The sequence below is a fragment of the Microcebus murinus genome, chromosome 3, assembly GCF_040939455.1.
Source record: "Microcebus murinus isolate Inina chromosome 3, M.murinus_Inina_mat1.0, whole genome shotgun sequence".
Classification (NCBI taxonomy): Eukaryota; Metazoa; Chordata; class Mammalia; order Primates; family Cheirogaleidae; genus Microcebus; species Microcebus murinus.
In genome coordinates, this window is record NC_134106.1 from 56,801,252 (window position 1) to 56,945,430 (window position 144,179).

The 144,179-nt window shown below is 43.9% G+C and overlaps 2 protein-coding genes across 3 annotated transcripts in view; one reads left to right on the top strand and one right to left on the bottom strand.

The window, feature by feature from the left end:
- The first annotated feature begins 29,323 nt into the window (after positions 1-29,323).
- Positions 29,324-113,588, top strand: ARHGAP25 (Rho GTPase activating protein 25). 2 transcript variants are annotated; one of them, XM_076000839.1, is made up of 11 exons: positions 29,324-29,771; positions 69,511-70,061; positions 77,500-77,587; positions 82,199-82,315; positions 95,242-95,449; positions 100,644-100,776; positions 103,290-103,363; positions 104,941-105,062; positions 105,892-106,088; positions 108,823-109,355; positions 111,684-113,588. In XM_076000839.1, the coding sequence occupies exons 1-11, from the start codon at positions 29,531-29,533 to the stop codon at positions 111,889-111,891; spliced, it is 2,472 nt and encodes an 823-aa protein (XP_075856954.1). In that variant the 5' UTR covers positions 29,324-29,530; the 3' UTR covers positions 111,892-113,588. The 2 variants fall into 2 exon arrangements, with proteins under 2 accessions (XP_075856954.1, XP_012605589.2); XM_012750135.3 differs by having other exon boundaries at positions 29,326-29,771; positions 69,862-70,061.
- A 25,152-nt stretch (positions 113,589-138,740) lies between these two features.
- The window catches only part of BMP10 (bone morphogenetic protein 10), a 9,245-nt gene continuing 3,806 nt past the window's right edge, over positions 138,741-144,179 (bottom strand). The window contains exon 2 of the mRNA XM_012750053.2: positions 138,741-143,122. Coding sequence (XP_012605507.2) covers positions 142,185-143,122 — 938 coding nt within the window. The 3' untranslated portion in view covers positions 138,741-142,184. The remainder of the gene's footprint in view (positions 143,123-144,179) is intronic.

Here is a 144,179-nt window from a genome sequence, read left to right on the forward strand (position 1 = left end):
CAATAAAGGTGAAATATTTTTTAGGTAAACAAGTACTGAGAAAACTCATTTCTAGCACACTAGCACTATGAGAGAGATGAAAGAAATTTATTCAGGCTGAGGAATGAAATACAAGATGGAAATGAAATTTGGATATACACAAAAGATTGAGGAGTGCTAAAAATGGGAAAAAAAGGTAGAAATCTCTAAATTACTTTTATTCTTCTAAAGAAAATGAACTCCTTAAAGAAAAAATTATGACATTATTTCGTGGTGTTTATAACATACATAAAATCAAATGTATGATATGATAGCACAAAGGCAGAGTGGGGAAAATGAATGTATACTGTTAAAAGGAGTTTATACTATATGTGAAATGGTATTGTTATTTGAAGGTAAATAGTAAGTTAAAAATAAGAACTGTAGACCTATAACAACTACTAACCAAAAACAAGTAAATAAATAAATAAAAGAGTTATAGCTAATAATCCAAATAAATAAGATAATTGGAATTATAAAAAATAGCAACTTAATAAAAAAATACAAGAAAAGAGAAAATGAAACAAGAATCTGGTAACAGAATGTCAAAATATATTTTAAAAAACCTAACCTGATAAAACAGAAAATAGATGAGGACAAATCCACAATTATAGTTGAAGATTTCAATACTTTACCTTTAGGAATAAATAGAACAAGTAGAAGAAAAGTAAGTAAGGATATAGAATTCCTGAACAAAGCCATCAACCAATTTTACCTAACTTACAATTATAGAAAAATCCACTCACAGCATTAGTATACACATACTTTTCAAGTGCATATCCTTCATTCATCAAGACAGGAAATAGTCATGATAAATTTAAAATGATCAAATTATATAAAGTATGATCTCTGAACACATTGAAATTAAACTAGAAATTAAAAAACAGAAACATGCTAAAACATCCTCAAAAAATTTAAAATTAAACAAAATACTTTAAATAACTTGTGTCAAAGAAGAAACCACAAACTAAATTGGAAAATATTCTGAACTAAATGAATATAAAAATACAACATATCAAAGTTTGTGAACTAGAGTTAAAGTTGTGCTTAGAGGAGAATTTATGGCATCAAATGTTTATATTAGAAAAAGGATAAAAAGTCTTAAGTCAATAATTTAAGTCTCCATATTAAGAAAATAGAAAAAGAAAAGTAAATGTAATAATAGCAGAAAATTAATAATAAAAAGTAGGAAATAAGAGCAGAAGTTTATAAAACTGAAAACAGAAATATAATAGAGAAAATCAATGATAAATGAAATTAAGTTTGTTCTTTGAAAAGATCAACACAAATGAAAAACTCTAGCTAGACTTGTTAGAAAAAAATGAAGAAAATAGATAAACTAGTAAAGCTTATTTAAGAAGGTAGTTATCTGATTAGCCCTATATCTATTAAATAAATTAAATTTGTGGTTAAACACCTTCCCACAAAGAAAAATCCAGGCCTGAATCAGTTCACTGATAAATTCCATCAAACATTTAAGGAAGAAACAATACAAATCTTGTACAAACTTCTCTAGAAAATATTTGAGGAGAAAATAGTTCCCAAGTTATATGAGGCCATCATATAGTACAGACTATGCCCCATCAATCTAGACACAAAAACCCCTAGTAAAATATTAGCTAATAAAATATAGCAATAAATAATAAGGAAAATATATCAAATTAAATGGGATTTATCTCAAGAGTGCAAAGCTGGTTTAACATTCAAAAATAAATCTTTATAATTCACCATATCAATGTAATAAAAAAGAAAAATCATATGATCTTAATATATTTCACATAAGTATTTGACAAAATTCAACATCCATTCATGATGAAAGCTCTAAGCAAATCAGAAACAGAAGAGAAGTTTCTCAACTCGATATAGTGCATCTTCAAAAAAATCTACAGTTAAATTATACTTAATGATGAAAATCTGAATGCTTTTCCCTTATGAATGAGAAGAAGGCAAGGATATCCAATTTCACCACTTCTATTCAACATTATACTGGATGTATGCATACAGATTAGAAAGAGGGAAGTAAAAGTCATCTTATTTTCAGATATGATCATCTATGTAGAAAATCCTAAGGCACTTAAAAATTGTTAACAGAATTAACAGATGAGTTTAGCAAGGTCCCAGAATACATGGTCAATATACTAAAATTATAATTCTGGAATCTGGTTCAAGATGGTGTCTAATTACAGACATCAGACACTTGCCCTTTTCAGAAAGAATCAAAATTATGAACAGAAAATCATATCTCAAATAGAGCATCTAAAAGAGAACACCAGAGTCCAATGGAGAACTCACTGGGGACACCTGAGAAACAGGAGAGGAAGGCAAGTTTGACCAGGAGTTCAGAGGGCCTCAATATTGTTGGGAAAAGGTAGGTAAGAAAGCTTCAGTGGTCCATATCCCTGCTACAGACTGCTGTAATCTGAACCACAGAATAGCCCCTTTACCCACACAAACTCTGACAGGAGGTAGTGATTTGGAGACCCCAGGAGGGCATTGCATCAGACAAGGAACTCACTCTGGGTCACTTAACTCCCTCCACAACAAGATTGTGTCAGGGCACCACTTTAGGAATGTAGCCATCACTGGCCTACATCCTACACTAGGAAACACAGCCCCCATATCTCCTGGGAGCTCCCACTGATATTCCTCAGCATCCACCCAGACGGCTGCAGTGGCACAGGACCCAAAGGTGCTGCAAGGTGTCCAGTACTCTAGTCCACAGACAATACTACTCCCCAGGGGAAGGAGGGTATAGCACATCAAAAAGGCAGCCCTTGAGTCAAAGGAAACAAAAGCACTTGTTTTCCAGAGCCTGAGAGCTCCCTGACTGGGGCTATGAGAAGTGACCCTGCCCCAGGCAGAGGCACAAACTCTTTGCTTTGCTTTGTAAGTAAAGAGTGAACTCCTCTCCCAGCAGCGGAGCGGCCTCTGTGCTCTGGCTTTTGCATAGAGAACAAGATCCCTCCTTACCCTTTGTACACACACTCCTGCTGCCACTTGAGGCTGGGGCTGGCAAGCCAGAGGACTACCTTCTGGGTGGTGAGTGGCAACTATAACCTCACTGGCAGCATGGCTTCCATGTCTAGGCTCACACACAAAGATAGGATCCCTCCTACCCTTGCATGGTGCTACGACACTGTTGCCATAGAAAGCAGAAGAGGCTGAGAGCAGTGTGTCCGAGGCTATTAAGGATGACCCCACACCTCGGACATCACCAATACCAGCCTGCATTGCTCAGGACCCAGGAAGTTGTCCTGCCACTGCTACTGCTATCATCCATACCAAACTGGCCCAAGGTCCAAGGACTTGAGAACCTATTCACTCACCTGTCCCACTATTGCCACTACTGGCATCTAAGCAAGCCACCTGGAGGGCCGAGAATTAGCCCACCACTAACCACCAACACAAGTGCCAATGTACACCAACCTGGGGCACAAAGATAGGCACACTCAACCCATTGCTGCCACCACTGATGCCTGAAGATTAGCTCACCTGGCTTCCCAGGCCTCAGCACAACTTCAGTACAGCCTCCACTAATAACTGCACACTAAGCCTTCAAAGAAATCACAGAAAGCACTAACACTATTTATAGCCAAAGAAATAATACAGAGACTATACTACAGCATGCACCCAGAATCAAAGTCAAAGTGTCCTACCAACACAACAGATATATCTTCAGGAAAACTCCTCCCCAACAAAAATAAATTCAAATATAGGAAGAAGCAGCTATTATACCAGATACACAGATATCAACATAAGGACACAGGAAATAAGAAAATATGACACTTCCAAGAAAAATACAATAATTTTCTAGCAATAGATCTCAATCAAAAAGAAATCTTTGAAATCTCAGATAAAGATTTCAAAATATTGATTTTAAAGAATCTCAATGTGATACAAGAGAATTCTGAAAAATAATACAAATAAATCAGAAAAAACAATTCAGGATATCAATGAGAAATTTACCAAAGAAATAGATATTTTTTTAAAAGAATAATATAGGAATACTGGAATTGAAGAATTATTGAAGGAAATATAAAATACATTTGAAAGCTTCAATAATAGACTACATCAGGCAAAAGAAAGAATCTTAGAATTTGAAGAAAGATCTTTTAAAATAAACTAGCCAGAGAAAAATGAAGAAAAAAGGATAAAAAAGAATGAACAAAGCCTTTGTAACATTTGGGACAACATAAAGTTACTGAAAATATGACTTATTGGTAACCATCACAGAGGGTGAACAGAAAATGAAAGGATTAGAAGGCCTATTTAATGAAACAACAGATGTAAACTTCTCAAGTCTAACAAGAAATTTAGACATTCATATACAGAAGACTCAAAAATTTTCAGGCAGATACAAAACAAAGTTCTCCACAGCAAATTATAGTCACACTGTCTAAAGACTAAGATAAAAAGTGAATCCTAACAACATCAAAAGTGCCTAGTCATCTATAAAGAAAATCCCATCACACTAACAGCCAATTTCCCAGCAGAAACCAAACAGCCCAGAAGAGAATACAATGATATATTCGAAATGATTAAAGGGAAAACAACCAAACAAATTTCTGGCCAAGAATACTATTCATAGCAAAATTATTTTTTATAATTGAAGTAGAAATAAAGTCTTTCTCAGAGTAGCCAATGCTGAAGGAATTTATTACCACTAGGCTGCCCTTATAAGAAATGTTCAAGGTAGTCCTAAACCTGGAAGCAAAAGGATGGCATTTACCATCATAAAAACACACAAAGTATAAAACTCATTTGTAAAGCACTCACACAAAGAGAAAGGACTGAAATGATAACACAACAGAGATTCACGAAACTACAACAAACAATAGGCAAAAAAGAAAGAAACAAAGAATATATATGATAACCAGAAATAATCAACAATATGACAGGAACAAAGCCTCACATATAAATAATAACCTTGAATGTAAGTGGACTAAATTCTTTACTTAAAAGATATAGAATGATTGAATGGATTAAACAACATGATTCAACTATATGCTGCTTACAAGAAACTCACCTTACCAATAAAAACACATGTAGTCTGATAGTGAAGGGATGGAAAATATATTCTATGCAAATGAGAACCAAAAGCAAGCAGAAGTACCTATACTTAGATACAACAGATTTTAATTCAAAAACAGTAAAAAAGACAAAAAAGGTCATTATATAATGAAAAAGGGATCAATACAGTGAGAAGATATAACAATTCTAAATATATATGCCCTCCGCCCTGGAGCATCTATATTCATAAAGCAAATATTACTAGATATAAAAAGATAGATAGATTGCAAGACAGTAATAGTGGAGGATTTCAATATCCCACTGTCAGCATTAGATCATCTAGACAGAAAATCAACAAAGAAACATGGAATTTAAACTGAACGTTAGACCAAATGGACCTAAGAGTCATTTACAGAACATTCTTTCTAACAACTGCAAAATATGCATTCTTTTTATCATCACATGTGACACTCTCCAGGACAGATCATATGTTAGGCCATAAAACAAGTCTCAACACATTTTTAAAAATTGAAATACTATTAAGTATCTTCTCATATCATAATGGAATATAACTAGAAATCAATATCCAGAGGAACTCTGGAAACTAAATACATGGAAATTAAATAACATGCTCCTGCATGACCACTGGGTGAATGAAGAAATTGAGATGGAAATGAAAATATTTCTTAATACAAATGAAAATGGAAACACAACATACCAAAACCTATGGAATACAGTAAAAGCAGTGCTAAGAGGGAATTTTATAGCAATAAATACCTACATCAAAAAAGTAGAAAGATTACAAATTAATAATATAAAAATGAACCTAGAGGAACTTAAACAGCAAGAACAAACCAAACCCAAAATTGGCAAAAGAAAAGAAATTAAAAAGATCAGACAGCATAACTAAATGAAATAGAGATTTAAAAATTACAAAGGATTTTGTATTTAATTTGTAAATGAAAAGTTGATTCTTTGAAAAGATACAGAAAATTGATAAATCACTAACCAAGAAAAGAAGAAGACCCAAATAAACAAAATCATATATGAAAAAGGAGACATTACAACTGACACTACAGAAATAGAAAAGATCATCAGAGACTATTAAAAATAACTATATGCTGAGAAGCTTGTAAACTTAGAGGAGATGGATAAATTTCTGGAAACATATAAACAAACTCTCAAGATTCAATTAAGATGAAAAATAAAAATGGAACAGCCCAATAATGAGGAGTGAGATTGAGTCAATAATAAAAAGTCTCCCAAAAAAGAAAAGTTTAGGACTAGATGGATTCACCGCTAGATTCTACCAAACATACAAAGAAGAGCTAATACCCCTCTGAAACTACTCAAAAAAAAATCAAAGAGGAGGAAATTCTCCTTAACTCATTCTATGAGGCCAGCATCATCCTAATCCCAAAACTAGATAAGGATACAACAAAAATAAGAATCATATTGCCCAAAGTACTTTATAGGTTCTATGAAATCCCTCTCAAAATACCAATATCATTCTTCATAGAATTATAAAAAACAATCCTAAAATTCACATGGAACAAAAAATGAGCCCAAATTTCCAAAAGAAGCTTGAGCAAAAATAACAAAGCTGGTGCCATCACATTACCTGACTTCAAAATATATCACAAGGCTATAGAACCCCAAACACCATGGTATTGTTATAAAAATAGGCACATAGACTCATAGAACAGAATACAGAACCCAGAAATAAAGCCACATATTTACAGCCAACAACTGATTCTCCACAAAGTCAACAAGAACTTACACTGGGGAAAGAACATTCTCTTCAATAAGTGGTGCTGGAAAAACTAGATGGTCACATGCAGAAGAATGAAACTTCCACAGTATGCACTATATTTTTAACACCTTTGTGTAAACTTTACATTGCATCTTTTTGCTGTTGGGAGTGAAATATAAAATAAAAGGGAGAATGAGCATTCAAATGAGTAAATAAGGAGCATTACCAGTGGATGCTTGAACGTGCATATCAGTTTTCACTTTGGAGAGTCACAATGATCTGCAAAGCATTGCTGACATTATAAAGGAGCATCTCCCAGCTCTGCTGCATGGTGAACCTATAGTATATCTATAATAAAAATATTTTTAGAAAGAGGCATGTCTCTGTAAAACTCAGAGAGCTTTACCTATACTTAGCTTAGGGTTCCTTCTTCCGTTCATTGAGGCTAGACTGTCTCAATGTGTTGCCATTGGTATTTTTCGGAAGGCTACTCACAGCAGATTAAATTTGAGTGCTTGTGCATTGTGCCATTACTTGAGTCCTTACAGATATTTTGAGTTAATATTTGCCAAAATTAGAACTTTATTTTGAATAATCAAGGAGTTTACCTTAAAGATGTTAATCCATTTTCTAATTCCCTGATTTAAAAGTTACAGGTATATGTATAAATATATATATGAATGTATCTATATATACATAGACACATACAGACATGTAGTAACAAATCAATTGTAACAAATCAGTTTTTTAGTCGTGAAATTTGATTGTACAATATACATTAACATGCTTTGTAAAGAATGAAGGGTTGTAGAAAGGTATTGTATTGTGCGTATATAATATTTTCCTAGATAGAATGAACTATGTAAATGTTGTGTTCTCCTGTCCTATGTGTGCTTTGACTGACCCATGGTTATCTGGACAAATTTTGAGTTGTTTCCCTTGGTAGGAAATAACCAAGACCCTACATTTGTAAGGCATGTGCCCAATATCATGGAGACAACCTAGAGCCTTGAAACCATTTTTCTTTGTGCAGCTCTAACTGGGGTAAATGGAATGTGAATGTAAATCTTGCCCTGGCCAATGAGAAGCAATCTCTTAGTCACTGAGCTGACATGGCAAGATCTCTTCTCTTCTTAGGGATAGGTTTGATCTATAGATCCTATCTTGGGCTCAGTGAGCTGCATGTATCATTCAGCACTATGCCTTGTCTTCCCTGCTATCATGAACAATGAATGGCTGTGAGCAGGTTGGGAGTTGTGACCCTTCTGTCACTGTGTGGCTGTGTAGTTGACTGATCATTGGCTTCAGAGATAATGCAATGGCACTAACAAAGCCCTAAGGAGAAGAAATGAGAAAGCCCAAGATAAGAAAACAGCAAAGATTTTGGAAACTCAGGTGTAGTGCTAACTATCTCTCTGAATTGCTAGTATTGGTTTCTCAGAATTTTTCAGGAGGATAGGAACCATGAAAAAAGAATAATAGAATTAATGAAAAGATTTTTTTTAGCCCTAGGAAGCAATGCTGTAGGTGCCATTTAAATAACCAAGCGTATTTAGTCAGGTTAATGATTAGCTCCACATTTTTCTCCAGATTAGTTCCACATTTTTCTCCCTACCAAGCCTGCAAAAGAGATGTAAATTTAAACTGTGGCAACCAGAATTTGCATTAAACATAAAACATAACTCCAGGGCCTGTGGTTCTTAACCAGGAGGTACAGCAGATGACCTGGCATTCAGTCTCACAATAAACATGCCTGGGTCCCACCTCAGTCTTGCTTCTTTGTGGGGTGTGCTGGAGAATCTGTGTTTTAATTTGGATTCGCCTTTGGAAGGCACCTTTCCATTCTCATGTTTTGGAACACTGGGGTCCTTGAGAAGCTAAAGCCTATTTTTCCTAGTTGATGTGGATCTGACTTCCCTACCAGCTCATGTTTGGCAGGAAGATGGTCCACTACGTTTACAAAGCAGTAAGGGGACAAGTGGTTTTCTGAAAGGCCAGCAGAGGGAGCTAGAAACAAGAATTTTTTCCTCTTGCCAACTATTCCCAGTGGTTACAGATTTCGAAGAAAAAAAGACAACTTTTCCCTACCAGGCTATAACTTGGAACAGAATAATCCAAGATCCAAATATCCCACAATTTGGCAAGTACATGTGCTTAGTATTTCAGTCCCACTTTGCCTCCCAGAGCCAGCCATGTGGTCCTTGTCCCTGAGTGCTAGGAGGACAAACATAACAAGCCAGCCAATGTGGATGTCTTTATGGCCTCATGAGCCTCTTCAGGGTGGAGACAAAAAGAGCAGAATCTAATTGGATTTTGGATTATGAGACTAAATGGCCAATACATTTCTCCTCAATTTTTTTTTGTTCTAATAAATTAAAGAATGGCTTTCCTTAAGGTAATAGTGTTAACCTTTCTGAGAGATGTGTTATAGAACGGTCTGATGACAAGCCTTTCCATTTGATCCATAAAAGAATCAGTCAATTACCCAGCATGATAGCATGAAGTTGACTTTATGTTAGGTCAGCAAATGAATCAAATAGGTAATTTATAAATAAAAATGAGAATTAGCCATAGAAAGGAAGGAAAATATAATAATTCAACCTAGGGTTGCAATTAGGAAGAGAAATAGAAAAGCTTTTTTTTTTTTAAAAAAAAAAGACACAAACTTGAATTCTAGAAGAAATGCATTGAAGAACAGAATCCATTAAGTTCCTGAACAAATGGAATAATAACAATAATTTTGTACTAATGGAAGAACTTCAGATTATTTCCTGAGTATTAGGGGGGAATGATGACCAGAACCAAATGGAACACGAGTATCATTTGAATCAGAGTCTCTATTCTTCACAAGGCAAATGAAATAATGATGATGGCATGAGCCAGGCTTAAAATAACTATAGAGCATTTATTTATTTATTTACTTGCTTACTTAGAGAGTTCCCTGCAATGGGTCAGACTTGGCTTTTCTAGCTTCTTCTATAGATAAATGCCAACCTAGGAGCTCTGAGAGTTGTTCCATCTGAAGGACACACTTAGCTTTTGGTCTCCAGTGACCTCTAGCCCAAGTGGCTCTGGACACTGCTGGATACCCCTCATCCCCAATCCCCTCCAGGAAGAGGTCTCTGCAGTAGGTGAGTGACAGCTCCTTCTCAGACAGGCAGAGTCCTCAGTCACCTGGCAATTTCACAGGGCTGAAATATTTGCTCTCTGACATGAACTTGGTGGCTTTTTCGAGTTCTTATATAACTGGGAGTCAGCTAGGAGCTGATCTGCCCCTTGAGATGAAGGTAAAATTGTTTTCAACTCTTGAATAACTTGGCCTACGGAAAGTGAAAACGAAGGTCTCTGCTACATCTCCCTAGTGTGGACTCACCTTATGTAGTTCCTGGAGTCTCTTCTGCCTCCTTGGCCTCCTGCTTCCTCCTGGGTTGTCCGGGTCATCTCATGTCAAACTTGAAACTTGGCCTTTTTAGTTTCCACCCCAAAAAAAACACATACATGGAGTGCAACCTCCTCCCTCTCCACAGCACCATTTCTCTCTCATTCCCTTCTCTGCCCTCTGCTGCATTTCCCAAGGAGGTCCAAGGGCTTCTGTATTTGCAGAGCATTCAGCTTGTTTCTCTGGAGCCTCAGTGCTACCTTTGTTACATTCGAGATTCACAAGGCCGCAGGACAGAGAGACAGAGTCACAGAGGCTGTAATTATCAAAAGGAGTTTTATTGTCTAGCTCGAGCTAGGGTCCGAGCCCCCAGAGTGCCAGTGCAGTGGCCTCTTCTCTGGGCAGGGACCCTCCTTTGTGTGTTAGTCCCCTTTTTATAACTTAGTTGTTTACACACTGGTCATGCATCTGCCCCCACAGTGATTCTTACTTCATCCTTCCTCTGATAGGCCCTAACCTGTTCCGGGTCCTAGCTAAGAGACTCAGGTTTCCGCTCTCTTTGTCTTTTTCCTCTGCATCCCATAATATACTCATAATGCCTTGCGGTTAGCAAATAAGCAGTAAACAGAAGCTGGAAGGTGTCTATTGTCCTTATAGCCCAGTATCTTACACCTTCACGGAGGTCCATGGTGCTGGTGGTGGTGGCTTGGGGAGGAGTGGATGTGAACTTTCCTCCCAGGTCCTTATCAAAATATTTTTCTAAAGGGGAAGAGTGCCTTCCCTATAAATTTTGGTGCAAGCCATAGCTTAATATTTTGCCAACCTCAATACAGTGATTTAAACTCAATTATTGGTATCCTTGAAAGACCAGCTACTTCTGTCTACATTAAGTTCCATTCACAACCTTGACTTGCTGCATGGAAATGCCTGGTTCCAACCAGGAAAGGAAAAAAGTTGAGAATATTTTTTAGTAGGATGCATTCTTATTAAAGTAATATACAGAAGAAAAGTCTGATCAGTTCAGATGGGTATATAACAATCATAAAATGTCTCATTACTTCGCTTCCTCCCCCTCCTCTCCTGCTGCTCCCCAGAAGTAGCCACTTTGGGACATTTCTGCTTTTAGCTCTTCTGATGGTTACAGTCCTAACTTCCCTGACCGAGGGGGATGACTAGCCCGGAGCAGGAGGGCGGGGCGTGTGCACTGGAAGGCTTAGCTGGAAACCGAAACGTGTGGGCAGGAAGTGAGGCTTGAAACCACTCTACGCCGAAAGCGGATGGGCCCCTGCATGGCTGGTTGCCTGCTCCAATCCAGTGGTTCTCAAACCAGCACCTTCGGCACCACCCGGGAACTGGGTAGGAATGCAAATCTCCCAGCCCCCCACACCCAGATGTATTAACTCAGAACCTGGGGGGGGGGGAGCAGCAGTGGCCTGATGGTTTAACAAGTTCTCCAGGTGTTTGTGACGTGTGCTCAAGTTGGAGAAGCACTAAGACAACCAAAAGCAAAAAAAAAAAAAAAAAAATGAAACAGCAACAACAAATATCAAACCCTAATTGCTCTAGCCAGTGATTGGTTTAGGGGTGGGTACGTGACCCTGCTCAGGCCAATGAAGTGTGTTGGGAGGTTTGCTTTAGGGGCTCTGGGAAACGTTCTTCCCTTAAAGAGACGCGCGGGAAGAAGGGAGCCCGCCTCAGTCCCTGCTGGAGACGGGCTCCCACCTGAGGGAGGCACAGGACCGCTGCTGCCACCTGGTGGTGCTGAGGTGTGCGACACACTGAGTGGGAAAAGCTGGAAGGTGGGAAGACTCTGGATGTGCAATGACGTCTTAGAGCCCCCAGATGAACCATCTGGGGCCCACCCTACTGTGGCCTTCTTGTCATGAGATATGATTTTTTGTTACTTTAAAAAGTAGTTGAGTTTAGGTTAGTAGTCAACTACCCCAATAAGGTATTATTCTGGAGCTATGTCTCCTCCCAGACACACGGATCAAGTGGCTGCAAAGAACAGCTCTCTGGCTCTAGGCTGGACCAGAAAAGCCATCATAGGCGAATGGGTGAGGGGAAGGAGCCTGTCCACGGGTATTTGTTCGTATTCATACCTGCCATTTCTGAGGCCAGGGCCCTTCCAGCTCCCTGTTCTGTGGCCTGCTCTCCACGCCACATTCTGAGCTGTTGTCCCTCCTGCTAGTATTTCTCCCTTGGTGTCATCGCCCCCATCAGCTGACTTCCAAAAATTGGTGTGGTGATCCTTTCTTGTGCTCTGTTGTAAGCCAGCAGATCAAGGGGACTCGGACACCAGAATCCAATCAGCCAAATTAGTTTATTGATACCTGTGCAGGGGCTGTCACCACTCCATGCAAGGAGGGAGAAGCAGCCCTGAACAAAGCCTTTGCGTTTTTCTTGTACCCTAGGGGCTGGCAGCTATGCAAGCAAGCAATCACAGAAGCAGAACTTTGCAGTTAGCTGTTAATTAAGCGAAAAATGGAAAGGTACATTAAGGGACAAGGGACTTTCCTGGAACAGGACCTTTCTATTCTTTTTGAGAACAGGCCTCCTTGACTCCCTCCTCCCTCCTCTGGGAACTTTCTCTGGGAACTTACAGGTTGGGACCTTTTACTAATAGTTAGAGCAAGACTGGCTCCATTTTAGATCTACAGGAGCCATCTTTAGTCTATCTACTTACTTCAGCTCCCCTTCCTCCTGTCCTACTTTACTGCCATCTAGGTGGGACTGAGGACAGCAGAGAGGTAAGGGGTATGTTTGGCTTGCCAGCTTAAATCAGAAGACCCAGGCGTTTGTTTGTTTGCCTTTTCATTGACACTTGGCACTCATTGTCCCTTGTAACCTATTTCAAAAGAAGAAGGAAAGATGAAATAGAGGAGTGGGACAGCTGCTCAGTGAGGTCCCCTCTCTAACATCCCTGGCACCCTTTACGGATGTACTCTGGTGCTATGGAAATGATTCCTGACTCTTACATTCCATGGCTCCTCCCCGAAGCATAGACAGAACCATCAAGAGGGACAGGGACACTGCTGTGGGCCAGCTTGATGGGGGAGAGGCCCGCGGGGTTCCAGAGTGTGCCCTAGATTACTCCTACCTGTCCCTGGAGCTTGGAGGGCACCCTTCTCTCTCATAAGGTAACTCCAAAGATGTGAAAAATGAGTTATTTTACCTTCATTATTTTATAAAACTGAAGCTTCAATTGTCCGGCACAGATTAAGAATGTTTATATATAGTTTTATTCAAACCCTCAACCACACGATGTTATCTTGAGGTAGCTCTTACGTTGGCGAGAAACCACCGTGGGGTCTCTAGGGCCATCTCGGACAGGCATCCTTCTTCTACTTTGTACAGTTTTCTGACTCAAGCTTCCTTCAATCTGCTGTGGTTTTACCACAGCCCATCAACCTGGTTGAACAATACATTCAGGGCTTTTCTCTTTAAATGTCAGAATGTGACATTCTATTTGTTTAGGAGTATTTATATTCCTTAATGTTTCTGTTAGATCAAAAACAGTCATGCAGGAATATGTTCTGAGACATGTGCTGTTAGGCAATTTCATCGTTGTGCAAACATCATAGAGTGTACTTACACAGCCCCAGGTGGTGCACACCCAGGCTATCTGGTAGCGTGTTACCGTGTTACTGTACTGAATACTGTCGGAAATTGTAGCACAATGGTATTCGTGTGTCTAAACAAACATAGAAAAGGTACAGTAAAAATACGGCATTATAATATTATGAAACCACATTGTATGTGCACTTCATGGTCAACGGAAACGTTGCTATGTGGCACGTGATGGTATAGGTTAAACTTTAGATCCTACGCTCTGTAAATCAGAGAACCCTTTTTTAAAGGGCAAGTTCCGGCAGAACATTGTGATCTGGCCCAGGGTCAGGATGTTGAGGCTTTTACCGGCTGTAGAACTGAGTCAGTTCAGTCTTTTCTTTTTGAGTGTTAGGCTCTTCCTCTGCAAAAGATGAGAGTTTAATCACAGCCTCTGACAGGTTCGCGGCGCTGGGGCTTGACACGGGTGTCAGGTAAAAACGGCAGTGCTGTGTGTGTGAAGCCTTAGGTCTGCACTGCCAGCCAGTGCACCATCACCGCCATTCACGGTGACAGCAGTCGCTTGACCTTTTGCCTTCCAACTTTAAAAGCAGATGCATATTCCTATGGCTTTTCTTGTATAAACCTTCTCTGTAAGGCACTGGTAGGAAAGCTCTGACTTCTTTAAAGTGGGAGTGAAAACTGGGATACATTTCAAGGCATCCCACTTACCCATATGTAAATTGACATATTTTATAGTGATATACTTTTATTCTCTCTTTCCAAAGCAGTGAACCTAGTTTTCATAAAAAGAGCTCTGTTTTTCCCTTTGCACTCATAGTTTTGGGGGTTAATTTATTCCATCATGTAATTAGAAGAGTAAGTACAGTGTGTATTACGCATTAGCTGGGAATGGGTACAACTGAGTTTATCCATACAGTTTTCTTGGGGAAGCAGAAGTGAATAGCTACTACCAGCTGCGAGCACTCAACAGATACCAGGCACCCAGTAAGGAGTTTTACAAAGGACCGGTGAGAACTGGGAACTTCGTTAAGGACAGATCTATTCAAGGAGTCTCTTCTGTGCCAATCAAATGCGTTCCCTCAGAGTGGCCCTGTAGAGCCTGGCTACTCAAATTATGGTCCAAGGGACCAGCTGCATCACATCATCTGGGAGCATGTTAGAAATGCTGAGTCTTAGGCCAGACCCTGGACTTCCTGACTCAGACTCTTCATTTTAACAAGACTCGGGTGATTTAAATGCATGGGGAAGTCCGAGAATCACTAGTGTCAGGTCAGCCTTAGGGCCTCTGTATTCCCACCCTACACATTCTCCCTTGGTAGGCTTGCCTACTTTTGAACCTAATACAAAATAGGTATGTCATAAAAATGGGAATGATGGTCTTGCTGGAAATTGCTTCCAGAGGCAGCTTTTAGGCCACCTGAGAAAATTGACTTCACAACCTTTATATGAGTTTCCACTTGCTGCTGTGACAAATGACCACAAACTTAGTGGCTCAAAGCAACACAGATTTATTCTTTGATAGTTTTGGAGGTCAGACATCTAAAATTGGTATCACTAGATTAAAAAGTCCAGGTGTCAGCAGGGCTGGTTCCTTAAGGAGGATCTGAGCAAAGAATCATTTCCTTACCTTTTCCAGCTCTTGAGACTTCCTGAATACCTTGCCTGTGGCCTCTTTCTTGCATACCTCTGACCTTTGCTGTTTACTCACATTTCCTACTCCTCTAGTCACATCTCCTGCCTCCCTCTTATAAGGACTTTGTCATTACAATTAGGGCCCACCTGGATAATCTTGGATGATGTCCCCATCTCAAGATTCTCCACTTAATCATGTCTGCAAAGTATCTTTATCTTTACTATGTTGTGAAATGAGAAGATCCCATGGTTCTAGATCCCATGGTTCTCTCTAGACACAGAGCTCCTAAACCCTTGTCGTTTCCTAAGTGATAAGGGTGCTATCAGCATCTTTTGTTATAACATTTGGTCTTTGACCCCAGTTCCTGACACAGAGCTCCTAAATATCTTGCTATTTTCTGGGTGATGGGAGCATCTTTTGTCCTAAGAAGGCAACTCTTGATGGGCCCCTAGATAGCTTCAGGATGAGGGCTGGTCACCAGAAAGACCAAGTCATGATTAAAGGTTTGGAACTTTCAATCCTCTGGGGAGGGGAGGGGGGCTGGAGATTGAGTTAATGATAGACCAATAATTGATCATGCCTACATGATAAAGCCTCCAAAAAAAACCCTCTAAAATATGGGGTTTGGAGAGCTGCGGGTTTGATAAACATATCCACGTGCCAGAGTGTGGTGCACCCCAACTCCACAGGGAAGGAAGCTCCTATACTCAGGACTCTGGAAGACTTTATCCTACATGCCTCTTCATATCCTTCATTATATAATAAACAGGAAATATATATATATATATATATATATATAGAGAGAGAGAGAGAGAGAGAGAGAGAGAGGAGAGAGACTGTCAATTAGAAGTACAGGTGACAACCTGGGACTTTTGATTGATGTCTCAAGTGGGGACAACCTTGTGAGACTGAGCCCTTGACCTATAGGACCTGATGCTAACTTGAGGTAGACAGTGTCAGATCTGAACTGAGTTGTAGGACACTCAGCTGGTGTCAGAGAGTTGGTCAACATGGCAAAAAACAAACAAATAACCAAACCAAACCAAACCAAATGAAAAGAGCTCCACACATTTTGGTGACCAGATGAGAAATGTTGAAAATATAGCGAAAAAAAAACAACTTCTTTTATACACATGTTTTCAAGTGTGTATAAACATATTCTCAAGCATTCTCAAGTTCTAGGTACTAGGACATGGATATTTTTAGGGGGCCATTATTCAAGAGCTTATTGTCTTGAATAAGCTACAACAAGCTTATTGTCAGATACTGGTTTAAGGTAATTTAACAATCATTATCACTACTCTGTAACAAGTGCCTTCTATGAGCCAGGCACTTTACCTATACATGAAACCTAATGCTCACAGGAACAAGAGATCACAGATGAGGAAACATTTCAGTCTTTCGAAAAAATAGCTCTTATACTTGCTCTGGAAACTTTGCTTTGTGAACAGATCAAATTCCTCTCAATTATGTGGCCATAATCACTTTGTTATTGGCATCACCTGAATGAGCACGAGGGCTGCAGTCTGTTTTTAGCCTTTTCCTACCTCCCAGACCCAAAAGTCCTATAGCAAGGTGGGAAAAAAAATCTATGTGGTTTAAAAACTTGTAGGCTATTTTCTGCTACACTCCTTCCACCCCAGCTGTTTTGGGGCATTTGAAGGTGACCCCAACACACTCCTCTGCTTGTTCAATGTTCTCTTTCAAAATGGAAATAAATTTTTATAAAAATCCAGGTGTGCTCACAGATGTGACTGAATGCAGAAACATGTATTTAAGGCACCCCCAGACTCCAGAGCCTTACTGTTGTTTAACATCTTCATTGGTTCTTTCCTGCCCCCATGTATCTGAAGCCACGCATGAAACTTCTTGGTGACAACTTTAACCAACACCAACTCGAGATTAACATTGGAAATGGTCGTTTCAAATGAAAGTGTGCACAACTTTTAATTGTACTGGGTACTTCAAATTTCCTAAATATTTTTTTTTTTCCATAGCAGGGAAAGAGTGGTGACTTCTTTTATGAAAGTGGCCCAAATTGATTTCCTCTTTTTGCCATCAGAATTAATAATCAGAAATTAATTCCATGTTTTATTTTGAATTTTATACTTTATTTTAGCAATCATATTATATATTTTCTGACCATTAAGGTTTGCAACAGTGTATTTTCTGACCATTAGGATTTGCAACAACTCATGGACAAAATATGGATTTCTGATCTGACCTGTGAACAAACTGTCCCTCTATTCCATGCCTCTTGTCTGTGAAATGGGATGACTGATTTCTTTCCTATTTATATACAAGTTTGTGATGAGAGTCATGAGAAGGAAACAGATTTGAGATGATTATGAAAGTCAAGTGTTCTCTTTGCCGATGTGTGGATTTCGTTTGCAGTGAAGTTACACACATGCTCCCACTAGCTCCTTCCTCCTCCCCAAAGGTCTGGGTGTTGGTTGTGTAATTACTCAAGGTGAACCATGACTTTCATATCAGCGGCGAGATCAGCTGGTTTTGCCACTTCCTGTTCTGGTGGTGCCCTGCTGAGCATCTTGTGATCTCAGGAAAGTAGAAGCTGGCTGGTGGAGCAGTCCAGGTTTGGCTTAAAAATATAGTTCTCCCACTGTCGTGCTGGATTTCCTTTGTCGTGAAATCTCAGGTAGACAGAAGATTACAAGTTTGCCTTTCTGCAACTTGGATCCCTTTCCCTTGCCTGTGTATCAGGATTATCACTCTCCCCTTTCCTACCTACCCATCCCCACAACACCACTTCCTTCCACCGGGTATGTCTAAGCAGATCGAATTGGGTGTGTCATTGTTTGCACACGTGCTGGGCCACTGGGCAGGCGAGTGGCCCAGCACATGTGCACCAGTGGTTTGTGGTCCAGAATTAGTCACCACCCTGAGCATCTCAGCATTGCAGTGCTTTGGGGACAGACAATGTCCTTCCTCCCTCCTCTACCTGCCCCACCCCAGCTGGCCAAAGTTGGCCTGGTGCCCCGACAGGCCTTTTAAACACGGAAGGGCAGGTCTCGCAGGTTCCTCGAGTTGGAGCAGGTAGAGGAGGGAGGATTTAACTTGTTAGCTCTCCAGCTCACTTTCTCAATAAGTCACATGAAATGGAGCTTTAAGGACTTTTCAGAATTCATCATTTCACCAATGGAAATTATTTTTTTCTCTGACACTTATTAAGAACTTGCTACATGCCCAGCACTATATTGAGTGCTTTTTTATATATTATCTCATTTTATCTTATCAGCTCTATGAAACAGATATAATAGTCACCTTCCCTTTACACGTGAGAAAGGTAAGCTTGGAGAGGTTCATCAACATGCCAGTGTCACACAGGCTGTAAGCTAAGGAGGGAGGATTTGAACCCAGGGAGTCTGGCTCTAGGGCCCCAGCTCAGGCTCTTGAACTCTCCTATCTTTTCGAATCATGTATGGACACATGAGCGTTCCAGGTCAGCTTTGTAAATCACCATGCAAAGGACTCAGGTAAACATGAGCAAGTGTCACTTGGTGCAGACACTCTTGGGCAAGAGGTCAACAGGCACACAGGTTCCCCACTCCCCAAACTGGGGGAGGCGTGCTCGGTCTGGGGTTCAGCTGGAGACACGTGGGGCTGTGCTCCAGCAGAGGGACACCACCACCTCTACACTCTCTTTTCTTATAGACCAAGGCTGGCAATGGCTGTGCTTTGCTCCTCGAGCTGGCTGTTCCAGTGCTTGTTTAGACACACTCGTGACTGTTGGTAAGGAGCGTGGAATAGCCAGCAAGTTCCATGATGCTGGGTGACTGGGAGGCAGTGGTCATCAGTGGAGCTCCTGTTGTTGGATTGTCAGAGAATTAAGCACACATAAAAGGAGGTTATCTATAATCTTAGTAGTCTGGGGTTATCCACTCAGGAGAGGTGGGCAACTTCGTACCCTGAGAACATGTTCAAGAAAAGTGCAGCCCACCGTTCAGGAGCAGGGAGCCTATGACGTTAGCCTGCTAGGTGTGGGCCATGCTTGACTCTCCTGGGACTGAGCCCAGCTTGCTCAAGCCACAAACCATTTAGGCTGCAAGCAGTGCATCTCTGTGTCACACAGATTCCCTGCTGGGCTTCCCAGTCCTTGGTGGCCGTTTCCTTACTGTGCTGGGTCCTGCAGGCCGCTGTGGTCAGTCGTAGGTATAAGACAATGGCTGCTGCATCCAAAAGCTTCTTGGGCTTCTTCATTCCAAATGCTTTTCTTAGAAATGGTCTCTCCTGTGGAGCTCCACACTCTCAGCTGAGATGATGGGGACCTTGGGGACCTACTGGCTGTCCTTCCCCTGGTCCTAGCTTGCATAAATGATGGCACTGGTGATTTCCATGGCAGTGTGCGGATGTGAAATGAATGCTGCTTAACTAGGCATGTAGAAGGGGTCAGTGATATCCCCCCTACCCCAAGGGTGGCAGCAGGTCAGGAGGGGAGCAGTAACCAGGGTGAGTACAATGTCTATGGGCTAAAAAGACCCTGAGAGGGCAGATTACTGGCTTAAGGAGAGTTGGTAGTCTGGTGGCCATGTTTTCAGCTGTGGGCCAAGAGGGCCCTGAGGAGGGTCACACAGACCCCTGGTTACCCATAGAGGGGGAGCTGGAACCAGGGGCTGCTGTATTCAATCTTGTGGTTCCTCCTCATGGTTTACTTACCAGTGTTCTTCCTGAGCCACTTTGGGTGACTAAACATACTTAAGGTCAAGGGAAGAAGTCTTTCTACATTATCTAGACCAGGGGTCCTCAAACTTTTTAAACAGGGGGCCAGTTCACTGTCCCTCAGACCGGTGGAGGGCGGGACTATAGTTTAAAAAAAACTATGAACAAATTCCTATGCACACTGCACATATCTTATTTTGAAGTAAAAAAATAAACAGGCAAAAACACCAGCATGTGGCCCGCGGGCCATAGTTTGAGGACGCCTGATCTGGACTGTGCATCCAATGGATGTCAGCCCTAAACACCAGACTCATATCCAACTGCCCACTGCACCATCTCCTCTGGATGTTTACTGGGCATCTTTAGCTTACTATGAGCAGATCTCTACCCCCTCCCAGATGCTCCTTCCCCATCCTTCCCATCTTAGCAAGTGGGACCTCCACTGTTCTATTTCTGAGGCCATGACCTTGGCTTTTCCCTTCATTCCTCTCTCTCACACCCCTCATCCAGTCTATCAGTACAGCTGACAGCATCCATCTAAGAAATATTTGGAGTCTTAGCATTTCTCACCACCTACCTGGCTACCACCAGAGCCTTTGCTGGTCCACATGGTGTTGACTCTGTAAAATCTAGAAAAACATCACCCCACGACTTGATGGGTAGCCAGAGCCTTTGTGCAGAGAATGGCGCCCCTTCCTTTGATGGGTGCAGCGCCGCACTTGAGAGCCCTGGGCTGGATTCCGTCGAGGCTGGTGCCCTGTGCAGTGCATCAGTGCACAAGCATGTGCGGGGGGCTGGCTGCCACTGTCCTCGCTCACTTGGACCATTGCCAGCAGCTCCCAGGTCTCTCTGCTTCTGCCCTTTCCCTGCCCACCCCTTAGTCTATTCTCAACATGGAAGCCAGAGTGATCTTTTAAAAGTATAAATCAAATCAAGTCACTGCTCTGCTATAAACCTCACTCATTCCAAGTAAAAGCCAAAGTCCTGGCCAGGTCCAGTCGATCCTCTGTTATCTCTTTGACCCTGTCTCCAATAAGCTCCCTTCCTTCCTGTGCTCCAGACAGGTGACCTTCCTGCTGCCAGGTCCCTTGAATGAACGAGGCTTGCTCCCCCCTCTGGCTTCACTCACTCTCCCCTCTGCTGGAAGGGTCATGCACACGTGTTTACCTGCCTCATTTTCACTTGCTTCAGGTCTTCACTCAAATGTCATCTACTCCATGAAGCCTTTGCTGCCCAGCTATTTAAAACTGCACTCTCCCTCGCTGCTCCCTAACCTGACGCTTCTTCCTCCCCTTCCCACAGTACTTTTGCTCTTTCTCCACAGCCCTTACCACCATCTAACATATGCATTTCGCTTACTTATTTGGTTTGTCGTCTGTATCTTCTCACTAGAACAAGCTTCCTGAAAGCAGACACTTTTGTGTGTCTTGCTGTTGGCTGTGTTCTCAGTACCTAGAGCAGTGCCTGGTGCCTAATAGGTGAGCAATCATGTGAGATTTGTTGAATGAATGAGTGGCAGGAAGCAGAGTGGACCTATTATATTGAGGCATATGAAATCGTTTTTGCAGGTCAAAAGCTGTCAAATATTGGTAGTTTCATGTGGGTCAACCTAACATGATGTAACCCATTACAATGGCCCAACAGAAGTTTCATGTGAGGGACATTTTCTCCTGATTTTCTCTGTGCACTCCCATTTGCAAACACTGGGTTCTGTTTATAATACCTTGGTAACAAATGTCCCATTTGAATAGACTCTTTTCTTCCTAACACCATGATCCACAGAGCAGCCTTCCTCTAGGTACAATGACAATAATGCCTGTCTTGGCCTTCAGGCCTCCAGATTTAAATTTTGTTTAGCTTTGGGACAGATAAAAAATGTAAAGGTTAATAGACTATCAAACTGTGGCCAGAAATCAGGCCCAATAGCAGGGACCTTGGCAGAGAAGAGATCAGTAAGGAGATAGGCAGTTCCAACTTGCTGCTCTGGGCTAGGAGAAGCAAGGCTCTTGGTCTGAGCCCAGGAACCTGTTATCTGGTCCCCTGAACTCATACAGAGTGCTCAGAGGACAGAAATCTCTTCCTCGGCCATGTTTGTTCTTTCTGTTTTTCCCATATATCCAAGCGAAAGGAAATAAAACCTGGAATCTGTGCCTTCCAAATCCAGCATTTTAAAAGATACAGACTATTAAAATCTACAGGAAAAAGACCTTTGCTTTTGGTGTCTCCAAATGCCACATTTCTGGACATAGATGCTGGGAAACCTGTCAAACAAGATCACAGGATGCAGCCGTCAGCCCTGTGAGCTCAGCAGCAGTAGCTGAAGCTTGGCTGCCAGCTGAGCCACCTGCAAGGGAGGTGGGGGTGGGGTGGGGCACATTCAAACGCCTGTGCCAGCCAGCTGGGAAACAGAAGCGAGTGAAACCAGCCAGCTCATGCCCACAAAGAAATGTGTTTTCTCCCAACCTGCTTGACCTAAGGTTGCCTTCATTTTCCCCAGTTTTGAATGAGATGTGGGTACCAAGTAGTACTTTTTTCTCTTTCAACCTGTCATGAGGAAAACAACTGTATGAGTGTGCCTGCAATGGCTTCCGGCACTGCCTGGTGGAGTGTAAGGGTGTTGGCCAATTCGGGGCACTTGACCTGTCTGAGAGGGTCAGCCTCCGCTGAGATCCCACCTAGTGATTGACAAGGCATCATCCTACTGCATGGGGGCCTGGGTTCAGAGAAATCTCCCCTAGCTTTGTTCCGTGAACAGAGACCTCCTGACAAAGGTAGACACTCACATTCTGATTCTAGAGTCTTTCTTCACTCATAGATCCACACTGTGTACAATTCAGAAAACCCAACTCCCCTTCTCCCTCCATGCATTTCTCTGACACTTCCCAGGGAGGCAGCTGGAGAATCATCCCCCTATCCCCTCCCCAGGACTCATTTCAAGTCCCTGCAGGACACAACAGCAATGGTGATAAGGATGATGGTGACAACCACAAGCTGGAGTGTGCAATGGGGAGGCAGAGGGATAAACTGGTGACAAGTGACTTTCTCCATCAGATCTCATCATTCCCGGGGAGATGTGACTACTTTTTCATGCACAGCATCACTTAAAACTTCTAGAAACCAGGCAGGGGTCAGGGGGAAATAGCACTTCCATGGAGGAGAAGTACATAGGAAACCGTCTGCTGGAAATTTGAGGTGATATTGAGCACAGTATATATCAGCTTTCCCTGAGGAAGGATTAAAAAGAGATAAAACAAAAATAGTAGAATTGAAGTCAAAGTTGGAAACTTGAGTTTTAGCTGGATGTGGTCTTGAGGAAATGCAGGTTCAGTGTGGCTACATCTTTGGATGTTTCATGAAGCAGGCCTTCATGCTTTGGAAAACCAAGCCAGCCAACAAGCACAGGAAAAGGTGCTCAATGTCATTAGCCATCAGGGAAATACAAACCAAAACCCCAGTGAGATGACATTTCATAACTACTAGGGTGGTTAAAATAAAAAGGACAGATGATAATAAATGTTGAGGAGGATGTGGAAAAAATGGAACCCTCATTCATCTCTACTGGAAATGTAAAATGGTGCAGCTACTTCAGAAAACATTCTGGCAGTCTCTCAAAAGTCTAAACATAAAGTCACAACATAACCCAGAAATTCCACTGTTATGTCTGTACCCGAGAGAAGTGAAAGCCTGTGTTTACAGCATCATTATACATACTAGTCAAAAGGTACAAACAATCCAAATGTCCATCACCTAATGAAGAGATAAACAAAGTTTGGTATATCCATACAGTGGAATATTATTTGGCCATGAAAATAAAGTTCTGCTACAATAGGAATGAATATTACGCTAAGTGAAAGAAGCCAATCACAAAATGCCATGCATTACAATATATGGTTCCATTATATGAAATGTCCAGAATAGACAAATCTATAGAGACATTAAGTACATTAGTGGTCACCCAGGGCTGGGACAAATGGGAAGGTCTGCTAATGGGTTCCTTTTGAGGATGATGGAAATGTTCCAAAATTGATTGTGGTGATGGTTGCATGACAAATACGTGTTACCGAGTGGTACACTTTAAATGGGTGAATTGTATCGTATGTGAATTGTATATCAATAAAGCTGTTAAAAAAAAAAACAACAAGCAGTGAGGTGAAGGACTAACATGAGACACTCTCTCCAAATGCAGAGAACAGTAACAGAGGTGACAAAATGAAAGAAAAGGAGGTAACAAAGTGGAGAGCTAGCATGCAGATAACTGGAGTTTCTGAAGAAGATCAGTAGGGTAAATCCCAAATAAAGATATAAGAAAACCTCCCTGCAGGGATTCCTTGCAAACTCACTTAGGTACATGGACACCAGACACACCTGACCCCTACAAATGGCCAATAAGCACATTTGAAAATAATTTTAATTCACCATTTAATACAAAATAATTTGCTTATTCAATTGGAAATGATTTTTAAAAAATAATGACATTGTCAACTATTAGTGAGGCTATGAGGGAACCAGGCCCCATATATATTACTAATAAAAACATAAATTGATAGAACCTTCTGGAGGGCAATTTGAAAATACATGCCAAGTCTGAACATATTCTTATGCACTTTCCCAGCATTTATACCTCTGAGAATTCCTCCAGAGGGGGGAAAAAGAATGAATTTATCCAGATATTTAGCTACAAGAATATTGTGAAAATTTATACACATCTCAAATTTTCAATGACACAGGGATTGTTGAACACATTTTGCCCTCATATATGAGGCCACTCACGATGTTTTAGAAAAATGCTTAATGACAGATGACTCCTCCTTATTTTTCTAGTCAGGGGAAGACAGCAGTTTATAAAACAGCATATGCACTACTTTTTAAAAATTTAAAATACTTATATACATACACTACATATATAGATAGAGATAGAGATAAATAGGAAATCAAGAATGGGAAAATTTTTATTATGCATTAAATGGTAACTGATTTTATTTTCTTTATGCTTATTTAAAACTTCTACAAAGATCAGCAAGGACTTCTGTAATGGTAAAATTAACAATGAAAGAAAGGTTCAAAAAGTTCTCGGATGACTTTCCCCTCTGGGTAGGGTCCAAGCCCTCAGCAAGTATTTCAGGCCCTGGCCCTGGAAGCCCTGCAACTTCCAGTCACCCACCTTTCCTGGTACGTCCCTCAATGGGTGCCGTACTGTGTCTTAACAGCTATCTGCTGGTTCATTTGCCTGAGAGGTCCCCCCCTCTTCCCAACCTTGCTTCCTGACTACTGTCCCGCAGGTCACCTTTCCTGGGAAGCCATCCCCGGCCACTGGAGCAGAGCTAACCATTTCCTCTCCCACCCTCCCCGGTGTGTGCACTACTTCTGCACTTCGCACGGCACTGCCGCTCTGTTTACACTTCTCCCTCGTGACTCATTTGAGGATGAGGCCAGGTTCTTATTCACCGTTGTTTACTCAGCATCCAGCACAGCCCTGCACAAATGTTTACAGAGTAAATGCACGAACGAATGAGCGCGTCTGTCTGAGCGCCAGGCTCACAGACTTGCAGGAGAGCAGCACGCAAGTGCCGGCAGTTCCCCACATGTGACATGTCCCACACCAGCCCACCAACATCCCCTGGAGTGCCTGGGCTCCTCGTTCCTCAGTATCCATCCTCGCTCTTCTCGCACACACCCCATCTCTGTGATTGGAACCTACATCCTCTGGTGACTGGAGCCAGGATCGTGGGTGTCTCCTTTTCCTCTCATGGCCGTTCCCCTCGGCTATCAATTCTACCGTGCACATGTTCTCGGGTTTCTTTCCATGCCCACTGCTGCTGACGTCTCTCCCTCACTCTCCCTCCCACTTGGATATCTGCCACACTCTCCTCTCCCCTACCCTGCTAACAACTCGTCAATGACCTCGGTTTCCCCAGGGTAAAGTCAGAACTCTTCACCAAGCCTCACTGGGCCCTGTGTGACGCATTCAGGGCCCTCATCTCTCCAGCTTCACCTGTTCCCCACTCTACCCCTCTCATCCTTTTCAGGAGCAACCTGAAGAGTTCTCGGTGGCCTCTGTGCCTCTTGCATGCTGTTTGCTTTGTCTGTAGCCCTTTTTCCAACCCTCTTACCTCCCTAACTCATTCATCAAACCTTAATTTAAAAGCCACTTCTTCCTGGAAGCCTTTCCTTACTCCCCAAGTCTCAATTAGGCCCCTCCCATGGGCACCCCAAAACTCCCTACACTTGCCCCAGCACAGCTCTTCTCCCATGGTATTTAATTGTGCATTTAATTGTTCTTCTCCCTCAACAGACTGTAAGCTGCACAGGGGGGTGGTGGAGTGGGGTAGGGGGAGCAGAAACCAAGTCTGCTTGTTCATGAACATTCCTCCAGCGTCCAGCAAAAATGTAGTCCTTAATAAACGGTTAGCATTTGATAAGCAAATAGATGAATAAAAGTTTTGCTTTTCCAGCTGTTAATTCAAACTTTGGGATCAGACAAGACATCTCGTTGTTCATCTTATGAAGGTTAGGGAGTGGCAGTACCCCAGATAGCAGCCTTCTACCCCGACCCAGGCAGCTGTCTGAGCCAGCGAGGGCTTTGCCCCGGGGAGGGAGGGCTGCTGTGTGGGCCTCTCTGTGCGGGTGTGCAACCAACTTCCCCCACGGGTCATGAGATTTTCCAAGACTCACAGGAACTTACCCTAAAGAGTAAAGGAAGTTCCCTGTGTGTTTCTAAATGCCAACTTCAAAATATTTCCAGAGCTCCTGAGTTAAAGGTCCCAGAACTGAAACTTTGGATGGTGTCAAGTTCCCTGTGGAGATGCAGCTGGGCTGGGGTAGGATGGCTACCCCGGTCGTCAGCATAGGAAAGAGAGCAGCGGTGTTGGGTTGGGCAGGCACTAGTGCAGAGTGGGCTCCAAAGTCTCCAACGGGCTGAGTCTAGTTCAGAGGAATCCAGCAGCCCTGGGAGGATGGAGAATAGTTCGTAGATGGGGCTGGCGTGGTGGATTGGAGCCTCAATCAGCAATGCTCTGGTCCCTCTCCCTTCCCCATCCCCCATAGGGCTGGGTTACTTCCTGCCTCGCTGACTTTGGGCTTGGCCATGTGACTTGCATTGGCCAGTGGAATGTGAGCAGACAGGATATGAGCAGAAGCTCTAAATACACTTGTGTGAACACAATGAGTGAGATGTGCAACATCTGGGGGATGGTCACGCTTGAGGCTCTGACTCGAGGGGAGTGGGGCACGGGCAATATACGTAACCTTAACATTTGTACCACCATAATACACTAAAATGAAATAAATAAATACACTTGTGTGGTCCTTCCCTCTTATGTTCCTTTCATTTCCCATGAGAAGAATATGCCCCAGGTTGCCACTGGGGCATATTCAGCCTAGTTTTTGGACATTTAGTTTGAGATGGCGATTATAGATCTAAGCAGAGATGTGTGTGATTTGGAGTTTAGGGGTTGTTCTGGGCTGGAAATATATTAACTCATAGAGTCATCCACGTAAAGCCTTGAGATGGGTGAGCTCACCAAGGTGTGGCACAGATGGAAAAGACGTTCACTGATGGAGTCTTGGTTTCTTCCAATAGCTAGAGGCCAGAGAGATGAGAAAGAATCAGCAAGAACACAGACACGTAGCAGGCAGGAAGGCAGGCAGACAACTAGGCCAGTCGCAGGTCCTGGGAGCCACGTGGAGAGAGGGCTCAGAGCCGGAGAGAGCCATCAGATGTGTCCGGCACTGCCGATGGGTCAGTGAGACGACAGTGGAGAACTGACCTGTGGGTTTAGCGATGAGAAGTTGTCAGTATCCTTGACACGAGTATCTTCTGTGCAGTCATGGGGTGAAAGCATTAGTAGAGGGGATTCAGGAGAGAATAAGAGGAGAGAGATGCAAGTGTAGACAGTTCTTACCAAAGCTTTGCTCAGAAATGAAGGAGAGAAATGGGCTATAGCCTAAGGACGAAGTGACATCAAATCAATCGAAGTGACATCAAACAGATTTTTTCAAATATGGGATAAAATATAACAAGTTTGAATGCTGATGAGAAAGATCCAGGACAGAGAAGAAGTTGGTGATGCAGCAGAGACGGGGGCGTGATGACAGCAATTCATCCACTGTGCAGGGAGAAGGTTGAGGGTTGGGTTTACAGGCAAGTGGGTGGGCAGATAGATCAGGGGGCCTTGGGGACATTGTCTTCCAGTTGCATCAGTTTTCTCAATGAAACAGGAAGCCAGGTCATCAGCAGAGAGTGAGTAGGTGGGAGGTGAAGAAGAAACTGTGACAGAGTCACCCAGGAGAGCTGAAGAATGAACAGACCAAGGGTGTGTAGCTTGCATGCTGTCCAGCAGTCACTGTCCTGAGCAGCTCGTATTTGCCATCTACTAAAGCCTCATAGCAGGCCCTACTATTTGACCCTTCACAGGAGAAAATTAAAGCACAGAGTGGTCAAGAATTTGTCCAAAGTCACACAGCAAAAAAGGTAGAGGCAGGATTTGAATGCAGGCAATCTGGTTTCAGGGCCCAAATACCTAATCGCTAGGTTAGGTTGACCCAGTTAAACATATGCAAGCCTGTCACGGAACTGAACTAGATAGAAAAAGGGTTGAACTAATGTGATGAAGCCACTGTGTCAAGCTCTGTTCTAGATTCCTTTGCAAAAACTCTGTGAGTCGTGATTACCATCAACCCCATTTTACTGATGAGGACAAGAGGTCCGGGAAGAATCGGTTGCTTGCTGAACGTTGCAGAGTTAAGAAATGGAAGAACTGAGTTTTGAAGCCGTGTTGGTTTGATTCTAAAGTGCGCACTGTACACACAATGCCAGAGAACCCTCACAACATGTGCATGGGTCTGCCCAGCTAAAGCGGATTTATTAGCTGAGGACGTCAAACCCCTCCCTGTCTCAGGCTGGGATCACTTGCAGACTTTATCCTGAGCAAGTAGAGAACTTGCTATGTACTTACTTCCTTATAGCAGGAAGAACTTAAAGGAAGGTGACTTTGGGGCAATGCTGGGTGTCTTTCTGACATCTGCATCTGTGGCTGCTTGTTGACCTGTTAGGTGAGGAGGAGGAGAGCTTAGATTGACATACATGGTGGGAGCCTTAGAAATGTCTTTTTTAAAAAAATTAAAACTATATCCCTTTATAACAAAAGCACTCATTCTAGTTTCACAAGCATTTCCAAAAACCATTTTCTCAAGAAAGAGCGCTCATAATGCATCATCTTCACTGAACAGCCACCCACTTCCTCAAATGCGAGGAAGCAGACAGTTAAGAAAAAAAAAAAAAAAAGCCAGAGGCGGCAGTTGTTTATCAGGACCTCGCCTCAGTGAGGCCTGAGATTCTTTCGAAAAGGAGCTTTGCTTCCCATGACGCAGAGGGAAGTATCAACTGGGATATTTCTGGTAAAACTGAAAGCAAGAAAAGCCAGGTGCCAGCCCCCTGGGGGACCGTGGGGCTGGGGCAGCTTGGGTGCCATCCCCAAGTGACGGATGGATGGACCTTTCAACTGAGAGACAGGAGGAGACCCGTTGGCAAATCAACCTCACACCTAAGATTGCTTGTGAAGCAATCGTAAGGGGGAACCAAAACAGACACAAGCTCGAAAAGACAAGAAGGGCGCCAACTTTGGCAGGCTTGCCGCTTCACCAACTGCTCACCCGAACCAGAAGCAAAATGTCCCTGAAATTGCCAAGGAACTGGGATTTCAACCTGAAAGCGGAGGCTGCGAAAATAGGTATGGTCAGCGTTTCCCATTGCCTCTGTGGTTCTTGTACGTGAGCACCCACCATTTGCATGTCGGTCTGCAGGGAGCACAGTCTACTTAAAAATGGGCCTCCCAGCAAATCTGAGTTTGGGGGAAAATTTGCATTCAAATTGATACGTTGGCTCAAAGTTCTAACATGCTGGGAGGAGGTTCTCCTTCATTTGGAGGTGGCATTGGAATGGAGTTCCTTGGTGTGCGGGATCTGGGGTACGTCGGATGGTCTGAGGCCACAGAGCACACACAAAACTGTGAGTTTTTTTGCCACATATCATGGAAGAGTCACTTCCCTCCTGTTTGGAAATTCATCCATGCTTTGAATGGTTTTCAACAGGAGCACAAAGACTGGAGTCTTTTGAAGTGCTCGATCTGTAAGTAAACTCAATAGGTGCTCTGTTTAGGGGGGGTGGTTCAAGGTGGGGCTACTTGTTGCAAAGGATAGAAAATAAGGCCAAGACAGGAACATACAGACATCTGAAGATATAATAAAGACAATCTTAAAGGAAAAGAATGGGAGAGAATTCTTAGAAGAGTTGGAAAAGACATGTATTTCTGATGAATTATCTTAATACTAATTAAGATACTTTGGCCTTTAATCCATACCCTTTCCTTCTAATGATGGTGCTGACACATTAAGTTTATTCTGTTATATAATTGTTAACATCAAGTTCTTTATGTAGATTTTTCTATGGTTAAATTGATTATAATAATTTAGGGTAGAGCAACCGGGCTGAAAGTGATTGCCTATGTTTTATACAAATCTCACCCATATAATGAGATGACTTCCTTGATATTAGACGTAGATAAGTGTTAGATGTTTCTAACAGCTTGGTGGAGTTTTGCTTAGAACGAGGTCTAGATTTGAATCTTTAATGGTGGTTTGTGTGCTGCTAAAATAAGTGCCCACAAACAGGGAGTGTTAATGATGTAGGTCTGAGAAAGGATTTGAAAGAAAACTGGGTAATCAGAGAAGCCATTTATCTTGGTAAGCAGGGGGGAATGATTAATCCCTGGTTATCATTCCCTAACCAAGCTAGGAATCGTTGTGTGCTGAGGTTAGTTCAGAGAAAAGGTAGTGTTCATGCTTCTTACAGAAGCAAGACATTTTTCTCCTAATTCCCATTGATATAAATGTACTCGGCTAATGCTCAATCTATGTCATAAAAATTCATTTTTTACAAGTCGAACTTCCGTGGTTCTATTCCTTTGAAAGTGTCCTGCCTCTCCTTACATGAGGTCATTCTGCCCTCTCACCATCTGTGTTTCAACAGGTGTGAGAGTCTTACTCTCTTACAGTTTAAAAATGGGAAACTGGAGATAGTTAATATTTAAATGATTTTTTTTCCCAGGATGTAGGAAGTTACTACAGTAGAGCTCAAGTCTGCAAATGCTCAGCCTGAGGACTAAATTGGGTGGACTCCATGATTTTTAGCAGGGTCTTTTAAAGTGTGGTCCCATGGACAGCCTGCATCTGAGTCCCCACAAGTGCTTGCTAAAAGTACATATTTCTGGGCACCATCCTTACAAAATCAGAATCTCTGGAGGTTGGCCCAGGATTCTGCATTTTAACAAGCACCCTCCCCTTCCACCACCACCTGATGAAGAAGTCCTACTATAGGTGCTGTGGTCTAAGGTCACTAGCCTCAGAGTTAGCATCCATCTAGCACGGGGCATAGCGCCTGGACTTACCGGACACACGATAAATATTTGTTGGCTGAATGACTGTTTGACTACAAGCAGATAATATTATTTAGTAATACTTACTATGAAAAAAGTAATAATGTCATGATGAAACATAGAGGGTCCTTTGTCACTATCCATGCCATCTACAAGTTTGTCGCCCTGAGGGACTGGACTGCTGTAGAATGCATTTGTGAGTGTCACGTGAACTAGGATTCAGATCCTGAGCCGAGTCCTCTGAAGGGGGAGAGTCATTGACTCAGTCACAGGACTTCTGGTCCCCTCTCCAGCGTCCTGTATCCAGGTGCAGCTGTAGGAACTGGCTGAACAATACAACAAAGAAGCTCACCTATTGGAAGATGTGTGGAACCGGAGTCATGTCAGGAAACCCAATGATCTGTGGGGTTTTTTCAGCCCAGAGAGTAAGGACTATATCAGGTTTTTCAACCTGGACACCACTGGCATTTCAGCATTGGATACATCTTTGTTGTGGGAGCTATCCTGTGCGTTACAGGATGTTTAGCAGCGTCCTTGGCCTCTACCCACCAGATGATGATCACACCCTCCTACTATCACCAGTTGTGATGACCAAAAATGTCCCCAGATATTGCCAAGTGTTCCCTGGGGGTAAGGATGAGGGTAATATCTTTCCTAGTTGAGAACCACTGGAGTAGATGATCATTTAAACGGTGGATTTATAAGGTCATTTGGGATGAGAACCCAAATATTAACTCATGATTTACTCTCTAGCTCAATTTTCAGGAGCTTCTTGTCGAGATATGACCTGAGAGGGAGGGACCATAGCTTAGGAAGGACATCAGGATGGACACTTGTTGGCAAAATAGCAAGGCACTGACTCACAGTGGGGCCCAGGAAGGGGACCCAGCTTTTTCTTCATGAGCTGCACTTCCAGTTTCCCCTAAATCCTTTTGGGGCTGAGCCAGGGCTGGTGTGAAAGTGAAAGTCTCTGAGAGTGAGGGGAGGGACTCTCTACCGTACTCTCATCTCAGAGCTGAGGGGTCCTTGCCGGATGGCAGGACTGACCTGAGACCACCACCATGGGCCTGCCAGCTCTTTGTGCAATGATGGGAGAACATGACACAGACCATCTTGCCTCTGATCTATTGATCCTGGGCAGGGATGGGAAGGAGCATGGGTTGGAAGAGAAAGGGAATGCAGAGCAAAGAGTCTTGACTTGAGATGGGGCCAGGAGCACACATCTCTTCCTTTGATCCTTTACATCTTCAACTGTAGTCCAGCAGTTAGAACAGCGACAGACTTTCACTGCATTCATGAACTGTTACTCAAATATTTTACTCTTTCTGAATTGTCATCACTGGAGGGCAGTTTTGAGGACACAGCATCCTTTCTTGCATGCTTCCAGGGGTCAGACACACCTAGAGCCTTGCATGCAGGTGGTCCATTGTGGGGAGAGGGGAGTGCCGTCTGCCCTGTGGTTTGGGAGCCTTTAGTTAGAAGACTATGGGGTGAATTTCAGGACCACCCATACTGCAAACCCATTTTTTCTCAGTCTCCCTAAGACAAAATAGAGGAGAAGAGGGCTTAGTGGGCATATGATTCTGAGATACATAATGAAAGTGACTATGGAGGGGTAGCTGTTTTCAACCATTTCCCCCCTGAAATTTAATATTGAAAAAAAAAAACCTATTCAGAAACAAAATTCATTTATTGTAGTCTTCAAGTAATGCCAATAGTGAAGGGTTTTTATCACTTGATATTTTTCCATTTGACACTAACCTAATCATTGTTTGTCTGACATGGGGTCTAGTTTTGCCTTTTAGAAAATCGGAGTAAGAAGAATGAAAGCATGTGCTACTTAAGACCTCCATAACTAGACCAACTTATAAAACCATAGGGCTTTATGCAATGTAGATTATTATTCTTATTAAAAGAAGGAATTCGAGTCTGGACAACATAGTGAGACCCACCCAGTCTCTATAAAAATTTTTTTAAAGTTAACAGGCATGGTGGCATGTGCCCCTATAGTCTCAGCTACTTTGGAGGCCGAGGTGGGAGGATCAGTCACTTGAGCCCAGCGGTTTGAAGTCACAGTGAGCTATGCCTGTGCTACTACACTCCAGCTTGGGTGGAAGAGTGAGACCCTGTCTCTAAAAAAGAAAAAAAGAAAGAAAAAATAGTTTTAGAAAGATAGATAGATTCATAGGTAGATACACAGATACATAGAAATAGAATTGAATGTATAAAGAAATCATACGAACTTTTGAAAATTATTTTTTAAAATGAGCAAAAACATGAATAGACATTTTACAGAACAGAAATAATAGTTGGCTAATAAACATATGACAGTATGCTTAATCTCAATAATCAGGGAATGCAAATTAAATGCACAACCACATACCTGTTCTCGCCCGCCAAATTGGCTGAGATACCAAGTGTTTCCAAGGATGTGGATAGGCGCTCTCACGCTGAGGGTACAACCATGTGGGAAGAGCATTCGGCATTGCTTAGTGAAGCCCGTGAGGCACGAACTCTGCAAGCAGCTCTTCCACTCCTGCACCATCCCCAGAGAAGCCCTGTGCATGTGAACCGGAATAAATGCACAGAATTTTCATAGCAGTATTGTTTGTGATGACAGGAGACAGGGAACAATCTGAAAGTCCATCAATAACGGAATGGGAAAATTAACTGTTGCATCTCTATAAAATGGAATGTTGCACAAGAGCAGGGAGTAATTAATTATAGTTGTACATTTAAATGAGATTAAATAGCCAAAACTGAATATTGAGCAAAAAAAGGAAGTCCCAGAAAAATAGAGTGATATTCATTTATGTTAAGGTTAAAAACTACAGATATGTGCCTATATGACAAAACTATAAAGAAAAGCAAGGAATTGACTGATTCAAAATTCAGGGTTGCTGATACTTCTGAAGAAAGGCAAATGCATTTGGGAAGGTTCAAAGATATTTAACCTTAGTAGTAATAGGTACATGGGAGTTTATTTTATTACTGTATGTCAAATGAGCAAAGAAATAAATGCATAAGTAAGCCCTCCCAAATCTGGAGGGATATACACCAATTGTTGATAGAGTTAACTATGGGTGAAGGATTTATGGGTGAGATATACCCAAACATATATGTATTATTATTTAGTGAGTATTTTCTAGATTTTCTATAATGAATAAGTATTGACTATGTTATTAAAAATACTCAGAGCTGAGACACATTCCAAAGTGCTGGCCAGGCCTGGTGGCCCAGGGTGTTACAGAGGGCAGGCACTCTTTGGTGACCCAGCAGCCAGCTCGGGAGCCCTTGTCTGGCTGAAGAGGCTCTAACAAGCCAGGCCCACACCTGGTCTTCAGGAGACTTTCTGGACCACCAGTCCCAGGGCACAGGGGTTTCTTGAAAGAGCCACATGGCTTCCCAGTGACCAGGCCAGCCTGCTCGAGCCTATTTTGCATGTTATCTGAACACCAAAGTGCTGGTTCCTCAGGTTGGGAATCCCAAAACCACGCAGCCTGTGCTGAGCTGGTTTGTGTTTGGTGTTCAGCTTTGGTAAGAGTTTTCTTTACAATTCATTGCTAAACATACTGTGGGCCAATCCAGACCACCCTGGGTTCTGGACTGAACGTAGTCTATTTGCTGTGGCCGAAGCCTTTGCACTGCCTGAGTACCTCCCAGTCCCCGACGGACAAAGATTCCCACACAAGCCTCCCTTAGACAGTGCACACTCGCAGAAGGGGTGCTCCCTCCAGGGCCCACGGCTGTCTTTATGACAAGGTGATGTCATTATTCCTCGTTCCAGTAAAAATGTCTCTCTTTATGTTGTCATTGACTTAACCTTCAGGTTTAAATTAAATTCTTTGCACAAGATGCATGCCCAGGTTGACAGCCTCCTGGCCACCTGGAGAACAAGGACTGATGTCATCTCTGGGCCTCCTGCGGCAGCAACAGAAGAGTGAGGACCAACCTAAGTGGTGATGGGAAGGCAGAACCTGGTTTTATGCCCATTCACGCACAAGGGACCGACTGTAGACACTAGACGAGGTTGGCTTAGATTCCGTGCTTTGTGTTAGACTGGGAGCCAAGTGCACTTGGATGGGCAGAGGCTAGCTCACTGGCTCTTGGTGCCTGTGTCTCTGAAAGTAGGTCTGGGTTGAATTGCCTTGTGGCCTGGCGTGGGTGTACATCACCATAAGCAGCTTACAGTGGTGGTGGTGCTGCCACCTCCCCATCTCACGCAATGCAATCGTCTTCTGGCCAGGCGCAGTGGCTCACGCCTGTAATCCTAGCACTCTGGGAGGCTGAGGCGGGAGGATGGCTCAAGGTCAGGAGTTTGAGACCAGCCTAAGCAAGAGCAAGACCCCGTCTCTACAAAAAATAGAAAGAAATTGGCTGGACAACTAAAAATATATAGAAAAAATTAGCCGGGCATGCTGGTGCATGCCTGTAGTCCCAGCTACTTGGGAGGCTGAGGCAGGAGGATTGCTTGAGCCCAGGAGTTTGAGGTTGCTGTGAGCTAGGCTGATGCCATGGCACTCTAGCCTGGGCAGTAGAGTGAGTCTCTGCCTCAGAAAAAAAAAGTGTCTTCACAGAGTGTCCAATGGGAAGACTCTATGGAGACTCCCCAGAGCTGGAGTGTGGTCCTTTGAGTAAGGAATACCCACTACAGGGATATGATATCGAAAGATCCTAGGAATAAGTTGGTGACAATGGTCCTTTACACACAAGATAGCTTGAAAAAAAAGAATCTTGCATGAAGCAGCACGTGTCTACTCATTAGGTAAGTTCAAGGAGAGATGGGAGGGTAGAGAGAGCAGCAGCAGAGCCCCAGCTGCAGCCACACAGTTGAAACCAGCCCTGGTGAGATGCGGGGAGAGCATGAGGCAGAGCCACAGCGAGCGGGGCACAGGCCGGTCACAGGGATTGCCCCACAGAGCAGGGAGTGGAAGTTTTGTAAAGTCCCCAGACAGGAACTGAGATACGAAACTTACAAAGAGGGATAATTTACATCTCTTGTCTTATGCTTTACTCATCATCATTTTTCTCTTTGAAATCTTGTTTAGAAACTAAAAATCACTTTACAAAAAAAAAGTGAGACCTGTCAGTCTGACAGGCCAATCTAAAGACAGCCCCGCAGAGCCTGCAGGCAGGGGGGGCACGGGAAGGACTGCTATGCAGGGAGGGGACAGAAGTGCTGTCATGAGAACGCTATTGGAGCCTCAGGGGGCGCCTGTGAGGAGGAATTATGGTCGCACTACCCTGTCCCCATTACTGTTATACCCTTTCTTTAAGATACCGGTGTGCATATTCCTCAGTGAGTCCCAGACTTGCCAGTTCTCTTACACCGATTTTCCTGCACAGTCTACTTCTTTGGAAAGGCAGAAAGCTTTATAATTTGTGCAGCTCCTCCTCCTGATGGGATTACACGGAAAGTCCTTATGACCTGGTCCTGCTCACCTGCCCTGTCTCTTGCCACGCCCCCCGTGAACACACACACACACACACACACACACACACACACACACACACACACTCTCTCTCTCTCTCTCCCTCTCTTTCTCTCTCTCTCTCTCTGAGACTTGAGCCACACTTTACCTTCTGTAGCTCCCTGCTCTTTCTCATCTGCCTGGAGCCCTGTCCCCACATGAGGCTCCCTGACCACCACCTGATTCCTGCTTGTGCTGTGGTCACGGCTCAGACATCTTGTCACTGGGAGTCTCTAAGTCTACTAAACACCGGAAAGAGAGAATAATAATCCTTCCCCAAGCCACTTAAACAGACACGTTTACAGATCTGGAAGGTTTTGGACTTCCTTAGAGGTGAGAGCTGTGAAATGCTTCTGCACGTCCATGATCTGAGTCAAGCTACCAATGAACTGATCCTTTGGGCTTTGAGCAAAAGGATTTGTCCTTAATAAGATATGTGATACCAGGACTCTAGGCCCTCACTGGAGAGAATAGCCTTGACTTGTCTGATAAAAGTGGCGCTGGCAGAAGATTGTCTAAGGGCTAACTTGTGCCTTGTGGCTTCTGGATAGGAGAGGCAGAGGCAGGAAGGTGCGTGGTACAGGAAAGACTGCGTGCGTCTGGGACCCTGGCTACGCAGCCGTGAATCTGGGGCAAGTGGCTCAGCTTCTACAAATAAGATTAATAACACATGCTGAGAGGAAGACACTACTGCATGCACACGGCATATATTGGGTGCTCAGCAAACATCTGTTTCCTTTCTCTATAGGCGATCTTATTTCCAACCTCTGATCAGACTAGAGGCTGTGCTTGGACAACATTATCTTGCTGCCCTCACAGAACAGGGCTCACTGAGCTGCGCTTTAATGGTACAGCTTCGGGTTTTGTCTTTCCTGCAAGCAATGATTTCATGAAATCTGCTCCTAATTGTGTTAGACTGAGAATGAGGAATGGACAATGCCAGTGACTCCTGTGTATAACTCTCTGTGAGAAAGTTATTCAGGAATTCAGTGCTCAGAAATAATTTTGTCTTCTTGGAGGAACTGCTAGGCTTCCTCAAAGACAGCAGTTCAACTTACTGTGTTCCCCTCTTTGGCTGCCAGGAAGCTGAGCTAAATTTGAAGTTCATAACTACTTCTGCCCATTGGCTTAGCATATATATATATAGTCTTTGTTTTTGATAAGAGTGTATGTGTTCATGGCAATTAATCTTCTATTTGAATATGAAAGCCTCATTAAGTCTTTTCTTTGAAGAAGAGAGAATAAGTATATGCAATGTATCTATACACAGTGCCTCAAATATCCTGTGGGTAGACTTCATACTTTTTAGTAGCAACTGAACATTGCAATTTTTTGATAAAAGGCTCAAAGAACATCAAAGTGCTGAGGATCATTTCTTTTATTTAAAAGTTCATAAATGGAAACACAATTCTATGGTCACTCATATTCTTTCCCTGGAGTTACATACAATTATGGTATCTTCAGGACATTCAAACCAGTCATTTAATTTCATTCATTCATTCCTAAAACATTTATTTACCCACCTCTATGGGATAGATACTTTTTAAGGATCATTCCGCTGCTGTGCTTCCCACATTGAGAGCACCCCCTCACCCACACATCCACCTTTCTAAAGAAAGTCGTTCTCAACTTTGAAATCACCACATACTCTCCATAAGCTGTGATGTGTCTGTCACCAGGACTGTGACTGACTCAGGTGACAGCTGCTTCACTCTCTCCCTTCACTCCACGCTACCCGCCCATCCCCGCAATGTGCACCACAGATCTTAGTTCTAGAAAGGGCTGGCCGTTCTCTGCGGCTGGAATTCTGGCCTATGTCTGCTGAACACTTGTGTGCTTCCTTGTTGGTTTGGAGTATCAAAGTGAAAGAGGAAGCATACAGGATAGATAGAGTTTCTGAGTCTGATGTGAATAATTATTAATATTTTAAAATAATTTGATAATGCTTACAAAAAGAATTTTCTAACAAAGTCTAAACTAACTATACTGGAATGAGCCAGGTATAGTAAAGTGGTTAGAAAGCTGGCTTTGGTGTCAGATTGCCAGAATTTGAATCTCAGTATCTCTAGTTGCCGGCTATGTGGTCCTCTGGTTTTTCAACTGTAAAATGGGTGTAATCATAGTGCTAACTCATGTGTCTATCGTGAGGATTAGAGGAGATGATCTATATAAAACCCTTACCATAATAGCTGCCACATGGTAAGTGTTCATAAACACTAGTTGGAATTATTGTCATCATGGGCAGTACTATAATCAAGGTCTGCTGTCAACTCCGTCAAATCAAGTCCTTGGTGAAAACCATGGCCAGCAGTGCTTGGGTTTTGTTTGCCTTGGTCAAGTGTAGTTCTTTCTTTTCTTTACACATACAGCCTCTACAACATCTGCAGACCCCCCTTCCTGCCCAATGTCCACTCCTGGCCCAAAACAAGCATGCTGGTCTGTAGCTGATTGGCCGCGTTTTGTTTCTTACCCTTCATACTTCTAATTGCCATGTGTTCAGTCCTTCCTTAATTCCCGTGAATTTTATCCGTCATGTCTGCATAGCTATCCTTATTTTCTTGTTCCAGGTTTAGTTCCATTTGCTTGGTTTTTTCCAGTTGTTTCCAAATCAGCAAAATGCCAGAGTTGTGACTTTCCCGTAAGGATAATGATAGCTTCTGGTAAGTTTCCTGCAGGCCCTGCTGAAGAAATGTCATGGTCCCTGGGCTGCTGTGACAGGAGCAGTTCCTTAAACTACTTTCCTTACTTTGGGAGGGAAAAGGGGGACCCTGGGTTGTACGCTGCTCCTCCTCTGTGACTTAGGGGGCACTTTCCCAGACCTGCTGACCCATTTCCTACTCTCATGTGTGCCTCTGGCTTGGAAGGGAGGCTGAAACTTGTTTGTTTGGGCCCCGCTGGGGCTCAGTGTTTAACTGTTTGTGATCACTTCCATGTGGGTGGCAGCAGTGGCAGAGTAGGTTTCCTGTTTGCTGTAAGAATCCTGCACCTGGCCTATGTTCAGATCATTATTTGTAGGGAATTGGGAAGGAACACTAGGACCTTCGAAATGGGGCTCCTGTCTTTCTTGCCCTCAATTCTGCTGTTGCTACCCAAGGATTCCTGTGAGTGTGTTCTTTCCCACTGACTACAGCTCTACATTTTATCTCAGGCACCTGGTCATTTACATTTTGCTAATAGGCAAGGAATCTTATGAGCAGAACTCGGAGTTATGATGATAACAGATAGTGAATTGTTACCTCCAGTCCATTCTCAGCCCAGGCCCTTTGTGTGCTGCTCTGAGACCAACCTGCTTGATACGCATTTTGGACCTGTTCCCTCTGAGGGATCTAAATTCTCCCTCCCAGCTGGGAACGAGCTGACCGGATCTGCCTGAGACTCAGGCATCTCCTGGGACATGGAGCTCTCAGTGTGAAACTCAGAAAAGTCACCCTAGAATCAGCTCTCAAGGCCTGAGAAAACAAAATATTTTGAGAAAACAGATACCACAATGGTGATAGGTGCTCTGTGTATTTCTTGAATTTCCCGTGAGGCCACACCATTTACAGGGTAAAAATTAGTTATAAGGAAACATCTTTAAACCCAGCCATATTGTTCTTTCTTTCTAGTACCCATGGTTAGATGTTCTTCCATATTCATTTTTCAGACTACCTAAAGCTGCCGTGCTAGCTTCCTCCATTGGTTCTCTTGTAAAATCTTTTATTCTTGCTCACACTTTTCCCGGAAGGATTGGGAGCCACACTTGGCCGTCAGTAGATTGCGGGGTACTTCTTGCCAGAATCACACAAAAATTCTTGCCCTCGTGGATCCTATATCTCACCCCTAAGTTTGCGGTCTACTTTCTGTGTTTTATTTTTCAACTCTACCCCTCTCTCCCCATCCCCAGGGCCACCACTCATCTCCTCCTGGGAAGCCTTCCTGAATCACCCATGTAGGATTAACTGTTCCTTCTTCTGTGAAATTATACCACGTTGTTTATTTTTCTTCTATTCCAATTGATACATATATATTGGGATACCTACTATCTACTGAACACCGTAGAAGGCTCAGGATGTAAGAAGATTAAAAAAAAGATAAAAATTCTGGCAGTTTCAGTAAAGGCATTTTGAGGAAGCAGGGCTTTCCCACTAAAGAGAATAGACAATGCAGTGTAACGATCATGACATTGAAAAAGCTGACGCAGGGTTTGTTCTGTAACTAAAGATTTCCTTATTCATCTTGAGCCATAGCCCTTACATATCTATAAGAAGCAAGTTTTTGCATGTCAATTCAAGTCTCTATGCTCCTTCCAAAACCCACAAATCAAGTTTCCAATCCTAGGTTGCTATTCTAATTTAGAGCCAGTAGAGAGTGCCCACAGACAATGTAGCTGCATTTCCAATGATAAACGTCATCTGTTTACATTATTTCTCTTCATAAAACCCTGAATTTAACCAATTCTCTGGTCAGTGCAAAATTATTCTCATATCTCATCCTTCTGTGGCCTGAAGTGCCCAGCATTATAATGAAAGTGATTGATAATGTAGTCACCGTTGTGTCTACACAGAGAAAAAAAGTAAGGTTCTAGAGAAAAAGTGTTTCTTGAAAGAACAAAAAAGGACTCTCAAGTTAAACTAAGAAGCTAGACCTGAGTATGGTGAGGGGGTTGTTGAGAAGGAGGCCCTGCAGGCAGATAAGCCTGGGTGTGATTTCCAGCTCAGCATTTTACTACCTCTTTGACTTTGGATAAGTCACATTAATGTCTCTGTGCCTCAGTTTTCTCATCTGAAAAATGAGAGCAATAGTTCTGCCTACTTTATGGAGTTGTTAGGTAATGTTTCCCCCACCCAGCTCACACACTCACAGTCATAAGTAAATCATGTCATCCCCTGTCACTGTAACATGTCTGGAATCTCACTTTCAGACGTTCCACTCTGTGCCCCCACATCCTGTGCGCCCAGCTAACCCACTCCAGCAATTCTCTGACATCGCCTCAGTGAGCAACATCCCATTGGTCCTATTACTTTTTCACCATTAATCACCCCATTACGTCCTCCTTAACTTACATTCCTAAATCTAGCATTAAATCCACTGCTGAATAAGCACACTTAAATCCACTTGTCCTCTTTCCTCATCACAACCACCTGGACAACTCCTAACCCTGTTTAAACCCAACAATCCGCCTTCTCAGTGCCTGCACCTGGGCAGCTGGACATCACTGGGGAAAACCAGACCCCTGAGCTGCCTGGATTTACTTAAAATTTATGATTAATCATCTTAGATGGGCACTCACCAGAGCCCGACAAGCCTACTACATCTACTGTCATAGTCCGTTTGTGCTGCTATAACAAAATACCTAAGACTGAGTAATTCATAAAAAGCAGAAATTTATTTTTTACAATTCTGGAGGCTGGAAAGCCCAAGATCAAAGCGTCAGCAGGTTCAATATCTGGTGAAGGCCCATGCTTCGTAGATGGTGCCATCTAGGTGACCTCACGGTGGCAAAAGGTATGGAAGAGCAAAAGGGGATGGGCGCTGTGACCTCAATGGTGGAAGAGAGGAAAGGGGTGGACCCAGTCCCTCAAGCCCTTTTATAAAGCTCTTACTGCCATCTGTGACTTGACTGCTTCACAAAGGCCAAACCTCTAAATGTTGTTGCGTTGGGAATGAAGTTTCAACATGAATTTTGGAAAGGACACCATCATTCAAACCATAGCACCTACTTAGTAAATTTACTTTCTTTTTCCCCAAAACTTTTATGCCTACACTTTTTCTCTTTTTCAGGGCCTTAACACCTCCTCCTGTCATCACTCTCACTTATATGTTTCATAGAGAAAAACATGTGCAACCAAGTGAGAATGACTTTATTTTCCTCCCACCAAAGGCTTTTATCTGTCCACATCTTTGCCTCCAGAACTCCCTGTAGACATGGACAACAACAGGGGCCTCCATCCGGAGACCCATATTTTAGAGGCTTCTGCTCTGGTCTTGCTCCAGATGTACCCCTCCCCATAGGCAAAGAGTCTGGCCAAGGGGACATGCCCACCTAGACCCTGTGCCCTGCCTGCTCCCTAGACCTTCTGCAACTATGATTGCAAAATACCCCACACAGATGGCCAGGGGCTGCGATTTCCTGGGTTCTCCTAATTGTTGTTCCTAGGGTGGTTGATTGTACAGAGGCCCAGAGTTCGGACATCTGCACTGGGGTGTCCACATGCATTTGTGTGAAACCCTCACTATGAGAAATGGAGCTGGGGGTGGGAAGAGAAGGGACACTCGCTTTAAGACAGGGACCTCCATTTGTCTTCTTGCCACAGGTTCTCAATGATGTGAGCGATGGAGCTGGTCAATTCTCACGCAACAGTCAAACTAATTAAGCATCAGTGCATTCTCCTTCCCTAGGAAGGGTCTAATCAAAGTCACCAGTAATTCATCTCTTGCCAAGCCAAGGGTGAATCAATCCTCTGTGCTCGTCTCCCTCAGCTGTCCTGCAGCACTGGACATAGCCAGCCATTTTCTCCTTGAAATGATTTCTTTTCACACTTCCTTGACACCACACCCTGGCTTTCCCTCACCCCATCAGCTGCTGTCTCATGAAGTCTCCTTTGCTTCAGAACTCTTAACATGGAAGTGTCCCGGGCAGGCCTGGCTACATCGTTTGTGAGGCCTAGTGTGAAATGAAATTGTGGGGTCCCTTGTTAAAAATTTATTGGGAGTTTCAAGACGGTGATAGCAGAGCATTAAACCAAGTGGGAACCATCCAAGCAGGGGCCCCCGTGTCAAGCACAGGCTGTGTAGCCAGCCCTGGTCCCAGGGCTCAGTCCCCAAATCCTCTTCTCTGTTCTTTATCCAACCTCAAAATCTAGGTGCTCTCAGCCCTTAAAGTCCACTTGCACTTCTGTACATTCATCCCTGCCCCTTTCTGGCTTGTGGACAGCTCAGCATCTCCACTTGTCCCCCGGGCTGCTGTCCCCAGCACGGCCAGCACAGAATCCTGCATCACCTCCCTTCCCACTCCTCCGCCCCGGTTACCTGACCCTAGAGAAGGCTCTCCATTCACCAAATGGCTCAGGCTAAGGTTTAAATAAGACCACAGCTTTTCTTTTTTCTCCCTATCTTTATTAGTGATTGAGTAAGGGCTTGATCCAGAGAGGTATTTCTGACTTTCTTATGGAGAGGGAAGTAGGACTCTCGGTTTCTGAAGCTGATTTGGAACAGCACGTGATTAATGAACACAGCTATCCCTGAGAGCGGTCAGGGCTGAACAGGGTCACAAGGGTACCTCTTCCTCCTGTAGTCAAAGTGTTCTTTATGACGGGGACTGAAATGTGGGCAAAGTCGTCAGACACGGGCTGCGCCATCTCATTCGCCCACTTGTTTCCCTCCACCTGTCCTCTCTGACCGAACGTCCGTTCTCTCCCTCACATCAGGGAGCTCCTAACTCAGGCCGTACACATTTCCATACTGAGGGCTACAAGTAAAGGGAGAGATTTAATGTAGGTTATTTTCCCCCTCTTCGGAAAAAATCCAACTCACATTTACTAAGAAGCATGAGAAAGGCAGCTCCAGGCAGCAATGCAGACAGGAAAGCGAGGCCTCAGTTTTGTACCGTGGGGAGTTAGGGTCCATGGGTGGCTGTGATGCAGCTGGGGCTGGGTGGGGGAGGGAGAGACAGACAGACGGAGAGTGTAAGAGAGAGAGACACCGGCTGTGTACGTGGGGGTGCAGAGCAAAGGCAGAGGGAGGCGACACGGAGGAGGAGAAAGTGGAGAGCGTTGGGGGTGGGCATAGGACAGGCGCCTCCAGGAGGTCTGCCGTCTGGAAGGACGCGGTCCACAGTCCTGCACATCAGCCTTCAGCAGCCAGACCGGGCTTGTCACCCACTCACTCAGAAAGTGATTCCACTGGTCGTCACTGGCTGGTGACACAACAGGCTGTGTTTATTACTCCGGACTGCTTCAGGAGCTCTCCATTCTACCCACTCTCTACGTGGAGAGGTTGGGAAGCTAAAAATGAAACTTCCTGGTGGCTCAAAACATCTTCCTGTGGCTCCCTTCTATGGCCGCTGCGGGTGAGCAAGGCCAGAGCACACAAGGCTTCCCGGGAGCAAGGCCCCAGGGCCCGGTCTCCGTCATCCTGGGCACAAGAGCAATGGCAGCCGCTGTGGTGACGTCTTCCTTGTGGAATTTCCCCAGCTGTGGACTCAAAGGGGGTCACTCCCTCAAAGAATCAGTTCTGTATGGCTTTGGGAGATGTGCTAGAACCTGCTCCTTCAGCCCCTCCCAATATTTTATAAGCACCTGAATCCCTGGAAGGTCATTCCTAGTTCTTGCATGAACTCTGGCTTATGTCATCATTGCAGTTTGCACCTAACTTTATTATCTCCACACAGATCAGCCCATTCCACAGACTCTTCCACCAAATGTTTCTCCAGAGTTTCTGATACCATCAACAGCCAGTTAGGGTCTGAGCAAACCACAGGCCTCAAGGACACACTTCTGCCATTAAAATATTCTACAGCAAGTTCACAGACTCATGGTAAAATTTCCTACAATGATCCCAGCTAGTGCTTCTTTGGGTCCTTCAATGATACAGAGGTCATCCGTCCGGTGGCCGTTCATTTCCAGTCATCTCTCCACACACCCCTTCTATTGTCCACTCCCCCTTGCTCTATCTAGTGACCAACCTCCCTTTCTCAGGGCTGTCTGATGGGTGTGCAACCTGTGCACAGTTTCACAGGGCCCCCCATTCAGAAGGGCTCCACACTGAACTTAATGTTTTACTGTTATCAACCTGAAATTCTTAATGATTTTTTAACAAGGGGCTCCACGTTTGCATTGAGTACTGGGCTCTGCAAATTATGCAGCTGACCCTGCCATTCTTCCACCTTGTATTGCAGAAACTAGGTCATCTTTGAGCCAGCCCTTGGCCTCAGGACCTCTTCCCATCCCAACTAGTGCACCAGCAGTCCTATCCACCTCCTCCCTGTACCTCAGATCCCCCTACTTTTCTTATCTCCAGTTCAGGTCTGGTTTACACTGTGAGCCTCTTAGCCATTCTCCATCCTACAGTTTTCATGGCCTTTAATGTATTTGCTGCAAGCTCCCCGGTGCCTGCATGTGTTGGTAGTGTCATTGATCAGAGCAGCCAACCCCAGGCTCACGGGCATCACGCAGGGGCATTGTCAGCTCTTGAGCTGAACGTTCTCTGCTCCTCCTCTAATTCATTGACTTTCAAACTTGGCTGTCCTGGGATGTTTGAAAAAAATTCTACTGCCTGAGTTCCACTATGGAGGTACTGATTGAAGTGGCAAGGGCTATGGTTCAGGTACTTGGATTTTTATAGGCTCCCAGATATGCAGCAAAGTTAGGGATCTGCTTTTGTAATTGCTGTTAAGACCCAGAGCCACGGCACAAGGGCAACACTATGTCAGATTGGAAGGGGGACCTGGAGCCATGATTCCAGAATTGTTTGGAATTGTGTTCCTTTATCATGGTGGGTTTGAGTTTTGAAAATTTTTCTTCTCTAAATATGTACATTAAAACATTATTTAATATTCCAGAGTATAGCTTTGAGTGATGTATAATAGTTCATAGGTAAAAGTGATATTTTAGGGGGTTGCCAAAACCAAAGGTGAAAGTTTTTTACTTATAACGTGTGTGTGTGTGTGATGGAAGCACTAATAATAGTTATTGGTGCCGTTTGTCAACAGACCCATGGAAAAGAGGGCATTACATCTTTTTCTCCCAGCAAGTCCATCTGACGTTTATGTCTCCTGCTGTAAGCATGAATTGCCCGTGGAGTATTCAAGAAGGACTTGCTTTTGGAATAACATTGCAGACTCTAAAAATTATATACTACTCTGACTCTTTCACTGTTTCCCACCTGTACACAGTGTCTCATTCCATCCCTAAAGGGATTGAGGGATGCTGTCCTTATTTGGCACCCGGAGAGGTGCAGGACTCACTCCCTCACTGGGCACATTGGGGTGCTGGCCTAATCCCAGCCAGTCTTCTCACTCCCAACTCAAACCTCACTGCTAGTCTACCAGGGACTTTGAATGGAAACCAGAGGGGAGTGGCAAGGGCCAGGAAGAACTTAGGTGTGCAAAACAGGGAACCCATATTCAAGGTGAAAAGACAAGGTGGAACACACACAGCTTGTATAGAGGTGGCTAAAGAGTCATGAGCATTTGGCACATTTTAGAGGACAGTAAGACTGTTGTTGTCCTCTGATTAGCAGTAGCTATCCTCTTCCTTTTCTCCTGCTATTTTCCTTTTCTGTTCCAAATAACTTCAAAGTGGCTTACAGTTATACCCAACTAACATCTCTGTGAGGCCTGCATTCGGTGTCTTCTCCTTTTTTTTTTTTTTTTCCTTTTCTTTTGAGACAGTTTCGCTTGGTTGCCCAGGCTAGAGTGAGTGCCGTGGCGGCAGCCTAGCTCACAGCAACCTCAATCTCCTGGGCTCAAGCAATCCTGCTGCCTCAGCCTCCTGAGTAGCTGGGACTACAGGCATGTGCCACCATGCCCGGTTAATTTTTTCTATATATATTAGTTGGCCAATTAATTTCTTTCTATATTTTATAGTAGAGACAGGGTCTCGCTCTTCCTCAGGCTAGTTTTGAACTCCTGACCTCGAGCAATCCTCCCACCTCAGCCTCCCAGAGTGCCACGATTAGGGGCGTGAGCCACCGGGCCAGGCCTGTGTCTTCCCCTTTGTGTTTGTTCATGGATTAGCTTCAGCAAACCCACAACCCTCCTGAAATTGTATGAAAAATATGTCCGTGCAGATTCTCAAAGGGGTCCGCAATCTTACCAAGGTTAAAATCACTGCTTTACGTTTCCAAGTACAGAAAAACCCTTCAAAAAGGAATCCTGTAATAATTAGCCCAGATTAATTGTGATGGGCAAATGGCTTCCATCCTCTGTCCTGCCTCTTCTATGCAAGGTATTTCCTGGGGTTTTGTGCACAGAGGGAAGTGGAGGATAAATTTAGGCTGGCTGGGAAACACAACGTGGGTCCCCTAGTTCACAGTCTTTTCCTGGCCCAGTTTTCCAGATTTAGGCCAATCTGAGAGTGACAGCTGACTGGGAAATTCTTAGAATTGCTTCTTGTTGCTGACGCTGGTGCTGCCCAGCCACAAACTCGCGAGTCCTGCTCGGCGATGTGTAAGCTGAAGCAGACAGCGGCCACCAGATGGCAGCAAACTCAGCCAGGTTTGGGATGGATTTTGGTTGGAGCTGATCACAGACAAGATGAGCAGGTTCATGGCAGCCATTTCGTTAGCTTCAAAATAACATTACCATGGGCAGTAGACAATTAGAATATAAACCCCACTTAAAACACTTTTGGACCCCACTTACTGTGTTGGGCAGGGATTTACTGTCCTTTCAATTATCTCATTTTGTGCTTATATTAGCAAGGGCAGGCAGCAGAATTACCCTCTGCGTCCTGACATCGCTAAGCGGGTAAAACTTGGGACTGCCATAAATGAGGCTTGTTAAAGTTCATGAAATCAGCTATGCAAACGGTGGCACATGAGTAATGGTTCCATTTGTTCTGTGGCAGTGTAAAAACCCTGTATATATCAGGGTTTCCCAACCCCGACACTATTTTGAACCAGATAATTATTTGTTACCGGGGGCAATTTTATGCATTGTAGGGTATGAGAAGTGTCCCCAGATTTCACCCAATTGATAGCAGCAGCAGTTGTGACAACTGAAAATATCTCCAGACATTTCCAAATGTCCACTGGGGGTGGGTGATAGTATCACCCCCAGTCGAGAACTATTGTCTATCTACCTAGATTAAACCAACTTGATTCAGTATATGTTTCTTGCAGTCTCAAAATTGTTCCCTAAGACACTGAGAAAATAAAGACATACAGAAATTATGTGAAATGTGCAAATACGAATACAGCAAGTTAGTGGCAGAACCAGGACCAATCAGATCTCTTGAACACCAGCGGGCTCTCTACTCCTTTCCACAAGAGAGCTCCTTTGCAGGGTCTTTAACCACATCGACTTGCCTAACATTTCACTTTCCCTTATTCTAAAACCCAGTACTACTTGAATTAGAGATTGTGTTCATGAAAGGAAACACTGCTGGCTACATAACCTTATCTGCTTGGGACACTGAAATGAATAATGTGGGCAAGGATCATGGTTGGGGCTCTCTACTCCTTTCCACAAGAGAGCTCCTTTGCAGGGTCTTTAACCACATCTACTTGCCTAACATTTCACTTTCCCTAATTCTAAAACCCAGTACTACTTGAATTAGAGATTGTGTTCATGAAAGGAAACACTGCTGGCTACATAACCTTATCTGCTTGGGACACTGAAATGAATAATGTGGGTAAGGATCATGGTTGGGATTTCTTCCCAGGAAGCTGAAGCTGTGTGGGCTTGCTGCTAAGGCTGGCATTGCCATTGCCTTCCCCAGCACCTGTTACGGGGACTACCCGAGTGCAGGGGTGCTATTGGCTGATTCTGAGCTCTTGCCGAGATCACTAGGCTGAATTCAGCTTGATATTTAGCTCGAATGTGGTCTTCTCACGTTCCCTTGGTTCTGAGGTGACTTGCCTCGCCCATGCCATGGTGAAATAGTAAACATCACTCACTTTTTTCATTCAGAATTTGCATTAGCTATGGAAACATTTGAAGGTCAGGAGGAGGTGAGAACGTCAGTTCTAACAAGTGTGAGCAGATGAAAATCTATTCATTTTTAAATTGTCATGCAGTAAAATGTATTCATTTTGATCTGCAATGAGGTGAGTTTTGACAAATGCATAGAGTCGTGTCACAACCACCACTGTCAAGATACAGAACAGTTCTGTCACCGTAAAACATTTTCTCCTACTCTCTCTCTCTAATCAACTCCTCCTACCTCACGCTGACCGTGGGCAACCACTCATCTATTCTCTGTTCCTATAGTTTTGCTTTTTCCAAAGTGTCACATAAATGGGATCATATAGTGCATAGTCTTCTGAGATTGGTTTCTTTTATGCAGCATCACGCATTTGAGATTCATCCATGTAGTCACTTGTGTTGATAGTTTTGTCCTTTTTATTGCTGAATAGTATTCCATTGTATGGATGAATCTATTTATCAGTTGAATGATATTGGGGTTGTTTATAATTTTTGGAAATTATGAATAAACTGCTGTACGTGTTTGCTTATAGGTTTGTGTGAACATAGTGTTTCATTTCTCTTGGATAAATATTGAGGAGTGTAACTGCTGGGTCATATGGTAGGTGTATATTTAACTTTATAAGAAACTGCAAAATTGTTTTCCAAAGTGGCTGTACCATTTTGTGTTCCCACCAGCCATGTGTGAAAGTTCCAGTTGCTTCTCATCCTTACCAGTCCTGGGTATTGTTGTTTTCCTTTTTTTTTAATTTATTTTAGTTATTCTAATATGTTTGTAGTTGTATCTCATTGTGGTTTTACTTTACGTTTTGGTGATGATGAAAAAGTTAGCATCTTTTCATTCGGTCAAGTTTCAGTTCAAATATTTTGCTCATTTTAAAAATTGGCTTATTTGTTTTCTTATTGTTGAGCTTTCGGAGTTCTTTATATATTCTGAGTCCAGCTCCTTTGTAAGATATATGTGTCAGATATATGATTGGCAAATATTTTCTGCCAATCTGTGGCTTGCTTTTCATTTTCTTAGTGTCTTCTATAGAGAAAAAAACTTTTAATTTTGATGAAGCTCAAAATTTTGATGAAGCTTTTCTTTTATGGATTGTTCTTTTGCTGTCAAGAGTTATTTTTGACAATCCCAAACCAGGATATTCTGTGGCTATCAAATATGTTTCATAAGTATTATAAACTCTTTGCGTCTTTAATTCAACTCCTGCTTGCAATGGTCTGCAAACATTTTCTCTCATTTTTTTTACCTCCAGCACTGCCCACATGAACACACCCACGCACTTAAGCTTTACAAACACAGATTTCCTGTGTCACTGTGACCCTTCAGCCCTTCCTTTCCAGGCCTCCTCCCAAAGATCATAAAAGCCACATTTTCCAAAGTATATTTTATCACTCAGAGGAAAGTGCTGTAAGATTGGAGTTGCCCGTACTATTTTTATGGCAGAACACTCTGAAATGTCATTCTGGATGCTCTTTCTCAAAATTATGAAAGTTAACTGAAATGGCATTTTGAAAACTCATCCCCCCAAAATATATTTGCCGCTGGTATGACAAAACTCATGCTATATATTAATGGAATGGAATGTTTAAGTCAATTAATTAGCTGTGTTTACCAATTTGTATTTTGAAACATCTTCCTATATATTAAAAGGAATAGATGTTTTGGTGGCTTTTCTTTTTCTATTTTCAACTCCCTCCTACTTCTTTTGTGTCTGATTTGAAATTGGCTCATTTCACAGTTGATACAGTAAGGAAATGCCAAAAAAGAAAAGAAGGGAGGGGAATGGTTGAATTAAAAGAGGAAAAATATTATTCATTCTTGAGTACATGAAGCAAATCCTTTTCTTCTTTCATTTTTTGAATTACACATTAAAATATTTATTATTTCTCTTATAAATGTACCCTATGTCAGATTATTATAAAATAGGTGGGTTATTTTATGTTCAATGAATCTCTATTTGGTGCATGCATTAAAGTTTAATGAAATTGTATTCTTAAAACATAGCTCATAGAAGATTCTCGGAAAACAGCAGAGTAGGAAGCACCAGAAATCTATCTCCCAACCTAGATAAAAATTGCCATTTCAGAGCCTGTCTGATATAAGTATTTTAGAACTCTGATGTCAAATGGAAGCTTGCAAATTCTAGGGAAAGGCTTGGACAGGGAATTGTACTTAATTTTGGTGAATTTCAGCTCCTTAGCACAATAGAAGTTAACCATCCCCCACCCCCATCCCTGGAGCAGGCTGCTTGTGCTCATCTTGCAGAAGCCAGGGTGGGCAAAATGAACTCTATCCTCCAAACAATAGGGATTTATGCTGTGATCACTGATTGTTGCTTCTGATCACAAAGGTGCAACAAAGAAATGGCAACCATAGTTGTTGCACCTCTCCCTATTGTTGTAAGCTCCCTTCCCTGCCTGCTGAATCAACTTCCAGGGGATTTAAATGGCTGATGATTTTCCTCCATCTCTTTCATTTTTCTCCTTTTCTCCTTTTGGGATTCAGACATTGAAGACAACGACATTCAAATGCAATCACATATATGGGGTAAATTAGAAAGACCTTGAGTGTGCCCCGAGGAAGATGCAGCCTCAGAAAAGATCCTCAGAAGACCTTAAGTTTATACCTCAGTTTGATGTTTGGCACAGAGACAGCCTACAACAATCACAACAAACAAACAACAAACAAAAAACAGCAAATAGTGGGGGAAGGGGGAGAATTTCATTTCCAGCATTATCATATCATTAGATTCAGATATCCAGTTTTTAGCAAAAAAATCACAAGGCATGCAAAGAAACAGAAAAGTATAGCTCATTCAAAGGTAAAAAAAGACCAGCAGAAATTGTCTTTGAGAAAGACCTGATTAGACCTACTAGACAAAGACCTTAAAACAATGATCTTAAAGATGTTCCAAGAACTAAAGAAAGATGTGGAGAAAGCCAAGAAAATGATGTATGGGCAAAATGGAAATATCAGTAAAGAGATAAAAAACCTGAAAAGAAGCCAAAAGAAATGCTGGAGCTGAAAAATACAATAACTGAAATGAAATTTTCACTAGAGGGGTTTAAAGGCAGATTTGGGCAGGCAGAAGAAAGAATAAACAAAATTGAAGATAGAACAATGAAAATTATTGAGTATGAGGCAAACAAAGAAAAATCATTGAAGAAAAGTGATCATTGGGCAAAGGACATGAACAGAAACTTCTCAAAAGAAGACAGAATAATGGCCAACAAACATATGAAAAAATGCTCAGCATCTCTAATCATCAGGGAAATGCAAATCAAAGCCACAATGAGATAACTCCAGTGAGAATGGCCTTTATCAAAAAGTCCCCAAACAACAAATGCTGGCATGGATGCGGAGAAATAGGAACACTCCTACACTGCTGGTGGGACTGCAAACTAGTTCAACCTCTGTGGAAAGCAATATGGAGATACCTTAAAGCGATACAAGTAGATCTACCATTTGATCCAGCAATTCCACTACTGGGCATCTACCCAAAAGATCAAAAGTCGCTTTATGAAAAAGACACCTGCACTCGAATGTTTATAGCAGCACAATTCACAATTGCAAAGTTGTGGAAACAACCCAAGTGCCCATTAATTCATGAGTGGATTAATAAAATGTGGTATATGTATACCATGGAGTACTATTCATCTTTAAGAAACAACGGTGATATAGCACCTCTTGTATTTTCCTGGATAGAGCTGGAACCCATACTACTAAGTGAAGTATCTCAAGAATGGAAAAACAAGCACCACATGTACTCACAAGCAAATTGGTATTAATGGATCAACACCTAAGTGGACATATACAAGAAACATTTATAGGTGTTGGGCGGGTGGGACGGGGGAGGAGGGGATGGGTATATACAAACACAATGAGTGAGATGTGCAATGTTTGGGGGATGGTCATGCTTGAAGCTCTGACTTGAGGGAGGGGCATGGGCAATATACATAACCTTAACATTTGTATCCCCATAATACATTGAAATAAAGAAATGAGAAAAAGAAAAGAAAAGGGATCAGAGCCTAAGAGATCTGGGGGGCACCATTAAGTGGGTCAACTTACTCATTGTGGGAGTTCCAGAAGGAGAAGGGAGAAAGGGATAGATAGAATATTTGAAAAAAATAGTGACTGAAATCTTTCCATTCTGATGAAAAACATGAATATAAACATCCAAGAATCTCAATGAATGCCAAGTCTGATAAACTCAAAGAGACTCACCTTGAGACAACATTATAACCAAACCATCAAAAGCCAAAGATAAAGAGAAAATTTTGAAAGCAACAGGAGAGAAATAATTTGTCATATACATGGGATTCTCAATAAGATTATAAACAATTTTCATCAAAAACTTTGGAGGCCAGAGGCAGTGGTCAGATATATTCAAAGTGCTAAAAAAAATTTCATTTTTGGCCAGGCGCGGTGGCTCACGCCTGTAATCCCAGCTCTCTGGGAGGCCAAGGCAGGCGGATTGCTCAAGCTCAGGAGTTCAAAACCAGCCTGAGCAAGAGCAAGACCCTGTCTCTACTATAAGTAGAAAGAAATTAATTGGCCAACTATATATAGAAAAAATTAGGTGGCATGGTGGCACATGCCTGTAGTCCCAGCTACTCGGGAGGCTGAGACAGGAGGACTGCTTGAGCCCAGGAGTTTGAGGTTGCTGTGAGCTAGGCTGACACGACGGCACTCACTCTTGCCTGGGCAGCAAAGTGAGACTCTGTCTCAAAAATAATAATAATAATAATTTCATTTTTAAAAAGCTGTCAACTAAGAATTTTATACTCAGAAAAGTTATCCTTCAACCATGAGGGAGAAATTAAGACATTCCCAGATAAACAGAAGCTGAGGGAGTTTGTTACATGTTCTTGCAAGAAGTGCTAAAGGGAGTCCTCCAGGTTGATATGAAAGGACACTAAACAGTAACTTTAAGTCATATGAAGAAATAAAGATCTCAGTAAAGGTAAATACATTTATAATTATAAAAGACAGAATTGTTATAACTGTGGCATATAACTCCACCTTTTGTTTTCTGCATGATTTAAGAGACTAATACATTAAAAAAACAATTATTAGTGTAGAAGCTAGTATTATTGTAACTTTGGTTTGTAACTTCATATTTTTTATATAATTTAAGAGGCTAGTACATTAAGAATTATTAATTATTTAATTGGACACCCGATATATTAATAAATAATTTTTGACATTTACAACTTAAAGGGTTGGGGCAGAAATGTTAAAGCAGCAGAATATTTGTGTATTACCAAAGTTAAGCTGCTATAAATTTAAATTATAATATTATAAATTTAGTATGTTAATGTAATCCCAATTGTAATCAAAGGAAAATATCTAAATAATATGCACAAGTGGAAATAAGAAAGGGAGTTAAACCTTTCACTACAAAAAATCAACTAAACACAAAAGAAGACAGTAATGCAGGAAATCGGGGACAAAAAAGCTGTAAGTCATGTAGACAAATAGCAAAATTACAGAAGTAAGTTCTTATCAGCAATTACTTTAAATGTAATTAAGATTAAGTTCTCAATTCAAAAGACAGAGATTAGAAAACTAGATAAGAAAACATGATCCAATTATATGCTATCTACAAGAGACTCACTTTAGACCCAAAGATACAAATAGTGACAGTGAAAAGATAGAAAAGGATATTTCATGCAAATATTGACCAAAAGAAAATGACTAACTATACTAATATCAAAGAAAATGGATTTGATTTTTTTAATTTTTAAAATTTTTTTTCAAGCTTACCCTATGTGGAAATTTAAGAAAAATGTATTTCAAATTTTTAAAATGCTATAAGAGACAAAGAAGGATCAATAAATGGTTCAATACAGCAAGAAGATATAACAATTATAAACACTTACATACCTAATAACAGACTATAAAAATATAGAAGGTGAAAATTGACAAAATTGAAGAAAGAAATAGACAGTTCTAAAATAATAGCTGGAGACTTTAATCCACTCTCAATAAGTGATAGAACAACCAGACCAGAAGATAAGTAAGGAAGTAGAGGACTTAAACAACACAATAAACCAAACAGATATAAGAGACATATACAGAACACTCTACCCAAAAATACTAGATTATACATTCTTCTCAAGTGCATATGGGATTTTTGCAAGTATATACCATATGTTAGTAAACAAATTAAGTATCAATAGATTTAAAAAGAGAGATATACAAAATATCTTTTCTAACCACAATGGGATAAAGTTAAGAATCAGTAAGAGACAGAAAGTTAGAAAAATCACTAAATTGTGGAAATTAAACAATACACTCTAAAACAGGCAATAGATCAAAGAAGAAATCACAGGGATAATTAGAAAATACTTACAGATGACTGCAAATGAAAATGCAACATATCAAAACTATGAGGCATATAGAAAGCAGTAATAAGGGAGAAATTGATAGTCATAAATGCTTGCCTTAAAAATAAAAGAGATCTCAAATCAACAACCTAACTTTACAATTAAGTAACTGAAAAAAGGACAAACTAAACCCAAAGCTAGCAGAAGGAAAGAAATAATAAAGATTAGAACAAAGATAAATGAAATAGAGAGAATAGAAAAATAATAGAGAAAACCACAAAACCAAAAGTTGGCTCTTCAAAAAGATGAGAAAAATTGACAAAGTTTTAGCTAAAAAGTTTTTCATGGCTTATAAAAAAAATAAAGAAGATTCAAATTACTAAAATCAGAAATGAAAGTGGGGACATTATTACATATTCCATAGAGATAGAAAGAATTTTAAGAGTACTTTGAGCAAATGTAGGCCAACAAATTTGATAACCTAGAGTAAGTGGAAAAATTATTAGAAACACAAAACCTACCAAGGCTAAACCACAAAGAAATAGAAAATATGAAAATACATATCTACAATTACAGATACTGAATCAATAATCAAAAATATCCTGATAAAAGAAAGATGGCTTCACCAGTGAATTCTACCAAACATTTAAAAAAAAACACAAATCCTTTTCAAACTTTGGCAAAAAAATGAAAAAGAAGGAAAACTCCACAACACATTCCACAAGATAGTATCATAGCATCACCTTGATATTAAAGCCAGACAAAAACACTACAAGAAAACTATAGACCAATATCCCTTATAACATCGACGCAAAAAGCCTCAACAAAATTCTAGAAAACTAAATTCAACAGCACCTTAAAAGGTTATACATTATAACCAAATAAGCTTTATTCCTGGAATGCAAGGATGATTCAACATACAGAAATCAATCAATGTAATACACATCACTAACAAAATGAAGGGAAAAAAAAAACGTGGAGAAATTGGAATCTTAGTACACTGTTGGTGGGAATGTAACATTTTACAGCTGCTTTGGAAAACAGTATGGCCGTCCCTCAAAAAAATAAAAATAGAATTAGTATATGATCCAGCAATTTCACTTCTGAATATATGCTCACAGAATTGAAAGCAAAGTCTTGGAGAAAGATTTGTACACCATGTTCATGGCAGCATTATTCATAACAGCTGAAACATGGCAGTGACCCAAGTGTCTGGTGATGAATGAATGGATAAACAAAATGTGGTATACATTCAAAGGAATATTATTCAGCCTTAAAAAGGAAGAAAATTCTGCAATATGCTACAAGATGGATGAACCCTGAGGGCATTAGGCTAAGTGAAATAAAGTAGTACAAATACTATATGATTCCACTCAGATGAGATACCTAGAGTAGACAAATTCATAGAGACAAAGTAGAATGGTGTTTACCAGGGAATGGAGGAAGCAGGATTGGGGACTTACCGTTTAATGGGTACAGAGTTTCAGTTTTGCAAGATGTAAAGAGTTGAAGAAGAGTTGGTTGGTGGTAATGGTTGCACAGTATGAATCTACTTAATACTACTGAACTATACACTTAAAAACAGTAGTAATTGATCAACACGTATGTGCACATATAGAAGTAACATTCACTGAGTGCCAGGTAGGTGGGAGTGGGGACAAGTGATGGGGAAATTCACACCTAACGGGTGCAGTGTGCACTGTCTGGAGGATGGGCACACTTGTAGCTCTGACTCAGACGGGGCAAAGGCAATATATGTAACCAAAGTGTTGTACCCTCCCACCCATAATATTCTGAAATTTAAAAAAAATTTACTGCCAGCCTTGGGGAAAAAAAAACATAGTGACTTTTACGTTATGCGTGTTTTACCACAACAAAAAATAATTGGAGAAACAAATCAAACGTGACAAGTTATTTTTCACCTTAAAAAGATCTCTATTAAGCTACCTATTAGATGTGCCCAGCCAGAGGGATTTGGAATTGGGAGTGCGTCCTGGGTGTTCTGGTGTCAGCCTGCTGAGTCACCTGCTCTGCTTCACCTTCTTCCTCTTCCTGTTTGTCCATCATGGTCCATGCCGCTTCAGCCTCGGCACCCACTCCTTCAAAGCTTAGTATGTCTTTCAACGATCATTGGCTAAAAACAAACACACGCATAAAGAAAAAAGAAAGAAGCCAGATGCAGAGGCTCACGCCTGTAATCTCAGCACTTTGGGAGGCCAAGGCAGAAGGATTACTTGAGGCCAGGAGTTTGAGACCAGCCAGAACAACATAGCAAGACCTTGTCTCTACAAAATATCATAAAACTAGCAAGACATAGTGGCTATGACACTTCTACTGTGTCATATATTTGAAACTGTGGAGTATGTAAGAATTTCCACCGCTGTGACAGTTTGCAATTCTGTTAAAAAGGTTTTTTTAGCATTTAACAGAAGAAATCATTCTAAAATTCATGAAAGATAATCAAATACCAAAAAAGAAAAAAGAAAATAATTTCAAAGCCTTGCTTTTTTAGCAAGTGAAAAAAAAATTAAAGAAGAAAGAGTGGTGTTAAAGAAAGAAGAGTGGTGTTCCTCTAGTCTTCTATAAGAACTACGAAGGAGTGTCCAGCCGCAAAGACACGTATCAGGGTAAGGGCCAGTGTGTGAGCACTAAGAAAGCCCAGGCCAGACAGAGGCACCAGGGCTGCTCACGGATGAATACAAAATAAGCCCTGACATTTTTGTGAGGACCTTGGGAGATAATAGGGAAACCCCCTAAAGCATTTTTCAGACAGCTGATAATGTTTGACAGCTTCGAAAAGGAAACAGAGCTGCCGGATGTCAGCGGCAGAATCAGAGGGAAAATTCTGCATTCTGCAAAGCCTCACTCAAGTACTGTGAAGCATAGCTCGAAATTGATAGAAATGCTGGTAATTGACATAATTTTATGTAAAAATAGAACCTCAATAACTTTTCACAAGTCAGTAACTCTAAGTAAGGCTTTGAAATTGTTTTCCTTTTTCTTTTTTTGGTGTTTGATTATCTTTCATGAATTTTAGAATGATTTCTTCTGTTAAATGCTAAAAAATTTTTTAACAGAATTGCAAAATGTCACAGCAGTGGAGGTTTTTACATACTCCACAGTTTCAAATATATGACACAGTAGAAGTGTCAAAGGAAGTTTCTGCTGTGTCATTTTCTGTTTCTTTGAAAAGTCTCACCTGTACTTCACTTTTTCCCTATATATCTAAAACACCAAGCGAATACTTGGTCCGAGTCCTAAGAATTTATAATTCTTCCAATTTTCAGTAAATGAATTTTCAGCAACATAAAGCATTCTTTTAATTCCCTCTTATTTTTGATCTGAGATAGATATTCTTTAACACCTAAGACTGTAGCCTTCTAGTCTTGATAATTAACATTTATAATGCTTATGCTGCATTTATCAAATGAAAGTTCACAATCTTTTGAAAACATACAGTTTTTTTACTTATTGATAAGATAAACTATGTATTATATTTCCTAATGGTGAAGTATCCTTGCATTCTTGGACTATACTAGACACTTGGGATAGATGAGTGACAAAACAGGCAAAAATCTCCCACTTCATAGAGTTGATGGTCTATGTAACCTTCATAAAATGTGTTGGAAATTATTCCCTTCTTTCATGCAGAGAATATTTTGTTCCTCACTGTTTCTTTTGTGGGGTTTTTGTGTGTGTGGTAACCATATATGTTTATTTAGTTCTTGATCTTTCTTTTTAGAGCTTTATTGGAGTATAATTTATATACCCTAAAATTCTCTCATTGTAAGTGTACAATTTAATGATTTTTACTAAATTGATACAGTTGTGTAACAATCACCACAAACCAGTTTTAGAACACTTTAATCAGCCCAGAAAGTTCTCTCCAGTCCATTCACAACCAATCCTTGCCCTCACCCTCAGCCCAGGCAACCTCAATCTTCTTTCTGTCTCTATGGAGTTGCCTTTTCTGGATATTTCCTATCTAAGGAATCATATAATATGTTGTCTTTTTCATTTGGCTTCCTTTGTATAGCATAATATTTTTTGAGGTTCATTATATAGCATGTATTAGTCTTTCATTTGCTTTTATTGCTGAGTAGTATTGCTTTGTTTGGTTAACCTGCATTTTGTTTAGCCAGTTACCTGTTTATGGCTTGTTTTCAGTTTTGACCATCATGAATAATGCTGCTAGGAACATTCACATACAAGGAATTTTGTGGGCATGTGCTTTCACATCTCCTGAGTGGATTCCCAAGTTGGAATCATTGGGTGGTAGCTTACGGGTAACTTTTTAAGAAGCATCTAGTTAAAGGAAGGTAGCTCCCCCTCTGTTTGCGGAGAGTTTCTTTTTCTTCTTGTCTTTCTCCTTGTGGTACCTCCAGGTGAGTTAGAAAAATGTCCTCTGTTCTCACCAGAATAGTGACTCAACTTAGGAGCCAGCAAGTCAGGGCTGCCAATTTTGTCTGGCCTGACTTCGGGCACTCAGTGTAAACTGGAAATAACGCACCCAGACAGCCTCTGTTCTGCTCACACTTTGGGTTTCCATCTGTTCCCTGCCTCTCGTGCGCTGTTCCTCTCTGGGAGTTGCAGATTCTTCTTGGGGCTCTCTCCACCCTCTCCGGGGCAGGCTGTTGCCCATATGCATTGAGTTGTGGGTTGGTCAGCTCTCTTCGGTTAGCCTTGCCTATCCTACGTCTTAAAGAAATCACCAAATAACATGCAGATAGTATCCTTCCTTAATTTTAATTTCATTTCAGACTTCTCCTTAGTATTACTAAAATAGTCCTTTAGGCATTTCAATGGAAGTTTGGCAATGGGAGCTGTTGACATGAGGTGGGACCACCTAGAATCCAGGTGGTCTTTCCTGGGCTCCCTCAGAGGCCACCCTCAGGCTCCCTCAGGTTCCTGCTACCCTTTTTCCCTGTCTACCAGGAACTGTTGGAGTAAAATTTGACTTTACAGGAAATCCTACCCATACTAGAAGCATCAGGAGGCCCTTGCTTCTTCCACTCATTAACTAACAAAATGGCAGTGCAGGGGAGGGCAGGGTGGGGCGGGTCGTCTGGAAGGGAATGCCTACGTGTGTGGTATAACATCTGTGCAGTGTCATTCTGCCGAGTGACTAACAGGTCTGGAAATGCAGGCCTGGGAAAACAGGCAAGTTGAAGTTCAGGGCAATAGCTGATGTGTGAAAAAAAAATAAGCCTAATAGAATTTATTTTCTTAAGCCTAATAGAATCTGGAAAAGATTTCTTATTATATAAATGTTTCAAACATCAACATAGAAAGTATAATGAACTCCGTGTAGACCCATTACTGAAATGCAACAACTATCAAGATTTTGTCACATTTGCCTCATCTATCCCTTTCTTTTCTTTGCTGTATCCACTCCTTTTCTTTGCTGAGATACTTTAAAAACAAATCCCAGACATGACATATGTTTTTTCCTCATGGTTAAGAGTGCATCTTTAAAAATATGGAAATTTTATTTCCTAACCACATTGCCCTGATCATGCCTAACAAAACCAACCAATAATTTATCGGTATCATCTATTCTGTAGCCATAATAAAATTGCCTCAATTTTTAATGGATTTTTTTAATCAGGTTGTAGACTACGAAATACAAGCTATGAATTGTATCCCAGGCCCACCCCACTACTAGTATTGTTTATTGTTCACACTCTCAGTAGAGTTAAAGGCTACAGTCACTATTCCCAAAGACCAGTGAAGGCCCCAGGAACTGACCGGAGTGACACCTGTTGGGAAGGGCAATAGTTTGTGGCCTCCTCAAGGCCCAGTGCTTGATCATAGTTGCCAGTCCTCCAGTGTTGCCCAGGCAGGATTCTTGCTGTGAAATACTGGGCCCATAGCATACATTCGTTCTTACTCAATACAAATACTTCAAGCATCCTAATGCACACATTTATTTACGAACACTGGTGACCAATGAAGCAAAACTTCTTACCTAAAATGAATAACTAGCTTTGACAATGGAAGACTTAATACTTCTAATACTCTTCTTAATTTAACACACCACGAGTCTGCCAGGCAGAGCCCACTGTGCTAGTTATCCCACAGTCCTACATGATGAGAATTGTTCTTCCTAACATTCATGCCTGGGAAAGCAGGTAGCTTCCATAAGTGGTTTACCAGCCCCGCAGTCAACCCGGTGTAAGTTTACCATCTGATTGCCAAATTTCCACTTCGCCTTGTGCTGAGGAAGAGGCAGCTCCAGGGCAGGAGTTAGTAGGAAGCATTCACAATTCTGCAAGCTTCTTGTTATTACACGTGGCTTCCTGTTATGCAAAGATAGGCGGAGAAAGCCTGGTAAACTGTCGCAACCAATGGAGACACACGCATACCTACAAGTGGCAACTGTACTCTAAATTCCTAAGAAACACAAAAGCCCAAAAACATGAACACCAGAGGGGTGGCCCTGGAGAGGCACCCTAGGCCAAGTGAATTTGCTAGATGGAGTGCAAAAAACTTGCAAGAGTTGTTGCTAGCTCAGGTTTCCAGATGTCTCTCTCTCTCTCTCTCTCTCTCTCTCTCTCTCTCTCTCTCTCTCTCTCCCCCAGAATTTCTCTCTCTCTCTCATATTGCTACTGAGACAGCATCTTTGCCTACTCCTGCATAAGACATAGCTATCTGTGCTAAGCCCCTTTCCAAACCAGAATGTATTCTGTTAGATTGAAATATTCACTTGTCAAACAATGAACGTCATTTCTAGAAGCTGCAGAACATGAAAAAATTAAACGTGCCCAATTCCTGGGGATTGAGGCAGGCATTTAGGGAATAGCTTTTAGATATTTCTATGAGTAATGTTATATAAATTTGTCTCAAGGGTGAGCATCCTGGGAAAGCCATGTGGTTTCATTTCAGGGTACCTAGAGAAAGCTTCTTTGCTGTCATCCGTCTCACAGTTTGTTGCCTTTTGAAGGGGCAATGTTTTTCATACCAAAGTTAAAAATGAAATTTAGAATAACAGCAACAAAAGAAAATGCAGGAGAGAAAGTAATCACAAGATAAATGTATCCTAAAGTCTCCATGCCATGTTTTAATAGTGGAAAAGTTGTAGAAGTCCTGCTAACCCCCGTATGATGGGTGCTTGAAATGGAGGGCAGTTTGCTTTGGAGACAGAAAAGGGATAAAGAAAGTGAGCCTGGAGGTTCTGAAGTCAAATGTTCTAATTATCTTCTGGGTGGAAACCGAAGGCCTCTGCCATCCCATAGTCTGACAGTCCAGCCTACGCGTGTGAGCGCCGAGGGCACTGCACGTGTGCACATGCGCGGGATGTGGGCAGGGGCAGTGCGAATCTATCTTTATCATTTTCGGGAGGCAGTGATGAGGGCTCTGTCTTTCAGAGGGATCCCCAGCGGCCCCCTTCTCTGCTGTGGTGTGGGTCTGAGCGCTGGGCCCAGGCTGGGTTAGCTCAGTCTTCCTCCTTCCCTTGCCTTGGCCACACTGGGTTTTGGCCAGAATCCTTAGGCCAATTCAGATGAGCTCGGGGAGCCCTAGCTGGTAAGACGTGGCAAGATTGCCTAATATGTCCACTTTCCTGTCGGGGCGTCAGCACAGCCTCGGTGGTGGCTTGAGGTTTCAGTATTATTTCTCCGTCACTGTTTTCTCAAGGCCTGCTGAGCCTTGCAGAGCATACAGTGGGCGGAAATAATAACACAAAGTTGTTTATGCACAATAGCGAGGCAAAATGGGTGGGGCTGAGGCAGGTACTTGGTGTGATAAGTCAGGAATTGTGGCTTTGTTCCCTGCCCAGAGGAAGGGTGGGGCCGTCTCTCCTGTCCACCTCACCCTGCACTCTCTGACCTTGTGAATTGCTACACATGCACTTGAGTCCCAGTGCAGAGGCTGCTTTTACCACGAGAACACAGGCTCCTTTCTGGACTGTGTGGATACTGGATTTTGAAATAAGACTTCCAGCCGTTCATTGGAGCAAATCATTTCACTCTGTGAGCTTCAGTTCCTTGTCTGAAAAATGGGGGTGACGTTATGGTGTGCACATGAAGAGCATGAACATTAAATGAGACTAGCCACGCAAAGTGCTTGCGCTGTGGCTGGCGCATGGTAAGTATAAATATCCATGTGCATTACTACTAGATCAGGGATCGTGTCTTCCACCAGCCACTGTGCTTGAGTGGGCACAGAAATCCCACAGATAAGTACATTTGTCAGTATTTGTTGCAAATATAAACTGCCCGATGGTGGCTCACATTTCATTCTATAATGCTTATTTTATTCACTCAATGAATATAAATACAAATAGCATCCTTTTCTACCTTACATCTAGGTTTATCTCCATAGCCCCAAGTTACAGAGGCTTCCCTGGGTGCTAGCTTCCTCTTCTTTACTTTCTGAACGTCTCTTCACTTTTCTGATCAGATCTCCCGGCTTTCATGTGAACTCCCCCCCCCCCCCCCCGCCCCTATCTCTTTCTTAATCCATACAGTTTTCCTGTCAAAACCAGACCTCTGGGGAAGCCCGAGGCCCTCAGTCTGCCCTCACACTTCATCACATCCAGGCCTGGGCTCACCTGCCTGTTCTCACAGGCCTTGTTCTCCGATTTCCTTCCCTGCTTCCATGAGTGGCTGTCCCCGCTCTCTCGGGGCTGTGTCTGGCTGACCCTACATGCCCAGGACTCTGCGTGGTACCTGGAGAAGGCTGCCTCACCTGAGCCACTCAAACTGCAAACCCTGTGACAGTCTTTGGCATCTGCTCTTCCTCATTCAGCCAGTCGCTGAGGCCTGTCGGTCGGCCTCAGCGCTGCCTCTCGAGTTCTTTCCTTTTCCACCAGCACCGCCCTGGGGTATCATGAACTGTCCTGCTAGTCTTCCTTATTCCACCTCTCTCCCTCCCTTCATCCCTCTCCTGCTTAATATATTTTTTCCTTTCTCTCATTGACATATCATTGAGTCCATGCTCAATGGACTATAATAATAATGTCCCTAATAATAATGTTAGGGACAATAGCTTCCATTTAATACCCATGTTGTAAGAGGCAGGCTCTGGCAGGGACTTATTGCACTAATCTTTTCAGATTGATCACCCAACAGGGTGCAGGAAATTATCACCATTTCACAGAGGAGGAAACCAGCGCTCAGAGGGTCTGTGCCCATCCGCTGCTCTGTCCGTCCTGCCTTCCCTGCGCCCGGCACCATGGCAGGTGGTGGGATACAAAGATGAGCAAGGCTGAACGGGAAGGTGGAAGCCTGTCTTCTTAGAGCACACATGGAGAGGGAAGACAGGGCACAAAAGCAGTGCGAAGCAAGGGGATGGGGGCTACAACGCGCATGTGCCCCTGTGAGGGGCCAGGGCCAGGGAGCGGCTGCGCCTGGCTGGGCTGGGGAGGCTTCTCACGGGAGGTGTGGCCTGAAGTGAGTCCTGAAAGATGAATGAGAGTTTTCCACGAGGTCGAATTGGGTGTAGGTGGGCATGGAGTGGGAAGAATATCGAAGCAGAGGGATGGCATATTGTCATGGGTACGGTACAGGATGGGTATGGAGGAAGGAAGAGCAGGAGATGATGTGGGAAAAGCCATAAAAGACTCGAACTCCATGGCAAGGGGTTTAGCCTTCATATTTTAGGAGACGGGTGTTGGGGGCCGTGGGAGGATTTTAGGCAGGAGAGTAACATGACCAGATTTATGTCATAAGCAATGTTGTCTGTGCTGGCTGCAAGAATGGGCTACGTTCTGTTTGGGTGGGTTGGCTGGGAGAATGTCACTCAGCACATCAGAGAGACGTGGAGGTACAGCAGGTTTCAGCGTGATTGTCAGCACAAGGCAGTTTATTTGGCAACATGGTGAGCTTGAGATTCCCATGGAGGTGCATCGGGCAGCTGGATCCATGGGTCTGCAGCTCAGGAGATGGAGCTGGGGAAAGCCGTGTAAATTCTACTCCCTTTTCAAATCCATTTCAATGTGGTTCCCAAACTAATGCACTGCTCATATCAAATACAGAGAAAACACCTGAAATAGTTCCCTCAGCGTTGAAAGAGCTACTTATACCTCAGCCGCACATTCACGGCATCTGAAACAGAATCTACACTGAGGCAGAATTGAGAGCAGATAGAATCGAAGGTGGACCCCAGAAGATTTTGTGATTGGGGTCAGAAGATGAGAAGATAAAGAAAGGAAATGATAATGTTTCTCAGCTGACTTCTCCATTCGCACTTCCTTCTTTAATTTTCTCTCGTTCCAACTTGGGTTAGAAAGTAGCTAACTTCTACTGCAGAAACCACATCCCTGGCAATGTGGTATTTCTTCCATCTCTCTTCTTTCTCTTCTAGAACCCTCCCTCAGCTGCAGAGTAAAATTCAGCATAAACAGTCCAATTACATAACTTACCTATTTTTACCGTAGTCCTCCCTTGCTCAAGAACGTGAAATGGCTCCCTATTTTCTCTCAGACCAAGTTTGTATGCCTCACTCTGCCACCTAAAGCCTCTTCCTCTCTGGGCCCGCCAGCTTGATTCCTCTGTTTGATGAAATGCTGCCCTCACCGTTGTCATGAGAGCACTCAGGTTCCAAGAAGTGGCAACCAACAGAGCTTTCTGCGATGATGGAAACATCTTCTATCTGCGTTGCCCAATACTGTAGCCACGAGCCACAGGGGGCTACTAAGCACTTGAAATGCAGCTGGTATGACTGAGGAACTGAATTTTAACTTAATTTAATGTAACTCATTTAAATATACACAGCTACTCACAGCTGGTGGTTACTGTACTGACAGTGCTGTGCTAGAAATTCTTTCTCTCTCTTCCAGAGTGAAGCGGGGTTCCTGACCTCACTGGGACCCTCATTTCCCACTGGCCCGAGAGTGTTCTGTAAACACTGAGCTGCTGCCTTCCCTCCTCGCCTCCCTGGTCTGCCTGCAGTCCCTCTCCGGCCACAGCCTGCTTCAGACCCTCCCCGGAGGGCTGGGAACGTGCACTCGGTGCATAATGCCGGGCTCACAGGCAGAGCTTATCGCCGTTATTATTTTCATTTTGAGAAACAGCTCCATTAATAGTAACAGATCTCTCTGTTTACTTTATCCGGAACAAGTCACACCCACAGAGGGAGGCAGTTCAAAGAAACTAACAAGGAAAGTTAGTCAAAACCAAGGCTGACTCAAGGCCCCTAGGCTTTCTTCTCTGATATTTGAATCATCTCGTGCTAGGCCTGGGTGGGAAAACACTCTGCACATGAGACAGAAAGTACCCCTGCCTGATCACTGGCTCATCTGAGCCCCCAGCTGTCACCCCCAGCTCTGTGTTTGGGCCTAATTCCAGCAGCGTGGAGGTGGATGTTGAGCTCTCCTCACTGCCCCATTTATAAGGATGGCTCCGTGGCCATGGCCACATCAGCTCTGCTGGGATGATGACAGGCACTAAAGAAACACTGTTTGGATGTACAGTGAGTGGCATGATTTATGGAATATCAAGTGTGGTCAGTCAAAGCCTTGATCACATGTAGCCAAACCAGGTGTTTGTCCTCCTGCCACAAGCGCCTCAAAGCCCCTCCTGGCCAGGTCTGAGGGCATAAGATCGTCACACCTACTCCTGCCTGCCAGACCATTCTGCAGGGCATGGATGCTTCTAAGGGCATGTTTTTGTTTTTTGTTTGTTTGTTTTGTTGTTGTTGTTGTTTTTGCCATGACAAAGCGTGAAAAATTTCACAGAATAAAACACAAAATATTAGTCATTCTGAGTTCTTCCACGCTGAGCTAGTTATCTTCAATCCGTAGCATCCTTTTAGCTCCTATGGGCGCCAGCCATTCTTCAGTGCTGGGGGAGACCTCCAGCTTCTCCTCATTTCCACGGTGATCCTAACAGTGTCTGTGGGCCTCTACGGTGGCCCAAGAGGCCTGGGCCCTTATAGCCACTATGCGGCACCAGCTCAACTGATACTTCTCCTGAGTTGGTGGCATCCTGAAGTCAAGCGAAGGTTTCTCATTACACCGCTGCCAGGAAGAGGCCTTCTCTCTCATGCTGATGTTTCTTCTGGTGGACGGTCACAAAAGTCACACTGGGATGGACCACACAAGTTAGGGGTAGGGTTAGGGTTAGGATTGGGAGGTGAGGTGGGGAGAATGCCCCTGTGTTTGCCAGAAGGCTTCACTCTTCCATTTTCTCCAAAAATTTTGTGGGTAAACCATCCTTTTCATTTCCGCCTACTCTCTGCCCTCTTTCTAGGACAGATAAGTGTCCTTGCAAGGTCCAGTCTCTGAGCTAGACAGACACAGAGATACACACAGTCCTTCAAATTCCCTCCTTCCCACTGCCTTCTGCCAACACCTTCCGTGGTTCCTGTGGTCATTTACCCAGAGTTGGCCTTAGAGCAAGTGAATTTGAATTATTCTTTTCTAGGTATTTTGAAATGTACAATTGATCAATCAATTAATGTGACTGCAGTCACCTTACTTACCTATCAAACACCACGTATAATTTCTTCTAAGTGTATATCTGTACCCATTACATTTTGAAGGGAAGAGAGAAGCTGAAGAAGGTCTTGAAAATGGTCCCCTTCCTTGTAGTAGGAAGTAAACTCATCTGCTGATAAAAGTAATAAGAGTAACGTATGCTTACCTTTGACCAGGGACTGTGCTAAGTGGTTTGAATATGTTAGTTTGTTTAATCTCCTCAACAATTCCATATAGCAGGGACCATTATTATCCTAATTTAACAAGTGAGGAAACAGCTCAAGGAAGAGGCATAATTTATCCAAGGTCAAAGAACCAGGAAAGGAAGAACTAGACTCTGGTCAGGTGAGACGGAATGAGGTGAGAGAGGAGTTGACAACTTGGTTCAGCCGTGTCTGAAGGTTCTGGAACTGACAAAAGCTGAAGGGAGGCATTGGAAGATGGAGACTTCCTCCAGCAACACTTGGCAAAAGAAAGGAAGGCAGACACCTAGTACTAGCAAGGGTGGAAGGTGGCACAAGGCTAAGGGGACAAGGAGCTCTAACATGGGTTTAAGGTCACTATTGAGGCAGCTGGCAAAGAAGGAAGGCGAGGCTCAGAAGGAAGTGTGCAACGGGGATGGATGGGATGACCAATGGAGCCCTGTGGGGGCATGAAAAGGAGACAGTTGTCTTGGGTGGGAGTTACCATGGAGACAAGGTGTGGACACACAGGCCTAGGCCTAATCCGATGACAGGCAGAACTCGTGTGTGAAAACAAAAGTCATTCCGTGCAGGGGGTTGAGGGATCTGGCTCCAAATCCTCCTTCTGAATTCTGTTGGCAGCGACAACCTGCTTGGAAAGGTAATGGGAAGGCAGCTACGGTGAGGTGCTTGTCCAACATAAAGTGCTGTGAGCACTCTCAGCAGGCAGGGGACAGGACAGCACTCAATGACACTCAGCAGGAGAATTCAGGAGGGACTGACCCCCTGCAGGCTGGTCGTGGGGCCGGGGTCTGGGGTTTAGTGGGGTCTGTTGTAGGACTCAATTCGACAGACAGCAAGGTCAGAGCTAACACAACTAGCTCCTCCTCAGAAGCAGCCGCTGTGGAAGAATGCCCAGGCCACTTCCGGCGGCCTCCGCAGCTGCGTGGGACTCACCCCGAGCCCTCAGAGCAAGGCATTATTTTCTCCTCTCTCTTGTCAGATGCTGACTCCCACGCAGGAAAAAGGAAGCACCTTGTGTCAGATGCTGCGGCCACTTCCTCTTCAGAAGGCTCCAGCCAACCTTTCGCTTTGCAGCACGAGAGGGCGGCCAGCAGCGCTGGACTGCGTGTGCACGGGGCCGCTGGTGCCCCCCTGACCGGGAGCCGACCCCTGGCTGCCTCTCTGGCTCTCGGGGGACTCTCTCTGACACAGATCTGCACCCCTGAACTGGACCTGACGGTGGCCTCGCCTGCCTCTCGGCCCCCGGGGCTTCCCCTGTTGTCTCTCCACCCACTCTGTGCTTGCCGCCCCATGTCCCTCAGTCAGTCTGCCTGTCTGTTCCTCTCCACAGCCCGGTCAAGGAGCGTGATGACTGGCGAGCAGATGGCCGCCTCTCACCTGTCGTCCACTCCCAACCCGCTGGAGAGGCCCATCAAGATGGGCTGGCTGAAGAAGCAGAGGTCCATCGTAAAAAACTGGCAGCAGAGGTACTTCGTGCTGAGGGCTCAGCAGCTGTACTACTACAAGGATGAAGAGGACATGAAGCCACAGGTACCAGCCTGGCTGTTTGTCCCCGTTAATAATAAGGCTGTCCCTCTCCAGGCACAGAGGAGGCAGGCGTGGAGCCCGCTCAGACTGCACTTAAACTCACACGGGCCTGCCCAGTAGGACTGGACACATCCATTGGAGAGAGGGCACTTTTGCCTTTTCACCATTTTCTAGCTAGATCAATGGAGTTGTGAAGATGACAGAGTGGTCCTCTAGGAAGCCCGAGATGGGCACTGGGGGGGTGTCTTGCATGCAGCTCTAGTTCAAGGCTCCTGGCACGGTGGTGATGGTAGTGATCTGGGTGCAGGAAAATTGAGTTGGAGGATCATTGATTTGTTTGTTCAAAAATATTTATAGAGCATTTACTACATGTCGGTGCTGTTTGAAGTGCTTGAAATAAATCAGAGGAAAATAGATAAAAATCTCTGCCACGTGGAGCTTAGGATATGGGGGAAAAGACAGAAAATCGTCATGATAAATAAGGGAAGTATATAGTTTGTTAGAAAAAGATTCGATCAATGAGGGAAAAAATAGAATAGGTTAAGGGGGGGATCAAGAATTTGGGGAGGTGTTGCAGCTTTAAATAGGGTGGTCCAAGTGAGCTGAGGGAGAGGGTGACATCTGAGAAGGAATTAGCCAGGAGGATCCCTAGGAAAGAGAGTTCCAGGCAGAGGGAACAGCCAGTGCAAAGGGGAGCATGTCTGGCCTCTGAGGGGAGCAGCAAGGAGGCCAGTGTGGGGGGAGCAGAGCTGGAGAGTAATGAGGCTCAGAGGGGATGAGGTCAGAGAAGTGAGGGGGTGTCAAAGAGCAGGGGCCAGATTGCCAGGGACATTGTCGGCTCCTGTAAGGATTTGAGCATTTACACTAAGGACCACAGAAAGGTATTGCAGGGTTCCAAGCAGAGAGGAGACATTCTTTGGCTTATATTATAAAAAGATGGCCCTGGCTACTGTGCTCAAAAACAGACCTGAGGAGCCAAGGGGGAGGGGCGATGGGATGCAGGGATAAGCTAGGTAAGGGGTATGATGTTAGAATCTCAGAGCAAACAGGATTTCCTGACGCAGTGCAGGAGGCTATGAGAGTGTGCTTTGATTCTAAACCTTGGGCCCAGGTCTCTTCTCCCCACCTCCCTGATTCTCCATGGCCACTGTGGAGAGTGAAAGAGGGCACTATTAACAATTACCCTGGGACTGCAGGTATAAACTGGAAGTCTCAGGTCAACCAGCACAACCGGTCACCTACCTAGAGCTCACGACAGTAGAGATGGTAAGGTGGGCTGGGCCAGAAGGAATTTATTAGAGAAGACAGATTCTGGTGAGGCTAAGAAGGCTATGGGTATTAGGGGCGGATGGGCAGGTGGATGGAACTCAGATGAAATGGTCATTTTGGAAGAGGACAGTTTTCTTTAAGGGCAGGCTTGAGGGTCTGTTATAGGGCAGCAGGACTGGGTTAGCTGGGTCCTCCACTTGAGGGCTCTGAGTGTTCTGAGTGTCTTCATTGCAAAGGGAAGGACAGCAGAGACCCCACCAGTGTCCTGTGCATGGTAATCTGACTTCCTTCTCTTCATGAACAACCCAGTCCTTATCAGAGCCAAGCAGTTTCAGGCTAAGACAGTGCTGGTGGGTGCATGAAGACAATGCAGGAAGTCTTCCCATCTGCCGGGCTGTGTTTGTTTCCATGAAGTATAGAGGGTGACAGGTACTTGATATCAAAGATCATGTTCTTTTCCTGGCTCTGCCACTGTTTGGCCATATAATTATTTAATTTTTTCTGGACTGTTCTTTCTTCTTTTATAAAATGAGGCAATACAATCTGGCCTGAACTTGTCACAGGATCAAAAGATAGGAAACATGTATAAAAAACTGCTTTGTAAAAACAAACTAATGTCAATGGGTGAAATAAATATTCGAAGGTCTTTGCTTCTCCCCCATACTTCTGGGAAGAAGAAACTCAAGGCCTTCTTGAGATTAAATTAGCCTGGGATAATTAGGTAAAGCTTCTTCTAGGATGACAAGGATAGTTTATTTTTAGGACATCTATTAATGTCACACATAAGATCAATAGGTCAAATAAGAAAAACCACACAACCCCTGAACAGATAACTAAAAAAGGCATTTGATAAAATTCAATTATCATTTCAGATAAAAAAATCTTTTATGAATAAGATGATAATTCATTATAAAGAATAAGCATATTTTACTGTATTTTGATATGTAAATATTGATTATAAAAAAGTTGTACATGTGCATGGTAGAAAATGTGGAAGATGCAGAAAAGCAGTATAGTAGAAAATAAAAATTATTCACAATTCCCTGAGCAAGAGATTGCCACCTAAACTCCCAAATCTTCAAGCCTTCCCTATACATATATATTTAGAAACTCATCTATTGCAAGAAAAAAATTAGTATAATAACATTATTTAATTTAAAAATTAATAATATGTCAAGAATATTGCCCCTCAGCATTAAATATAATCCTACAATGTAATTCTTAATGGTGGTAAAATAAACTATTGCATGGACAGCCTATAATTTATTTAATTAACTTTGTACTTTTGGAAATTTGGGCTGATATTTATGTATTATTATCACAAATAAGAATTAAGTGGATAGCCTTATAGATTTTTCATACACTCATAATTATTGAATTAAGATAAAAATCTATTTAAAACAAAATACTGTTATTTTACCATCATTTAAACTTGTTGGGGAATTCCTAGACATTGCAAATATCTAAAAATAAAATGAAAGTTAGAGACATGAGCTAAATTCTTGGGAAAGAGTAAAGGTACATTTACACATTGCATTTTACACCATTCATTATTCTGGTTGGATTAAACACTTAAATGTAAAAAGTGAATTCATAAAAATACTAGAAGAAAATGTAGACATCTGCATGATCTCTGGGAAGTCGGATTAACCATAACAACAAAGATAGCACAAAGGAAAGACTAATTTAATTTCATAAATAAAAATGTACCTTAAAAACCAATATAATAAACTAAAAAGGCAAATAATAAGCAGAAAAAAATTGTGTATGTTCATATGGTAAACAAATATTCTTAATGTTTAAAGTATTCTTTCAAATCCTTAAGAAATGTTCAAACAGCTCAATAGAAAAATGAACTATGACACAAATGAGCAATTTATCAAAGAAATGTAATGGCCAATAAGCATATAAAACAAAGTTCAATCTTAGTAATAATTAAGGAATACAATATGAGCTAATGAGACATCATTGTCCTCTTATCAAATTGGCAAACACTTTATAGAAAGTTTGGTGGGTGAGGACTAAGAAACAGGAATTCTTGTGCACAGCTGGTGGAAGTGAAAATTTATACAACCTTTCTGGAGGGTGATAATGCCTTTTTAAAAATACAAACCTTTTGACCCATACTTCTAATTCTAGGAATTTTACCTAAGTGGATGGCTAAGGATGATGTAGATAATGGGTTTACAGCACAACGTCATTCGTAATAGTGATGTGAAAACAATGCCCAGTAGTAGGGACTAACTTATATTAGGGTACATTCGTATATCTATGCAATAGAATACAATTCAGATATTGATGTTCCAAATTAATACTTCTTGAAATGGAAAGATGTCCATAATATTATTGTCTTAAAAAAAAAACAGTTTACAACAGAAGATGATGTGTATATTGATTCCATTCTTGAAAAATAATTATGAATCTGAGCCGGGCGCGATGGCTCACGCCTGTAATCCTAGCTCTTGGGAGGCCGAAGCGGGTGGATTGCTCAAGGTCAGGAGTTCAAAACCAGCCTGAGCAAGAGCGAGACCCCGTCTCTACTATAAATAGAAAGAAATTAATTGGCCAACTGATATATATATAAAAAATTAGCCGGGCATGGTGGCGCATGCCTGTAGTCCCAGCTACTCGGGAGGCTGAGGCAGAAGGATCGCTCAAGCCCAGGAGTTTGAGGTTGCTGTGAGCTAGGCTGACGCCATGGCACTCACTCTAGCCTGGACAACAAAGCGAGACTCTGTCTCAAAAAAAAAAAAAAAAAAAAAAATTATGAATCTGTATTATGGAAAAAGGCCTGGAAAGAAATATACAGGGGTGTTAACTGGTTATCTTTGAGTACTGTGGTTACATGTGCCATTTTTAATTGTTTTCTTTTTTGTTTATTTTCTAATATTTTTACAATTAAAATATAATACTTTGTAAATTTAAAAAGAACACACATCCTATCCCTCAAGAAACCAAAAAACAAAAGCATATCAATAATCTCGGAGCAATCCAATGAAGAGAGCCCTTGCATACACTGAGTAAGTTGGTACAACCTTTGTAGAGAGTCAATTGGCCAGATTTGCTAAGAGTCAAATAATTATCATACCCTTCGACCCAGTCATTCTGGTTCTAAGGTGCTATCCAAAAGAAACAGTAAGAGATACGCACTGCTATTTATGACAAGATACCCTGGAACTAGTGTCTAACAAAAGAGAATGATTGACTAAACAAATTATGGAATCCTACGTTATAGACTTTTCTGTATATACTTTTAGGGAATTTTGTGGCTTTATAGGAGGCGATCTGTGCATGTTTTTTCTCCAAGTTCTCGGAAAGATCCTAGTAGTTCTAATAGCATAATGCTCTGAAAGTCTATGAACTAGCTTTATATTAACCCAGTCCAAAAGTTCTTTGTCAAGGAAGTCGTTTAAAACAGAATCTCAGAAAATCACCCTCAAGTTTCTGTTGCAGTAACAGTTTCAGACAATCCTAGCTTAGTAGGGTAAACCCATTGTCTCACTATCGCATCTCCCTGTTTTCTGAAAAGTTACCCCAGGTGGTTGTCTACCAGTGGTGTGGTGATAAACTTTTAACAACCAGCTCTCTGGTGGGAGAGCTGGTTCAAGTGCAGCATTTGCTAATTTCTGCGGTGCAAATACTCCACTGTGGCTAATGCAAGCTACCCATGTCCTGTCACTGAACCCAGAGTTGAGAAGAGATGCGCAATAGCACAACGTGATACAGAATTTCCACTACACATAGAACAGATGTAAATAGCCACAACAGCAGAAGTAATCGGAAAATATAGTAAATAATCAGGAAGTTAATACATTTTGGGTATCATTACCTATCAAATATAAAATATTTCATCGTAAGTTTATAGAATTCACATTTTAGCAATGGGCATGTGTAACAACTGGCTCACAGAGCTCCTGAAAATGTAAAAGTTAATTCTCCTGAGCCAACATATGCATTTTGAAAAACGCTTTAATTAGGAGCTGGGCTATAACTGAGTTGTAGAGGAACTTATCCTTGGATTTAAAAGTTGTATCTAGAGAATTCTAGATATTCCAGCACGCCACTGCCACGGCTGCCTCCCCTGCTCTGTTGCCGTAGCACTCACGGCCTCCAGCGTAAGCCCCTCCCTCCTTCCATCTTTACACAGAGCCCGCCCTCGTCAACCTGCAAAGTGGGTGAACGTGGTTCTGAGCAACTTGGGCCCTTCCCTTTCTGGGCCAGTTCTTCCTTCCACGTCAGTGTCCCCATGCTCACCCCCACTGGTGTCTGCTCCTCTCACCTACCTTCTTTTATTCATTTATGAAGTTCAAGGTTCTCACGCTCAAGGCGAGGAAAGTGCCTGCAACCAGTCATGTATGCCTCGGTGTGAATAACTTTAACTCTGACTGTTACTTCTTCCAGCAAGTGGGACTTGTCCGTCAAGCCTTATTTGTAATTGTGGAATCACACTGACTGAGGTTTGAATCATAGCTTTCCTAATAGTTAATAACTAGCTTTGCAACATTGGGTCAGCTAATTCAGCTCTCTGGGCCTTACTTCCTCATCTCTCCAATGGCGAAAATAACAGACCTTCTCTCGTAGAATTTTTAGAAAGATTAGATATGCTAGTGCATTTAGGGCAAATAGCACGGAGTCTGGCATGCAGTAACTGCTCAATAAATGACATATATATTTTTAGTACTTTATTTTTACTACCTTCTGATAAAATGATTTGGGGCATCAAATGGCAGTTTAGAGAGGTACTTAGGGGAAACAGGCATCTTGGAAATTGCACTTTGCTTCTCCTCCTATGAGGCAGTGCTCCTTCCTGTCTACAAGTAACACAGCCTTTGATTCTGGTGCCACAGCTCATCCAAAGTAGCCTAGCAGCACAAACCCAGGATTGTTTTTTCTGAAGGCATTGACGTGATTTACTAAAGATGGTAAGGACCATGTAGGTAAATGGTATCTTTAAGCAATAAAATTAGAGGAATGTAGAGGAATTGCAGAATGCCATTTTGTAGACAGATTCTTTTTCTTCTCTTCTTGCTTTCCTCCTTTCCCCTCCCCCTTCTCTCCATCCTCACCTTTCTCCTCATCCCCACTCTCCTCCTTCTTTTACCTTTCTCCTGTTCCTCCTCTTCCTCCTTCTCCTTGTCTTCTCCTCCCTCCATCTTAGATATTTTTATTTCTAGAACTTCAAGAAACATTTATTGCTTCAAGCTCCGGGCAGATCTTACTTCTGAGAATTCCTCAGGACCCCTCTGCCTTTGCAGTGCTCTCTGTCGCCAGTCCCCTTCGTCACACTTTATTCTGCAATGACACATGCGTTTACTCGGCCCAGAAGTTGCCACCGTGGACATCCAGTGAGATGTAAATGAGGCGTAGCTGACTCCTGTGCAAATTAACTATGTCACTTTGTGCAGTCACTCAGCATTTCCAAGTGCCAGTTTCCTCGTCTGCACAGTGGCAGTGACCAATCTTGCCGAGCTCTCTCTATGGAGCTGTTGTGAGGCCTGATGAGCTATCGCATGCGAAAGTGCACAGCAAGTGACGAAGCACCTGCGAGCACAGACTGCAAGTGGCTTGTTTTTCTGATAACATACTTGTGCATAAGAGATCACATGTCCCAGCAAACCCATACACAGCTCTGTGGATTGGGGGTAGGGGTGGCGTTAAGGTGACGTTTCCCACCACCTCAGCTAAAGGTGGTGGAAGGAAAGGAGGGTTGTGGGAAGGACTACATGAATAATACATTCAAGGTGGTTAGCCAAGGGGCAGGCACCTGCAAAGTGCTGCCCAGCAGCTCTTGCTGCTACTGAGTGCCCTGTCCCCTCGAAGTGCCCTGTCCCCTGCAGCCTGGCAGGTAGTATGGTCCCCCAGCTTCACAAAGACCAACTGTCTGCTTTGCCCCTGAAGTCAGGTTCTTGGAAAAGTGAGAAGAGGCAAGTGTTGGTGACGGTGCCCTCTTAGCTCATTCCCATGCTGGGACCTGGTCCTCTCTCTGGGCACCTAGCTTGTTCACCGAGAGCTGCCACTTAACTTTCCCAGGGCCTGCATTGCTAGCTTCTCGTGGTCCGCTCCACCTGCCCTCCTCCCCATTCCATCTTTATCCTGTCTGTTCTCCAACTTAATTTAGTTCATAGGTGATAAAATGGTTGCTTTTCTAAAGCCCTGACTTCTGACCTTGCAGGGCTGCATGTATCTACCAGGAAGTACAATCAAGGAGATCGCCACAAACCCAGAAGAAGCTGGGAAGTTTGTCTTTGAAATCATTCCAGGTAGGTGACAAAAGGTGGCACAGAAGTGCATTACAGTCCTGATTTACTTCTGGATCCTAGACATCTAGCTATCTTTAGTGAGTCCTTGAACCAACTAACCAACCAACCTATTAAGAACACACAGTGGTTCTGTATAGAGCTAATGAACCTATCCTAGTTCATTAAATAGTATCAAGTGCTTGAATAATACCCATGAGCTAAGTGGATGTGCATTCAATTGAACTCTGTAAGCATTTCATAAGCACGTGCTTGGACCGAGGTAATAATGCACTAGGCGCTGGACCACTGATTTTAAAAAAGTACATCTTCTCTACTCACTAAAATAAGCTCCGTCTAGAAGGTAATTGGGTAGGACCTTAAAATTAACCATTAAAATATAAATGGAACCATATGAAATTGCCATTTGAGTGTGTCAGAAATGGTGAAAAGTCAGCCATCTCATATGGTTCAATGTGACATAATGAGAAGTGAGAGCTCCAACTTCCCGAGCACTCAGCAGGTGTCAGGTGCTGCATGTCATCATCGCACATGAGAGTGGCACACTGAAGGGCATGTATTCCCAATCAAGAGTTCCCTCCCTCCAGTGCATTTGGAGCAAGGGAAGTTCAGCTCATGCTCCTGAATCTGCACTTCTCCCAGGCTCCCTGCCTCTTGCTCCTACCCTAGCCCTAACCTTGCCAAGATTAGGCCAAGAACTCAGGCCTGCTGATTTAGCTGTGCAGCCTTGGTGCTGCTGCCTTATTGGCCACAGCACGGGAGGCCACAACTCCCCTGAGTGCCCATCCCCTTAATTCCCTCCCATTCACACAAGCTGTCTGTGCATAAGAAAGTTGATGGGGCCAGGCATGGTGGCTCAGGCCTATAATCCTAACACTCCGGGAAGCCGAGGTGGGAGAATTGCTTGAGATCAGGAGTTTAACACCAACCTGAGCAAGAGTAAGACCCTGTCTCTACTAAAAATAGAAAGAAATTAGCTGTACAACTAAAAATATATAGAAAAAATTAGCCAGGCATGGTGGCGCGTGCCCGTAGTCCCAGCTACTTGGGAGGCCGAGGCAGAAGGATTGCTTGAGCCCAGGAGTTAGAGGTTGCTGTGAGCTAGGTTGATGCCACTGCACTCTAGCCCCAGCAACAGAGTGAGACTCTGTCTCAAAAAAAAAAAAAAAGTTGATGGAGAAGGCAGCATAGCATAGAGGTTAGAAGTGCTCAGTCTACAACCAGCCTGCTTTGGTCCATATCCTAACCCTGCCACTTATTGTTTGTGTAACAGGTTACTTAATTTCTCCCTGCCTCTGTTTCTTTGTAAAGTGGGGACAATGATGATAATAGTGAAGGTTAAACAAAGAAATCTATATATGAAACATTTGGTCCAGTACTTACTATATAGCAAGTGCCATGTAAGTGTCAGATATCTTGGGGATAACTAGAGAGAATTATAATGCAGAAAAAAAAATCCTAAACCTGGCTATGACTATTTATAAAAACAAAGAAATAAAATTGTTTTAGTTCCCAGGTGGTCCCCTCATAAGGACTTTTTAAATCTTTTTTATCCTTTGCTTTTTATCTGAAGGTAAGATAAAAGAGGAGGAGCCTGCTTCTTCAATCTCTTCCCTCTAGGAAAATCCTACTCCTTTCCCATAATGGTTCTTCCAGTCTTACGATCCCTTTCCTAGGGCCATTTATGGGACACAACCATCAGTGGCAACACGTGTCCTAAATGCTAGATTTTCAATCTAGTATAACGCTCCTGAGAGCTGCAGCTGAAAAATCACTGTGGGCTTTCACCAGAAGTACACAACCCTCCTACATTGCTGTGCCAGGGTAGGAGGAAGATGTGTCCTCTTGCTATCACTAATGCTTGCAGCAGTCTCCTGAGCTGCAGGGGGAATTCTTGAACAATTCTCTCTCTCTCTTTCCCTCTCTCTCTTGTCTCCTTCTCTTTCTCTCTCTCTCTCTCTCTCTCTCTCTCTCTCTCTCTCTCTCTCTCTCTCTCTCTCTCTCTCTCTCTCTCTTTCTCTCGTCTCCTAAGGGCAAATCTAAAGCAATAGTAAGGTAAGAAACCATTTTCCTAAAGGTACCATCATCTTCCAAGGCTCTGCTGAGCCTAAAGTGAGACACCCTCTCTGTGATAATGTAGAGAACTGTTAGTTCCCCTTTTGTCACTCCCTTGTGCAAGATGATTCCCAGGGGCCACTGCTAGTGCAAGAAATGGGCTTCCTAGTCAGGGTCCTCTCTCTGCGATCACCGGTTTTAGTTGTATAAAGTCCACATGGAAACCTTTAATTGTAGTTATGCTAGGTTTTTCTTTTCGTTTAGGACAGGCAACAATTTAGGACAAGCTTCCCTCTCCCTCCTGATCTCTAGCAGAATAACTATCTGTTCTCCTCCTACCCCAGGGAGTCACCAGGGATGGGGGGGTTGTTCTTTCCATTGCATATGTGATCTCATTTAATTCTCATACCACTTTAGGAGCTGTTGTCACTCATGTATACAACAAATTTATTGAGCACCTGTTCTGAGCCAGGTACTATTGTAGGACGGGGGATCGCATGTGGCTTACAACCTAGTTGGGGGGAGGTGCAGGGAGACTGGCAACAAACCAAATAAATAATAAATCACGTAGTTTTTCTTACGGGATAAGTACCTGGGAAAAAATTAAAGCAAAGAAACAAAAAGTGCTGGCTGAGATGGTTGATTTGTCATTTTAAACAGAGCCAGCAGAGTATGTGTCATTGACAAGGTGACCTTCGGGCAAAGAGCTGAAGGCGCTGACAGAGTGAGCTAAGTGCACATCTGGAGGAAGAGTGTCCCAGGAAGGGGAACAGCCAGTGCAAAGCCCCAGAGCCTATTTTATATGTCAAGGAGGCCAGTGTGGTTGGAGTGGAGTGATGTGGGCACAAGAGTAGGGGATTTGGTCAGGCGAGCGAAGATTGTCAGCACTTGTAGGCAGTTGTAAGAAGTTTAGCTTTTATGCTGGAAGGATGGGAAGGCATGGAAGGTTTTGAGCAGAGGAGTGACATGATGTGACTCATGTTTTAAAAGTCTTTGGAGTTGAGAATAAAAAGTAAGTAGTAGGGTTACGGGCGGGGCAGGGAGACCAGTGAGGAGGCTCTCGCAAGAAAGCTAGTCAGAGATGGCAACGAGAAGGGGCTGAGAAATAAGCTATTTCTGATCACATTATGAAGGTAGGGACACTTCATTTGCTGGATTGAATGTGGGAGAGAGACATCAAGGTCAACTCCAAGGTTTTGGCCTAAACAATGGGAAAGAAAAATTTACTAGTATTTGCTAAGATCTGTTCATGTAGCAAGTTTTTTTGTTTGTTTTGTTTTGTTTTTAGGGAAGAGGATTAGGTCTTCTGTTTTGGCCATATTAAGTAATTATCTCAATTGTAATAATAAGGAAACTGATGTTTAAGATAATTTAACTACTGCTGTGATAGAGGTAAAGACAGGATATAAGGGATTATAGAATAGAGACTCCCCATTCAACTTGGAGTAGCGGAAGGAGATGTTAAGAAAAGGTTCCTAAAGGAGATACTATTTATTTGAACCAGGTTTTAAAGAATGGGTATGAGTTCCTTAGGCAGATTAAGAAAAGAAGGGAGGTCCATTTCTGACTAGGGAAATAGCCTAATTGGTAACACATGTTGAACAGGCTGTGTTTAAGTCAGAGAAAGAAAATATGTACTCAAGGGCAGAGTTTTTATCCATGGGCTTGGTATCAGTATCAGGCAATTTCCCCAGAGAAAGCCTATCCTAGCACCACAATTAGGCTCAGATGTTTACTTTTTTGAAGGACAACAGACTTTCATATCCCCTTTGGTTCTGGTCTCTTGCACCTATATTAATACCACCTTCTGTCACCCCTTGAGGCAAACTGCTTCTGAATCCATCTTGTCACCAGGTCATCAGCTCTCCTAACCAGAAAAATCAGTCCATGGAAGCTCTGGCCATTCAGGGACATCCTGAGAGCTGGGTGTTTCCCAGCGGGTTGCTCATGAGAGAACAAGAGCATCTTCCAGGAAACAGGGAAAACTAAGAAAGCATGTTTTGACAACATAGTAGACTGACTGGAGTGTAGGCATCATGAGAAGGTATTCCAGAGAAATTTTGCCCAAGGTCAAATTTGGAAGCAATATGGGCTAGTGAAATCTCTCTTGGGAGTAAGGAAATAAGTGGCCTTGCCCTGCATTTGGCAGTAACTCACTGGATAACAGTGGGCAGGTACTTTTGCATCTCTAGGCTTCAGTTCTATTATCTGTAAAATGAAAATACTAACTTTCTATTCTACTTCAAAAGGATATTGTAATTTCTAGGGGATCTTGTAGTTCTGTCCTGTGCACTTTTTACTTCCCATTTTACTTCTGGAAATACCCAGCTCTCGGGATGTTCCTGAATGGCCAGGGCTTTCATGGACTGGCCAGAAATTACAGGAAATTGCATGGATGTCCAGCTCCACTGAGGATAACTAGATAAGGCTTTTACATTGTGTGATGGGTAGTGCTTCAATGAACTAGGGACTCAACTCAGGTTTGGCTTCCCTTCCCTTCCTCTTGCTCTGGACCATTTGCCACTCGAAAACCTTCATAAGTGCAACTTCTTCCTCCAGCCTCGTGGGACCAGAATCGCATGGGACAGGACTCCTACGTCCTCATGGCCAGCTCCCAGACGGAGATGGAGGAGTGGGTGAAATTCCTCAGGAGAGTTGCTGGCACACCCTCTGGAGGTAAGGACCCCTGCAGGCTGTCCTGGGCAGGTGTCTGTGACATCTCAGGGGTGAGGAGGAAGTAGCTCCAGATGTGACACTGCCTTGAACAGTGCGTAAGGGAGACAACCAGAGGACAAACTCTGCATGATCATGGCCAAGTCCTCTGTCGAATGTGGAGGAAAAGTGGGTTCAGAGCTTCCAGCTTCCCTCCCCGGGTCATCTCAAAGAGTCAACCCTAGATTAACTAGAGGGAAGGCAAGTCCTTTGCACTGATCAGCAAATGTGTATGATACCCCAACGCAGTCCTTCCTTCTCTCTGGCCAAAGTGCTCTCATCTGTAAAGTGAACGGGTTGGACCAGCTGAGCCCGGATCCCCCCAGCACTGACTCACACAGCACCGTGGGTCTGCCCGGTCACTAGATCTACGGGACCTGAGGGGACTGTTGGCAAGAGCTATGCTGAAAGCACAGGTGAGGCTGTTCAGCACAGGAAAATAAATCTTCCATCCAGAAGAGGGGCAGTCGAGTCTGGGGAAAGGTTCAGTAGTGGTGTCCGGAGTCTTGCAGCTATGCAGTGAATTCAGCTTTTTAGACACTCTCCTGGGTCACATACTCAAGTGTTTGAGCTCCCTGGGAATCCTGGCGATGTTTTCACACCTGAGGAGGAACCTGACTGCAGAAAACTGATACCAAAAAAAAAAAAAAAATCTGAAATTACCAAACATATGAATCTAGTATGTTTCCCTTCTTTTATAAAAATATGAAAGAACTGACATGTCTGAGTTGTCAAGTTAACATTGTCCTTCAACTTTTTAGGAGCACACTTACTTGTGTCAACTCCAGGGTAACTGTATAAAGATATACTTAGTTGTGAACTGTGCCGCCTGTTACTGTAGAAATCACTTATGGAGGCTCTTATAGCTCAAATATCAAATATGTATTTGCCCAACAGCTTCTTTCAATGATTATAAGAATACCACAATAATTTTGTGGAAATTTGGAAACAAAATCCCTTCAACCACCAGAGATATTTTTATGTTTTCCTTCCAGCCAGTGTTCTCTTCTATATACCTTTTCCAGAACAACATAGAATATATATGCAATTTAATAGCTTTTATAGCTTAAACCTTTCCTCACATTGCAATAGAATCTTACTTGATACATTTCAGGGATTATTTGAATACAAGAAATAGAAACCCAATGATGTTAAACAACAAAGAGAGATTTACTGGGTAGATACAGGAGCTACTACCTAAAGAAACCAAGGGCAAGAACTGCCTCAGGCCTCACCAGGGACTGGGGCCAAGACACAGGACATCAGCATTGCACTGGCCACACCATTTCTCGGTCTGCTTTTCCCTGCATGCCTGCCTGTTTCTGTCTAGTTAGCAGCCCCTGGGGTATGTACTAGTTTCAAATACCACCATGCCTGCCCCAGCTTTCCTCTGCCCCTCCGTGATAGAAAATGAGCTCAGCCTCCACAGCCCACCCCACACTCCTGAGAAACATTCTCTAACTGGCCCAGCTGAGGTCAGGATGCCACCTGTGAACCCAGGACCTGGGGCAGGAGGCAGTTGTGTGACCCACACAGCAGGGGCTTCAGGAAAAGAAGTGACCTGAAGGGGACAGGCAAACTCAGGAGTGCCTGCCGCAGTCATCCTTAACATCTGCATCCTGTTCCAAAGAGAGTGGCATAGTTTCATTCACCATCTCCCAAACCCTGTGCTAAGTGGGCTGAGATGGGGTTTATGTTTGTTAAAACTTGGTTACACACTGTTTCAGCTTGGGCCACCTTGGCTGTGACCTTCCTTCCTGCCCTGGATCGTGAGATGGTGAGCTGCCCTTTTCTGCGTTCCCCAGTCCGGTGCTTTAGGCTGTCTGCATAGACAAAGCTAGTGGATGCTGCCTAATTACGCACCTGGTCTGGTTCAAAATGCTGCTTGTGTACTTTCACTAGGATCTGAACCTCCTGTGATGCGTGGCTGAGCCTCTCGTGGGGAACTGCTGTGCTCTGTCATAACCCACATGGGGATTTCTCCCTCAGCCCACCCCGAGAAGCAAGTCAAGCATAGGTCCTGTAGGTGGTGGAAAGTCCAGGGAAGGGAAAAATTGGAGTGTGACACCAGTTATTTATTCAAAGAACAGTGTTGGCTCTGATGTGGCATCTCAGATGTTTTTAAAGTTACAAATGAAACCAAAATCATAGATCACAAAATGAGAAGACATTTTAAGACAGCAGAGTTCCTTCTAAAGCCACTTAGGCAAATCAGAAATTTGTTCTTCCTGTTTGTAAGTCAGGGAGCTTTAGTCCTGATGGAATAAATGACCTGTTAAGGGGGCCCAGCAGGTACAGGGCAGGTCGAGGGCTCCTCCATGGCACATCACTGCTTGCAAAGCACCTCTGACATGGGTTTACTGGATGGGCAGGGCATGGCCCCCAAATATTGTGAAGTCACTGAGCTGTGTTGCTGCTGCCTCTTTCTAGCTTCTTATGAAACTTCCTATGGCTTTTTTCCTCCCAGGACCTGCCCACTTCTCACTACCTTCACTACCACCCAGGTTGAAATGGAATCTTATTCAAATTATAGCATTGGCCTCCAAACTCATCCCCATGCTCCCCCCCCCCCGCCTTCTTCCAGTCCGTTTTCAACAGAGCAGCCAGTATGAGCCTGTTCACCCGTCATATCAAGACTCTTCTCTGTCTAACATCCTTGAATAGCCTCCCTTTCTCATGCTGAGTAAAAGTCAAAAGACTTAGAATGACTGTTAGTGCACAATCTGCCCCCCATTACCTCTCTGACCTTACTCTCTAGAAGCCTCTCCCACGTTCATCTCACGCCAGCTTCACCAGGCTCTCCAAATGCCCTAGGCACAGTCCCGCCTCAGGGCTCTCGCACCTGCTGTTCCCTCTGCCTGGGATCCTCTTTTCCCAGGCAGCTGCGTGGCTCGGTGCCTCGATTTCTTCAGGTCTTTGCTCAAACCCGTCACCTCAGTAAAGACTTCCCCTGATCATTCTGTTGAACTTAAACCCTTCCTTACCCCAGCCCAGTGCTTCCCAGCCCTCTGTGCTGCTTCAGTTTTCTCTTTAGCATGTGCTGCCTTCAAATACGCTCAAAATTTTACTCATTTATTTTGTTAATAGTTAATCTCTGCTTCCTAGAATGAAGGTTACATTATACTTGGTAGAAATTATTTTTCTCTGTTTCAGTCAGTACCATACCCCAGGATCTAAAGGGTGCTCAATACCTACTTACTGAATGAATGGGTGAAGGAATGACCTCCTTGCCCATAGCATGGTCCCATACTATGTTCTCCCTTCCCAGGTTCTCCTCTTTCTTACATGATGATCAGCTTATCTGAGAAATGATTCAATAAATGGGTCATTCCCTCTAGAATTATCTCCCTCCAAGCATGTCAGTGTTGATCCTCAGTGAAGCTCTTTATGGTTCAAAGACCCCTTATAGGATATGCTAAAAGGTATGGAAACTCTCCCCAGAAAAATATCTAGACACAAACAATTTTTCTTTCAACAGCAGGATTCTTCAGACCTGTAGTCCATCCATACACCCTAGGTAACGAACCCCAACTTTAAATGTTGGAAGGCTCTCTGGTGATAGTTCTGCAGAGCTGACACCTTTTCTTGCTCCCAGTCCCCTTTTTGGCCCTTCCCCCTCCCCCACCGACTAGAGAGGGGGCCCCACACAGTCTCCATACCACTCCCAACTCCCTCCCGGCTCCTCCTGCCCATAGCTGGCTCCGAATGTTCCTCTCACCTTGGAGAGCAGCACATCAGCGTTTCAGACTTTTACTTCTCAGCAGGCTAATTTTTCACAATTCTATCTTAAAGGCTTGTCTAGAAAGTTTAGACCAACTCTTTTCCCCAGAAGTTCTGGATGCAAGTCCACATTTTCCTGATTTAAGAAAGAGAACACAGACAATCACATCTCAACTTCTAACAACTCCTTCCCAGGCTGACTCCTGCTCCTTTTCTCTAACCACTCCCTCTTTTTAGTAAGAGAGCCAGGCCCTCTCTGGGTTCTCACATTGAAACCTGGTCTCTGTCCCATCCCCAGGAGGTAGGCAATCCAAGTCACAAATTGTCATTCAGTCCAGACTTGCTTTCTCCCTCTTCCTCCTAAGGCTAGCCATCAGAGGTTTTGCTTGGGCCACTGCTGGGCGCATAAGCAGTGCATTAATTATGCATAGTTCTGCTCTGCCCAACCCAATTGTAAGGCCCTGGGGCAGGTGCTATGTTTTAAGCATCTTTGTGTGTTTGCCAACAGAAGGCACATAGTATGTAAATATTAAATTGTTGTACACCATGGGTTCCTTTCCTTCCTTTCATTCTTTTACATCCTCTGCATCCTTCAGAGCATGATTTTATAACCCACAGCACAGTTAAGCCAGGTGGGGTGTGTTGTGTCTTTGATCCATTGTTATGCCATGTGTTCTGGTTCTTTCTCACTAGCTAAATGGGACATTAAGAGAGATGATTTTTACTTATTTCCACTAATTCCCTCATCTTCCCTTCCCACAGTTCCTAACACCAGGTAGATATTTATTCATTTACTCCACAACTATTTCTTGAATATGTGCCATGTGGCAAACACCATGCTAGAACTGGGGGCACAACAATGAGAGAGAGAGAAAAGACAAAGTCCCTTCTCTCAAGGAACTCACAGGCTAGTAGAAGACACAGAAATTAAACAAAAATACCAAGGAAAGACATAGAACTACAATTTCAAAGAAAGCCATGAAGGAAAGACACATGCCATGTGGGAAAACAATGTCTTGGACAAGGTCGAGGAAGGCTTCCCTGAATTAGCAATAATGAAGCCTCATTCTGAAGGGTCAGCAGAAGCTAACTAGACAGAGAAGGGGGAACAGGAATGGTGTCTCAGTTAGAGGGAACTGCGTGTGCAAAGGCCCTGTCACAGAAAGAACTATGGGCTCCAGAGCGAGAGGAGGGTGGCAACAATAGATGCAGCTTTGTTGAGGATGTTGGTCTTCATTCTAACACCAATAGGTAGCCATTTGAGGGTTTCAAGAAAGGTGATAAAAGCCGATTATATCTAGAAGATCATTCTCGTTGCTGTGTGGAGAATGGGTTGGGCTGGAGGTAGCAGATCGGAGCGAAGGCAGGAGACCAGAAACTCAAGCTGTCACCCAGGCAACAGAGGAGGGTGGGAGGGTTGGATAAGGTGCTGGCAGTATGGAGATGGAGAGAAGTAAACAGCTTTGCACAGCGTTTTGGAGGTAACATCGCCAGGACGTGGGAGTGAATTCAACATGGAGCGAGAGTGTGGAGTCAAAGATGAGTCTGCGATTCCTGCCTCTGAATGAATGGAGAGCCCAGCACTACGTTGGCAGCGTGAGACTGCCCCGGGCCCTTCCTGACAACCCTGCTCTTGCTTGTCCCCCTGTGAGGCTGAGAGTTCATTTCACTTCTCCTGGGTCCCTCTGGTAGAGTAGCGGTGCTGTTTGCTAAATCTTCCCAAAGGGAGGGGGAGAAGGTCTCAGTCTACCCCACAACCCACCTCCAAGATCATGATCTCTAAAGGCCCCGGCTGAACCACGTGCAGCTCTGAAAGCATTTCCAAGGAAGGGTGGGCTGACTTCATAAACACTAAGTGAAATTCTGTGTTCCTGCCAGACACTTTGATATATGGAGCAGTTGCTGGTAAGGGCTTGCGTGTGGGATTTTTTTTTTTTAACCCACCTCCAAGGTATCTATCCTCTGAATGGCAGTTGACAATTAGCTGCTAAGTAAAAGGAGGCACTTATTTTTATTGCCAGCCCTGACAGCTTTATGTTCACTCTTTAAAAGCCAGGAGCTCTGTGTGCAAAGGTGAGTGGGGAGGGGACGTGGCACGGGAAGGAGGCCCGGGAGGGCCGGGGCAGGTGCCGACAGATCCCATGGTTTCCGTTCTGGAGTCAGAACCTGAGCAGTATTTACAAGCATGTGCTGATCTGGAAGCGAGAGAAGAGGGCCTGGGGAGGAGGGACGGTCTGAGGCCGGCTCGCGGGAGGCGGTGCGTCCTGCCCCGCCATGCCTAGTCTCCCCAGGATGCCGCGGTGGGAGCTGGGCTGCGGCTTTCCTTCCCTGGCACTGCTCCTCTGCTGGGATTTCAGGAGGAAAAGCCCCAAGCTCCAAAAGAAAGGTATTTCTTCCCTATTTTTTCAATTCTTCTACTAAAAGACACTTTTCGCAGCTGCTATTCCCTCCCCTCGTAGGGATGGGGACGCTCCTGGAACGCAGCCCCTGGGAGGCAAGTACCAGTGCTGGGCGGGTGGAGGGCTGCTCTCCTGAGCGCCTGGGCTGGGCTGGAGGTGGGCTGGGGAGGGGCTCTTGTTCTGATCCCGGGAGTGTTTGAGTGATGACAAAGGAGGAACAAGAAGGGCAAGGAGCTGACAGCTGAGCCTTCCATTTTCACTTCCCCAAACCCATCCAGTGTCCTGGGGTTTTCTAGCCAATCTAGGGAGGAGGTCTGTGGGATGAAGGGTGCAGGACAGTTGGTGAGCAGAGCCAGGCAGTTACCCAGTCTGGAAGTGAGGTCTTTTGTGGTTGCTCAGGATGGGGCTGTGTCCAGAGCATTAGGTCTGGTGACTGGAGAAGAACAGGTGGACGTGGTAGGAGGGGACGTGGGGCCGGCATGCGAGGACTGTGTAAGAAGCACCAACAGACCCTTCCACTTAGTCCCTCACCTTGAGACTTGATGCTATCTGAAATTTGATTTCATTGACTTTAAACAAAAGAAATTAGAGCACTGGATGTAGAATCATGGGGTAAATGTGACCTTGGACAAATTCCCAATCATGGTCTCAGTTTTCTCACCTGTAAAATGGAACAATAGTATTTACTTCGTGGGGTTCTCATGAGGACTACACAAGATAGTACATGTGAAAGCATCTAGGTCAGTTCTCAGCATAAAATTAACTTCATTAATTAAATTGGTTAATGGTTATAATTATATTATATATTATAATTAAATTAAATCACATTATAATAATTATATTACATATAATAATTATAATTAATTAAAATTTAAACCTATTAAGATGGAAATGCTTTAATGGTGACTGGCCCAAGGTGTGATGAGTTTCGAGTGATGGAGTTGATTAGACGCCATCCTGCTGTCTAAGGGTAGAAAGAGCCATTGAGCCCCAGTTCCCTGAAGGAGTGGGTGCAACCTAGAAGGGCATGGCACAGAAGGGGAGCCTGGGTTTGCCCCTTGTCATTCGGATAGAGAATGTTCTTCAACTAGCTCCAAGCCCAGTCTTCTTCCTTCACTGGCCCCCATCCCTAGTTCCCTTGGGATCTCTCTGTTCATCTCTTTCTCCACATCTAGGCTTTTTCATGTCCCTCCAGAATCAAAGGGGTGGCAATAAGGATCCAGAGGTCAGAGATCAGTAGAACTCAGGATCAGGTTTTTGGACTTATAAAGGGATGTTTTGGACTCCTCATATGTGATCTGAGATGAAGAGCAAAAAACCTGACCTAGACATGCTAATGGAAACAAACATGCTCTTTCTCTCATGTAAGAAGGGACACTGTTGGTCCTAATGTCTCCAGAGCATGCACTGGTTAGCTCTTGTTGGAGTGAACAGCTGTGACTGATGATTCAGCTGGAGATGTAAAGTTCAGAGTCTTCATCATATGGGTGATATTTAAGGCCATGAGATGATGAGAAAGTATGTGCATATGAAAAAGGGAACCCCCTAAAATTTTGAGCATAGTAAGAAGAGGAAGAATCATCAGAGGCCAAGGAGAAGCAGCTAATGAGATAAATGGAGAACCGAGAGGATGGTGGGTCAAAAGCCATGTGAGCAAGTGTCTCAAAAAAGAGGGGGTTCGCTGTGTCGCTTGCTGCTGGTAGAGCAGCTAAGATGAACACCAAGATTTTAAAATGTAAAGGCCATTGATCTCCTTGACAAGAGCAGGTTTGGAGAAGTGCTGAGCAGAGAGGAGGGGCAGAGGAGGGGAGGACTGGGAGACAGCAGGTAGTGACAGCTCTGTGACAGCTGGTCCATCATGTGCCAGGCTCTGTGCCAGGAGATGAAAATAGATGGTGAGCCAGACAGGCTGTCTGCCTTTGAGGAGTCCACAGTCCAGTGGAAGAGAGGGATGTTTCAATGAATCATCATAAAGTTACATGAAAAGTGGTAAAATAGAGATGAGCACAGGGAGCTCTCTGGGCATGGAGACGACAGTGACCAAAGACATCTAAATTCAGAAACACTGGGTTTCTAGGTGGGGAGTAGGAGGAAGGGCATTAGCTTGAGAGTTTTTAAGAGCAAAGATCACTTTTCATTCTTTCCATCACACTCTCCAGCTACCAAAGAGCCTGGCCCACAGCAGATACTCCGTCTACATTTTCTGAATGATTTTGTGAATTCTGGTGGAAGGAATTTGCAAGAAACAGAGTTGCAAAAGAAGCCATGACAGTAGTATAGACAGCAGAGCTGAGGATAGAGAGCTGATGTAAAGCATGTTTAGAATGTCCTAATCTATTCAGAGGGAGAGAAGGTGTTGCGGATAATTCTCATGCTCACAACTTTGCTCACTGGCCTAGTTGCGTGCAGGTACCTTGCGTGAATGGCTTTGTATTCTCAGTGCCTAGGAGAGCAACTGGTGCTTGACTGATTGTCTGAATGCTACTGCTTGGGAGGAAGGAGCAGTGATTTAGGGGGGAGGTGAGAGTGAAATTAGAGAAGATACAGGGAGAATTGCCATTAGATGTTGGATTTATAGGAATAGACCAGAGGAACGAGAAGAGAGATCTTGACCACATATGCAGATTAACAAGTTATCAGTTTCTAGGTGATATCCAAATGTGTGGACTCATATGAACATTCCTAAGGAGAATGGCTGGAGTATAGGAAAAGAAGTCTGGGTTGGAGCCCCAGGCAATGAGCAGGTGGGGGATGGATCACACTGAAGGAGAATGAAAAGTGTCCTTAGGGAGATGGGCTAGAAAGAGAATAGATGGGTTAGATCTGCGCAGGGAGAAAGTCTTAAGGAGGAAGAAGCAGCACCACCAGGGCCTCCAGAGAGGACAGTAAGTAGGATGTGGAATGAGCATTACTAGAGCACCAGAAATCTTCGTGGGCAGATTCAGAGGAGAGGTGCAGGCTAAGGAAACCAGATTGCGGCGGTTGTGAGGCTGGAGAGCGAGTGAAAAGTGAGGCAGTGGGGGCTGTAAGGGTGGACGGCTCTCTTGGAGTTGGCACATTTTTCTAGAGTACACCAGTGAAGAGAAAAAAAGGCAAATATTGGTCATTTGAATGAGAACTGAGGTGGGAGACTGTTCTTTCGTAAATTGGCAAAGATGTAGATTCCCATGGGGTCTTTCCGTTGAAAGAGAAAAATTTAAGAAACAAAGAGAAAGATAAGTCCTGGGAGAGATGGAGGGGACGGAAGCCACAGTTCAGGAAGGCGTCATCCCAGAGGAAAGCCAGGGCCCCCTTCCTCCTCTGAGATAGGACAGGGACATAGGCAGAGGAGGAGAGATGGGCTGGGCAGGGCTGGCAGTGGAGTTGGGGATTATGCATCTCCCTCCATTTGAGGAATCAGGAGAAAGAGGAGCCCAGGTCACCCACTGAGACAGGAAGGGAAGGCATGGTGGGGCTCAGGACGGTGGTGAAGATTTGCAGCCAAGCTCTTGCGGAGACTGGAAGGACGCATTTCCACGGTGTGGTTATGCATGTTCCCTCGCAGCTCTCAGAGGCGTGGCGAAGGCATGGAGAGGGGCGTGGGAACTGGCAGCGTGGGGGATGTTGGAGGGAAAGAGTGCAGGGAAATGAGCGTCCTGGCGAGACTGACATGGAAAGCGTGGCGTGTGGCACATGGGAGGGAAAGGATGAACGTGGGACAAAGTTGGTAGCCTCGATGAGAAGAGGACTAGTGACACAGAGCAGCATAAGAAGGAACTCGATTCCGAATCACCTGCAAGGTGGAAGATCGGCCTCGGGCCTTCAGATGTGGAGCTCACATTTGAAAGCTGCGACTTCCCCATGCACATCCTCACAATGTGCCTGGGGTGTCTTTGCCCACCAGGATCCAGCAGGCCCCTGGGGCCCAAGTTTCATCTGCCTTTCTGTTTGAGCGGCCCCTCAAAGGGGATTTTCCAAATGTCAAGTTGTCTGTGTTTTCAGTCAGATCACTTCGATCGTGTCCTACCAATTTGTTGAAAATACCTACCCAGCTCCTTTTACAGACAAATAGAAACCTAGCTCTATATGGTTACTGACATTTTCTAATTGCTTCTCAACATTTTTGTGTGTGGTCCTTTTATTTTCATAACTTGATGGCGAGCTTATGGAAAGCAAGGACCATGTTTTCTGTGTCCCTTGTCTACCCAGCCCATTCCACAGGGCCTGCTGCTGGCACATGGCAGGGCACAGGGCAAATGTTAGGGTGAAGCTGAATTCATTTACTGAGCTGACCCCTACTAGTGTTTGAACTAAAGAAATGCCAACATAACCGGCAGTCATGGAAAATACTTGCTTAAAGGCAAATTAATTAGTTGACTACCTAACTTGTGCCCGGCATTATGCTAAGCAACAAGGATGAAAAGAGCTCCTCCTCCTGTCCCCAGTATCATGCAGGGACACAAGTGCATACAAATCATTACAGCAGTGTGGCAAGAGATTGGAATATTTGAGAAGGAATGTGGGTGCACAAACATGTAGTCTGTCCATCTGGGGCTCAGGGCGGCATGGCGAGGTGATGGTATTTGAGAGGGCCAAGGGGGACACACAGAGTTCCAGCAGATGGAGGAGAGAACAGACTGGACAGACTGTTGGAGAACATGGAGAGTGCAGAGGACTGTGTTTTGGAAACATGAGGGTGAGGTGCCTCTGGGGCCATGGCAAGACGTGAAGCTGGAAAGCCAGGTGGGTGCCAGGCCCATTGCCAACCTGGAGAATGCCAGCCTTGGTTCTCAAACTTTACCCACAGAAATATTTAATCCAACAGTCTTATTGCAATGCAACAATGAAACAGACAAGAGCCCAGCAGGTCTGGTTAGGGAGTACGGAGGCCCACCTCCCCAGCTCCTCCTAGATTCAAAACTATCTCCTCCCAACACCAGATGTGATGGGGGAGGGGGCCCTGAGGAACTCCCAGGGCTTTGAGGGGCAATTTGAAAAACATCACAGTGGCAATTGGGGAAGAAGTGGATGACTATTGCAAACCAGGGGAAAGGTGCTCAGGGAGAACAGTAGTTTAGAAAGGTGAATCACAGGGAGGGTTTGCATAGGTTGAGAGAGGAAACTGCAGCAGTTATAGGTGAGAGAGGAGGCCAGCCTAGGCCAGGGCAATAGGTGGGAGCTGGGAGGATGCAGAGGGTTCAAGAGCCTGGCATGGCTCTTTACAGAAGGAATCCGAGTTAAGAAACTGGATATAAGGAGCCAACCAGAGACAGAGGGAATCATGGGAAGAAAGGGACTTTGCCGACCAGTGTCCTTGGACCTGAAGTGCAGGATGCACCAAGGCCCTGATTGTGACAGAGGGAATGTCAGGCAGGACAGGACTGAGGCCTTGGCCAGTCTTTGAACCTCCAGGACAGCAAGAGCTGGGTGGGAGAATGTGTAGGCAATGATTGTCCTGATTATAGACTAGTCTTGTTACACTGCCAGGGTGGGGAGCTATAGAGCCAATGCTGTTGGGCTGGGGTGGAGCTGGTCCACACTTGCTTTGCTGGAGGCAGGGTAATTTGGGAAAATATTTTTGGAAAGCAATTTGCATACCATTGAGTTACAGAATTGTTCAAACGACTTGACCCAGTAATCCTACATATGGGATTTTGTTCTAAGGAAATAGTGCAAAAGAACGAAATGTCTATGTTTATCCATCCAAATGTTAATTAATTAATTAGAAATTATGTATTGCACTATATACATTCCAGGAACTCTGCTAGATGAATGGACATGTTCACTGTGGCCATGTTTATGATCAGAACATAGTAAACAACCTAAATTATTTAAAATGCCACAATGGTTCAATACACTATGAGACATCCATGGGATAGACTACAGCAGTTCCCCTTATAGGGGAAGCGCAGATACATTCTAAGACCCCAGTGGATGCCTGAAGCCGTATGTAGTACTGAACCCTGTGTATGGTGTTTGTTCGCTCTGGTAACCAAGACAGCTACTAAGTGACTACCAGGCAGGCAGTGTATACAGCATGGATACACTAGACAAAGGGATGATTCACGTCCCAGGTGGGCCAGAGTGGGATGGTGTGAGATTTCATCACACTACTCAGAATGGCATGTAATTTAAAACTTATGAATTGTTTATTTCTGGAATTTTCCATGTAATATTTTTAGACCATGGTTGACCATGGGTAACTGAAATCAGGTATAGCAAGCCCTCGGATAAGGGGGGACTGTGTACTATATTATGCCTTAATGCTCCTGGGCACAAGCAGAATTCACAGCGGCCTGCTTGCTGCTGTGGTTAAATGCACATCCTCAGGAGTTTGTTTACTGCTGGGCTTGGATTCTGACTGTGTCAAGCCTTAAGCTGCCTGACCTTGGCAAGTTCCCCAGCATCTCTGAGGCTCAGTGTTTTTAACACTAAGGTGGGCATAACATTACTACTGCCTCACGGGGCTGCTGTCAAGATTAAACGAGAAAAAGTATACAAAGTGCTTGGCACAATTCCTTGCACAAAGGTACTCAGTAAAAGCCAGCAGTTATTTTAAATATGTAAAAACAGTAGGTCAATAGAAAAAGACTGACAGAGACTGCCCCAAATTTATAACCCCCGGAAATATTATGAGTGACTTGTCTCCCATGTTTTGTTTCATATCATTGCACTAAAACCTTTGAAGTTACAGGTGACACAGAAAACCCAGAAATAGGCAAACCCTTTGACCCATCAGTTCACCCAAGGAAGGTGAGAATGATGCGTGGGTCCTGTGTCTCCTCTTCCCAGCCGTGTTTGGCCAGCGCTTGGATGAGACTGTGGCCTACGAGCAGAAATTCGGCCCTCATCTGGTGCCCATCCTGGTGGAGAAGTGTACAGAGTTCATCCTTGAGCACGGCCTGAATGAAGAGGGCATCTTCCGACTGCCTGGGCAGGACAACCTGGTGAAGCAGCTGAGAGATGCTTTTGATGCCGGGGAGCGGCCCTCCTTCGACAGGTACACTGCCCTCGCCCGCGGGGTCCTGCCTGTGCCTTCCCCTCCGCCTGGCCTGGGCGAGAGGGCCTCCCCATCGCAGTTCAGCTGCGGGACTTGCACAGACACTTGCGGGAGCCCTGGCTCGCAACAGAAAGAGCTTTTGTTTTGCTCATACTTCTGAATCTGAGAGCCTGGAGCACAGTTAGGAGAGAGACAACGTGAACCAGAACTAGAGCCTTGCTGGGGAGACTCAGGTGAGGTTTAGAATATTGGAGAAGGGGATGTTCAGAAAATGGGACCCTGCCTCTTTGCGGCAGATGAGGAACATGGAAGTGCCGAGCTGGTTGTACAAACACTTGGTGTTGGAGAACACGCCAGATCTAATCCAGGGGAACCAGTAGTCTTCCTTGGGGTTCCAGAAGTGGCCAGGACCAGAACTACTTATTAGTTTCTGAGACCACAGTACTGCATGATTCTGACTCAGTTCTGAGCCCTTTTGGAGGGAGCACATACTGATATCTTGGCGGCCTAGTGTCCCCAGGTCTCCTCTGTAGAGGTTGCGCAGCCCTATCTGGGGTGTATGAGGTGTAGTGACATTTCTTCCCACCATCCCTTCCCCCCCAACCTCCTCCGCCACTCAGCTGAGGCTCCTGTCTCTGCCGCGCTCTGCTAGCACAGTCCCCAGTGTGCACCCCCTCCCGTTGTGCAGTGTTCACCCAGTTGCCTGTGTGTGCTTGTTCTGCTGGCATAAGACCGACTGTTCTTTCCAAATTACCAAGATTTAGTAAGATGGGCCTGAACTCTATCCAGTTTCCAAAAGGTGAAATTCTCCAGAACTTATTTAGGCCAAAGGGGTAGGGCTGGTTCTGGGGAAATTGTGAAGACTTAAGCATCATGCTTGTGTGGTCTCTCCCTCACCCTTCTTCTAATCACCAACGGTGCCCATTCTTCCCCTGAAGTACCTCTGAGATCCATCTGTTTCTCTCCGTGCTCATAGCCAGTCTTAGTGCAGCCACCGCATGTGTGTTTTTCCTGCCCTTGTCATGTAGTAAGTTAATTTACCCAGGGTGCTATGTTTTAGCACCCAAGGGTCTGCTAGGGAAGCAAGGGGTGTGGGGTTATTACGGGAACTATACCAGGTTATGGGCAACAAATTTGGGGACCTTTCAGCAGCACCATAAATTGCATTTTATTATCAAGCACCTGTTCTATTATGCTCACCACCTTTATATTCAGTTTTCTTCTTGCGTTTTTAATTAGCTTTAACTTGATCAAAAGATACAGGTGCGTTGTTGCTAAAGCCATGCAAACAATATGCCAAAAGGAGCAGAGGTGATTCCTGGGATTTTCCAAATAAGTGCCTTAGGCCTTAGCTTGCACACCTATAAAGTCAGCATGGGTGGTTGCACACCTATAAAGTCTTTGATTCCTGTGAATTGGGGGCTAGAAAGAGGAGAGTTACCACACCTTGTCAGGACATCTTCACTCCTAGAACTGAAGGGTAGAGTTTACAAAGAAATAGGAAGGGTCACCTGGGCTCTTCAGGGTCCTCCCAGGGCTGACTCTTGGATTCACATGACTCTTTAGAGAGCAAGTCTGATTTGGGAGATGTGACTGTTACTTATTTGATTCTTGTTATTTAGTTGCATTTGAACATATTTAGGAGCCAAGGCCTCCTCTAAGAGCATGTCTCAGATTTAAGAGAAACTTCTTTCCACCTGTGGATTATCAGGACAAAGCATCCCACAGGCCTTTTCCCGGGCATAGCAGTAGAGCCAGCAGAGCCCAACTTTCCATTTCCATTTCCTGATGCCCAACTTTCCATTTCTTTGTCTTCTGTGCTGGGATATGAATGCCTAATATTGCATTAAACTACAGAATTTTGAAATGACTTTCATACACATTTCTGATTTGACCCTCAAGACAAACTTAGATAACAGGGTTATTGCCATTCTACAGGTGATGAAGTAGGTTGGAAAGATTAAGCAACTCACGTAGGGTCAGGCAGCCTGTTCCTGGGCTCTGAAGAGTAGGCTGAAGGTCTTCTCACCCCTGGGCCACTCACCACTCCAAAAACCCTCCCCTTTCCCTTCTTCTGCCCTTGCTCATCCCCTTCTCCTCTCCCCCACCTGTCACCTCCCTCCACACAATTCAGGTGATGCAGTCTCAAGGAGGATCTCTTCCCCTCCCACCCCCAGGCCATACTCACTCTCATGAAATCATCTAACGCTAGTATCTTTCACTTTAGAGTTAATTTGCCTGTTTTGTTGACCTCTCTTGGGTTTTGGCTTCATAAACCTTTACTCTGGTTGTAGATATTTTGGCCCCTTAAAAGAAATTCTAGAAGTCAGTGAGTGGAAGAAGGTAGTTTGGAAAAACAAGGAGCCCCTTCCTGGTGCCCTGACATCACACCTGTGGGCACTCCCCGAGACCCTCTATGCTGGTCACATGCACGGTTCCACCCCAAAATCCCCTCGTTGCCTCCTTAGAATAAAGGAAAACAAAGGAGCTCTTGTTTGATGAGATTTTAGTGCAGATGTATCTGGTATTGTTAAATATTAAATTATGTAAATATAATTTATATTAAATTATATAAATATAAATATCATATTACATATATAAATATGAATTTTAAAATCTCCTTGTCAAGTTTCTACTAGGATGGATACTGCCTGGCCACAAAGCCGGCATACTTCCCACACCTGTATTTCTGTGAGCAATGGACTTACAGATATGCCACATTGCAAGCATCAGTGCCCCAGGGAAGGGCTGGCAGAGCATTTGAGGGGTCCTGGGTAATCTCTGGTGCATCAGCTGTGCGGCTCAGAAGCCGCCTGGCTCCTGACTTGCCCGTAACCCTTGATTTAAAAAAAAAAAAAGAAAATCATTTAAGGATGCTCCATTGGGTTGGAGGAACAGAAAACTCGGAACTAAAAATACTGGAAATTGGCCTGGCGCGGTGGCTCACACCTATAATCCTAGCTCTCTGGGAGGCTGAGGCAGGCGAATTGCTCGAGTTCAGGAGTTCGAAACCAGCCTGAGCGAGACCCCATCTCTTAATTGGCCAACTAACATATATAGAAAAAACTAGCCGGGCACGGTGGTGCATGCCTGTAGTCCCAGCCACTCGGGAGGCTGAGGCAGCAGAATCACTTGAGCCCAGGAGATTGAGGTTGCTGTGAGCTAGGCTGACGCCACGGCACTCACTCTAGCCTGGGCAAGAGAGTGAGACTCTGTCTCAAAAAAAATAAAAAAAAAAAAAGTGCTGGAAACTTAGACCATAAAATTGGCATCTGAGTCAGCTCCAGTACAAGGACACAAACATTAAAACAAAACTTTATAGAAATAGTTGTATAAGTTCCATTATGTTAAGTACTAAAAATGAAACATAGCACTATGACAACTTAGAACAGGGGCTTTTGACATGGTCTGGTGCATTTAGGGATGTCCCCAAGAAAATGACATTTAAGCAAAGACCCAATAAACAAGAGTTAGCCAGGCCTTGTGGGCACAGTTGATCAGCACACTCTTTGGTAAAATGAACTGGGAAGCTTTCTGTAGGTTCCAGCATTCTAAGGTGATTTATAAAGCTAATTATGTTCTTTGACTATGACTTTGAAGTATCCATACTATATCTGTGGTTGTAATCTTGCCTCTTTTCTAATGTTAGATATTTTTGCTGTTTTAATTTATCCTGATGACACGGTCTAGTTGTCTTTTTTTATTGTTGTTGTTTCTCTTCAAAAGATTCCGTTACTTGTCTGATAATTTATGCTGTTTTTCTCATTGCAAATTCAGTTTCTGGATTCATTCTCTGGGTGTGTTCTGAGTGCAGGGGCTCTGCCCTGCACCGGGCAGTGCATCGGTGCAAAGACTGGACATGAGGCAGGGCAGGCGGAGCAGAGTCCTGGCCAAGGACAATGACCTCCTGAGATAGAGCAGTGACAAGAGGGAGAGGCTTAGAAGGCTCCACCTGACTTTGAGATGATAGAATTGAGGGGATTTGGAAGACTGATTGGGTGCAGGGTGAAGGAGAGGCCCCGATCAAACGGGAGTCCCAGGATTCTGATAGAGACGACTGGATGGACTTTGTGACGCGGGGACTTCAGGAAAATGCCACTCCCACTCCTGCAAATTGTCAAGCTGATTGTTTTTCTAACACTTCCTTGGGAACTTCTCATTGTATTTTGACATGAGTACTTTTCCCAGCCTGGCTTTGACTGGGAGTATTTTTAGATGGTGACTCAGCAGGGAAGGATTTTCTAGAATCCCCATGTTGTGAATGGCCCCCACCCTAGATTTCCCGAGGGCAGTCGTGGAGCACAGACAGGGCTCTGTGCCAGCGTTTCTCCTTTTGAGGTAGAGAGTCGCCAGGCTGCAAAAGGGGAGACCTTTCAGATGACAGCTCCAACAACTGGCTGTCAAAAGCACAAACAAAGCAAAAATGTACACAAAGTGCTAAGGCAGACCTTTCAATCAAGGTCCAGTGCTGTTGTTTCTGTTGCCTTAAGAGCCACTCTTCTCCTCTTCCTGTTCAAATCCACCCCTCCGTCCCCTCCCAGGACCAGGAGCCGTATCTGCCCAGCCTACTCTACGTTCTTCCTTGCTGAAACCCAGATTGTCTAGACCCAGTAACACTTGAATCCTCACAGCTCTGTGGCTCAGTGAGGCCAGGAGTCCTGTGTGTCCCTCGGGTTGGCTACTAAAGTCCCAGTGCTTGGCAGAGTATCTTGCACCTGGTAGGCTCTCTCAATGCTTACTTGTTGAATGAATTATTTAGTGAATATATGAATGAAGCCCAGAACTATTTTAAACACTCTGGGAGACTAAAGAGATCAATGGACCAAGGAGTGAACACATGCAAAATGAGGGACTAATTAGTGCTACTTGTGAGACACTTAGTGACTTGAAGAAAGAAGAAAGCAATAAAGAGTAAAATAATTAAAGAAGATTTAATTAAAAAGGGGAACTTGAACTTACTTAACCTTTGAAGTAGGTGGGTGGAAGAGATAGAGGAAGAAGCATTTAGCGTTGTTATTGTTATTCCAGAAGGGAGAATTAGCAAAAACGTTTTGATCTGATTCTTCTTTAAAGACTTGACTCCTCTGCAGAACTCCCCTGTATAGCTTATGGTTCCGCTCCATGGATCACCCGAGTAGAAGTGGGGAAAGTTTCAGAGTTTCCCTTTCTAAGAATGTTGCTTATTTTCTTCCAGAGACACAGACGTGCACACCGTGGCCTCCCTGTTGAAGCTCTACCTCCGAGACCTCCCGGAGCCAGTGGTTCCCTGGAGCCAGTACGAAGGGTTCCTGCTCTGCGGGCAGCTCACGAATGCAGACGAGGCAAAGGCATGTATCTCATCAGCGTGAGTTGTTCTGCTATAGCAGAAAGTGATTGGTTTTCTGAACACCATTCTGGTAGGCAACAGGAGGTCAAGGTGTGCCCTACCTTTTGGTGAGATAGGTTGTCAAACTGAGACTTCCTTCCTCAGCCACAAAAGGCAGATGAAGCCTGTCGTGGTGACCAGCAAACCGTAGCCTTCATGGAATTTAATAATCCAATGCAAATTTGGACGATAATCAAATACTCCTGAGTCACATTAAATATAGTAAGAAAAGAAGGATACTTCTGAGAAGAGTTTCAAGCACTATGGCCTTGTGGAGACCGACTAGGATGCAAAGACAGGCTGAGCAAACTGGACAGCAGGCGCATGGTCAAATTTTTCAAGATCTACAGTGGCCATGAGTGTCAGGCGTGGTCATTCAAGGAATGCATGTGACCAGAAAAGGAAGGACACGGAGATTTTCTTTGTTGTTTTCAGTGTGTAGTGTCTGTAATCACCCTCGGCAATGCCATACTTATGAGAGTAAACAAGTTCACCAGCAGGGTTTTTGATCACATATAAATTGTTTCCAGAAGAGCCTTATGTTCAACAATCACCACACTGGAGTCATGATAATAAACCAACTAACCAAAAAAAGAAACTGATAAAAACCAACTAACAGCACTAAAAACCTTCATAGTTTTTAACTAATATTTTCAAAATTAAATGACCCATGAATACATTTGTGTTACACTGCTAATATGGGGGTGTCTAACCCCCTTAAGTAGGTTGGTTTTTATCACAGCTATATTAAAAGCTCTTTCTGGCAAAGTGATATACAGAAAAAAATCTATAAAGAGGAACTAGATTTAACTTGGATTTTGCCATTAGGCAAATTATGCATCTTCTACTAAATTCTATCTATTTACTTAGACCAATAGTACTTTCTACAGTCATGGAACTTTTATGTATCTGCACTGTCCAATGTGGTAACCACCAGCCACAGGTGGCTATTTGGCACTTGAAATATAGCTAGTGCACCTGAGGAGCTGAATTCTTAATTTTATTTTAATTTATTTAAATTTAAACAGCCATATGTGGCAAGTAGCTGCCGTATTGGACAGCACAAACTTAGACAATTTTCTTAATAATATCAGCTATGCCCAGGATTGTTTTGAGGACCAAGGAGTATGACACAGGCGAATGACTTTTTAAAAATATTGATATAAGGGGAAGTTTATTCTCTTCTATACTTCAGAATTTGTTATTCGTTCTGTTCCCCAGAATATTCATTTTAAAAATGAATGAAGAAATTTTGTCGAAAAGTAGGAAAGGAAGAGAATAATGACAATGCAACTGTGCTACAGCTATCATAGCTATTTTCCAAACAAAAGTTCGATTGCATGATCCGACGTAGGCTATTTTGTACACGATTTATTAATTTGTTGGGAAGGGATAAGGGGATATGAAAAGTCAATTTACACAAAGTCTATCAACTCACCTTTGTGAAACTAATAAAAATTTATGGAAGAAATTTTTAAAATCAGCTAAAAAGACGAGTGTTTCAGATACTATAGCAGGTCACCCCTTAGCTCTAGGGAAAGTACAGGAGGTGGCGGTACCAAAATGCTGTTCTGACCATAAGACTCCACCTCTGAACTTCCACACTTCCTCTGGCCAGACCCCCTGGCCCACACTTGTAATCCTAGCACTTGGGAGGCTGAGGCAGAAGGATTGCTTGAGGCCAGAAGTTTGAAACCAGCAAGACTGAGACCCCTGTCTCTACTAAAAATAGAAAAATTAGCCAGGCGTGATGGCACACACTGGTAGTCCCAGGTACCCAGGAGGCTGAGGCAGGAGGATCACTTGAGCCTGGGAGTTTGAGGTTGCTGTGAGCTATGATGACACCACTACATTCTAGCCCATGCAACAGAGCAAGACCCTGTCTCAAATAAATAAATAAGTGTCCTTCTTTTATTGCTAGTATTAAAGTGATTCTGAGATATTTGATTATGGTCCAATTCTTTACGGGATCGCTACATCTCAAGCATTCATTAAGCAAACAATTAGTGTATGAGTTGTCAAATAGTCCTTGCTTTAGAGTAGCTCAGGGTCAGGAGTGGGCGGGGTGGCATAATTAAAGACAAATAAAAAATACGCTTTACCTGTAGTCCCAGCTACTCGGGAGGCTGAGGCAGGAGGATCACTTGAGCCCAGGAGTTTGAGGTTGCTGTGAGCTAGGCTGACGCCACGGCACTCACTCTAGCCTGGGCAACAGAGTGAGACTCTGTCTCAAAAAAAATAAAAATAAAAATAAATACACTTTAACAAAAGCTATCACCCTCTTTGCTATTTTTTACAATTTTCTGAGAATTTACAGTTAATTCCAAATAAATTTTTTTTTTAAACCCACAAAACCACAGGATCAGGAGTGACTGCAGAAGCGTTGTTTCTGCCCAGATGCACCAATTCTTTTGCAGGGTCTCCTAGCTGGCCAGCAGGAAGGCTCATTTACTGGTGTTAAAAATCTCTTCCCAGGCTCAGCAGGAGTTGATGAAGCAGCTCTCCATCCTTCCTCGTGACAACTACAGTCTCCTGAGCTACATCTGCAGGTGAGAGTCCCTGGCATCAACACTACAGCTTTCAGCCGCCTCAGACAAAGCCCCTGGTTAGAAGAGGAGGGACCGTCTCTGTGAACTCAGAGATTCTGATCCAGCACTTTGGAAGATCAGCTCTATTCCCATAGCACTGAGCTAGCTTCCTGTTTCCACAAGACAATTCCAGGATCCCTGAAAACCTGGTCTGCACACAGAACGAACATGCTCCCTCTTTCAGCCCTGCCCCAGCGATGCCCAGGGGCCTGGAACATGCAGGAGAACCCAGAATCCTCATACTGTTTCTAGACTTATCACCCATCTTCCTGACTCTAGACTATAATTTAGCACCTGGGAGACATTCTTTCTGGGCCACCCTTTTCATCTCCCTTCAGCCCTTTCTGAAGCCCTGCTCTGACCTTGCCCATGGCAACATCTGGATGTGGGTGGACCCCAGTCTGGCTGGGCTGGGAATTCAGATCTTCATTCCAGACAAACCTGAATTTTGTCTTTTATTTTTAAAAAATAATTTGTCATAGTTTCCAGATTATAAAGGTGATACTTGGTTTGGAAACCAGAAAGATACAGCAAACTGTAAATAAAAAATAAAAATTACCTATAATCCCTACAATTCCCTCATCCAGCAATAATCACTATCAACACTCAGGCATTTCCCCTTCTGGATGTTTTCTCTCTGTGATATTTTCATTCATCAGTATAAATATAATAGAACAATTCTTTTAATACCAAAATAAAATTATACTATATATATATATATATATATGTATATATATATATATATATATATATGAAGTCGTATCCTGCCTTTTTTGGTGTAAGGTTATATTGTGAGCATTTCTCTATGTTTTCAAATAGAATTATAAATGGCTCCATAATATTTCATAATGTTTCATCATTTGGACACATCACCATTTAATAATTTCTCAGTATTTATGTTGCTTCAATCTGTTCATTTAACAATGGTTTTTAGAGATCAGTTCCCTGCTGATCTATTAGGATTTTGTTGTTGTTATCATTGTTTGCAGTGAATCTGAGAGCGTCTTGCCTCAAATGGGTAGAATTAAAGTAAAAATTCAGTGTTAGTTATTGAGCACCCGCTGAGAATTAGTGATGCTTGGTGCTCTAATCAGAAGATGAGAGCCAGGAGGCACTATAGATTCCTTGTCTCTGATACCGTCTTACCAATAAAGTTTTCTTCTGAGATTTGGGCGGGATGGGTGCTGAGAGCTGGGAGACATGCTTACAAAGGCAAGACAAGGAGCTAAATACCCACTTTGGTCCTTTGGGCTCTGCTTTCAGCTCCTGGAACTGGATTCTGCCTCCTGCTTGTGTGAGTCCCCACCTTGCCCCCAGCAGCTGTGCAGCCCCCACCCCCAACTCCCGGTTTCTCTTCCTTTCTTGGTCTTGGGTTTTTCATGACAAAGCTAAACTCTTGTGGGCAGAGCAGTATGGCCCCATTCCTGAGACCAAGAGGACAGAGTTGGGATCCATCCCTGAGTTCTTGTTGGTACCTTGAAGTGGTTCCTCCTGACAGCTTCCTGTTTCCTACTATGGGATTTCTTGGCTCCCTGCAGGTTCCTCCATGAAATCCAGCTGAACTGTGCAGTTAACAAGATGAGTGTGGACAACCTGGCTACTGTGATTGGTGTGAATCTCATCAGGTCGAAGGTCGAAGACCCTGCCGTGATCATGAGAGGTATGGCTGGTCCTGTGGTGAAGGCAGGTGTGGAGGAAGGAACAATGACAACACTAGCCCTGAGTGTGTGCACTGCTCTGCAGTCTGCCAAGCATTTTCAGCTGACTGTCTCATCTGAATCCTACAATAGCCCTGTGAGGTAGGCAGGGCAGGAATTATGTCCTATTTTCAGATCACGACAGAGGGGAGAGGTCAAGGATTTGCCCAATGGTTACACGGTACAGTAAGATAACATAGAAACAGTTAGAAAGTGTTTCTTAGTCTTTTATCACTTTTAAACAACCCTTATCCAGATAGAGCAAACTGGTTTCATTTTACAAGCCAATTCACAAAAAGTCTGCTTTGTAAAGCTGTATTGAGCAGGCTTCTGAGGCTGTGTCTTGGCTCAATGGGCAAAAGTCCTGGCGTAGAGAACTAACGTCTGCCATGGGGAGGAGAGTAAGCCTGGTACGTATTTGCTATGTGTCTGATAAGATAGCAGATGTCATATTGGGGACCTCATTAGGAGAGAAAGATTTCTTCATTTTCTCTGCTGTTATATTGCCTACTTTCCTGATCAAAAACTAATCCAGTGGACTATAGGCTAAAAGTAACCTTACCAGCTCCTTCTTTTGCCCCACTCCCATATCTTTCTTCTATTCCATCCCATTCATCATAATCTCCTACCCCAAGCAATTAAGAAGGGTCCTGTGAGGAACAAAATGAGGCCCCCTTGGAGCTATGTGGTTTTAAAGCCAAGTTTGGAGACACCCCCTGGGTGGAGACCCTTGAGGACTACCGGCCTCTCATCCATGTTTCAGAACCACAGATCTCTTCTTCTTTCTTTCAGGGACCCCTCAGATCCAAAGAGTGATGACTATGATGATCCGAGACCATGAAGTCCTCTTCCCCAAATCCAAGGATGCACCCTTGTCACCCCCTGCCCCGAAAAATGACCCCAAGAAACCTCCAGTGCCCCGAAGCTCTGTGGGCTGGGATGCCACTGAAGACCTCCCACTTTCTAGAACAGACAGCCTCAATAGCATGGTAAGATGCGGAGAGCCTTCCTTTAGTCTGAGCCATTCCATGTAAGAGCTGCTCTGGGGTGGCAATTTGGGGAGTTTTGGATGGTGCAGTGGCAGTGGGCACAGCTGGCACACACACATTTGAAAACATCTTTTGAGCCTGGCCTCTTTCAAAATCTGGTCCCTATGAGCATCCTGGAGGAGGGTTAGTGACATATGTGCCAGTAACCCAGTGACTGGGCAATGAGGATCCCCCCTTGAAGCCCACTCTGAAAGAGAAACCTTTTCAGATATAGCCCAGGGAAGTTCAATGGAAAAAGTATAGACTGCATTGTAAATGTTCTGGTGAGAGTTGTTAAAAAATTCCTAGTGAAAGTCTGGAGAGAACTGGTTTCCCGCTAACCCGTGAAACGTGATTACTTCCTCAGAGTATGCGATGTGTTTGTGTAATATTTCTCATTCCCTGATAAGCCGTCTCAGCAATGTCAGCCTCCTTGTTTGTACTGAAGGGTTGGAGCTCACGTTCCCAATGTCCAAAAACTCTGCTGTTTCCGAAATGGAGACTATTTGAGGGCAATCATTTACAAAGGTCAAAGATATTTATATATTTATAGCGACAAATATTTTTTAAAAGAACGTGTGAACCTTACATAGCAGCTTGACCTTTATATGTGGCCAAGAAATGAATTTAAGATTTCTGGTTGACCAGATCATTTACCTATATTACTGTTAAAGGTGGAAAAAAGGTAGGTAGTGGTAATGGTTGTGATTTTTGTCTTAAGTGAGGTCTGTCTGGACACAATGCATCTTACCAACACTCTAAAACTAAATTAAAATTTTGACATGCTCATACTTCATGTAATAAGATCATCCCATCAGACCTTGAGAACAGTCATCGTTACACTCATTTAACATGTTTCTGCTGTTTGTTGTTTGTTATGGGCAGGCACTCTGAGTCCTCACCATTACGTTGCTGGGCAGAATTTCTCATCCACATTTTGTGATTGAGGAGCTGAGGCTCAGAGAGGTTGACCAGCTGGCCCAAGGCGGTAGCATGTTCTCGAGTAGGATTCAGATCTGGTTCTCACTTCGGGTGCCAGGTGCTTCTGGCTCCAGACAAGTTGGAGGGAGAGCTTGGGCCCTGATTTTCCGGTGCTATGTGTAGGGCTCACTCTTGCTCTCTTGTGCTCTCTCAGTCTCTTTATTTTTTCTTTTTCTTTATAATTTAATTTTAAGATAGATAATATATACACATGGTTCAAAAAAATCAAGAAGATAAAAAAGATACACGTGGAGGGGTCCTGCTCCCTCCCCATTCTCACCCACCCCAACCCTCCCTGTCTTTATCAGTTTCTTATTTGTTCTTCCAGTGTTCTTTATGTAAATCTAAGAAGACTTGAATGTGAATTATTTACCTCCCTTTTTATACAAAATGTAGTAGAATTTCTCTCTCTCTTCTTCTTCTCCCCCGCCCACACATACACACACACTCACCCCTACCTCTGTATATTGCATTTTTGTACTTAGCGATATACCCTGGAGACTTTTTTATGTCAATACCCAGACAACTTCCTCCCATGACCTAATGTTTCTGACAGGTGTATGTATAGTGTTCCGTTCTGCAGCTGTACCGTAACCTACTCAACCAGCCTCTATAGATGAGCAGGCTGTTTTCAGTCCTTTACATTACAAACAAGGCTGCAATGAATAACCTTGACCAGACCTTTTGTACTCAGGCAGATATATTTCTGGGATACATTTCCAGAAGAGGAATTGCTGGGTCAGAGGGTAAATATATTTGAATGTGTCATTTTCATAAAAATTCTTGGAATTTGTGCCATTGTATACTTCTAAAAACAATGCATGAAAGAACTTGTTTCCCCACAGTTTCATTAACAGAGTGTGTTGTCAAACTCTGGGGGTTTGCCCATCTGATAGGTGAGAACTGGCATTTCAGTAATCTTAATTTTAACTTGAGTTTCTCATGTTATGAGAGAGGCTGAACATCTTTTCCTATGTGCAAGGGCCGGTTGCATTTTTTCTTCTGTGAATGGTCTGATCTTGTTCTTTGCCCATAATTATACTAATTGCTGTTTTTTTTTTCTTCTCAATTTTTATGAACTTTATATACTTGGGAGAGTAGCCTATTGTCTGTAATATGTATGCAAATATTTTTGCCAGTTTGTCATTTGTTTTTTGATTTGGCATATGGGGATTTGTTTCTTTGTTTTATTTTTGTTCTTTTTAATTTTTTAGGTCACGGAAATTCATGTAGGTTGAATTTTGCAAACTTTTCTTTGATGGCTTCCAGATTTTGAGTCATAGAAAGACCTCCCCTTCTAAGGTTATATAATAATCCTAGTTTAGGGCTCTTTGCCACAAACAAACAATTGATTTCAGTGAGCACTTCATCTCTAAAGCATTAGTTCCTTTAAGTGCAATATCCTTTTGGGAAAAACAACATGCAGATAATCAATTAATGTGATAAATTAAGAGATAAGCTTCTTTTTTTGTTTTTTTCCAAAACAAAAAACAATTTTTTGAGGAGAATGGCATTGTTTTCACTTTTACTAATTTCTTTTCTTTTTTTTATTTTAGCATATTATGGAGGTACAAGTGTTAAGGTTACATATATTGCTCATGAAGAGATGAGCTTCTAATTAAGAATTAGGTGTACAACCAGGAAACATTTCCTGTCTTACACGGGGTGGGGGAAGCCCATGTGTTATGACATCCGTGGCCATTTTTTTTCCTAGACAAGTGACTCAGACGTGACCAGCCCCACTGGACAACAGCCAAGTGACGGGCACCTAGAGGACAGCAGCAAAGGCCCCAAGGAAAAGCCAGGCGATTGGAAGGTGGAATCTCGAAAAAGGACGCAAACACTCCCTAACCGGAAATGCTTCTTGACATCAGCTTTTCAAGGTGCCAACAGCAGCAAAGTGGAGATCTTTAAAAATGAGTTCTGGTCGCCTTCTTCAGAGGCTAGGGCAGGAGAAGGGCACAGGAGAGCAGCGTCTCAAGATTTGCGCCACTTTGCTGACTCCCAGCGGACTTCCACCTACGATAATGTGCCTACCTCACCAGGGTCGCCTGGGGACGAGGCAGGTGTACTTTCTCCCCAGGCCTGTGACTCCAAGAGAGAGACTCCTGCCAGCCCAAACTCTGAAAGTGGGCCTGGAAAAAAGAACTCTGGAGAAGAGGAACTTGATTCTTTGCAGAGGATGGTCCAGGAGCTCCGAAAGGAAATAGAAACACAGAAGCAAATGTATGAGGAACAGATTAAAAAGTAAGTCACATACAGGGGAGCTCTGGGCATCGCTTGGCTTCTGTCTTTAGAAACAACAGGGATTTGTTTTCATCTGCCAAAGAAATTACATTATAAAACTAAAATTTGGGAAGATGGTACTCCACAGCAGTCAGCCCCACTATGGGTAAAGGGAATGATGAGATGGCTAAATGAGTGAATGCTCTATATTTGATTATGTTTATCAAGATTTAGATATCTAGCTTAAGTAGGTTAATCAACAGTTTCCAAAGAGTGGTTCTTTAGGGATCAACATGCTTTAATGAATTTAAAGGACTTCAAAAAATTTTCATAGAAATGTCATTCATTGATTCTACAAATATTTCTCGGGCTCCTGCTCTGAGCCAGGCACCCCTCCAGGTTTTAGGGAATAGCACTGAACAAAAGAGACAAAAGTCCCTGCACGTACAGAGCTTTTAATCTAGTGGGGACAGATAGACAACATATATATATATATATATATAAAAAATATGTTATGTCCGCTGGTGGAGAATGCTATGGAGAAAAAATAATGTGAGTCAAGGGGTTGCGAGAGTTCAAGGATGGGGTTCTAATGTCAAATAGGGAGGCCAGGGAGGGCCTCCCTGAGAAAGTAGCCTGTAAGGAAAGGTCTGAAGGAGAAGAGGGAATGGGTGCACGGATCGGGGAAGAGCACAGCAGGGTGGAGCAGAAGTGGGAGGCCAAGGCCAGGGGAAGGGATCGGGACCAGCAGGGTCCTGCACAGGGAGCGTGGGAGCAGCGGGTGCAGGGGAGAGTGACTGGTAGGAGATGAGGGCAGAGAAGTGCAGGAGGTCAGGGCACAGGAGGGTTTTGTCAGCCACCAGATAGCCTGAGTGAGATGGAAGCTTCTGGACTCTTTCAACCTGGCTTACACTTCATGGGACCGCTGGCTGCAGGAGGCAAACAGAGGTGGGAGGCCAGTTGGGCAGCCATTAACATGATCACATGTAAATTCCCTAGATACTTGGACACAATTTGTTCTGTTGGGTAGGTAAAGTATGTTCTTGAAATACTTTTCATGCTAGTGATTGGGTAGCAAATTTTTTTTCATGGGAGAAAACTTCAGTCCAGCCATGCCCATATCAACATCAGTGATGAGGCAGTAAAACGTGAATTTGTGGGGCTTTCCTATTTATGGATAGAGCTTAGTTCATTAAGACTCAGGTACCTGAAAGAAAGATTTCTGTGAGCCTTCATCCAGTGTTCCCTACAGAGGGCTGCCATATAGAATCAAGATGTAGCTCCTTTGTCCAAGAACTTGAAATCAATCATTTGTGTAATTACAAGGCTTCTGTGGCATCTTGGCAGTGACCCAAGCAGTCCCAGAGAAGGCTACGTGGCACTCTAACAAAGAGTATTAGGTGGCTGCTCCCCCTGAATGGCACAGAATCCACCTGTCAGAGAAGCCTCCCGTGCCAGGCTCACAGCCCACAGCTTCTACCCGCCCCCACCAGAACCAGTGGTCAGAGTCTAGCACGGTGTCTCACTTGGGATTTATCCTAGAGCCAGAGGGGTATGGAAAACTTGGAGAAGAAAACTAGATTTGTAATGAGAAGGTCAGAAGGAATGAGACCAATCTAGCTTTAAGAAGAGATAGGCAGGGGTAGGCAAGGCTCTGAAGAGGGACCGTTACCTGCAAAATGGGCCAAGGCTTTGAAGATAGAACCCAAGGCATAGGCCCAAATGGGAGTGCAATTCTCCATATGGAAATGGGCAGGCCACTGGGGAGAAGGAGGCAGCACCCCACAGAATGAAATTATGAAGCAAATTTCCAATGACACAATCTCCCCTATAGGCCTAAAATTCCATTGTTTGCCTTAAAAAAAGTGTCATATGATATGTACACTCATTTCTAAGGGTTAATTCTCCCCAGCCTGGCAGGGAGGCACCTGGGACTACATTGGGATTCTGGTTAATAGCAATGGAAAGGCGGGGAATTCAGGAATCTGCAGACCTGCAGATCTTTCACCTGCAGTGGGATTCAGAAGTGAGGGTGGGACTGCCAGGACCACTGTTCCCCAAAGGGCAGTTCCCTTTGATTCTTCAAATCTCGATCCCCAGGAGGCCCTTACTAAGAGTGGGTGCAGGTCTGTGCTCTCCACCAAAGCAGGACAAGGAGGCACTTGTTTGCACAGAAGTGTGAGGGCCCTGGAATATGGGTGGGGCCGCCACAGTGTCCACTGAGCAGGACTGGTACAAGGTGCTTCGGGGGTGAAAATATGTATATTAGACTAGAGGTTGTGAGCAAGGGTGAAGAAAGTGTCTAGAATTAAATGCCTCGTCTTTCATTCTTTTCTTTCTTTCCTCTAGCCTTGAGAAGGAAAATTATGACGTCTGGGCTAAGGTGGTGAGGCTCAATGAAGAACTGGAGAAGGAAAAGAAGAAGTTCGCAGCCTTGGAGATCAGCCTCCGCAACGTGGAGCGCTCCCGGGAGGACGTTGAGAGGAGGAACAAGGCCTTGGAAGAGGAAGTCAAGGAATTTGTCAAGTCAATGAAGGAACCCAAGGCTGAGGCTTGAGGGTCCCAGAGTACTGCAGGGACAGCCCGAGCGAGGCCCATCTCTGCTGCCTTTCTCGGTGCTACCTGACGACTGGGAAGCAAAATTACTCTCTAGGAGGGAAAGGACATTTTGGGGGAAAGCATCCCATTTCCCAGTAAATGAGTCCATGGAGTTTGCAGGAAGACGAGGGTGAGCACGACACATGTGGACATCTGTGACTGCGTATTGCTGTTTCCAAAGGGATTGTGTTATTGCACCGTGGTCTCAGGCAGGATGAGACGGAACCTTCTGTGGCTGGGTGGCTATGTACAATGGAGACATCAAAGCAGCCAGGCAACAGGCTGGCCTCGACACAGGCTGGGCCGAGGTGTCAGTTCTTTGCTTTCCGTGGGGAAGGACTCACCGTGTCACATAGCCTCGGGGCATGTCTGAGACCCAGGGTAGATGCTCTGTTTTGAGAGGCTGCACCTGCTGAAGCCAGAACCCCATTCTGCCACCCCCACCACAGTGCACCTTCTCCAGGGGTTCTCGAACATTTTTAGACTAAGACACAACAAGCAATAAACTGTATTTATAAAAGTAAAATGGATAGAAAGTTATATTCAAATAAAGAAAAAAAAAAAAAAAGCAAGGCTATTGCTAATCCATACAGCACCTTTGTGAGAATTAGTGAAAGACACCCCTTCCTTGGGGCAGACGCCTCCATCTCTGGGGACATGACTTAGTGAGCAGGGTACAGGCTGGATTCCAGTCCCCGACTTGCCTGTCAGTGGCCACAGTTGTGTATGGACAGCCTGGAAACAAGGCTTCCTACGATGCTGTGACCTCCTCAGAGCCTAGTGGTGGGTGTAGATAATAGTAGTCATGATAATAACATTGGTTTTTCTGTTTTACTGTAATGTAAGTGATTTCACTCTTTAAAGGGACATCAGGCACTGGACAACAGCTGGGAGAGGGGCCTTCCTAGAGGATAGCTGACTATTCCTCCTCTACATCAGCTGGTAGAAGCCCTTGGTCAGGCCCCACGCCCCTACGTAGGTTGGTTGGCTCTTTTATGTTTTATTTTTTATCATCCTTTTAGGTGATCTCCAGGCTCTCTTGACTGTGTACCCCATCAGTAGGAAATATTTGTGCATACATCCCCCAATACAAGTATATTTATTTATTTATAAATTATATACAGGTACTATATTACTACACTGCATATGTTGTAAAACATACACAAGATAGAAATAGAATAATGAAAAGTCAAAAATAAAGATCAGTAGGTGTTCCCAAATGTGCTCTCAATTCTGGAGACTCCCGGCCCAGTTTCCCAGCAGGTATCACCTGTACTTAGTTTATTCTTCCAGCTCATTTCTCCATACATTTACCCGAAGCCCCATGGCTTAGTGGTTTGAAATCTGTAGTTGCCACAGTGAGAGTTTAACCTTCCCCAGCACGTGAGCCTCCTCTGTTCTTCCTTTTTCTCTCTTTGTCTTCTTCACTCTGGTTAGTCCCCTTGCCTGTGGCCATGACTTATTACCCATGGTGTGACAGGGACAGACAGGAGGGTAAGTGTTTCTTGGTCCTGCTACTCAGGCCTTACCCTACCACCCCCAGCTCTGCGGGGACCAGATCGATGGGTCCTGGTCCAGGCCTGTCTGTAGAAGAGTGTGGAAAAATTGATATGGAATATTATTAAGGAAAGCAATAAAATATTTGATTTCCTGGGATTACTTGTTTTTTAATTACAGAGTAGCAAACACAGAAGCACTTATGGGCCACCTGATTCACGCCTGCAGCTCTGCCGAGCGTAGATCCCCGTGTTCTCCCACGGATTCCTCATGTCGCCTCTCTGGGAGCTAAAACAGAGTTGATGATGGAAGTGGCTGCCATCACGATTCCAAAGGGAACAACTGTCAGAAGGTACAAAGAGGAGGCCTTGAAGTCTGTTTGCCCTGCAGCCCCACGTTACAGGACCTTGCTGGGCCTGGGAGCCAGAGCTCAGGCTGAGCAGACGTGCCACGTTTGGATTCCCACCCCTCTGGTCTGGCCAGGCCTCTCGTTCTGTCCCTACCACCAGGATGACGAGGCAGCAGAGCGGCTGTTCCAGCTTCAGAAGCACTCGGCAGCCTGGAAGTGTCTGTTTCTCTTCGCAATCAAGGGAAGAGTCTGGCTTCCTTAAACTGCCACGGCTTAGTCCTGTGCCACCTCGCATACAAAGATGACACAAGAAACAGAGTTTTAGGCTGAGGCGGGCGGATTGCTCAAGGTCAGGAGTTCGAAACCAGCCTGAGCAAGACCCCGTCTCTACTATAAATAGAAAGAAATTAATTGGCCAACTAATATATATATAAAATTAGCCGGGCATGGTGGCGCATGCCTGTAGTCCCAGCTACTCGGGAGGCTGAGGCAGCAGGATTGCTTGAGCCCAGGAGTTTGAGGTTGCTGTGAGCTAGGCTGACTCCACGGCACTCACTCTAGCCTGGGCAACAAGCGAGACTCTGTCTCAAAAAAAAAAAAGAAACAGAGTTTTTCTAGGACCCTCCATCCTCATGAGTCCAAGGGAGGGCTAAGGAAGAGGATCTGGGGTCTGATGCCACTGTCCTCAATGCCCCCAAAGAGCACACATGAAATGCATGGCCAGGTAACTCCAGGCCTCACCTGGACCAAGGGGCCAGTTTCTGGAAGGCAGTACCTGAAGACTGACCTGCCAGGTGTGCTATTGGTCACTGGAGCTCCCTTCCGTGGACAGGACTCTACTAAATCTGCCTTTTCCCTGCCACACCCTCACTCCCACCTCTCCCTCAGCCCCTCTTCTGTCGCTCACAGGCTGAGAACCCAAAAAGGCCTGCTGCGTGCACTTCCAAACCCCTTGCCCTCTTCCCTACCAAACTCCTTTTCCCTCACAGCCTCAAGCCTAGCATGTGTCAGGGCACTCTTAAGTTTGAGGCAGATGGATGGTTTTCTGATAAGTTTGTGCACCAGATAGGACAATTTGTACTAGAGGACTGGCTGGGATGATCCATTCCAGTGGACTTTGGTCAAAGTCTGTGGCCCGGAGAGACCAAGTGTGGCATTCCTAAGGACAGAGACTACTGCATAGGATGTAAGCAATAAATATGTGTTGTTGTTTTGCCCAACTTCCTTAAGCTCTACTCAGGGCCCATCCCCTCAGAAAAGCACGCAGTAGGAGCATTCTGAGGCTGCCAAAGGCTGCTGAGAAGGGGAGAACAAGAAGCACAGTGGCACAGCGACCGCTGGCTGGGCTCCACAGGCTCGGGACTGGAAGATGAGTGTACACTAACGTCCTGTAAACTTCCACATTCCACCACTTCCTTTGCAGATACCAGCAGTGGTTAGGCCACGTGTTTGCCCGAGAGCAGAAAGAACACTTGCAGGCCGCCCCTGCAATTAAAATGAGCTGCATTTACAAGAATCACCTGAAGCCCTTTACCCTGCTGGAGAAAGCTGGGAGGAGGGAGGACCCAAGGATGGAGCTCCAGCTGCCACTTGGGGAGCCCAGGCTGGCATTTAGCTGGCAGTGGAGAGGCTGGAGCCCAAGGGCCTGTGGCTCAGAAGACTCCCAGGGCAATTTCAGACAGGAATGAAACTTCTGTTTCTTCTGACGCTGGACAATTCTCTTAGACTCATAGAATAACAGAACTGGAAGACACTCTTGACAGTTCATTTAATGGACAGAGAAACTGAGGCCCAGACACATATACTGAATGCCCAGTGCTCACATAGGAATGAGGAAGAGGATTAAAGGAGTGGTTTTTGAGGGCTCCTTTAACCTACCATTCCGTGATTCTTGTGATTCTTGGCTTCTTTTCAAGCGTTCTTTCCCCAAAACTGTAACCATGGTATGAAACCCACTGAATATCAGTTGCTGAGTGCTTCCAGAATTCAGAGCTCAAGACCAGCCTTATATTGCTGATGCTTTTCTAAGACAGTTGCTTTAAGTCTTGGCAACACAAAAGAATTACCTTAGGAGCTGTTAAGAAAATTATGATGCTCAGATCTTACTCCATGTCAATTGAATCAGAATATTTGGGGTTAAGGCCTAAGAATTGATATATAAAAGAAAAATTCCCAGCTGATTCTAATACGCAACTAGGATCATTAAACAGTTCCAGAACTGATAAGTTTGGCTTGAGTCATGACTGAGGATAGTATTAATTCTACCTGTTTCCCTTTCCTGTCTCCAGTCAACACAACTACATCTCTGGCCCTCTGTACGTGCTGATTTATCATGTGTTCATTTGTTTAGGACAAGGCCTGCCTAACAGAGAGCGAATAAATTTATGTTATATACCCATTTCGCAGATGGAGAAAAGTAAGCCCAAAGGTGTTCCAAAAATTCTCAGTACAACAGTAGCTTAGTCATGACCAAATCCAAGGATTCTGAGACTTCCTTAATACGTGGGCATACTCTTGACTTGCTTTAAGGGTTGACTCTACACATAGGCCAAGAAGGTAAAACTACTTGAAGGCCTAATTGTATTAAAAGAGTCCTCAGAATAATAGCTCTGATTAAAACCATCTCCCATTCAGACCCGTATTAGATTGAGAAATCCCTACCAGTATCCTTTGGAATATTAACCACAAATGTGATATTTCTGGGAAATGACCATGAAGCCTCCATTAAGCATTAATAGCATCTTTTTATTAGTTATCTGATTCCTAGCAGAGAGCTGCGTAATGAGGGAATGAGAGCCTGGCTGGTAAGTTATGTTGTGTGTGGAGGGATGGATCACAAGTATGGATGTTACCAAGGTACGCTGCCACCCTGAGATGGGGTTAGACCCTGGCCACCCAAGATGGGGTGAGGGGACAGAGATCAGGCCCTAAAAGTAGCACAAGGGATTCAGATAGCAGGATAGAGGACAGTTTGCCCCAGGCACACCTGACACCTGGTCAGAGCTGGTACATTGACTTCCCCTCTGGTCTTTCCTCTCCCCTTCCAGTGGCCGAGGCCCACCACATTAAATCTCATCCTGGATCCTTGATGAGTATCAGAATCAACATCATATGAGTGACCACCACTGCTAAGCAACAAAGACCATTTATTTTCTGGCAAACATCCTGCTAAGCATTTTGTACCTGTCATCTCCGTTACATCTCAATCAACTCCTTTCTGATCTCAATGCAGCAGAGTTTGGAACTAAAGTACATCTGTCCTGCTTATCCAAGGCTATGTTGGTCTTGCAAGGAACATAGAAAACAACCTCTTAGTAGAGATGGACTAAAACAAAATTTCCAAGAACACTTTTTTTTTTTTTTTTGTAAATAGAGAAGTCTTGTGGGGGTTCAGTCAAGAAGCACTAATTGTGCCTGGCTCATCATCAAGGTGGAGAAAGATCTATAGGCAGACGCCTTCCCCACAGCACCAGGTTACACCCCCCTGCTTGCCCTGGGGTGGCTGGGAGGCCACCTTTCTCCAGGTCCTTGCCTGGAGTCCATTCAGGGTCCCATGTCATCACCTCCACCCTCAAAAGACATCTTGGGAATAACTCCTTGGAGACTGAGGTGTCCTCAGAATCTCTGGTTCTCAAGTGGGGCGTGTTGGGTAAGTCTGAAGGATGTTCTGCCAGAGAGACCTTTAAGAGAGAGTCTACATAAAGAACTCCGTGTGAAGAGCCTGGGGGTGGTGGGCGGCAAGAGAGTCACGCATTCCCCATCCCTTCCTCATCTTAAGATGTGTCATAAGTTAAATATAGGCTCTGGCCCTGTGGGAGTTGACAGCCTAAGACAGCCCGTCCTGACCGGGGGATGCAGCTTCTGAGCAGAAGGCACTGGAGTATCGTCAGCCTGTTTCACATGGCCCGCCTGTTTCCAAAGCACTTTGGGTGGGTCAGACAGCAGAGGAAGAGTCTCCAGGTGATGGCTTAGGAAACAAGACCCATCTAAGGATGCACTGACATGGACTTGCCCTCTGCTGCCAGCGTTTTATCATTGCTGACTTTGGGTGAGGATACAAAGCCCTATTTCTCTTAGAAGTACTCCTTCCCTGCCTGCAAGGGAGGGCAGTGGTTTGCCTGTCAGTCCCCTTTTAGGGAAAGGGCTGGGTGAGCACGTGGCCCAGCTGGCCCGGGGCTAGACACAGACACAGTCTGTGGGAACTCCAACTGGATCACCAGGAAGCAGGTGATCAGGATTGGGCACTGTGTCTATGTTAGGGCTAGATGTTACCATCAGTGAATATCCAATCACAAAAAAAGCCAACACCATACTCTGTAATGCTAAGTTTACTCACCTGTTGAAATGCTGGTTATTAACCAAAACTAATACCCTTAGAATTCCAGCTATCACCTTCAAGTTTCTCATGTAGGATGTCATAGCACTGGGCCTAATTGTGTGCACACCAGTGTTTTGGCTTGCTATTCATGCCCCTTATTTACTCAGTGACAGTCACTCTTGTGTGTATCCGTTACTCTTCTGAAAGCATTAGAATACATTTCAGATTACATTCAGATACTTTAAAATACAACTCCCAAAGAATTTGAGGGTTATTGGAGAAATGAAATACATGGAAATCATATGCTATCCAGCAGCTGCCATGCCAGTCTTGACATTGTTGATCCCTATACACACCTAACCTGGGTAGTTGTGTTGCCAGTGTTATTTATTTTTACCTAGTACAAATAGATTGCACCAAGGTATAGCAAAATGTTACAACACTGATTCTTCCTCCTACAGTTAAAGACATTTTAGAAGAGCTACACTTGACTAAAGCCATTTTTATTTATTTTATTTTATTTATTTTTACTGTTCTGCTTTGGATAGACATTTTAAAAAATAATTTAATTATTAATTAATTAATTAATTATATAATTACTCTCTATTCCTTAAGCACAGTGTTCTCTTCTTTACCTGCAATATCTTAATTAATTTTCACAGAAAACTATGAGATAGTCGCTAGTATCATCCCCATTTCACAGATAAGGAAACTGAGGCTTAGGTTAAATAATTTACCCAGGTTCATGGTGAGTACCCTATTTCTAAGAGAATGGTTTTTTGTGGGTTTTTTTTTTCATTTGATTTTTTTCATTTATTTTTGAAATTCAGTATGTATTTTATAATTAATTGGTGCATTTAAAGTGGAACATCTTACAAACCAGTGGCTACTTAGAACTAAGAAGATATAAAAAGTGACAGAAGCAAGCACTGAAACACCATCTACCTGATTCTCTCACTGGATCCCCTGATCACAATGGCTCGAGTGCCAAAGGAAACATTTAGCCTGTGTCTGAGTAATGACCATAAAAATAAGAACTAGCCCACATTTGAATAGAGAGGATGCCACTTAGTGTTCCTACATATTTGATATTATTTCCTCTACTAGAATCACCAACCAGTTTGATCAGTTCAAAGAGATTGATGCATTTATTCTTTGTAGAAAATCATCAATGAAACCTGGCATCATTTAGAAAGCCTGAAGGTTTTCCATTCTCCACTGAGGGTTTTTTCACAGCATATTTAAACAGTTGAGAGCTGAGATGTCAGTATATCCACGTGCGGGGGCAGGGGGGGGGCTCCGACAATCACTGGAGTTTGCGTGCATGGGGCTATGGCTCCTGCCATGCTTGCAAGGAGAGAGCAATCAAGCCAGTTGCCTTGGCTCCTGTCTGACTAGGAAGAGACCCTCCATACATGCTTTTTGTAATGACAGCATATATCTGGCATAAAATTTTCTATCCTCTGATGATCTCCTGTTATTCCTTATAGAAGTGTTTCCCAAAGCTAGTCCTCAGAAGGCTTTGCTTTACATAATACACTCTTCGAACAATGGATTCCATGCTCAAATAAGTTTGTGAAATCCCGCACCCCTCAAACATTCACCAGGCAGGGCAGGCACGTCATATTTGTAGCCTGATTCTTAAGTCTGTAAGATGAAAATCCCCTGTTGTCAAAATTACCCTCGAAAATCAATAAGAATTGCTTATAAGAACCATAATTTATAGCTCTACGTACACCCTGGTCACTGAGATATAACTATAAAGCAAGGTAAGTGATGAGACCAAGAAGATGGACCACTGAGCTAGCCCTCGTGATGGGTATCTTCTTTTCCTGGCATCCCCATTTAAATTGTAATTTTTATTTTTTCATCTAGTGTACAGTTTGATTTATAGAATTTAAATCCATATTTGAAATTAAAATTAATAATTATAAAATTAATAATAATAATAATCACTAACACTTATGGGGAGCTGAGTATTGTCTGCCAGACTCTTCTAAGTGCTTTATTTGTATGAACTGAGCTAACCCTACAAAAACCCCCTGGGCCAGATACTATATTCCCTTTTTACAGCAAAGTAATTTGCTTCTGCTTTTGCTCCTTCCTTTGGTAATGCAATGACTCTGCAAACTGTCTTGCACCCAGAGGAAAATATTTTTCTGACAGCTTCTGGGGTTAGGGATAGAGCTAGGGCAGATTTAGGGTAAGGTGAAAACTTCAAAAAAATCTCCAGAAATTGGGTGAATTTCTTGCTCATCTGGCTTTTTGGCAAATTCATGTATTTTCACATATGAATAGCCAAGCTCAGCCAACTTAAAACATAGAGATTTTCTGGAAACCACAGTAAAATGAGGAGAGAGAGAAGAGCATAACTGAAGTTTGCACCTGATAGGAAAAGATCAAAGACCAGGCAAGGCAGAGGCACTTCCCGGACCACTGGACTGAAGGGCACAGCCAGCAGTGAGGTAGGGTGGCCCAGCAGTTAGAAACCCCATGGAGAGGGTCAGAGAGAGGCTGACGGCAGTGGGAACATGCCATCCAGAACCCCAGGGGGATGATACAGTTGTACCACCAGAGGCGGGAGGCCATTCCAGGCTGGCCTGCACTGCCCTCTCCACGCCGTGCGCCCTGACGGGTCACCCGGGGGAGCAGTCAGCTGGCCGAGCCAGTGCCTGCAGGGCTTCCTCGGCCCAGGGCCAGCAGTTCTCGGCTCACACCCAGGAGCCATGTAGGCAGCTGGATGACTCTCCCACAGATGTCTCAGTAGAGTAGAAACGACAGGGTAGCACATGGAGAATGAGGAATTTCAGGCACCACAGTTATTAATAGTGACTAGGTAAAAACTCAGAGACAAGAGGGGATTAGGGGAGCTCTCCAGACATTTTCCAAGAAGCCAATCTTAAGATAGCTCTTGATTGGTAAATGGAGCCATGACAATGATGACAATGATTACTTCACTTAGTAGATAAGATCTTTTTGTAGATAAAGAAGTCAACATCAAAAGGATTTAGTAATGCAGAGAACCAGTAGGCTTCAAATTTAGAAGTGCAGATTTCCAATTCTAAAATAACTTCCTTTTGTAGTCTAGGTGGTGGGTGATGTTGATTAATTTAAGCACGGGTGTTACCTTGGAAGAACTGCTCTGGGTTTTTAATTACTAGTTACTTCAAAATGTGCTATACGTGTAGTAGAACTATCACACTGCTCTCTGCCTCCTAATCCTTTGCCTGCCAACAGCACATGCTCAGACACCTTCACTGGGTGCGGTGAGTTCTTAGAGAATGATCAGTCCAGGGGCCCTTCTGTGGGACCCGTGCCCCTACCACATGCACATCTACTACACCTTTTGTCCCCATGGGAGTTGCTGTGTTAGTTCTGTGTGTCCTTTGGCCCAAGCTTTCCTTTCTTCCCTTAGGGCCCCAGGACAAGTGCCATGACAATGCTGTAGCAGGAGCCAGCACCAGCTGCTTCCCACTGCGTGTCTCTTTGTGCACATTTTTGTGCCATTATCTGACCGGCCGTGTAAGTGCCAGTCACGGTCATGCTGTGAGACATCACTGTCCTCACCTGTAAAACTGGGGTAAAGGTGAGACCCGGCCTACTCACTGCACAAGACGGTCTTCAGGACAAAATAGGCCAGTACGTGAGAAAGGACCGCACCGCACCGGTGTTAGCTGTGGGCAGGAGGGTTTGGGTGCATTGCATTTCCCAAGCCCTGCAAGCAGGCTTTCCACTCCATTTCCCCACTGGCCTGCTGCTGTCACAGTGAGAACTGCCACCAGGCAGTCATCTCCCAGCGGGGCACGGATTCCTCCCAGCTCCTCTGCATGTGCGGGGCTCGAGTACGAGGTCCCGTGCCGCAGTGAGAGCCTCTGGGCCTCTCGTGCAGCCTGGGAAAATGGGCTGTGGCTGCCCATAAAGCCACAGTGAGAAGTTTCAGGTCCTTGACCGGGTACGCACATGATGAGCTTCCCACGCTGCTCTGACAGGCCCGCGGCAGCCTGAGGACCTGGACCCTCCAGTTTGCTTTTCAGGGCCCATGTTCACACCGAGCACTTGGTGCAGAGGAAACACCTGGAAGAGATGCAGAAGCCAGACTTAGGCCTTCAGCCAGCAGCCTAGTGTGCTACTACATAAGGGTGAAGTGACTCTAAAGTATTTAGAAAGCAGTCTTCACCATAAAACCACAATTTTCCTCCAAAGTGTTCTTTAAAAGTCTTTTGAAAGCCAGTGTTTCAAAACAGCTCAAGATGGTAAACAATTAATATCTGCCATTTCCACATAGACTCTGGAGGAAGAATTACCTGAATTGGAATCCCAGTTCTACTCTATTTCATGGCATCATTTTGAATTCTGCATCATTAAAATTGCCAGAAAAACTCCCAACATTGGTGTATTGCTTTTCTAGGGCTGCCACAACAAAGCATCATAGACTGGGTGGCTTAAGCAACAGAAATTTATTTTCTCATGATTCTGAAGGTTAGAAGTCGAAGATCAAGCTGTGGGCAGGGTGGCTTTCTTCTGAGGCCTCTCTTCTCAACTCCTAGCCAGGCAACTTCTCCTTGTGTCTTCATGTGGTCTTCCCTCTGTGCTGTGACTCCTGATCTCTTCTTTGTTAGGACACCAGTCACACTGGTTTCTGGCCACTAATGAGACAATGACCTTTTACCTTAATTACCTCTTTAAAGGCTCCATGTCCAAATACAGTCACATTCTGAGGTCCTTGGGGTTCAAACATCAACATTTGGAGGGATGCAATTTGGCTCATAATACTTGGTGAGCATTTTAGTACTGTTAGTTCTCCAATGAAGAGGGATTCCCATCTTTTCGAATTTCCTCTGCAAATCAGGAAAAGTCTTAATATCTTCATAAGTAAAACCCCAAGTAGTTGTTTCATTTTATTTTAAATCTTTTCTTGCCGGAGAAGAATAAGATCAGAACTCTAATGTCTTGCTGACCCACGGATGTCGTGAGAAAGGCATGGATGGGGGTCAGGAAGCCTGGCTTTTGATAGTACTATTCAGCATTTTTATTATGAGATATTTTATTAAGCTACTTTTATGAATAATAATATTTGTATTAGTTTGGTGTGATGAGGCAGTATGTAACCTGACCCAGGAATCCTGAGTGTCTGATTCGACACCCACCCAGCTATTACTGTGACAGGTCTGTAGGGATCTGCCAGACAAGCATGTTCTTCATTACTATAAATACTCTTCCCCACACTAGTCTAATCCTTCAGGGCCCTGGACTGGACCTTGAAGTAGCACAGGGCCCCCTTGCACGTGGTCTTGAGGTGGATCTGCCACCTACACTCTGGGCAGGCTGAGTGGCCTCCCTCCCCTGTTCATGCCGGGCTCCCCCAATCTCAAATACCATCTTCACCCCTGAGGTAGAGCTTTTCTAAATCACTCACTCCAGACCTCCCCGGCCGCCTTACCTGTCTCCCTGATTATGAGAGGGAAACATAACATAAATATGTGTGCGTGTGTATGTGTAAAAAAATTACATCATTTGATTCCGAACAATCCTCGGAAAAAGAAAGTAGGAGGGGGAAGGGGAAAGATGGTGGTAGGAATGAGCTAACTTTAAACTCCCTCCTACAAACTGAAGATTTTGGGGTCAACAATGAAGAGACCTTTCTAAAGGCCTGGAGGCATCCATTGCTCCCTGAAAGTTCACAGAAAACTGCCAGTGTTTGGAAAAATGTCCCCATAAAGGTGGAGAGGGCATTTTTGGATGCTTCTGGTAGCCCACAGGCCTGGCTGTTAAACCCAATGTAAGGGAAGAAAAGCTGAGAAATGTTGGTGGTCCACTCCTGCCACTAGTGGGCGCTCTAGATTCATGCCTCTCCATCAACCCAAGGACGGGCTAGAATAGAGGGTGAGGGTATTTTGATGGGGCCTGAAGCTAGGGGTAAAGGATGAGGTCAAAACTCTCCCTTACGAAGTTATCTTTTGGGAGTCCTGTTACCCCACAAGACTAGTTTGGCAAAAGAGGCGTGGGGCCTTCCCCCACCTCTTCAATCCCTTAAACATTGGGAGTTTGAAAAACTGGGATCTAGAGATGAAGGCGGAGGCCCAGGGTAGGGAGGGCAGGAGGCCGGACCACCCACTTCTCAGCTGCAGGCTTCAGCCTGCCTGGGGCATGGACAAAAGGCACCCACCCTAAAGGACCCAGGGGCTCAGCCTGAAGCTTACTCCTGGGATTTGTAGCAGAAGCCTTGTTGACATAATGAAGTGCTCTTTCTTGGAGAGCGCTCTCTAAATATCTTCCCTGAAACCCAAGGGGATCTAGAGGAAGCTTACATAGGATATGGGCATCCTCCTCCCCAGCCAGATGAACCTCATTAAGATGAACATTGTTATTTTGAATTTGAAAATTCTGTACATACTAGTTTTGTTTTTTTTTTCCATTTTAGGAAGGGTGATGCTGAGTACAATTAGATGCTTGCTTCTGCTAAAAGAAACACCTGCTGAGAATGAAATGAGGATAAACTGTTCCCTCAGGCCTGAGAATAAGACCCATCTGACACTATCCTGGCTTAACTTCACTGCAATTATCATAGTTTGTGATAATGCATTTATTGGTGAAATTATTTTATCAATGTGGGTCTCATCCACTAACCTGTAAGACTCATGAAGCACAGACAGTGTCTGTCTGCTTCACTGCACTAGACCCCATGCTTCGCAGAGTTCTTGGCACACAGCAATTGATTAGTCCGTTGATTTCCAAACTGTGTGCCGAGGCACCCCACACCAGGAATTGCAGCACACTCACGATATTTTATGTTTTATATTTTATGTGATATTTTATGTTTTAGAGGGAAACACAGTGATCTTTAATATCCTGGAAGCCAGAGGCAACTATAAGCTTGAGGTAGTACACAGCTTCAGTATTAGTTTGCTTGCATTCCTTTCAATCACATCAAGTCTTTTGAAGCTGGGCTTTTGGTTGTTGCTGTAGCAAAATGCAAGTGCAGCACAGAAGTCAGTGTGGAACAGGATATGCGGGTGGCAGAGTCCTATCTGATTCCCAGATCTGAGAAACCATGCAGTACCCAACAAAAGCACATATTCCATCAGTAATTGTGGTTTACTTACAAATTAAATAAAATATAGTATTGGCTTTCTTTCAATGTATGTGTATTTTTTTTCCAAACAGCTACTAAGCTATTAAGACACAAATACTTACTAAATGGTTTGGACTTTGCTAAACAAATGGCACAGTTTGGTGTTTCCTTCGTCCCGGGAGCACCGGGAAAGGCTTACTAAGAAACTAAGGACACTGTGAACTGAGAAGGTTTGGGAACTTGGGACCTGGTCAGTAGCTCTGAGCCCACGTTGGCCACTCTGTACAACTTCTCTCGTCTCCGTGCAGTATTGAAGACGGGGTGGAGAAATAAGAACTTTTTTTAAAGAGAGGAATTCTTGTATTTTACTTGTATCTTTTGAGACACCTCCCAGCGTAACTTTTCCTACCCCCAATCTTTTATATTCCACCCTCACTGGAGTTGCAAAATCACTTTCTCCACCCTCACCCCAGAGGATCCATGTGTTTAACCTTCATTTTCCTACCACTTCTTTTTTTTTTTTTTTTTTTTTTTAGACAGAGTCTTACTTTGTTGCCCAGGTTAGAGTGCCATGGCGGCAGCCTAGCTCACAGCAACCTCAAACTCCTGGGCTCAAGCAATCCTGCTGCCTCAGCCTCCCCAGTAGCTGGGACTACAGGCATGCGTCACCATGCCCAGCTAATTTTTTCTATATATTTTTAGTTGTCCAAGTAATTTCTGTCTATTTTTAGTAGAGACAGGGTCTTGCTCTTGCTCAGGCTGGTCACAAACTCCTGAGCTCAAACGATCCTCCTGCCTCGGCCTCCCAGAGTGCTAGGATTAAAGGTGTGAGCCGCACCTGGCCTCTACCACTTCTCTTTGCCATCTCTTCATCAGCCTCTCTGTCTAACTTCTCTCACTTTGTCCTCTCCTCGTTACTCCATTTTATCTGGTTCTCTTTCTCTGCCTGTCATCCAACTTTGCATCACAAAAGACTAACAACCCAGCAGTTGGAGAGAGAATCCAGAAAGCAGCCCCTGGAAGGGAGACTCCTTCCCCACCAACCAGCCTTAAAGGCAAAGTCACCTGCCCTCTTCCAGTCTCAGTTTCTTCCCCAAAAGGAAGCTAATAGCTGTAATGACCTGATTCAGTTAAGAGTGTTCAACTGCAATCGACTGCAAATAACAGCACGCTCAGCTACGAGAGACCCAGAGGGTAAAGACAGGTAACTCTCTCCCCTACCTAGAAGCCTAGAGAGAGGGGTTTGGACGTGGTAGGGCAGCTCCACATCCTCTTACGGGCTCGGGCTCTTCCTCGGCTTCCCCACCTGCACCTCCTCAGCCTTTTGGCTTGGCTCAGGCCGGTCACCTCACTTTTCTAAGATGACCCCCTCAGCTCCAGGCCACTTGACCACATTCAAAGTCAAGGAGTAGAGGACAAAAGCCTTCCCTCCTGTTGAAACCCTGTCCTTTCTTCTGGAAAAGGAAGCATCCCGGGAAACTTGCCCGGCTTCCCATTGCTCGGAGCACAGGCGCCCGGCCGCCCTTGCTGGGAAGGCAGCGAGGACGCGCGTGCCTGGCAAAGCGGGAGGAACAGTGCGGTCTGCTCAGATCGGTCATGAGCCTCGCCAGTCTAGGGAGTGGACTAAATTGGACTTCTCTTAGCAAAGAAGCATGAGTAAACAGGCATCTGTTTCTACCCACTTCATGATGTTGTCATGAGGATTAGATGAGGCGACACCCTTGGAACCCTGCCTGGCACTTAGTAAGGGCTTAGTAAGTGTGAGCTACTATTTTTTATTTTTATCTTAATCATATTTGATCCTGTCTCATCACCCCTTGCTGTAGCAGCCTGGAGTCTTATGTGTAGCCATCTCATGCTCACTCTTAGGTGTACACACCTGTGCTGTAAGCAACACAGAGGCTCCTTCTCCACTGGTCAGACTTAAAGGCAAAGTCACTCGCCTTCTTCAGTTCTCATTAATAGTTTCTTCTTTGCTTATGCTGCATAAACAAAGGGACCTAATTTTTATGGGTGAAGCTGCAGTGGTGGGTGAGATCCACAGGCAGGACAAGGGGCCCAGAGCATGGAAGGAGAGTTAGGGATCTGGAACACTCTTTAAGCAAACAGAACATGGAGACGGCTGGTGACACTTGAAAGGATTTTTGGAGAGTCTTGTGGTCTAGAGACTGTGATGTTATAGAGAGTCTGCATCAATCTCTTGGCTGCCTGGTTTTCCCCAAAGCAGTCCAAGAGCAGGAGTGAAGAAAGCAGGAAGTAATGTAAATCCAGGTTTGGAGCCCTGGCTTGTGGGTGAGCTGAAGGAGAAGGAGACGAGGTGACTTGAGACTACAAGACCGAGAGTGGATGGACTGATGGACGGTGGATCCGTGACAGATAGACACGGGAGTGGAACTTGGAGGGGCTGGTAAATTAGGGCAAAATGAAGGGAATGGTCAAAGGACCTAGTGTCTTTTTAAGTCCAAGAACTGGTACAGTCAGCGAGAGTAGAAAAAGAGAGCTAAGAGGATAGAAACCTGGCTGAGCGTCCAGAGGGATGGACCAGCCAGAATCCCTTACACAATGAGGGCCGAATAAACCTATTCCTGTCCGTCTGTGCCACACGTCACAGTCTACCATGTTTGACATCTGTGTTTCTATAAAATTGTTCACAAATCTCTATTTTCAGCAAGATTGTCAAATCCCCACACATTTCTATCACGTTTTCACTGACGTGTTCCATCTCCCGAAGCATCCCCAGCCCAGCCACGACTCACGGTGTTGGGACTCCTGCCCCCTCGGGGACGCTCAGGGGTGACTCTGCCACTGGAGCTGCGCAATTCCGGTGCCTTGACCCACACTGCCCATTGAGGCTGCCACGGCCACTGCCACTTTGTCATGCTGACCCAGAGGCCACAAGGACCGTGGTCACTTACTGAGACAGTGGATTCCATAGGGCTCTCTACCTCAAGAGCTTGGGTAGAGACAGGTAGTTGACTGTGGACATGACAGCCTTCTGGTGGTGACTAGCAGACCAGGGCTACCTTCCAGTTTCCCAGTTTGGGTCTCCATCTGTGACTTTTCTCCCATCTCCACATTCATAGTTCTAACTGCTGGGCACACGCACCATGGGGCTGGGCAGCTCACACTCAGTATCTTCAGACTGAGACCCTTGGTTTTCCCCATCAGCCATCCTCCTCTCCTTCACCATTCTTAGTTGATAGTGTCACCACTCAGACCATTCTTGGTCAGCGTGTTGCCATTACACCAGCCACCTGAGCTAGAAAACACTGAATCCTTTGGTGTTCCCCGTTCCTTGAGCCTGTTCCTATCACATCCATTCCCTCACCAAACTCAGGCAATCCTATCTCTGAAACTACCTCTTGAGCTATCCTCTCCCCATCTCAAGCACTTATACTGCCTCAAACCAGGCCTTTTTATCATTATTCTTGATGGACTTCTTTCCTCTCTAGCTCTCAACAAGGAAATAGGGCAACTCAGGGAAGCAGTGACCCTGCTGGCAAAAGACGGACAAATAACCTGAGGCACAGTGAGTGGCCACTGGATCGGAAGAGTCAGTGACGTGTAGCTGTTTCAGCTCCGGAAAGCAGGGTAGCAAAGTTACTTTCTGGTAACTGGTGGGAAGTGAGCTGCTGATGTTCTGGCAGGCTGGGCACCACTGTTTACAGATTACAGTAGGATTAGCCAGGCACCTCCAATCGCGACTATGATCAGCTAAGGAAAATAAATTGTTTAAATTAAATGCTATGTATTGAGTACAAATTATGTTCCAGGTCCTGGCTGAGGCAATGGGGTTATCAGGCAATGAGGGAGACATGGGCCAAGCCTCCAGAAGGCAGTTTGCAGTCCAGCTGGGAAGAAGGACATTAACCCAGAGTGTTGAATGTTACAAAGAAGGGCAGGGTCAAGTGGACCATAGACCTGGAAGCCTTAACCTTCTCACTTCCCCAGGGGTTCGGGGAAGCCTGCCTTGGGGAAGCAATAAGAAAAGATTCTGCAGGTAGGGAATAGCCACAATATGTGAGAAGGGGAAGAATTGGAATTGTGTTCCAGAGAGAGGACCAAAAGATCCAATTTCCTTACTCATCCAACTTCAGTATACATTGGACCTTAGAAATGTGTAGAAAGATTTTCACATGACCACAGTATAACTGCTTCTTGGAGATCCTTGGTTTTTCACATGACCACAGTATAACTGCTTCTTGGAGATCCTTGGTTTTAGCACCACTATGGTTTTTTTCAAATATTTCTGCTGATACATCTCTAATGGCAGAAGAGCCAATTGCAAACTGAAGTCTTTGATGAAATATCACATTTTAGTTTTAATACTCATGTACTCTTCCATTCAACAAATACTTACTGATTACCTACTGTGCTGGGCACTGCTCTGGGAGCTGGGGACACAGCAGCAAGTGCAATATGAAAATTATTTCGTTACCAGCCTTAGTGTAAAACTGAAGCTCTAGGAAGATGCCTCAAGTTGTATCCTGTAACTTTCGTGTGCCTTGTGCACATGGCCAATCCAGGGGTGCACATGGATCCCAATTTTAAGAACCCTGGAGTAAGTAGTAGAAAGGGTTATGGTTTGGAAGTTCTCAACCTAAAACTGTGCTGAAAGCACTTTCTGGTCTCAGAAGTTCATTTAGTCTCTCTAGCTTCAGCCTCCAAGTGGAAAATAAGGGGATTGAACTATTAAAAAAAATATATGACTTCTGAAGCCATTTCCAGCTCTACAAATGTACAGATTTGTACACTTACAGGTTGGAAGAGACCTTAAAATTATCTTGCCAGTTATCCATTAAACCCTCAAATTGGTCATTAGTAGAATCTTAAGGAAAGAGCAGCAAGTGTCGGACCACTTAGGAAGAAAAATGAGAAACCAAGAAGGCCCACTGGGGAGTGTTTATTCAGAGACTCACAAACATACGGAAGCTTTGCCACGAGGTCTCCTTCCCTTATCTCTGCAGTGCTGATGGAATATATACATCTGTCAGAATTCTTCCCCGGCATCTGCAAGTCAGCTGGAAGCCAAGTCACACGTAAGTCCACAATTAACCCGAGAAGTAAGTGCCTTTGCTGCCTTATCTTCCTGCCACCCTCATTTCTCCAGTGACGTGAAAGTGAAAATCCTCCGGAGCTAAGGGGGAGGTTCTGCAAGGAGCAGACTGCACAAATGTTAAGCCGACTCTTTCTTTCTGGAAGAGGAGGAGAAGAAGGCATGACTTTGGCGTGAACTGCCGAGTTTAGAAGAGGCAGCACTGCTTCAAGATTCACCTCAAAAGCTTTTCAAACACTTACTGTGGAAAAGTCTTGTCAAGCATGGTTTCTTACTTTTAATCTGTAATTTCCTTCTCAGTGATCACTGGAAAATATAAAATCTTGGGAATTTCATTTTGGCCTGTTTCTGTGGAACTTGCATTGCCAAAGGAGACTGTATCAGACAAACCATATGTAACAATGTGTGTGGTCCAACCCTCCAAATTTCTGGTGTGCCAGCCCTGTTGGCTTTGGGGGACATTTCTTCACCTTCACTGGGAATAGACACCACGGAGCTCCCCGAGAGCTCTTTGCTGAAGCCAGGCAGGGCTATGAGATGAGGCTTCCCCCTTTTATAACCAACAACTCCTGTGTACACACAAAAGAAAGATAAAAATCAGCTCCATGCCCAGTCTTATGAGAAAAGAAGAGAAAAATGTCACAGAGAAGGGTGAACATAGCATCGAAGGTGGCCAAGGGTTTCAGTGAAGCTTCCTGCCTTCCTTAGTAATGCTATTAGCTGACATTTATTGCTACCTTACCCAACGACACACACTGTTCCAAGTACTTTGAATGCATCAACACATTTAATCTCCAAATTAAGTCTAATAAGTTAATTCCCAAAATGTAAACACTTTCTGGAATTAGATAGAAAAATTCAAAAACCTTTAAATGCTATATTTGCAGTTTACCTCAAAAACTGGGAGATCTGGCACACATGGGTTTGAACTCCAGTGTGGTAGCAGTTGTCCAGAACTGTGCAGCTGCTGCTTCCAACAGCTGGGGCTGGAGCCCTGCACTGGACCACAGCCCCCGGGCCACCTCGCTTGTTTGTGCTACTTGCCTGGCCCCTGGGGTTGCCATCCTTGCTCTAGGGAGCTCAACTAAATCCCTGGGACCCTTTGGTGGTCTAAGAAGAAGACAGGGTCTAGGGCTGTGACAGTGAACAAGAAGATGGCCACACAGGCTCAGAGTGGCATAGAAGAGTCTGTAATCTGGCCTTAGGACTTGAGTTGGTCTAACTTGCCTGGAGCACAAGGATTAGAGGCAAACACATCATTCTTCCCGTTACTGATTTTAAATTATTGTGCCAGTAACAGTGCTAGTAATATTTCTGAAAGGCTCAAATTAGCTGTAGGTGGTTGACTAAATGCATCTTTTTGGTTAGTATCAGAGTTCAGAATAATTTGTATTTTCCACTCAGTGTCTTTTTTTCACATCACTTGTTGTGACCATGAAGAGAGCAGTTATAATAAACCGCATAACATCTTCCATATGGAGTCTCTTGCTCTGTTGCTGACTTTTCTTATTTGGTCTTTGTTTGTCGAGCCAGTTAAGGAAAGCCACTTCCTCGAGTGTCAGCTGTGGATCCAAAAACATCTCCCAAAGATAAGTCGTTGTCATGGCAAAACACAACAAACCTAAAGGTGATAGATCATGGGACTTGGTTACTGTACTCGCCGTGTGAACCCACACTGCCTTCAACCTTGACTTAACTCCACACGCAGCTTTTCAACACCGTGGCCTGGGTTGCATCAAAAGCACTTTGCTTCTCACTTTGCAACTCCTCAAGCAAATAGCATTCTACCACATCACGTGGATCCATACTTATTAAATAATATTGCTTGGCAGTGTTTATTTGTCAAAATCTGGCTTTTGTTCAAATGGATCATAAAGTTTAGAAAATGCAGAATATAGTCTAGTAAGATCTGGAATTTTTTCTTTATTTTCTGCTTCATTAAAACAAAAAAGTATTGAGACAAATCGTAGGCTAAACTCCACTAAAAACATCTTGGTTGCAAGAGATTGAGTCTTGATACTAGAAGCTGAGAAAATCTAGAACTCATCATTAATCTTTTCACTGATTGATAAGACAACTTTAGTTACATTACTTAATTTTTCTGAGTCCTTTGTCCAAAGAGCAAGCATTCCAAAGATAGCTTTAAACTAGGCTAATAAATAATATAACTGAAAGAGACCTATAGCTTTAGCTTAAACACATTGTTTAGCATCTTGAGTCACCAAGTTTTAAAAATTTATCATGTTTTGACTTAAGAAAAATTGTTATCCTACTAAGGAAATATTTACCATGCCTACCAATATTCTTCAAAACTTGATTTTTAGTTGACTACTAATTCACTTTTGAGTGAATCTGAATTTTCTTAGCCAAGCTCTGATTGTTGGAATTAAGGAGAAGGAGGAGGATGCCTGTCTTTCATGTCAAATGCGGTAAGAGTTACCTCAAATGGTATCCCTCATTGATGCCACTCAAATTTGATATGTGTTTCCTATGTTTGGGGGCAGGGCATGGAGGACTCAAGTCCAAGCCCCAACCGGGCAGTCTGAGGTCAAGAGAGAGCCTACTGACATGGTCTGGCGGAGATGTGGGAAGGAGCTGTTGCTGAGCAGGGCAGACCTGCACCCTCAGGGTTGATCAGGGAGAGGAACGCAGGCATGTTTCCCATGGACCCTGTACGACAGTGTGCAGAAGAGAGGGATTCCATTTGGAGGTTTCTTAGATCCTAGCTGTGGGAGTTTTTAGAGATGTCTGAAAATTCATCAACACACCTCCCATGAGCGGGTGGTGTCTAATTCCCCTTCGCCTGAGTACAGGCTGGCCTTAGTGACTCCCTCCTCCCACATGGGATGTGGAGGAAGAGACACTACATGGCTTTTGAGGTTAGATAATAAAAGGCAAAACAGTGTCTGCCTCCTTCTCTCTCCCTTTCTCAGTCTCTGGCTCTCCCTCTCTCCCTCTGAACACAAAGTCCGGTTACTCTGAGGTAGCCCTGTGGAGAGACAGCGTGGAGAAAGCGGACAGAGAGACCCAAGCGGCCCCAACCCAGATGCCTTCAAGATGATGACACCACTGCCACCATCTGCCTGTGTGAGATTCCAAGGAAGAATCTCCTTGATGAGCCCAAGCAACCCCCAGACTTATGAGCAAAGTGAATGGCTGTTACTGTTCAAAGCCCTGTTGGAGTATGGTTTGTTACCTAGTGGTAGGTACTGATAATGGGCCCCCATCCAACAAGGCAGCTTAGACAAGACGCATGATGGGACATTAGCAGGGAAGAACCTGGGCTGCGCTGTGGGTTCCCTGGACACTGCAGAAGGAGCAACAACCTGCAGTCGGGTCACAGGAGCTTCAGATGAAGAGGTTTTCAAAGAACTCACTAGAGAAAGTAAAGCTTTAAACTTCTTCCAGGCCCAGATGACATGCAATTGGCCTAGGATCATTCTAAGAAGAAATAGAAATAGAAAACAATTTCCTGTTCCTTCTATCTTTTCTTCTTCCTCTGGCTATTTTATTAGGCCAGGCCTAATAAATGACAGTCACTTTTCCAACAAGACATTTTAATAATTTTGAGGTGGAGGAACTATTTCTAAGCATGATGCACAAAACCAAGAAGCCACAAAGGAAAAGATTGACAGATTTGACTAAATAAAAATGTGAAAATTTTGAGTACCAAAACATAATATTTTTAAGATTAAAATATAAGCAACAAAGTGGGAAAACCATCGATAGCATCTAGCAAAGGAGGAGCTGTACATAACATACAGAATGTCAATAAATTGACTAGAAAAATATGAACAATGAAAAAAGTAAAAGATGGGAAAGTTTAGGGACAGAATAAAGACAACAAAGAATTATTGCATTTAGCATCATAATATTTTCCTAGGACTGCTGTGACAGCATATTACAGCCTGAGAGGCCTTATCAACAGAAGTTTATGGTCTCCCAGTTTCAGATGGTGGAAGTCCTAGATGGAGGCGTCTGACCAGCTGAGTCCTTCTGAGGACTGTGAGGGAGAATCTGCCTTTCCTGTAGCTTCTGGCGGTTTGCTGGCGATCTTTGGTGTTCTTTACCTTGTAGAAGCATGGCCTGGATCTCTGCCTTCATGTTCAATGGCATTCTCCGCGTGTTCATATCTGTCTCCATCCAAATTTGCCCTCTTAAAAAGAACACAAGTCATACTGGGTTAGAGTCTACCCTAATAACCTCATTTAAACTTGATTATCTCTGCGAAGACCCTATTTCCAAATAAGGTCATGTTCTAATGTATTGAGGACTAGGACTTCCACATATCTTTTGGGGGACACACAATTCAACCCCTAACAGCCTCCATTGAGAAAAGCAATAGTATCAAATATTGGAAACTATATAAAAACAGCAATCTTGTACACAGATGATGGATTATAATTTGGTATAATTTGGTATAAAATGACTTTGGAAAAGTCATTTGGTAGTATCTCTCAGAATTGCATAATTTAAATGTGCATAGCCTTTTCTCCAGCAATTTAATTTTTATGAATATAACAAAATCTAAAATAGACAAAGTCAACATGAAAAAGAGAACGTTTGAGGATAAGATTTTCAGGCTTGGAATTGGAGAGACTCCCAGGAAACATAATGGAAATGTCGGCAAGATCAGTTGAATCCTCTGAAGTTCTGGGGAAACATGCCTCTTCCGCAGCGGGGCTGAGCAGCAGAGGAAAACATCTCAGGGTAGAAGCCAAGGAGAGGGAGGGGAGAGCGAGTCTACAAAGACACAGCCAGCTGGGACACTGGAGTCTTTTGTGCATGGGGAAGCCGGCCAGCAGTGCAGCCCGGTTCCTCCTTGGCCTGCAGGCCGAGCATCCTGGTCTCACACCCAACACCTTCCAGGCGCCCAGCTTTGAGAGAAACTTCTGGGCAACCCTGATGATGGGCCATCAAGGCTCAGAAACCAGAGGAGTGCCCCAGGGTCTCTGTGGGCTTGTCCAGCCTGTGCATGTGACCCCAGTCTGTCCCTTCCATCACTCCATGTCTGTCTCTATGCAGAATTCTCAGCGAGCTCCTAACCGCAGGGGTCCCACATGTTGGGAAAGAGCAGGAAGAGGGACCAGCTGACTTGCAGGGAGAAAATTCCGAAAGATGAAGTAGTGAAGGGCAGCTCAGAGGAGGAAAGGAAAGCTAGCTGGCAGAGCCCCTGCAGAGGGACAGAAGAACCGCCCAGGCTGGCTTGCCTGGGGCTGTGCAGTAGCCTGGGGCCTGAGGCCAGAGGCCCACTTGGGGTCTCCCCGCTAAGGCTTGGGGATTTCCAGTTTGCTGACAGACAGATTTCATAACAAAATGGATGTGAAAGCTTGGTATTTTTGTGGGCTTAAGTAGAAGGCCTCTAGTCTGTCTTATTTTGCGATCTTAAGTAGCAGTTAGATGCTTGATTGTTAGAAGTGAGTTTCCTGGGTTCAAATCCCAGTTCCACCTTTGTCTGACTGTACGATGTCTAATGTGTGCCTACTCCCACTGTGACTCAGTTTCTTCACCTATAAAATGGGGATGATGATGGTGAGGTGTAACTACTATCTTGAGCATTAGCAAATACAATGGTCAAATGGATTTCAACCTCAAATCCCCAAACTGCTCCTCAATGATGATCCCTGCTAGACTTGATTTATGATCTGCTAAATAACCCTTTTAGGATAGAGGGGAAAACTCCTTCATCTTTCTGTGGCTCTCTCCACTCACGTAACTTTCTGAGCAAGACTTGACATAGGCTGCCAGATTTAGCAGATAAACACATCTAACTCAATTTAAATGTCTGATATTCTGACAACGAACATTTCTTAGTATAAGTATATCCCGTGGAATATTTGAGACATATTTACACTAAACAAATGATTCATTGTTTGTCTTAGATTCAAATTTAACTGGGCATCTTGTGGTTTCTCTGGCAACTTGATGCTTGACCCTAACTGCACAAGGCAGGGAAGCCTGGCCTTTGGGAGCTAGAAGGCTACAATGTGGTTCAGGCATGTTCTGTAATTGTGCTTTTCCAGGAACTTTTTTAAAAAGCAAAAAACCCCTAAGAACACAACATGTGACAGTTGCAGCAAAAGACGTAACAGGAGCTGGTCTCATGTAAATATTATGTTAATTAAAACAGATGGGTCTGGAGCATAAACAAAGTCGTTCAGGGGGCTGGTTTTCGTTCTAACTGGGTTTCCTAATATAGTAACTCGGTTCCCATCCTGTTAGCACTCTTTCCTTATCAAACATTGAACTGGGGCATAAGGAAGTTTAAATTACCAGCAATTGGAGATCCGTTTTCTAAACACTTGAAACAGATGGTTCATTGCCTGAAAAGCATGCTTCTTTTCGGGGAATAGAGTATTCAGCTTGGTTATTTCAGGTTGTTGCAGCTCATTTATTAATATCGGGTTTGCCACACTGATGAACATTTTCCCTTCACCTCTGTTCCTTCCGTTCAGTTTGCCTAGTGGGCAAAGATCTCGTTTCTAATGCCACCTGCTTGCATCTTAGATACTGTATTGAGCAAAAGCCTAGTTACTCCCCAGTAGAGCTCCTCAGAGCTTCAGAAAAAGAGCAATATCATGCAGAAGATTTTTAAAAATGAATGTCATTTGAGTCTACAATGGATAAAGTTGGACACCACCAGGGGAGCACAGGAGGGAACTTAACAAAAAGAGAATGTGCTTTTTGCCTATTTTGGGAGGCAGGACGGAGAGGTTCCTAGGATCCAAATTCAGGATCGTATGTCGCATTTAGTTGTTATGTCTCTTTAGTATCTTTTAATATATAACAGTTCCTCAATTTTTCTTTGCCTTCCATTCACTTTTTATTTAAAGAGTACAGTTCGTTTTGTAGAATGTTCTTCGAATATATTCATCTGATGCTGCCTTATCATTGGTAAGATTATGTGACACATTTTCAGCAGGAATACTAATAAGGGGTGAGAACTAGATTTTCTAGAACCCTCCCACAGTGTGCAAGGAAGTTGGCCCAGGTGTTCTGTGGGTGAAACTTTTCTACCGACCCCTGATGGGACAGTGATGCTTCAAGGGTCCCATCCAAGGATCTTAGTCTGAACTGAGTGCCTTAAATTTTTTTTAAAGATTCTCACAATCACACTTGAGAGTAAAAATGGATTGAGGTGTCCATGTATTTCTGGGCCTTGTTCTTGGGATGCGCTGAGCTACTTTAGGTCTGTGTGAACGGTCTGAGCAAGGTTAAGAGAGGGCAGGAACTGTTTCTTGTAACCTGACAGTTTGGGAGAGTGAGTCGGGAGATAACCACATAATCCATTTATAACCACCCAAGTTAACAAGATCTCACCTTCTCCAAATAGGCCCCTTATTTACAAATAGTCACTTCTGTGCAAAAGTGGGCTCTCACCCGTGTGACCAGAGTCACATGCAGCAATCTCATGGCGTTATTTTCCCACAACACCACGAAGATCGATTCACATTAGGAGCGCCATTAGAACCTCTAACGTATTATTAAATGTGTAATATGAGCTTTGAAAATAAAATAATATGAGCTTTCTCTTACTTTGTAAACAAACTACCCCCAAAATAACTTGCAACCGCGTGTCTGCCCAACGCTGTGTCAGTAGGAAAGAAACCCCAGAACAAGGCGTCTGGTCCGCCGTGGCCTGGTCCAGCCACACACGTGGAGACTGGCTCCAGACCCCGCTCTGGGAGACGCATCCATGAATGAAGTTGTTTACGGAAGAGAATGAAGAAGTTGCTAAAGAATTCAAAACCAAGTTACAAGCATGGCTTTTCGGGCCTCTTAATCCAGCGCTGGGCTAAGCTCCATTTGGGTTCTCAGGTTCTGTTCCTCGGTGGCTACAACTCGCCTCACCCTGTGTGTGGGTGCTCAGCCAGGCAGGAGGGCTGGACTCCCCGCCGACACACTTGGCAGATACAGCCGCCGGCCAGCGCACCAGAGACCGCCCCTCGAAAGGGATGCAGGCTGACTGTCTGATGGAAGCAGTCTTATTCTACCTCGTGCTGTCTCTGTGCCCTTCAAATCCCACATTCTGCCCTAAGAATGAACTTCCTTCCAGAACAGGCAGCAGTGTCTGTCTACTGACCAGGCCTGTCGCCCCTAATCTGCCTCATTCAGAATTCAAAGAAGACGTACTGTCCAGTTGTTGACAAAAAGCAGCCAGTTTGGTTTTCTGCGTATGTCCGTGGCATTCATGGGATTTACACAGTCATGTAAAATGGGAGAGCCACGTGACAACTGAATCCTGCTCTCTAGTGAGATCACTTAGAAGCTCAAAACAACTTACTGCTTCTTCAGGCCATTCTTTACTAATATCTGGTTTTTTTATTCCAGCTGGATGCATAATGTGAAGCAGAAACATTAAAAAAGAGAGAGAGAGGGAGAGAGAGAGAGAGAGAGAGAGAGAGAGGGAGGGAGAGAGAGAGAGGAATGCAAAAATCTATTTCGTCTCAAGGAAAAATAAGCTGCAAATAATTATCACCAAAATAATGTTTCCATTTTATTTAACAAGACAACTTTGAATGTACACATTTAGTTTATGAACACAGGGTAAAACATTTATTTCCACCTTCCTTTTAGTCCTATAATCACTACATCTATTTGGCGAATAAAGAACAGGTTTTACCGAGAACTTGAACATGCTGATCGGTGTGTTCGTGATAAGAGCTGATTTCCCACGTCCGCGGTTGCTGGTTAGATGGACACTAGCAAAGTGGTCACCCCACCACTGTCAGGCCAGGTGCTCACCAAACCAGTGCTCGTGTGATTGAAACATGTGGGTCACAACAAACAGTCATTCCTTGATGGGTTATTAGCTTATGAAAACATGTCCACATGCAGAAACACCTTTTTATGCTGCTAGTGCACAGTGCTATCTACTTTCCTTCCATTTAATATAGGAAATCAAATGTCCTTTTTGGGGAGCAAAAAAATGTAGAATCACAGTAGCACTTCCCTTTTCACCACACGTGAGCTTGCAGAACTGCAAAGAGCTAAGGATGACCCATGGTGACTCTGGCAAAAGATCTACAGTCCTTAAAAAGAGCCATATCCCTTCTTCTGTGTTAGAAACTCACTGCAAATGGTTTTGCCAAAACACTGCTGGACTTCGTGGTTTGTTGAAAATCCAGTGAGAAATAATATATAAAATTCATTTCGGTGAGAATATCTTTTACTTGAAGAATATAAACCCTAAAGAATACTAAAACATTTAGTAATAGTTCTGGAAAAAGTTTTTATCATTAATTTCCCAGACCAAAAATTATACACCAGGAATGAATTAGGCACTTTGAAGCTGACTCTTTCAGAAATCGCTAAATTAACGCTTTTGACACTTACAGAGTAGGTGGTCCAGATACAAACATATTTGACCGATTGGGTCTCTAAATTGCTGGGTTGGTGAAAGCCATAGGTACATTCAGAGAAGAAGTACTTGCTTTGGGAGATTAAAAGAGCTAATTCAGTACTGCCTCTGCTCACTGAGTAGCAGTCATATCCCCTCATAGCCTGACAACATTTGCTTCTCATCATAAACCGACAATGTCACTTCATGGAACTTCATGACAATGTATTGGTTAAATATTTTCTAGAACATCTACACTTCAGTTAAAACTCCATTATTTACAAATCAGTAAATATACGAAGGGGCTCACAGCATGCCTATGAGACACAAATATACAAAAATTATGGCAAGCTTTCAGCAAGACTCCTAAAAATAGTAGAACACTTTGATGCAAAAAGAGAGAGGGATGAAAATACAGACTATGTATTGCCAGTGAGCTATACTCTGAGAAAGGGTTCTACTTGAAAAGCACAGAAGACTATTTTATCCAAGAGGGAAGCAAAGACATAAAAATAAAATATTTGGTATTCTACATTATATTACAAAAATAAATATATCAGTCAATAAATAGTAGGAAGCCTGGAAACTTTTACATGAGTATTTTGATTGTTGCCTGCCCAAGTCCCTCTGCTACAATTTTCCTCAAGAGTCATTTAGGTTTCTCAACTTCAATGATGATAATTCTACCATAAAAGTGTGTAAAAAAAAAAAAAAGATTGGCGTGGGATATAGCAGAAAGTCTATGACCAGAGGAGACATTAGTAAGCTCTACTCTCCTAAAGATCGGACAATTTTATAGCTTCCTATCCACGCAGTGAAGTGGAAGCGTTGCAGGTGCTGCCAGGGGCTTGCAGGAGCAGGGAGAACTCCTCTACAGTTTGTGCCTTTTCACTTTTTGATAAGAAGAAAGCAACAACAACAACAACAACAAAATACAACTGGCAACATTTGAATGACCAATATGTGGCTTGCTGCACTCCTTTCTATAGGGAAGAAGAAAATCACAGAAATGCAGTTTTACATCTGGACTGGTAGCAGAGAAAGATCTAGTTATATGCAGCCTAATTGCCGACAGCCCAGATTTGCACATCTCTGTAACAGAAGAGTGGCTATAAGTGCTCAAGACAAGCTTTCTCCAGAAGCGGGGCAAAGCCAGCAGCCTGCACGGTGGAAAGCCAGAGCCGGCACCTCCTTAGCTTCTAGTCTCAGCGTGCTAATGTCAGCAGTGTGCCGCAGCCAGTGCATGGCTCCTGAGAGCTCACTAAGGTTTCAGGACTCTTACAAGCTAGTTGGCATCACATTGGAAGCTTGAAACAGGCATTTACATCATTGAAATCCACAAATCAGGGCTTTTTCCCACCTCAAGCTGCCGATTGTAAGGCATCTACCAGCATACCACTCTCATGTATTTTAAACATAAAGAAAACTTTGTTCGATTTTTATCTAACCAGAACTGTCCTGGTCAGCTGAGGTTTTACTTTATATATCCTTTAAAAAGGATAAAAAGTACCAGGAGTCTGTGCGTACACATCGTGTACCATGCAGTATAAAGGATGCACCATATTGCACTGAGAGCAGGAAGCGTAACGGTCCAAAGCCAGGCACGCAGATGCACAGGCACCCCCGCACGTGCTGTTAAGTGGACGCTATTCCACATAGGTGGGATTGTGAGTTTTGTGGCCATCTCAAATTATGAATCATTGCAGACCCACTGATGGCCCCAATATCACTCTTCCAGGGGCAACGATAATCTCCATTTAGCGCTGCTTGTGATTTTACAGACACATCTGACGATGGCATCTGTATCCTTTCCCCTTCTCCCCTTCAAGTGCGTCCCCTCCCTCTACCTTGGGCAGCAGTGGTGGCCAACACACATGGCCGGCCGTGCTGTCCCATTGTCTCCCGAGCACCTTTCATACCGAAGTCCCTCCTGTTTTCCTGCCTGGGCCAGGCGCTGCCCTCTGGAGCACATTGGTCCCCCATGGGCTCATTCTCTGCTGTTGTACCTTTAAGGCCTTTTGGAGCCGTTTGGTTTCTGTATGGAATAACCCCTCCCTTCAAGCGACCTTTACCAGGTCCTGCTGCTCTGAGCAACAGCAGAAACTCAACTGACAAAAGCTTACACTTACACTTCCAGGGTATTCAGGGAATGTAACACTTCCTAGGATGGTTAAAGTCCTGATGCAAACTATCTTGTCATAAATCCTACTCAGAGAAGAGGTGACTGGGAACATACCATTGGCCTTTAATATATGCACGTTGAGTGAGTCATGCATGTGTGTGAGTATAATCTGCCTCTACAGGACCAAAAGATTTGCTTAAGTTCATGTATGTGCACATACACATACACAAATGTCTTTCGACACTGCATTTTGCTTAGGGGTTGATTTCAAGAGGACATGGAGTTGGCATTGCCAAGAAACGGCAAGAACAAAGAGAAACAGATTGGAAGGGACTAGAGTGGATAGCAAAATATGCATTTCCTACAACACACTGACCTGCCCATTTCCCTATGGCAGCAAGCCTCTGTTTTCTGTACACCCTTATTAAATAATCTCATTAAATAGGAACACCAAATATACACATTTACAGTTATTAAATAAGCCACAGGACTCCTCTTCTATCTACAGCCACATTCAGAGACGGCCATGCCTTCGTATTTAAACTTGTAGGTGACAACACCTTTGTCTAAATAGAGGATGGAGATGGGCTCTAGCTTTGTGGGCACACAGCAGGCTTTGGAAGCCTTCTGGGAATTCTTGAGGTGGACCAAGGCCTGGATAATCGCATGCTTTGTGGGTGTGAGGTGCTCCGCCAGGGGGTAGTTGCAGACGCCGCGGCATTCATAGGCTTCGTATCCGGGTGGAGCGATGATCCAGGAGTCCCACCCGATCTCCTTGAAGTCGATGTAGAGTGGGGTCCTCTTGCAGTAGTTTCCCTTGGCGTTCCTTCTGATGCGGGCGGTGGAGTCGTAGATGATGTTCGACCTCATCTGCAACAAAGCCTCTTCTCCAGGTCCGCTGGAAAAGCCATCCAGGCCCAGGTTGTCCAGCTCTGGAAGTTGCTCATGGGCGATCATTTCATTCAGTTCCTCCCTCCGCTCCTTTTCACTGCTTTGGTCATCAGAAAACACGATGAGCAAAGGGTTATGTTTATTCTGGGCGCTGGTGTCTATTTCCAGTCGTCCCCTGCTGGCGTCCTCGGTTTCGTCGCGTCTGCTCTCGATGTGGACCTCCAGCTGGTGGGTGGACGAGCCTGCCTTTTGCCAGCGTCTGACGGCATGTGTGATGTCAAAAGCCTCCCACTCGCTGTTGGTCCCAAAGATCTCCTCTGACACCAAGACCAGCATCTTCCTTTCGCCCTTGTCCCCTCTGCTCTCTGGTACTTCAAAAATGGTAATTTTCCGGTCCACTCCATCATACATCATGCGGTCTCTTTGCACCAGCGTGTACAACCTGAGTTCAGCCATGACGACCTCTTCACGGTGAGGGATGGACACGTTGAAGAGGAGAGGGTATTTTCGGAGCCCATTAAAACTGGCTGGTTGGGAAAACAGATCTGGGGGCGGGGGGAGAAAAGACAGAGAGATTTGCCAAAGTCAGATTTGCAGTTTGACTCAGAGAAAAACAGATGCTTATTTATGTAACAAGAGGGCCTGCCCCTGCGGGAAGCTTCATACAGAGAGAATGAGGGGAGAAGATCAATGAAAACAAACACAATGTCAGCATTCTGTGACACAAGAAAACACTGAAAGGTCACTGGTAGAACGCCCAAGGGAGTTAAGCTGCCAAGACCAAAATGGAAAATGAGGGCTAATGACTGGGATATAACTCAGCCAGCCTTGCTTGAGTAGCTTATCAGCCACAGAATTACAGAACAGAGAGGGAACGTGGAGATTTTATGGGCAAGTCCCCAGTTTTTCTAACCATTGAAGAGCTATCAAATGGGACATGTTGAGGTTGTTCTTTTCCTGAAGCTTTTCAGGGATGAGGAATCCGTGGCTTTTCATATATGTGTTTGTAGTGAGTGAATCGGTAGAAATCCCACACAATTGGTTGGGCACTGGTCTTCCTGCAAGAACTCTGTTTAGACCAGGGGTTGGTAAGCTATAGCCCATAGTCCAAGTTGGGCCTGCCACCTGTTCTTGGAAATAAAGTTTTATTGGAATACAGCCCCATCCATTTTTCTGTATTGTCCATGGCCTCTTTAGCACTGCAAGGGACCAGTTAAATAGTCACAACAGAGAACCTATGGCCTACAAAGCCTAAAGCATCTACTATCTCTCTGGCCCTTTACAGAAAAAGTTTGCTGACCCTCACTCTAGACAGCAAAGCCTGACAAGGTCAATAAGACAGCCATAAAGCAGAAGGATCACAGCAGCTGACTTTTGGTCATGTGGTCTTCTGTAAGGAGGAACGGGAGAAATGAATCTTGGGGCTAGATTGGTTGCCTTAGTCTTGTACCCTTCAGCACCTGGCATGGAGTTTAGCACATTCAAATGGTTCAAGAATGTTTATGCAACAACTTTTTAAAGGTTGTTTAGTCTCTTAGTAGCACACCTCCACATATTATTACTATGTTGACTTCCTGTCTGAGAATTTTACAGTGAGCACAA

Excerpts from the sequence above, each read along its gene's own strand:
- ARHGAP25 (XM_076000839.1), top strand. The coding sequence starts at position 29,531 with ATGGACCTTTCAACTGAGAGACAGGAGGAGACCCGTTGGCAAATCAAC. Across the intron at positions 82,316-95,241 it reads TGCTGGCACACCCTCTGGAG|CCGTGTTTGGCCAGCGCTTG; the intron begins GTAAGGACCCCT and ends TCCTCTTCCCAG. Across the intron at positions 105,063-105,891 it reads CCCTGCCGTGATCATGAGAG|GGACCCCTCAGATCCAAAGA; the intron begins GTATGGCTGGTC and ends TCTTTCTTTCAG.